This window comes from Budorcas taxicolor, chromosome X, assembly GCF_023091745.1.
Source record: "Budorcas taxicolor isolate Tak-1 chromosome X, Takin1.1, whole genome shotgun sequence".
Taxonomy (NCBI): Eukaryota; Metazoa; Chordata; class Mammalia; order Artiodactyla; family Bovidae; genus Budorcas; species Budorcas taxicolor.
The window spans coordinates 53,045,754-53,189,932 of NC_068935.1; the positions used below are offsets into that span (position 1 = coordinate 53,045,754).

General features: G+C 39.2%; 1 pseudogene; it reads right to left on the reverse strand.

Annotated features, from left to right (window-relative positions):
* Positions 1–25,488: 25,488 nt before the first annotated feature.
* On the reverse strand, positions 25,489–26,107 carry LOC128069424 (spermatid nuclear transition protein 3-like; annotated as a pseudogene).
* Between the last annotated feature and the right edge of the window lie 118,072 nt (positions 26,108–144,179).

The window sequence follows — 144,179 nt, forward strand, 5'->3', positions numbered from 1 at the left end:
TGTATTATGCTTCACTGATAGCTTAGGTGGTAAAGAATCCACATGCAATGCAGGAGACCCCAGTTCAATTACTGGGTTGGGAAAATCCACTCGAAAAGGGATAGGCTACCCACTCCAGTATTCTTTGGATTCCCTTGTGGCCCAGCTGGTAAAGAATCTGCCTGCAATGTGGGAAATCTGGTTTCGATCCCTGGGTTGGGAGGATCCCCGGGAGAAGGGAAAGGCTACCCACTTCAGTATTCTAGCCTGGAGAATTTCATGGACTGTACAGTCCATGGGGTCACAAAGAGTCAGACATGACTGAGCAACTTTCACTCAGTGTATTACAGATCCTAGTGGTCAAAGAATATTTTAGACTTTATTCTTTCCAGTAACCACAATTCTTCCACAACTCCCATATCCAAAAGGTAGAAGGTTATAGTTACGGAATAGGACTGTGAAATAGTTGTTGTTATTGTAAAGAATAAAGTCTTAGCATATGGCCATAGGAGTGACTGGGCTTCTCAGGTGGCACTGAGTGGAGAAGTTCCTGTAGAGTATGAAATGGCAACCCAATCCAGTATTATTTCCTGGAAAATTCCATGGACAGAGGAACCTGGATGGCTACAGTCCAGGGGGCCACAAAGAGTCTGGCACTACTGAGAAACTGAACACACACATATGGAAATGATTAAGTAAGGAGTGGAAAACAAGTTCACTGGAGTAGAGGAAAAGGAGGTGAGAGGACAAGGGACTGGTTGGACCATCTTTGCTTATGCTGAAATTGGCCATAATTAAGACAAGAGTTGTGTGTGAGAGATAGACAGCTAGCCAAGAGTCTGTAAATGCCTGCAACAGGAGGAGGGACAGTGGGGTCTGTGCAGTGAAAAGATGAGATATTTTGCAAATGGAAGCATTTGTGTTGATGGTGATAATTTCCAAGGTATCCAGAGAATGACTTTCAGGAGTTGAGGGCAGGTCGGGCAAATCATCAGAAAATAAGATGCAGAATGCCCTTCAGAGTCCAGGAAATTAAGAATGAGTGACTCAGGTCTTGTGGCTTTTTTTCATAACTGTCATTAACATATGTAGAAAGCAGGAGGAAATGTATTTTGTTTTCTTTTTCATTCTGGTAAAAACATATAACTTTTAAACTCAGATTTTTAAGTGTATAGTGCACTCTTGCTAAATAGATGTACACTTTTGTACAGCAGACCTCTAGAAATTGTTCATATTTGTGCAAAACTCAATATCCATTGCACAGCAACTCCCCCAGATCCTGGCAACCACCATTCTACCATCTGCTCCTCCTAGTCTTACTTCTTTGGATAACATATAGATGAAATCATCCAGTATTTCTCCTTCGGTGACTGGTTTATTTCACATATAATGGCCTCAAGTTTCAACCAGTGTAGCACATGACAGGATTTCCTTTCCTTTCAAAGACGAATAATATTCTTTGTATGCATACCTCATACTTTCTTTATCCATGCACCTGTCAGTGGGCATTTAGGTTATTTCCACTTAATGTCTGTTGTCAATAATGCTGCAATAAACATGAGATTGCTTGTATCCTTTCTAGGTCTTGATTTTACTTCCTTTAATAGATACCTAGAAGTGAGGTTGCTGGATAATATAGTTGTAGGTTTATTTAATTTTCTGAGGAAACTTCACACTGCTTTCTCTAATGGCCACACCAATTCACATTCCCACTGTCAAAGCAGGAGAGTTCACTTTCTCTGCACCCTCTTGGCAGAACTTACTATTGTTTGTCTTTTTGATGATAGCTGTTCTGATGTGTGTGAGCTTCCTGGTGACTCAGGTTGGATCCCTAGGTGGTGAAAATCCCCTGGGGAAGAGAATGGCTCCCCAACTCCAATATTCTTGACTGCAGAATTTCATGGACAGAGGGGCCTGGTGTGCTGTAGTCTATAGGATAGCAAAGAGTCAGACACAATCGAGAAACTGACACACATACTAACATTCTGATGAGTGTGAGGTAATACCTCATCATGGATTTGATTTGTATTTCCCTGATGATTTGTGATTTCAAGTGACTTCTCATGTGCCTTTTGGCCACTTGTATAACTTTGGAAAAAATTGTCTGTTTGGGCCCATATTTTAATCTGTTTGTTTTCTTGATGTTGAATTATATGAAGGTTTTTTTTTTTTTTTATGAATCCCCCATTGCAAAAAATAAAAATAAAAAATTCATGCTTTTGAACTGTGGTGTTGGAGAAGACCATTGAGAGTCACTTGGACTGCAAGATCAAACCAGTCAATCCTAAAATAAATCAACCTTGAATATTCATTGGAAGGACTGATACTGAAGCTGAAACTCCAATACTTTGGCCACCTGATGGGAAGAGACAACTCATTAGAAAAGACCCTGATGCTGAGAAGGATTGAAGACAAGAGGAGAAGGGGATGACAGAGGATGAGATGGTTGGGTGGCATCACCAACTCAATGGACATGAGTTCAAGCAAGCTCTGGGAGACGGTGATGGGCAGGAAATCCTGGCGTGCTGCAGTCTGTGGGTCACAAAGATTCGGATAGGACTGAGTGACTGAACAACAACAGCAACAACCCCTCATCATATGTAGGATTTGTAAATCCTTTCTCTATTTCTGTAGGTTGCTTTTTCATTTTGTTTTTTTTTTTTAATTGAAATATAGTCGACTTACAATACTATATTACAGTATATAGCATAGTGATTCAGTTTTTTGTAGATTATACTCCATTTAAATTTATTACAAAACAGTGGCTATATTTCCCTGTTCTGTGCAATATACCCTTGTTGAACTAGTTTACACATAGTAGCTTGTATGTGTTAATCCCATACTGCTATCCTGCCCTTCCCCCAAACCACTGATAAACACTAGTTTCTACTCTCTATTTGTGGGTCTGCTTCTTCTTTGTTTCATTCACTATTTTGTTGTATTTTTAGATTCCAAATATAAAATGATATTATACAGTATTTGTCTTTCTTTTTCTTAATTTGACTTATTTCTCTGAGGATAATTCCTCACAAGTCCATCCATGTTGCTGCACATAGCAGATTTTCATTCTTTTTGTGGCTGAGTAATATCCTATTATGTGTGTGTGTGTATGTCCGTGTGTGCTACTCTATATACAACACTGCTTCTTTATCCATTAATGAGCATTTGGTTTGCTTCCATATCTTGGCTACTATGTTTACTAGTGGGATTTCTCCTTTCTTACAAATTGGTACCTCTTTTCTGTTTAGAGAAGATCCTCTAACAATTATTTCAGGGTTGGTTTACTTTTAATTAACTCATAATTTTTGCTTGTCTGAGAAGTTATTTTATGTTTCTTTCAATTCTGAGTGATAATCTTATTGGTAGATATTCTAGGTTATAAGTATTTGTCTTTCAGCACTTTAAATATAAATATATCGTGCCACTCCCTTCAGGCCTGCAAAATTTCTATACAAAAACCAGCAGATAGCCTTAAGGAAGTTCCCTTTTATGGATTCTGTGGTTTTTCTTGCTGCCTTTAGAATCCTCTCTTGATTTCTTACTCCTGCCATTTTAATTATACTGCATCTTAGTGTGATTTTATTTTGGTTCATCTTGTTTAGTACCCTGTGTGGTTTCTGTACTTAGATGTATTTCCTTCTTCTGGTTTGGGAAGTTTTCATTCATGAATTTCATCAAATATATTTTGCCATCTTCTCTTTCTTTTGTCCTTCTGAGACGCCTATAACATGAATGCTAATATATTTAATGTTACCATAGGTCTCTTAAACCGTTCTCATTTCTGGTTTGTCTTTTAGTTATTCTAACTTGTGATTTCCATAATTATGCATTCTTGTGTATTATCCTGTCTGCTGTTTACTCTTGTGTGTTTTTCAATCAGTTATATACTCTTCAACTCTGTTTTTTTTTTTTAACTTTCTATATTCTTGTTAGAATTTTGAATGTGTTTCTTTATTTTTTTCTAGTTCATTTAGCATTATTATTACTAATTCTTTGGACTCTTTACCTGGCACATTATTTATCTCTGCTTTTTTTGTCAAAGTAGTTCTCTCAGTCTTTCAGTGATAGAAGGAGACCAGTCCTTCTATCTTCCCATTTGTCTCTGCCTGTCTAATTTTAAGTGAATCAGTTATATATTATGGTCTTGAAGGGGTGTCCTTGTGGGGGAGCATCCCTGTACACTCTGTGTGGTACCCAGTGGGAGGGGGTTGCTGGATTTGATGGACCATAAGACATGTCTTTCCTCAGGGTGTGCCAGCAGCTATCACCTTGGTAGCAGATTGGTGGTGCCAGGGCTGGAGCCAGATGTGAGGCAGAGACTTACTCTATTCTTAGTGGCCTTCTCAGCACTATCAGGGGCAGTGTGGGGTCTCAAATTTCTGGAGCAAAAGCCCTGATTGTCAGGCTAGAGCTGGCTGTGTTCCCTCTGTGTACGCTCACCTCTCCCAGCACTGCAACCCTTGCTGCAGAGGGACAAGAGTGGCCTGTGAACATTGGGAAAAAGGAGCCAGTCTATAGGCTGGCTGCTGACAGAGGTCCAGGCTACCTCCAATGCACCACCTGTGCCAGCATCAGCAGTAGCATCTCCCACCCATCTTAAGCATAGCTTCTGTTCTAAGACATCTTGGTCCCTCACAGCTTATCACTTCCCCCAGCCTCTGTTGTCCCTGCCTTGTTAAAGGGGGGTGATATTGAGCATGTGAGGCCCTCATGGACTCTAGGCACGTTCTGGGTCATCTGTTGTGGCAGTCTGGCTTCCATCAGTGATCAGGACTTCTCCCAATGGGCTGCCTGTGTAAGTGCCTTCCATGAGATGGCCCCGGCTGTCCCACCCAGATGCCTCCATGGGCCAGATGCACCTCTGCTTTCCACATCCCAGCTCTCTGCCTCGTCATGGCAGCCCCTGCTCCAGTGCAGAGCATCCACATGAAGTAAGCAGGGCATGTGTAGGGGTGGGTAGTTGTGGCGAAGACAGGAAGCCACAAGTGCGGTCTAAGGAGTAAGCCCCCGAGCACATGGTCCTCAAAGGGGGAGTCCAGGCTTCCCACAGCTTTCCTATTAGTCCACATTTCTCTCAAACCAGCTAAGGGTGCTTGTCTTCCCTGTATCAGACCCCAGGTCTGGCATGCCCAATATATAGCTCGAACCACTCACACCCAGGGTAGATCTCCACCTGTGTAATCTCCCTTATATTCTGAGTCCTCTCCCAAGGGCACAGGTCAGGACTTGAATGCTCCTTTTCCCTCCCTGCCCTATTTCCTGTGGTCTTTCTTAGAGCCTTAGTTCATGAAATTTTCTGCAATTTTCCAGTTAGTTTTTTGAGATAATTGTTCCACATGTTGATGTATTCTTTTTTAAAATTGATTTATTTTTCATTTGAAGTATAATTTCATTACAGAATTTTGTTGTTTTCTGTAAAACATCGACATGAATCAGCCATAGGTATACGTATGTCCCCTCCCACTTGTACATCCCTCCCATCTCCCTCCACATCCCACCCCTCTGTTTTGATACAGAGTCCTTTTATTGAGTTCACTAAAACATACAGCAAATTCCCATTTGCTATCTATTTTATACAAGGTAATGTAAAGCTGTATATTGTCACCCTGCTTATGTAACTTATATGCAGAGTACATCATGAGAAACGCTGGGCTGGAAGAAGCACAAGCTGGAATCAAGTTTGCCTGGAGAAATATCAATAACCTCAGATATGCAGATGACACCACCCTTATGGCAGAAAGTGAAGAGGAACTAAAAAGCCTCTTGATGAAAGTGAAAGAGAAGGGTGGAAAATTTGGCTTAAATCTCAACATTCAGAAAACTAAGATCATGGCATCTGGTCCCATCACTTCATGGGAAATAGATGGCAAACAGTGGAAACAGTGTTAGACTTAATTTTGGGGGGCTCCAAAATCACTGCAGACTGTGATTGCAGCCATGAAAGTAAAAGAAACTTACTCCTTGAAAGGAAAGTTACGACCAACCTAGATAGCATATTAAAAAGCAGTGAACCTCTACCCCATACCTGTCTCTGGGCGAACTATCAGTGTGGGTCTCAGTTTGTGAGAACTGGTCTCCCCATTTGGGCATCCTGAGGAGACTTAAGACCTTTTGAGTTGAGTTCCTGGCTCCATTAGGCCTGAGAGCTGGGCAGAATGTAGGAAAGTTGCCCTGATGGAGCTTCCAACTGAGATCTGCTTCCCTTTAACTAGGACTGGGACACTTAAGGGTGAAAGCTGTGCCTTGAGATTGCCCATTCTTTTCAGGACAGAAAATAACATTCATCTGATAGAGATTTACAGGAGTATCTTTACCTGACTATGACCTGACCTTAAATCAAAAGTATGAAACCAAGAAGTCTGCAACAACTAACCACACCCATCTCTCACAATTGCTTTTAAAGGAATTTGTTGAAAATTTTCAGTAACATTGGGTTCTTAGTGCATTAGCCACCCATCTCCTTGTATGAATTTGTAATAAACCTTTCCCTGTTTCAAAGTCTAAAGTTTAGTTTGAAGGGCCTCACTCTGAGTCAGGCACACAGACTTGTCATTTCAGCAACAACAGTACTGTCTAAGGACAGATGTTGCCTCTCTTAAACAACAGCAGAGACTGGCCAAGTGCTCACAGTTATCCATGAGATACCCACTGACTTGGCTTGGATAAACTTTAGCCAAACTTCTGTCCTTTGAGCTTCAGCCTTCGACCAAGCTTGAGCAACAGTAAAGAATAGCCGTGATAGGAACACGTGTAAATGTTTGTGTTTCCTGCGAGGCCTGATGCACTTGTGAAGATGGGCTCTGAAACAAGCCCCTTCTGGTAGATGAAGCTTTCCCATGGCTGGGCATAAGCACGAAGATTCAGACATTTCTGTCCCCCTTAACAGCTCATTCTGGGAATCACCTCTCTACAGAGGAAAACCTTTGGTGTTAAACTGCTCCATCATACTGTCTGCTCATCCATCCCTACCACTTGCCCCATGTCACACACAGACACGCACACACACAGTTCCTGTTCACCCTGCTTATCGTTTCATTTAAAACAAACATCTTTTTCTGTTAAATTTTGAGACATGTGAACAACTTGTAGTCCTAGGTATTCTCTGTATTGCCATCAGTTCAGTTCAGTTTTTCAGTCATGTCTGACTCACTGTGACCCCATGGGCTGCAGTATGCCAGGCTTCCCTGTCTATCACTTACTCTTGGAACTTGCTCAAACTCAAGTCTATTGAATCGGTGATGCCATCCAGCCATGTCATCCTCTGTTGTTCCCTTCTTCTCTAGCCTTCAATCTTTCCCAGAATCAGGATCTATTCCAGTGAGTCAGTTCTTTGAATCAGGTGACCAAATTACTGGAAGTTCATCTTCAGCATCAGTCCTTAAAATGAATATTCAGGACTGATTTTCTTTAGGATTGACAGGTTGGATCTCCTTTCAGTCCAAGGGATTCTCAAGAGTCTTCTCCAACACCACAATTCAGAAGCATCAGTTCTTTGTGTTTAGTTTTCTTTATGGTCCAACTCTCACAACCATACATGACTACTGGAAAAACCAAAGCTTTTACTAGACAGACCTTTGTTGGCAAAGTAATATCTTTGCTTTTTAATATGTTTTCTACATTTATCATAGCTTTTCTTTCAAGGAGCATAGATTTTTTTTAAATTCATGTCAACAGGGCGGTCCTAAGATAGTGGAGGAATAGGAAGGGGAGACAACTTTCTCCCCCACAAATTCATCAAAAGAATATTTAAATGCTCAGTAAATTCCACAAAACAACTTCTGAATGCTGGCAGAGGACATCAGGCACCCAGAAAAGCCGCCCAGTGTCTTTGAAAGGAGGTAGGAAAAATATAAAAGACAAAAAAAGAGACAAAAGAGGTAGGAATGGAGCTCCATCCCGGGAAGGGAGTGTTAAAAAGAGAGAAGTTTCCAAAAACCAGGAAACACTCTCATTGCCAAGTCTGTGGCTAGCCTTGGAACCAGAGAGGGCAACATAACTGGGAGGAAAAATAAATAAATAATTGAACCCCACAGATTACATGCCCAATGGTAACTCCCCCAGTGGAGAAGCAGCGCAGATGCCTTCACCAGCCACTAGCAAGCAGGGGCTGGGCAGGGAGGCACAGGCTGCATTGCTTAGTGTAAGGGCCAGGTCTGAATGCCCCGAGGGCAATCTGAGGGAACTAACTTGGGCTAGCAAACCAGACTGTGGGATAGCTATGACGTGAAAAGCCCTAACCTAAGACACTGCCAGGCCCGCTCACAGAACAAAGGACTGAACAGAGCTACCCCCTACAGACCATCCCCCTGCAGTGACAGGCAACCAGAGCTGGAAGGGAGCAATCATAGCCCCAGAGAGACATTATCTACCAAACTGCAAGCAGGTTTCTTTTCTAACTAAGACTTCTTGGGGTTCTGGATGGTCAACATCCACCTGAGAAGCTGCACCAGTTGCACACCCAGAAAACCGAGCTGCAGGGACGGGGGAGGCAATAAATCAGTGACAGCACTCGCCAAACACCTGACCACCTGAGCTGCTCTGACCTCTGAAGGGCACAAAACACAGGCCCAACCAAATCTGCACTTCTGAGGACTACCTGAGTGCCTGAGCCTGAGTGGCTTAGACCTGGGAGGTGCATGCAGCCCAGGGCCGGCCTCCAACAGTTCCCGGCGGAGCTATCTAGAGCCTGAGCAGTGTGGGCTGGGAGGGCACATGCACCATGAGCGGGGACAGGCCCAGTGTGGCTGAGACACTGCGAGCACATGCCAGTATTATTTGTTTACAGTGTCCCTCCATCCCCACAGCACAACTGAACAAGTGAACATAAAAAAGTGTCCACCACCGCCCCCTTGTGTCAGGGCGGAAATCAGACACTGAAGAGATCAGCAAACAGAAGACACTAAAACAGAGGGAACCGCCTTGGAAGTGACAGGTGCAATAGATTAAAACCGTGTAGTTAGTACCCACTACATAGGAAGGGGCCTATAGATCTTGAGAAATATAAGCCGGACCAAGGTACTATCTGAAAATGAACTGACCCCACACTGCCCACAACACCACCAGAGAAAGTCCTAGACTATCTTTACTATCATTCTTTTTTTAATTTTTTTTAAATTGTTAAGTCCTCTATTACTCCTTTAATTTTCATTTTTATGACCTACTTTACTTTGCCAAAAAAAGAGAGACCCCATTTTTAAAGCAAACTTCATATATATATATATATATATATATATATATATATTTAATAAATTTTATGACCTTTTTTTGCTTTTCTTTAATATTGTATTTTTGAAAATCCAACCTCTACTCTAGATTTTTAATTTTTGCTTTTTGGTATTTGTTATCAATTTTTTACCTTTAAGAACCCAATCTTCAGTACTCATTTTTACTTGGTAATGAGATTACTGGCTTCACTGCTCTCTCCCCCTTTGGACTCTTCATTTTCTCCACCAAGTCGCCTCTATCTCCTCCCTCCCCCTTCTCTTCTCTACCCAACTTTGTGAATCTCTTTGTTTGTTCCAGACAGTGGAGAACACTTAAGAAAGTGATTACTGGCTGGATCAGTCTCTCTCCTTTTGATACCCCCCCTTTATCATCCTGGCCACCTCTGTCTTCTTCCTCCCTCGTCTATTCTCTGTATAACTCTGTAAACATCTCTGAGTGATCCAGTCTGGGGAATACACATAAGGAAGTGATTACTGGCTAGCTTGCTCTCTCCTCTTTTGATTCCACCTCATCTCATTTGGGTCACCTCTAACTCCTTCCACCCTCTTCACTTCTCCATGTAACTCTGTGAAACTTTCTGGGTGTTCCTCATTGTGGAGAAACTTTTCATTTAACCTGGATGTTTTATCAATGGTGCTGTACAGATGGAGAAGTCTTGAGACCACTGTAAAAATAAGACTGAAAACCAGAAGCAGGAGGCATAAGTCCAAATCCTGAGAACACCAGAGAACTCCTGACTCCAGGGAACATTAATCCACGGGAGCTCATCAAATGCCTCCATACCTACACTGAAATCAAGCACCACCCAAGGGTCAACAAGTTCCAGAGCAAGACATACCACGCAAATCTCCAGCAACACAGGAACATAGCCCTGAGCTCCAATATACAGGCTGCCCAAAGTTACTCCAAACCCATTGATATCTCGTAACTCATTACTGGACACTTCATTGCACTCCAAAAAGAAGAAATCCAGATCCACCCACCAGAACACTGACACAAGCTTCCATAACCAGGAAACTTTGACAACTCACCTGTACAACCCCACCCACAGTGAGGAAACTCCACAATAAAGAGACCTCCACAAACTGCCAGAATACAGAAAGGCCACCCCAAACACAGCAATATAAACAAGATGAAGAGACAGAGGAATACCCAGTAGGTAAAGGAACAGGATAAATGCCCACCAAACCAAACCAAAGAGGAAGATATAGGGAATCTACCTGATAAAGAATTCTGAATAATGATAGTGAAAATGATCCAAAATCTTGAAATCTAAATGGAATCACAGATAAATAACCTGGAGACAAGGATTGAGAAGATGCAATAAAGGTTTAACAAGGACCTAGAAGAAATAAAGAAGAGTCAATATATAATGAATAATGTAATAAATGGAATCAAAAACACTCTGGAGGCAACAAATAGTAGAATAACAGAGGCAGCAAATAAGATTAGTAAAGTAGAAGATAGATTGGTAGAAATAAAGGAATCAGAGAGGAAAAAAGAAAAACGAATTAAAAGAAATGAGGACAATCTCAGAGACCTCCAGGGAAATGTTAAATGCCCAAACATTAGAATCATAGGAATCCCAGAAGAATACAAAAAGAAAGACCATGAGAAAATACTTGAGGAGATAATAGTTGAAAAATTCCCTAAAATGGGGAAGGAAATAATCACCCAAGTCCAGGAAACCCAGAGAGTCCCAAACAGGATAAATCCAAGGAGAAATACCCCAAGACACATATTAATCAAATTAACAAAGATCAAACACAAAGAACATATATTAAAAGCAGCAAGGGAAAACAACAAATAGCATACAAGGAGATTCCCATAAGGATAACAGCTGATCTTTCAATAGAAACTCTTCAGACCAGGAGGAAATGGCAGGGGCAGGACATACTTAAAGTAATGAAAGAAAATAACCTACAGCCCAGATTACTGTACCCAGCAAGGATCTCATTCAAATATGAAGGAGAAGTCAAAAGTTTTACAGACAAGCAAAAGCTGAGAGAATTCAGCAACACCAAACCAGCTCTCCAACAAATGCTAAAGGATCTTCTCTAGAAAGGAAACACAGAAAGGGTGTATAAACTCGAACCCAAAACAATAAAGTAAATGGAAATGGGATTATACTTATCAATAATTACCTTAAACATAAATGGGTTGAATGTCCCAACCAGAAGACAAAGACTGGCTGAATGGATATAAAAACGAGAGTCCTATATATGCTGTCTACAAGAGACCCACCTCAAATCAGAGGACACATACAGACTGAAAGTGAAGGGCCGGAAATAGATATTCCATGCAAATAGAGACCAAAAGAAAGCAGGAGTAGCAATACTCATATCAGATAAAATAGGCTTTAAAACAAAGGCTGTGAAAAGAGTCAAAGAAGAACACTATACAATGATCAGAGGATCAATCCAAGAAGAAGATATAACAATTATAAATATACACACACCCAACATAGAAGCACCAAAATGTGTAAGACAAATGCTAACAAATATGAAAGGGGAAATTAACAATAATAAAATAATAGTGGGAGACTTTAATACTTACTCACACCTATGGACAGATCAACTAAACAGAATTTTTTTTTTTTTAGTTTTTGTCTTTTATTTATTTTTTTAAATTTAAATTTATTTATTTTAATTGAAGGATAATTACTTTATAATATTGTATTGGTTTTGCCATACATCGACATGAATCTGCCACAGGTGTACAGCAGACCAGTTAGACCTAATTGATATCTATAGGACATTTCACCCCAAAACAATGAATTTCACCTTTATATAAAGCGCACACAGAACATTCTATGGGATAGATCACATCCTGGGCCATAAATCTAGCCTTGGTAAATTCAAAAAAATTGAAATCATAACAAGCATCTTCCACTATGCAGTAAGATTAGATCTCAATTGCAGGAGAAAAACTGTTAAAAATCCCAACATATAAAGGCTGAACAACACGCGGCTAAATAACCAACAAGTCACAGAAGAAATCAAAAAAGAAATCAAAATATGGATAGAAACGAATGAAAATGAAAGCACAACAACCCAAAACCTGTGGGATACTGTAAAATCAGTACTAAGGGCAAGTTCAGTTCAGTTCAGTCGCTCAGTCGTGTCCAACTCTTTGTGACCCCATGAATCGCAGCATGCCAGGCCTCCATGTCCATCACCAACTCCCGAGTTCACTCAGACTCACATCCATCGAGTGAGTGATGCCATCCAGCCATCTCATCCTCTGTCGTCCCCTTCTCCTCCTGCCCACAATCCCTCCCAGCATCAGAGTCTTTTCCAATGAGTCAACACTTCGCATGAGGTGGCCAGACTACTGGAGTTTCAGCTTTAGCATCAGTCCTTCCAAAGAAATCCCAGGGCTGATCTCCTTCAGAATGGACTGGTTGGATGTCCTTGCAGTCCAAGGGACTCTCAAGAGTCTTCTCCAACACCACAGTTCAAAAGCATCAATTCTTCAGCACTCAGCTTTCTTCAGAGTCCAACTCTCACATCCATACATGAACACTGGAAAAACCATAGCCTTGACTAGATGGACCTTAGTCGGCAAAGTAATGTCTCTGCTTTTCAATATGCTATTTAGGTTGGTCATAAATTTTCTTCCAAGGAGTAAGCGTCTTTTAATTTAATGGCTGCAATCACCATCTGCAGTGATTTTGGAGCCAAAAAAAAATTTTTTTTTGATACTGTTTTCACTATTTCCCCATCTATTGGCCATGAAGTGATGGGACCAGTTGCCATGATCTTCGTTTTCTGAATATTGAGCTTTAAGCCAACTTTTTCACTCTCCACTTTCACTTTCATCAAGAGGCTTTTTAGCTCTTCTTCACTTTCTACCATAAGGGTGGTGTCATCTGCGTATCTGAGATTATTGATATTTCTCCCGGCAATCTTGATTCCAGCTTGTGTTTCTTCCAGTCCAGCATTTCTCATGATGTACTCTGCATATAAGTTAAATAAACAGGGTGACAATATACAGCCTTGACGTACTCCTTTCCCTATTTGGAACCAGTCTGTTGTTCCCTGTCCAGTTCTAACTGTTGCTTCTTGACCTGCATACAGATTTCTCAAGAGGCAGGTCAGGTGGTCTGGTATTTCCATCTCTTTCAGAATTTTCACAGTTTATTGTGATCCACACAGTCAAAGGCTTTGGCATAGTCAGTAAAGCGGAAAGATGTTTTTCTGGAACTCTCTTGCTTTTTCCATGATCCAGTGGATGTTGGCAATTTGATCTCTGGTTCCTCTGCCTTTTCGAAAACCAGCTTGAATATCAGAAAGTTCATGGTTCATGTATTGCTGAAGCCTGGCTTGGAGAATTTTGGGCATTACTTTACTAGCATGTGAGATGAGTGCAATTGTGCAGTAGTTTGATCATTCTTTGGCATTACCTTTCTTTGGGATTGGAATGAAAACTGACCTTTTCCAATCCTGTGGCAACTGCTGAGTTTTCCAAATTTGCCGGCATATTGAGTGCAGCACTTTCACAGCACCATCTTTCAGGAGTTGAAACAGCTCAACTGGAATTCCATCACCTCCACTAGCTTTGTTCGTAGTGATGCTTTCTAAGGCCCATTTCACTTCACATTCCAGGATGTCTGGCTGTAGGTGAGTGATCACACCATCATGATTATCTGTGTTGTGAAAATATTTTCTGTACAGTTCTTCTGTGTATTCTTGCCACCTCTTCTTAATATCTTCTTCTTCTGTTAGGTCCAGACCATTTCTGTCCTTTGTCGAGCCCATCTTTGCATGAAATGTTCCCTTGGTATCTCTAATTTTCTTGAAGAGATCTCTAGTCTTTCCCATTGTGTTCTTTTCCTCTATTTCTTTGCATTGATGGCTGAGGAAAGCTTTCTTATCTCTCCTTGCTATTCTTTGGAACTCTGCATTCAAATGGGTATATCTTTCCTTTTCTCCTTTGCTTTATGCTTCTCTTCTTTTCACAGTTATTTGTAAGGCTTCCCTAGACAGCCATTTTGCTTTTTTGCATTTCTTTTCCTTGGGGATGGTCCATGATCCTGTCTCCTGTACAATGTCACGAACCTCCATCCATAGTTCATCAGGCATTCTATCTATCAAATCTTTGCCCTTAAATCTATTCCTCACTTCCACTGTATAATCATAAGGGATTTGATTTAGGTCATACCTGAATGGTCTAGTGATTTTCCCTACTTTCTTCAATTTGAGTCTGAATTGGTAATAAGGAGTTCATGATCTGAGCCACAGTCAGCTCCTTGGGAATGGCAAACCACTACAGTATTCTTGCCTTGAGAACCCCATGAACAGTTTGAAAAGGCTAAGGTCAAATTTCATAGAAATACAGACATACCTCAAGAAACAAGAAAAAAGTCAAATAAATAACCTAACTCTACACCTAGAGCACCCAGAAAAGGAAGAAATGAAGTGAAGAACACCAGGTTTAGTAGATGGAAAGAAATCTTAAAAATTAGGGCAGAAATAAATGCAAAAGAAAAAAAGAGAGAGAGACCATATCAAAAACTAACAAACCCAAAAGCTAGTTCTTTGAAAGGATAAATAAAATTGATAAACCATTAGCCAAACTCATCAAGAAACAAAAGCAAATATATCAAATCAAAATTAGAAATGAAAATGGAAAGATCACAACAGACAACACAGAAATACAAAATGAGTATACTACCCAAAGCAATCTATAGATTCAGTGCAATCCCTATCAAGCTACCAACGGCATTTTTCACAGAGCTAGAACAAATACTTTCACAATTTGTGTGGAAATACAAAAAAACCTCAAATAGCCAAAGCATTCTTGAGAAAGAAGAATGGAATTGGTGGAATCAACCTGCCTGACTTCAGGCTCTACTACAAAGCCACAGTCATCAATACAGTATGGTACTGGCACAAAGACAGAAATATAGATTAAGGGAACAAAATAGAAAGCCCAGAGATAAACCCACGCACCTATGGACACCTTATCTTTGACAAAGGAGGCAAGAATATACAGTGGAGAAAAGACAGCCTCTTTAACAAGTGGTGCTGGGAAAACTGGTCAATCACTTATAAAAAATGAAACTAGAACACTTTCTAACACCATACACAAAAGTAAACTTAAAATTGATTAAAGATCTAAATGTAAGACCAGACACTATAAAACTCCTAGAGGAGAACATAGGCAAAACACTCTCTGACACAAATCACAGCTGGGTCCTCTATGAGCCACCTCCCAGAATGCTGGAAATAAAAGCAAAAATAAACAAATGGGACCTAATTAAAAATAAAGCTTCTGCACAACAAAGGAAACTATAAGCAGGGTGAAAAGACAACCTTCAGAATGGGAGAAAATAATAGCAAATGAAGCAATGGACAAAGAACTAATATAAAAAATATACAAGCTACTTCTGCAGCTCAATTCCAGAAAAATAAACAACCCAATCAAAAAATGGGCCAAAGCACTAAACAGACATTTCTACGAAGAAGTCATGAAGATGGCTAACAAACACATGAAAAGATGCTCAGCATCACTCATTATCAGAGAAATGCAAATCAAAACCACAATGAGGTACCATTTCACGCCATTCAGAATGGCTGCTATCCAAAAGTCTATAAGCAATAAATGCTGGAGAGGGTGTGGAGAAAAGGGAACCCTCTTACACTGTTGGTTGGAATGCAAACTAGTACAGCCACTATGGAGAAAAATGTGGAGATTCCTTAAAAACCTGGAGATAGAACTGCCTTTTCCAGTGGTGATGTATGGATGTGAGAGTTGGACTGTGAAAAAAGCTGAGTGCTGAAGAATTGATGCTTTTGAACTGTGGTGTTGGAGCAGACTCCTGAGAGTCCCTTGGACTGCAAGGAAATCCAACCTGTCCATTCTGAAGAGCAGCCCTGGGATTTCTTTGGAAGGAATGATGCTAAAGCTGAAACTCCAGTACCTTGGCCACCTCATGTGACGAGTTGACACATTGGAAAAGACTCTGATGCTGTAAGGCAAGAGGAGAAGGGGACGACAGAGGATGAGATGGCTGGATGGCATCACTCACTCGATGGATGTGAGTCTGAGTGAACTCGGGGAGTTGGTGATGGACAGGGAGGCCTGGTGTGCTGCGATTCATGGGGTTGCAACGATTCGGACACGAATGAGTGACTGAACTGAACTATGACCCAGCAATTCTACTGCTGGGCATACACACCAAGGAATCCAGAATTGAAAGAGACACGTGTACCCCAATGTTCATTGCAGCACGGTTTATAATAGCTACGACATGGAAGCAACCTAGATTTTCACCAGCAGATGAATGGATAAGAAAGCTGTGGTACATATACACAATGGAGTATTCAGCTCAGTTCAGTTCAGTTCATTTCAGTAGCTCAGTCGTGTCCGACTCTCTGCGACCCCGTGAATTGCAGCACGCCAGGCCTCCCTGTCCATCACCAACTCCTGGAGTTCACTCAGACTCACATCCATCGAGTCAGTGATGCTATCCAGCCATCTCATCCTCTGTCGTCCCCTTCTCCTCCTGCCCGCAATCCCTCCCAGCATCAGAGTCTTTTCCAATGAGTCAACGCTTCGCATGAGGTGGCCAAAGTACTGGAGTTCCAGCTTTAGCATCATTCCTTCCAAAGAAATCCCAGGGTTGATCTCCTTCAGAATGGACTGGTTGGATCTCCTTGCAATGGAGTATTACTCAGATATTAAAAAGAATACATTTGAATCAGTTCTAATGAGGTGGATGAAACTGGAGCCTATTATACAGAGTGAAGTAAGCCAGAAAGAAAAACACCAATACAATATACTAACGCATATATAGGGAATTTAGAAAGATGGTAACAATAACCCTGTATGTGAGACAGCAAAAGAGACACAGATGTATAGAACAGTCTTTTGGACTCTGTGGGAGAGAGAGAGGGTGGCATGATTTGGGAGAATGACATGGAAACATGTATAATACCATATAAGAAATGAATTGCCAGTCCAGGTTCGATACAGGATGCTCGGGGCCGGTGCACTGGAATGACTCTGAGGGATGGTACAAGGATGGAGGTAGGAGGGTGGTTCAGGATGGGGAACACATGTACGCCTGTGGCAGATTCATGTTGATGTGTGACAGAACCAATACAATATTGTAATTAGCTTCCAATTAAAATAAATAAATTTAAATTAAAAATAAATAGGTAAATAAATTCATGGCAGCAGACACCATCTGCAGTGATTTAAGTCCAAGAAAATAATGTCTGTCACTGTTTCTGTTGTTTCCTCCTCTATTTGCTATGAAGTGGTGGGACCAGATTCCTATATATTCGTTTTTTAAATGTTGCATTTTAAGCCAACTTCTTCTTTGTTACATTCACTAGTTTGGTGTATTTTTGGATTCCACATGTAAATGATATTACACAGTATTTGTCTTTTTCTTTCTCTAATTTGACTTATTTTAATAAGGAAAATTCCTCTCAAGTCCATCCCTGTTGTTGAAAATAGCACATTTTCATTCTTTTTTTGTGTCTGAATAATATTCCATTGTATGTGTGTGCACATGTCTGTTTGTACAACACTGGTTCTGTATCCATTTTTCTGTTGATAAGCAATTGGTTTGCTTCCATATTTTGGCTAGTATCTTTACTAGTAGAATTTTTCCTTTCCTACAAATTCTTACTTCTTTTCTCTTTAGAGAAGATCCTTTAACATTTCTTTCAGGGTTGGTTTCTTATTGATGAACTCTTATGGTCTTTTCTTGTCTGAGAATTTCTTTATCTCCCTTTCAATTCTGAATGATAATCTTACTAGATAGATATTCCAATTTGTAAGTAATTCTCTTTCAACACTTTAAATATCAATATATCATGCCCTTCATTCCGGCCTGCAAAGTTTCTATACAAAAATCAGCAGATAGCCTTAAGGGAGTTCCCTTTTATGTAATTCTGTGTTGTCTCTTACTGCCTTTAGAATCCTTTCTTTATTTCTAACCTTTGCCATTTTAATTACACTGCATCTTAGTATGGGTTTGTTTTGGTTCATCTTGTTTGGTGCTTTGTGTTCATGGATGTGTTTCCTTCTTCTGGTTTGGGGAGTTTTCAGCCATAATTTCATCAAACACATTTTACCCTCTTTTCCCTCTTTTGTCCTTCTAGATGCCGATAATATGAATGCTGATATGCTGAATGTTATCCATAGGTCTCTTAAACTGTTCTCTCTCTCTCTCTCTTTTTTTTTTTTTTTTTACTTTTGGTTTTTCTTTTAGCTGTTCTGATTGACTGGTTTCCATTATTATGCATTCTTGTGTATTATCCTGTCTGCTGTTTATTCTTGAGTGTTTCTCATATCAGTTACTGTATTCTTCAGCTCTGTCTGGTTGTTTTTTATATATTCTAGTTCCTTATTAGAATTGTCCCTGTGTTTATTTTTTTCTAGTTCAGTTAGCATTATTATAACTAATTCTTCAGACTCTTTATCCAGTACATTATCTATCTCTGCTTTTGGGTTGTTGTGTCAGAGGTTTTCTCTCAGTCTTTCAATGGAGACCAGTCCTCCTGTCTTCCCATTTGTCTCTGTCTTTTTTATTTTAAGTGAATCAATTATATATTACGGTCTTGAAGGTGTGTTCTTGTGAGGGAGCATCCCTGTACACCCTTTGTAGTACCCAGATGGGGGTCTGGATTCGATAGACCACACGTCACATCTTTCCTCAGGGTGTGCCAGCAGCTATCGCCTTGGTAGCAGTTTGGTGGTGCCAGGGCTGGAGCTAGATGTGAGGCAGAGACTAACTCTATTCTCAGTGGCCTTTTCAGGCCCTACTGGGGACAGGGTGGGGTCCCAAGTTTCTGGAGCAGAGCCCCTGATTGTCAGGCCAGAGCTGGCTGTATTCCCTCTAAGCCTGTGCCCTCCTTTCTCACAGCACTGCAACTCTTGCTGTAGAAGGACAAGAGGGGCCTGTGCACATTGGAAAAAAGGAGCCAGTCTACAGGCTGACTGCTGACAGAGGTCCAGGCTAGCTCCAATGTGCCACCTGTGCTAGCACTAGCAGAAGTTTCTCCCTCCTTGCTTAAACATAGCTTCTGATCTGAGACCCGTTGATCCCTCCAAGCTGATCACTTCCCCCAGGCTCTGTTGTCCCTGCCCTGTTAAAGAGGGGTGCTATTGGGTAGGTGAAGCCTGCATGGTCTCTGGGCATGTACTGGGTCATTTGCTGTGGCAGTCTGGCCTCCATCAGAGATCAGGACTTCTCCCAGTGGGCTGGTGTATAAGTGCCCTCCATGAGCATGGCCCCAGCTGTCCCATCCAGATGCCGTCCTGGGCCAGATGCACCTCTGCTTTCCACTTCCCAGCTCTCTGCCTCATTATGGCAGCTCCTGCCCCAGTGCAGAGCATCCACATGCAGTAAGCAGGGCATAGTGTAGGGGTGGGTAGTTGTGGCGAAGACAGAAAGCCACAAGTGCGGGCTAAATCTTTCCTCTCCACCGTGCCTTGGGAGTAAGCCCCTGAGCACGTGGTCCTCAAGGGGGGAGTTCAGGCTTCCCACAGCCCTCCTGTTAGTCCACGTGGCCCTGCAGCCAGCTAAGGGTGCTTGTCTTCCTTGTGTCAGACCCAAGGCCTGGCATGCCCAATATATAGCTCGAACCATTCATGCCCAGGGTAGATCTCCACCTGTGTAATCCCCCTTATATTCTGAGTCCTCTCCCAGGGGCACAGGTCAGGACTTGAATGTTCCTTTTCCCTTCCTACACTATTATTTGTGGATTTTTCTTAGAGTCTTGATTCAGGACTCTTTCTGCAATTTTCCAGTTAATTTTTGAGATAATTGTTCCACGTATTGACATATTATTTTCTCATTGGAGTATATTTGATTTACCATGCTGTGTTAGTTTCAGGTGTACAACAAAGCATTCATCTTTACATATACATGTATATTGGCTTCTCATGTGGCTCAGTTGGTAAAGAATCTGCCTGCAATACAGGAGATGCCAGTGCCATCCCTGAGTCAGGAAGATCCCCTTAGGAGGCCATGAAAACCCACTCCAGTATTCTTGCCTAGTGAATCCCATGGACAGAGGAGCCTAGTGGGCTACAGTCCATAGGGTAGCAAAGAATCAGACGTGACTGAAAGGACTGAGCTTGCACATGCACGCATACATATACCTGCTGCCGCTAAGTCACTTCAGTCGTGTTCAACTTTGTGCGACCCCATAGACGACAGCCCACCAGGCGCCCCCGTCCCTGGGATTCTCCAGGCAAGAACACTGGAGTGGGTTGCCATTTCCTTCTCCAATGCATGAAAGTGAAACGTGAAAGTGAAGTCTCTCAGTCTTGTCCGACTCTTAGCGACCCCATGGACTGCAGCCTACCAGGCTCCTCCATCCATGGGATTTTCCAGGCAAGAGTAGTGGAGTGGGGTGACACTGCCTTCTCCATACATATACCTATTCCTTTACAAATTATTTTCCCATATATGTTGTTACAGAATATTGAACAGAGTTCCCTGTGGTTTTGTAGTAGGTCCTAGTTGGTTATCTATTTTAAATATAGCAGTGTGTATATGTTAATCCCCAACTCCTAATTTATCTCTCCCCTACAACTTCCCGTTTGGTAGCTGTCAGTTTGGCTTTTATATAGATGTATTTTTGATGTGTTCTTTGGGGGAGGCAGCTTTTTAGTGTGATGCAATCCTAGTTTTCTGTTTTTCCTTTTGTTGCCTATGCTTTTGGTGTCTCATACAATAAATCATTTCTTAGACCAATGTTATAAATCTTCTCCAGTATGTTTCCTTCTAGTAGTTGTATAGTTTCAGATCTTACATTTAAATCTTTAATCAGCTCTGAGTTTAGTTTTGTATGGTATAAGTTAAGAGTCCACTAGGAGCCTGGTGGGCTGTCGTCTATGGGGTCACACAGAGTCAGACACGACTGAAGTGACTTAGCAGCAGCAGGTATATGTATGTGTGCATGTACAAGTTCAGTCCTTTCAGTCACGTCTGATTCTTTGCAATTTCATTCTTTTCCATTGGGGTATCCAGTTTGCCCACTGCAATTAACTGAGGAGATGGCAAGGTGAAATTTAATAATGATCATCTCAAGACAGAAATAGGTGATAAGCCAGTAGGAAAGGCACTGGCGTGAGGGACCTGAAGAGGAGCATGTAAAGTTTGGGGACTCCCACTAGATTCCCGCTGATATGTGGATGTGATCCTGGGCAGATGGGTTCTGACTCTTGGCACATAGACTTGCTCTTGACCTCTGACATGCAAGAGAAGCTTCTGGGCCAACAGTATTGTGCTCTTATCATGAGTCCATGGGCACTGCTTTGGCTTTTGCATTTGATGTCATGCAAATGGGTGGTCTTAATACAAAGACATAGAGTTCCTCTCGACTAGTGATAAAAGAAGCTTCTCATTTAAGTTCCTTTGACTTCTGATCCACTCTCTACTTTATGGTTTTTACTATATTTTCAAACAGATTCTTAGACATACTTGGCAGAAGAGAGTGATGCTCTCCTTTACAGTCTTAGATAATTCAACTTCTGATAGTATTTTATATCACCACACTGTTGATTTCTAATCTGTTTACCTCTCTGGCATGCATTTCTGATAAGATACATACTCAGAAAACTATCATACAAGCTGCATGTAATGAATTGCAAGTGATTAGAGAACGTGAAAAAATTAATACTTAAGAGAATGATTAAGAAAATTTCCTTGGGAGGTGATCATTAGGCTGGCCTCAGATGGTTGCTAGTTTCTGAGTCACAGAAGATGGGATGGACACAGGCATAGAAGAAAGTAGAAGGTCTTAGGGAAATCATTGTATTAGTCAGTAGAGGTTGTTATGGACAAAGCTAGAGAAGTCAGTTGGGATCTATTCATAGGGAACCTGTATAAGTGGAAGTATAAAGAGTTTCTACTACTCTTTAAAAGTGCTAATGAGCAACACCGCCCCCCCCCCAATAAAGCACAGCTTTTGCAATAGGACTTGACATGTCTGAATCACAATATACCGTCCTTTTCCAGGAGAGCTGTAGGCATCTGATATTGATTTATTGTTGTTGATCTACTTGGATATACCCTTTCTCAACTCATGACTTATTATTTATGTTTTCTCCCTTAACCCTAAGTGTCTTTGGATCCTTTTTAAATTCTATGCATGCTCACTTCTCTCTGCAAGGTGGCAGTATATCCATGGATATTAAAATATATACCAGTGCCACTTTAGGGAAACAAGGGCTTCTAACATCCACTTTTGGTCCACCTCAGGACTTCTCTGATAGCTCAGTTGGGAAAGATTCTGCCTGCAATGCTGGAGACATCAGTTCAGTTCTTGGGTAGGGAAGATCTTCTGGAGAAGGGATAAGCTACCCACTCCAGTAGTCCTTGCCTTCCCTTGTGACTCAGCTGGTGAAAAATCCACCTGCAATGTGGGAGACCTGGGTTTAATCCCTGGGTTGGGAAGATCCTCCGGAGTAAAGAAAGGCTACCCACTCCAGTATTCTGGCCTGGAGAATTCCATGGACTGTATAGTCCATGGGGTCACCAACAGTCAGACACAACTGAGCAACTTACACTTTCAGCTCTTCAGGCCTAGCAATCTGTTACCTTCCCCTATCAGCAAGTTTCTGCTTTATTGAATATGCCAAAGCCTTTCACTGTGTGGATCACAATAAACTGTGGAAAATTCTGAAAGAGATGGGAATATAAGACCACCTGACCTGCCTCTTGAGAAATCTGTATGCAGGTCAGGAAGCAACAGTTAGAACAGGACATGGAATAGCAGACTTGTTCCAAATAGGAAAAGGAGTGCGTCAAGGCTGTGTATTGTCACCCTGCTTATTTAACTTCTATGCAGAGTACATTATGAGAAACGCTGGGCTGGAAGAAGCACAAGCTGGAATCAAGATTGCTGGGAGAAATATCAATAACCTCAGATATGCAGATGACACCACCCTTATGGCAGAAAGTGAAGAAAAGCTAAAAAGCCTCTTGATGAAAGTGAAAGAGGAGAGTGAAAAAGTTGGCTTAAAGCTCAACATTCAGAAAATGAAGATCATGGCAACCAGTCCCATCACTTCATGGGAAATAGATGGGGAAACAGTGTCAGACTTTATTTTTTGGGCCTCCAAAATCACTGCAGATGTTGACTGCAGCCATGAAATTAAAAGACACTTACTCCTTGGAAGAAAAGTTATGACCAACCTAGATAGCATATTGAAAAGCAGAGACATTATTTTGCCGACTAAGGTCCATCTAGTCAAGGCTATGGTTTTACCAGTGCTCATGTATGGATGTGAGAGTTGGGCTCTGAAGAAAGCTAAGTGCTGAAGAATTGATGCTTTTGAACTGTGGTGTTGGAGAAGACTCCTGAGAGTCCCTTGGACTGCAAGGAGATCCAACCAGTCCATTCTGAAGATCAGCCCTGGGATTTCTTTGGAGGGAATGATGCTGAACCTGAAACTCCAGTACTTTGGCCACCTCATGCGAAGAGTTGACTCATTGGAAAAGACTGATGCTGGGAGGGATTGGGGGCAGGAGGAGAAGGGGACAACCGAGGATGAGATGGCTGGATGGCATCACTGACTCGATGGACTTGAGTCTGAGTGAACTCTGGGAGTTGGTGATGGACAGGGCAGCCTGGTGTGCTGCGATTCATGGGGTCGCAAAGAGTCGAACATGACTGAGCGACTGAACTGAACTGAACTGAACAGCAAGTATTTCAGTAATTCCTACAACAGGGCATTAAAGTGTGATAGTGTTAAATGGTAATAATATATACAGATCTGGAATCACAGCACCTATCTATATGTAGGCATAAGGTCTCTGTGTCCATATCATCCTGGTAGCTGCTTTAACTGATTAATTTTCAGCAGGCAGGGATGATAGTTCTCCTACTTCCTTTGAAAGGACAACAAACCCAGGGTCTCCTTCACTCTTAATGATTTTAAATCACATTCAGTGACTGACTGAATCATCAACTGTGTCTCTCAGGAGTTAAAGTGCCAGAAAGATTTAACTAAGGAGCTGGAGTCCAGATAAAAGATATCATATCATTGACTTAAAATCTCAATTCAACTCTTTTGATGCTGATGGTGAAACTCTGTGTTTTAGTTTTTTCTAAAATGTGAAGACACACAGGATTCCTTTGCTCAGAGACCCTGCTTTATATGTCTCCATATTTGATTGACTACTCCTTGAACCTTTTTAAACATTTCAGAATGAAAGTTAACACCAAATTAAACATTCCATACTCTTACTTTTAAACCATGATAAACTTGTAGAACTTGGACTAACAAAAGACTTTATTGGGTAAGAATGTTTTATGACTGTAGTTATTTAGAAATGCTAGGGTATGGTGACAAATTAAAGACCAGCTTTTACTCAGTTGTATATTAATACTTGTATCAAATTCTGTGTATTCACTTCTCTGGCTGTCCAGTGGCTAAGACTCCACGCTTTCACTAAAAGGAGCATGGTTTCAATTACTTTTCAGAGGGCTAAGATCCCACAACCTGCATAGTGTCCCCCCCCCCCAAAAAAAAAAATCTGTGGGTAGTGATCCTGTTTGTCACCTGCACTGGGATTGGGCCACACCCACTGTCCTGCTTTGGGAACACAACTCTTCCACCAATTTTTTTGCAAAATAGTGGCCTAATCAGTATTTGGTTTCTTCCCTCCAAACATTATTTTAGTCCTTGGGAGTGCTAGTTGTGGATTTTAGTTGTATCAGCATTTTGTGGCTTCTGAGCACCTTTAACTGACAGCATAAGCGAGTGATGCAACAAACCCCACTATGAGGTAGGTGGCCAGGAAGTGATTTCTGTCTGTCTTTCTCAGGGGGAGTTTCACATTCACCATCCCCATGTGAAACCCTCTTTCCATCTGGGTTCTGGCAATCTAGACCCTAATGTCATTTCACACACCAAACAAAGGCAGTAACACCACACCTCTTCTCCTTGACCCTGATATCAAGTGTTCAGCAAGGATTTCGATCTTCAGTGCATACTCCTGACCCAGTCCAGACTTCAGATCTCTAAGTGTGGACCTGAGTGTCTGTTCCCCAACCTCTCGGGACCCAATATCCCTCCCTTCTCAGGTACTTGTCTTTTCTCTTCCTTCCCTCCCTTCCCATCAGAAAATTCACACACTCACATACACACAAATATCATCTTTTCACCATTTGATGTTTATTTTAATTGCAGCCATCAGTTTACTACGTTAGTATGAGATTCAGTCTTTTCCTGGTTGGCCGTTTCTAAGAAAGCAGACCTCTAGAGACACAATTCTAAACTGTCTGACCTTTTCTATTCAGTTACTGGCTACCCAGGTTGTACTTCTCCAGGGTCTCTTATTCTGGGGTGGCTGAGCTTATATTCTCTTTTGATTTTGCCTCCTTCTTTGACTCTGCCTTCTATTTTGGTACCTTTTTCTGCTTTGATTCAGTTTCTTACATTCACAGGAACAGAATAAACAGTTTGGCTTTCTTGTTTTCTTCACCTTCTTCGATTGAGTGGCATATGATAGTATTTTCTTTCTCATGGTTCCTTGTAAAGGTCTTCTGACCCTCATCGTCATATTTTGTTCCTGGAAAGACAAGAGAAGCATATTAGTTTTGAGGAAAGAGAATAAAAACTGAGTTGGAAGGGAGATTTCATGAAAAAGAGATGTGGACTCATGAGGGCTTTTGTGCCAGGCAAGGGCAGTGTAGAGGTCTTGAGCAGCAAAATCAATGGAGAACTGATTTCCATTTCCATTTCCTAAGTGATTTCCATTTCCATTTCCTAAGCTCCTCCATGGGGAGCTTAGTTGGAGTCATCTTACCTTCACACTGCCTCTGTATCTCCGTTGACAAAAGTTCTTCTTTCTTCCTTTCATCCTTGAAGCAAACCGCATTGCAACTCTTCTTGACTGCCGTGGCTTCTTAGTTACTTTAGTCATGATGATGACAAGAAGTGGCCTAACCCAGAATCTCTGCCTCTGTCCTCCCTATATATACCTTCTCAGGACAGTGAGGAGCCACATCCTTCAGTCTGATTGGTTAGCTAGGCACTACCCCAGCCAATGGTGGCTTGGGGGGCTTAGACATCACAATGTACCACTTTGCCCATCAACATGGGCTAGTGGATGCTGAGGGAGGCCATGATATAGCTTTCCCATCAAAGTACCACTCCTGATACCTCTGTCACTGATTCTCAGGAGGCAAAGTTCTCTGGCTGAAAAAAAAAGGGGCTTTTCTTTAGCACTCTCTAAAGAGCATTCCCAAACTGACTTGCTGAATGTTCTTCATCACTCCATGTTCAATTCTAAAGGTTCACATGACAAGGGGTGGATATTTTATCCATGTCATACTCCATGGCCTCTCCTATTCCATGTTTCATTCTCTCATCCTTCATCATTACCTAATATTTTATTTTTTAATATATGTCGTATCCTCTAAGATAATGTGGCCATATTCAGTCTTAGTTTAGATGTGGATCATCTTATTTCTCCTCTATTACAATGGATAAAATGAAAAAGACAGTTATAAATATTGACAAAGATAGAGGACAACTGGAAACTGTACATATAAAATAGTACAATCAATATCCTTCAGAATATAATCACTTTAGAAAATGATTTTTTTTTTAAATTTAAATGTTGAGTAAGCCTTCACAGGATCCAGGCATTGCACTCTTAGCTCTTTATTCAAAGTCAGTGAAAACATATCTATACAAACACTTGTAAGAGGATTCATAGCAGCTTTATTTGTAGTCACCAAAAAACTGAAAACAGTGCAAACATTCATAAATAAGCAGCAGTTGAACCAGGTCTATCTATATAATGGAATATGGTGGATATTGGTGGTTTAGTCTCTAAGTTGTGTCCAACTCTTGAGATCCCATGAACTGTAGGCCACCAGGTTCCTCTGTCTATGGGATTTCCCAGGCAAGAATACTGGAGTAGGTTGTCATTTCCTTCACCAGGGGAGCTTCCCAACCCAGGGATCAAACCTATGCCTCCTGCATTGCAGGCAGATTCTTAACCAACTGAGCCACCAGGGAAGCCCAAATAATGGAATGCTATTCAGTAATACAAAGTAATGAAATCTAGTACCTGCCACAACATTGATGAATCTCAAAAACATGGTGAGTGAAATAAGCCAGATATAAAAGAGTGCATATTGTAAAATTTCATTTATATAAGATGTAAAGATTTATATAAGATGTAAACTAATGTATAGTAACAAATAGCAGATCTTTAGCTTCCCTGGGTGTGGGGAGCAAAGAGGAGTGAGGAGGTTAATTATATCAATCATAGATCAATAGAATTGTTAAAACATCCACAAACAAGCACGGAAAAATAACAATACAGTACTGGAATGGAGAAAGAAGTGAAAGTCAGACTGAGTCCACTAGCTTGCATTTTCACATATGCAAAGACTTACAGGGATGTTGACACCCAGGGGCAGGGATGTGGAGGAAATCACTGCCCACTTTATTGATCTTCTTCAGCATCAAAGCAGATTAAGTGGCTGGGGAATGCAGAGGCTGCAATAACAACAGACAAACATGCACTGAGGGAACCTAAGAGTCTGCTTGCCACTTACAGAAGGAAAATGGATTGTGCTTCTCATCTGTTTCCAACCCTCACATTAATGCATCTTACCATGGAGTCTAAGACTTAATGGACCTCAGCTGGCAAGGCTGTCTGGTGCATGTAGCCCAAGTTTTCATCCTCTGCAACAGAGGAGAAGATTGGAGTGGGGGGGGATGTTAAAGGGTAATGCATCCCAGTGGAGAATAGCACAACCAGCAGAGATTGGGACATCTGATAAAATTCACGGGGGTTTATGTCAGAACCAACTTTTAAATAAGAGCTTCTTAGGTAAGGCAAAGGAATAAGCACAACATTTCTTTTGCATTTACTTGTTTAACTTTGGATAGCCAAAGCCATCTGCTTATAGATGACTGTATAATTTATCATACAAGCTGGGATATCTTTTAAAGTGAAATTGGGGCTATTAATAATCACACCTGGATAAACAAGAGTAAACTGGGATTGTGCTGGGCAAACAAGGACAGTCAAGCTATCTAAGTGAGACAAGCCCTCCGGATCCATTATTTTGTGTTGCAGATAGGAATCAGCATTCACCAAGCTACAGTTTGACAGATGGTCATAAAATGTCTGTTGGATTCTTCAGGAGTCCTCTAATAGCAGTCAGGCTTGGAAAAGATTGTTTTACTTAAATTATGGTGTTGGAAATATTCTACATGTCATTTGCACTGTTATTCACATGCCATTGTTTGGACTAAATATGGTCAGAGAGTGTAATGAGGATTTTGTGATGAGACCTCAGACGCTAATGCCTTGAGGAATGAAAGACTCTAGCTTATGGGAATTTGCATCATACCTTTGGTACAACAAGTTAGAGAGTTAACCATAGAAAAGAAATTGATACTGAGGTTCTGGGAAGAAATTTAGAGATGGTCCTCAGGTAACAGTTCAAACTTTCATTTATTTAAGCACTCTGCTTTCGTCACTCAGTCCATTCTCTTCACAGCACTATGATGCAGGTAGTATTTACCCAATTCCATTAAGTGAAAAAAAAGACAACTAGAGAGATAAAAGTAATTAGCCTCCAATTAAAATGAATAAATTTAAATTAAAAAAGAATTTCATTCAACTCACCTAGCTAGTAGTGAGTCAAGCATAATTCTTTTGACCTCAAGCTACATGTTTGTTCCACTATGGCCATGCTGTATAACCATTTACCAATAATTTATATCATTTTTTATAATATAGAGGCAAATCTGAATATGGAAATGTAGGGAGATTCATGAAACTGAATCTCTAGCAGTATCTGGAATGATTTAAATGTGCTCTTGCAAAGCCATAATAGAATTAGACACTGGAACCACATGCTCTGTTGAGTTTGGGGCAATATTTCTCAAGTTTTAATGTGGTTACAAATCACATGAGGATTGATAAGATGCAAATTCTGACTCTGTAGCTTACCAGAGGTAAGGGCCTTGGATTTTTTTCATTTCTAACAGACTCCTAAGAAATACTGATATTTCTGGTGCATGGACCACTCAGAATAACAAGATTATACAATATGAATTGATCTAGGTCATTCTTAAATCTCATTTCAAGAAAGTTTAATGATGCCAATGATAGAAAAACTCATTTGTGACCCTGTTTTGCTTTGTTTCTAAATGTGGACCCACTGATATTAGAGAAAACCTTCAAAATATCTGTTTTTTTTTTTTTTTTTTTTTTAATGTGACTGAAACCTGGCTGTTTATCATTCTTGGACTGTGTTGAGTTGGCCAGAAACTTTGTTTGAGTTTTTCCATAAGATGCAGAAAAGCATGAATGAACTTTTCGACCAATCTAATATTAGTTCTAGGTGGTTTAAGCAATGTAGGATGTTTAATATATTGCTCCTAAACAGATGCATCTTTTCATTTTTTTTGTATTAATTCTTATGTCAAAGTATATGTTCTAATTTCTCTCATACTGTTCAGTATTAGCACTTATGTGAAAGGCAGGGCTGACTACTATGTTCTCTGAATAGCCATGGTCAATATAAATACTAAAGAAGACTATCTATTGGCACTGTTAACACCGTATCTATTAACAGTGCTGCTAAAGTGCTGCACTCACTATGCTAGCCAATTTGGAAAACTCAGCAGTGGCTACAGGACTGGAAAAGGTCAGTTTCATTCCAATCCCAAAGAAAGGCAATGCCAAAAAATGCTCAAACTACCACATAGTTGCACTCATTTCACATGCGAGAAAAGTAATGCTCAAAATTCTTCAAGCTAGGTTATAATGTGAATCAAGAACTTCTAGATGTTCATGCTGGATTTAGAAAAAGCAGAGAAACCAGAAATCAAATTGCCAACATCCACTGGATCATAGAAAAAGCAACAGAATTCCAGAAAATCATCTATTTCTGCTTCATTGACTACACTAAAGCCTTTGACTGTGTATCCCAACAAACTGGAAAATTCTTAGAGATGGGAACACCAGACCACCTTACCTGCCTCCTGCGAAACCTGTATGCAGGTGAGGAAGCAATAGTTAGAACCAAACATGAAACAATTGACTGGTTCCAAACTGGGAAAAAAGTATGTGAACGCTGTATATTGTTACCTTGCTTATAACATATATGCAGAGTACATCAATGCAAAATGCTGGGCTGGATGACTCAAAAGCTGGAATCAAGATTGCTGGGAGAAATATCAACAACCTCAGATATGCAGATGACACCACCCATATAGCAGAAAGCAAAGAGGAACTAAAGAGCCTCTTGATGAGAGTGAAGGAAGAGAGTGAAAATGTTGGCTTAAAACTCAGCATTCAGAAAATGAAGGTCATGGCATCCAGTCCCATCACTTCATGTCAAATAGATGTGAAAACAATGGAAACAGTGACAGACTTTATTTTCTTGAGCTCCAAAATCACTGTAGATGGTGACTGCAGCCATGAAATTAAAAGACGCTTACTCCTTGGAAAGAAACTTATGAGCAATATAGACAGCATATTAAAAAGCAGAGACATCACTTTGCCAAAAAAGGTCCATCTAGTCAAAGCCAAGGTTTTTCCAGTAGTCATGTATAGATGTGAGAGTTGGACCATAAAGAAAGCTGAGCACCAATGAGTTGATGCTTTTGAACTGTGGTGTCAGAGAAGACTCTTGAGAGTCCCTTGGATTGCAAGGAGCTCAAACCAGTCCATCCTAAAGGAAATCAATCCTGAATATTCATTGGAAGGACTGATGCTGTGGCTAAGGCTCCAGCACTTTGGCTGCCTGGGGTGAAGAACTGATTCATTGCAAAAGACCCTGATTCTGGGAAAGATTGAAGGTGGGAAGAGAAAGGGAAAACAGAGGATGAGATGGTTGGATGGCATCACCAACTCAAGGGACATGAGTTTGAGCAAGACCTGGATGATGGTAAAGGACAGGGAAGCCTGGCATGCTGCAGTCCATGGGGTCACAACAAATTGGACATGACTGAGCAACTGAACAACAACAACAGCAATCCATTGACACATTTGGATCACTGAAGTTATCTGAGAGAAATTGACATTGGTCTATTCGATTGAGAGGATGGCTGACTTATTTTCTGAGTAACTCTCAACTATAATACACACTCAGAGGGGCGTTCTTTCTTTTTGAGAAGACATTATTTACAACTGAATAGTGAAAGAATTAGAAAAATAAACTAGAGAGTATTCTGTCCTTTGATATATTGAAGGTTCTTAGTGGCCTCGATAAGAGTGAATGAAGTCTCTTTTAAATGATTAAGCATGCTTACAGCTGAAGAAGGAACTGACAAGCTACGGCAATATTCTTGCTTAGAAAATTCCATGGACAGAGGAGCCTGGTGGGCTGCAGTCCATGGGGTCACAGAGTCAGACACAACTGAGTCTAAGTGCATACTTAACACCATTCTTTAAGGACAAGCTCTGAGGAAGATCACCAAGAAAAGGACAGAAATTTTAAATCAGGAGTAAAACAAATGGCATTTTGGAGAGTATAGAAAACAACGGAAAAATTTGGAGAAATGAATTTTGTTTAGAGAGAGAAAAGAGATGAATTGAATATATAATTACTAGAAAGCCTCTTTCTTCTTTTCTTCTAATGATAATAAGAGCAATGTCACAAAAACTCAGTCTCAGGGCAAGCAGTAAGGACATGATCTGATGATCTGACCTCCCACTTTCCCATGAATTCCTTCATCACTTTGAAAGGATCTTGAAAATGTCTTTAGTCATTCTGAAAGTCTTTCCAATTGTGGTCTGAACGACCAATATTAGGAACTACTTTTTTAAAACTTTAACCTCTTAATGGAAACAAAGAATATTCTAATAAATTGACATTGCTTGTATCATTTATTGAATACCTCTTCTTTTGTAAGCATCATACTACTCAAAAGGCAACATTCAGAAACATAGCCGCCCTTGTCTGCAATGACTTTCCTATGATTCCAATAAATTCCATTTATGCTTTCTTTAAAATATTCCCCCTGCTCCCCAGATCTTGAAATATTTGCTCACTGATAACATATATGTTTCACTTGAATGAGATGTGCTGGTTCCTCAAAGCCTTTTCAAAAATCAATAGTGTGCAAATTGATCCATGAAATCACGGGGAAATTCTGTTACTTTGAAATTTCAAAGTGTTTTCATCTATATTTTTGATGGATCTTCAATTGTCAGAAGGCTCTTCAATGGCTCCCTGTTAGTCATGTGTGGTAAAGGACATGTAAATAGCCACAAGGGCAAGTATAATAGAGAATCTAAACGAGGTCTTTTATTAAGTCAATCTTGGAGGTTTGTTCAAATTTTACTACATTATTTTGGGTTTGGGTAACACTCTCCTTTATTTCAACTGAAAAAAAAAAACAAAATCAATAATGTCAGCCCACTAAATCTTGAAAAATCCTTAAGGAAACAGTCTCAATAGAAAAAGGCTTTCTGAGTTCTTCCTCCCCCCTCCTACTATTCACTTTTCAGCTACTTTTCTAAAAGTGTCTTTGAAATCACATATCCTTTTGGTTAGTGCTAGAAGAAGAGGGCTTTCTGACTGTGAAGCCAGCTCCTCTTACCAACAGATGACACATACACACCCGGAATAGCTACAAGCTCTGTGTTCTCTGTGCTCTCTGTGTGTCTCTTGTGTGATCCATGACAATTTGCTTAGTTTTCCCTCACCTGCTTCCTAGCTACTAATTACCCAGAGACAGAATCTTTGTGTAACCCTGACTTACAGCTATGAGAATAGGTCATAATTGTACCCAGTGTAATTGGCTTCAGTGGCAGAGCCCCATTAACCTGGCACAGCAGTTCTTAAAGCAGCCTGTGATCTAGCTCATTAAATTTTATCTTCAGTAATAAGGGAAGTTATGACCTTTGTCATTTCTGTCTTAATGTATTTATGCAGACATGTCACCTAGGATATCAAAACATACAGTGTCGTTGAAATGCAGAGGCGGACCAACCTTGTATACTCAGAGTCGCTAAAATTGAGTTCCAAATGGGATGCAGATGAAGGACATGACCTACACTTAAAGGGGGCCTGAGAGGTCTGGTGCCAGAAAAATTTTCTGCTGGGAGAATTACTCTCATGGCCAGGCACCTTCCTTTCCAATCACACAGACTCTTCCTGGCTTTGAAGATTCCTCAGTGCACATGTGTTCCCCCAGTGTAATGATAGGAAGAGCCTGGCCAGTGAATTTATCTGTTTTCTCAACAGAGCCTAGTATGGCCCTTTGACAGTTGCCTGAGAAGTACTGTGGATTGAAAACTGGACTGGGTTCTCATCTCACGTTGGGTCTGAATCTGCCAGGTAAATCTGAGCAAGGTGTTTATATAGTCTGGACCCCGTTTACCCACTGATATAATCAGATTATTAGCTTCGTTGCTATCTAAAATCTTTTTGGGCTTCCCTGGTGGCTCATATGGCAAAGAATCTGCCTTCAATGCAGGAAATTCAGGAGTGATTCCTAGAATGGGAAGATCCCCTGGAGGAGGGAATGGCTACCCACCCCAGTATTTTGATAGAGAAGCCTATGGACAGAGGAGTCCAGCGGGCTACCATCCATGGGATCCCAAAGAGTCAGACAGACTGTGTTACTAACAATTTCACTTTTTTTTTTCAAGATCTTTTTAAAGTTAAGATTTCAAAACATTCAAATAGGTGTCATGATTTATTTTTTTAAATATCTGAAGAAAAATTAAATTGCCTCTAATCAATTCTCCTTTTCATTCAGAGACAGGACTAATTAATAAATGGCTACCTTACCGGATCTATGTCCAATAAAGGCAACACAAGAAAATTTTAAGAAAAACAACAATAAGTTTTCTCTGTTGAGCACTTCATTATATATATATATATTTTTTTTAATTTTTTTGCTTTACAATATTGTATTGGTTCTGCCACACATCAACATGAATCCGCCACAAGTGTATGCATGTTCCCCATCCTGAACCCCCCTCCCACCTCCCTCCTCGTACCATCCCTCCAAGTCATCCCAATGCACCAGCCCCAAGCATACTGTATCAAACCTGGACTGACGATTCGTTTCTTATATGATAATATACATGTTTCAGTGTTGAGCACTTTAGAATATGCTAGAACATCAGAAAATTCTTCACTAGACAACTTAATTTCATGTGTGTGATGGTTAGCTTTCTGTGTCAACTTGGCTAGCCAAAATACCCAGTTATTCAAACACTAATCTAGATGTTACTGTGAAGGCATTTTATAGACGTACTTAACATCTACAATCAATTTCAAATAAAGGAGATTACCCTTGATTGTGTGGGCCTCATCCAGTCAATTTAAAAGCCTTAAGAGCAAAACAGAGGTTCCCTGAGGAAGAAGAAACTCTGTTTGTGAACAATGTCTCAGCTCCAATCCAAGAGTTTTGAGCCCATTTGCCTGTCCTATACATTTCTGACTTGCATAACCAGATGCCACAGATGCACAAAAGCCAATTACTTGAGATGTCTGTGTGTATGTGTCAGTTCAGTTCAGTTTGGTCGCTCAGTCATGTCTGACTCTTTGCGACCCCATGGATTGCAGCATGCCAGGCCTCCCTGTCCATCACCAACTCCCGGAACTTAACCAAACTCATATCCATTGAGTTGGTGATGCCATCCAACCATCTCATCCTCTGTCATCCCCTTCTCCTCTCACATTCAATCTTTCCCCGCATCAGCATCTTTTCAAATGAGAAGTGTGTATGTGTACACACACTGTTGTGGCTTGAATTGTGTCCCCCCAAGATATATTGTGCGCTTAGTTGCTCAGTGGTGTCTGACTTTGTGACCTTATGGACCATAGCCCACCAGGCTCCTCTGTCCCTGGAATTTTCCAGCAAGAATGTTGTAGTGGGTTGCCATTTCCTCCTCCAGGGGATCTCCACAACTCAGGGAACAAACTACATCTCTTGCATCTCCTGACTGGCAGGTGGATTCTTGACCATGAGAACCACCTGGGAAACCAAAATCTATGCTGAGGTAGGTCGTAACCTCCAATCCTAGAATCTGTGAATGTGCAATTATTTGAAAATGGAATCTATTCTGATGTAAACAAATTAAGATGAGGTAATACTGGATTCATCAGTTCAGTTCAGTTCAGTTCATTACAGTCACTCAGTCATGTCCAACTCTTTGTGACTCCATGAAGCACAGCACGCCAGGCTGCCCTGTCCATCACCAACTCTCGGAGTTCACTCAGACTCATGTCCATCGAGTCAGTGATGCCATCCAGCCATTTCATCCTTTGTCGTCCCTTTCTCCTTCTACCCCCAATCCTTCCCAGCATCAGATTCTTTTCCAATGAGTCAACTTTCTGCATGACATGGCCAAAGTACTGGAGTTTCAGTTCAGCATCATTCCCTCCAAAGAAATCCCAGGGCTAATCTCTTTCAGAATGGACTGGTTGGATCTCCTTGCAGTCCAAGGGACTCTCAAGAGTCTTCTCCAACACCACAGTTCAAACCCATCAATTCTTCAGTGCTCAGCCTTCTTCACAGTCCAACTCTAACATCCATATGTGACTACTGGAAAAAGCATAGCCTTGACTAGACGGACCTTAGTCGGCAAAGTAATGCCTCTGCTTTTGAATATGCTATCTAGGTTGGTCATAACTTTTCTTCCAAGGAGTAAGCATCTTTTAAGTTCATGGCTGCAGTCACCATCTGCACTGATTTTGGAGCCCAAAAAAATAAAGCCTGACACTGTTTCCAAGGTTTCCCCATCTATTTCCCATGAAATGATGGACCGGATGCCATGATCTTCATTTTCTGAATGTTGAGCTTTAAGCCAACTTTTTCACTTTCTTCTTTCACTTTCATCAACAGGCCTTTTAGTTCCTCTTCACTTTCTGCCATAAGGGTGGTGTCATCTGCATATCTTCTGTTATTGATACTTCTCCTGGCAATCTTGGTTCCAGCTTGTGCTTCTTCCAGTCCAGCATTTCTCATGTACTCTGCATAGAAGTTAAATAAGCAGGGTGATAATGTACACCCTCGACATACTCCTTTTCCTATTTGGAACAAGTCTGTTATTCCATGTCCAGTTCTAACTGTTGCTTCCTGACCTGCATACAGATTTCTCAAGAGGCAGGTCAGGTGCTCTGGTATTCACATCTCTCTCAGAATTTTCCACACTTTATTGTGATCCACATAGTCAAAGGCTTTGGCATACTCAATGAAACAGAAATAGATGTTTTTCTGGAACTCTCTTGCTTTTTCCATGATCCAGTGGATGTTGGCAATTTGATCTCTGGTTCCTCTGCCATTTCTAAAACCAGCTTGAACATCAGGAAGTTCATGGTTCACGTATTGCTGAAGCCTGGCTTGGAGAATTTAGAGCATTACTTTACTAGCATGTGAGATGAGTGCAATTGTGCGGTAGTTTGAGCATTCTTTGGCATTGCCTTTTTTGGGATTGGAATGAAAACTGACGTTTGCTAGTCCTGTGGCCACTGCTGAGTTTTCCAAATTTGCTGGCATATTGATTGCATAGAAGAAGTCAAAAGATACCCAGAGTAACATTGGATTCATAGAGGAAGTCAGAAGGTACCCGACGTAACAGGAAATTTTAGCCTTGGAGTACAAAATAAAGCAGGGCAAAGGCTAACAGAGTTTTGCCAAGAGAATGCTCTGGTCATAGCATACAAACTCTTCCAACAACACATGAGACAACTCTACACATGGACATCACCAGATAGTCAATATTGGAATCAGATTGATTATATTCTTTGCAGCTGAAGATGGGAAAGTGCTATACAGTCAGCAAAAAATAAGACCAGGAGCTGACTGTGGCTCAGATCATGAACTTCTTATTGCAAAATTCAGACTTAAATTGAAGAAAGTAGGGGAAAATATTCAGCCATTTAGATATAACTTAAATCATATTCCTTAGTGGCAAATAGATTCAAGGGATTAGATCTGATAGACAGAGTGCCTGAAGACTTATGGAAAGAGGTTCATGACATTGTATAGGAAGCAGTAATCAAAACCATCTCCAAGAAAAAGAAATGCAAAAAGGCAAACGGTTGTCTGAGGAATCCTTACAAACAGCTGAGCAAAGAAGAAGAGTGAAAAGTCAGGGAGAAAAGGAAAGATATACTCATCTGAATGCAGAGTTCCAAAGAATAACAAGGAGAGAAAAGTAAGCCTTTCTCAGTGATCAATGCAAAGAAATAGGGGGAAACAATAGAATGGGAAAGACTAGAGATCTCTTCAAGAAAATTAGAGCTACAAAGGGAACATTTCATGCAGAGATGGGCATAATAAAAGACAGAAATTGTATGAACCTAACAGAAGCAGAAGATACTAAGAGGTGGCAAGAATACATGAAACAACTATACAAAAAAGATCTTAATGATACAGATAACTATCATGGTGTAGCCATTCACCTAGAGCCAGACATCATGAAGTCTCAAGTCAAATGGGCCTTAGGAAGCACCATTACGAACAAAACTAGTGGAGGTGATGGAATTCCAGCTGAGCTATTTAAAATCCTAGAAGATGATGTCATTAAGGTGTTGTACTCAATATGCCAAATTTGGAAAACTCAGCCATGGCCACAGGACTGGAAAAGGTCAATTTTCATCTCAATCCCAAAGAAGGGCAGTGCTAAAGAATGTTCAAACTACCACACAATTGCACTCATTTCACATGCTAGCAAGGAAATGCTAAATCCTTCAAGCTAGGCTTCAACAGTATGTGAACCGAGAACTTTCAGATGTACAAACTGTATTTAGAAAAGGGAGAGGAACCAGAGATCAAATCACCGACATCCATTGGATCATAGAAAAAGCAAGAGAATTTCAGAAAAACATCTACTTCTTCTTCATTGCCTAGGCTAAAGCCTTTGGCTCTGCGGATCACAACAAACTGTGGAAAATTCTTAAAGAGATGGGAATAGCAGACCAAAGGCAATGGCACCCCACTCCAATACTCTTGCCTGGAAATTCCCATGGACAGAGGAGCCTGGTGCACCGCAGTCCATGGGGTCGCTAAGAGTTGGGCACGACTGAGCAACTTCACTTTACCTGCCTCCTGCAAAAACTGTATACAGATCAAAAAACAACAGTTAGAACCAGACATGGAACAATGGACTGGTGCCAAATTGGGAAAAGAGTATGTCAAGGCTGTATATTTTTACCCTGCTTATTTAACTTATATGCAGGGTACATCAATCTGAAATGCTGGGCTGGATGAAGCACAAGCTGGAATCAAGTTTGCCAGGACAAATATCAATAACCTCAGATATGCAGATGACACCACCCTTATGGCAGAAAGTGAAGAGGAACTAAAGAGCCTCTTGATAAAAGTGAATGAGGACAGTGAAAAAGTTGGCTTAAAGCTCAACATTCAGAAAACAAAGATCATGGCATCTGGTCCCATTACTTTATGGCAAATAGACGTGGAAATAATGGAAACAGTGACAGACTTTATTTTCTTGAGCTCCAAAATCACTACAGATGGTGACTGCAGCCATTAAATTAAAAGACGCTTAGTCTTTGGAAGAAAAGCTATGGCCAACCTAGACAGCATATTAAAAAGCAGAAACATTACTTTGCCAACAAATGTCCATCTAGTCAAAGCTATTATTTTTCCACTAGTCATGTATGGGTGTGAGAACTGGACTATAAAGAAGGCTGAAAACCAAAGAATGGATGCTTTTGAATTGTGCTGGAGAGGACTCTTGAGAGTCCCTTGGACTGAAAGGAGATCAAACCAGTCCATCTTAAAGGAAATCAATCCTAAATCTTCATTGGAAGGACTGATTCTGAGGCTGAAACTCCAATACTTTGGCCACCTGATGCAAAAAGCTGACCCACTGGAAAAGATCCTGAGGCTGGGAAAGACTGAAGGCAGGAGAAGGGGACAACAGAAGACTAGATGGCTAGTTGGCATTACAGATTCAGCAGATATGAGGTTGAGCAAGCTCCAGAAGATGGTAAAGGACAGGAAAGCCCAGTGTGCAGCAACCCATGGGGTTGCAAAGAGTTGGACAGGACTGAGACTGAACAACAGCAATACTGGGTTTGGATTGGTCCTAAATCTTGATGTCCAGTGTTCCTAGGAGGAGAGGAAGATTTGAAGACACAGAAGAGACACAGGACAGAAAGCCAGGGAAAACTACGAATGGTCAGCAACCACTAAAAGCTAGAAGAAGCATGGAAGGATTCTTTTCTAAAGCCTTCAGAGAGAACATGACCCTGTTGACACCTTGATTTTGAACTTCTATCATCCAGAAGTGAGAGAAAATAAAATTTTGCTTTATTAAGCATACCACCATCCATTTATTGGTAATTTTTTTTATAACAGTCCTCTGAAATGAATACACTTACTTAACTATTAGTTCTGTTACTTTGATAGAACAATGACTCATTCAACATTCTTCTGGAGAAAATGCATTTTTTGTAAATGTAATTGCAGGATTTTTTTTTCTCAGGCTAACCCCATAACTTGGAGAAAGAAATGGCAACCCACTCCAGTACTCTTGTCTGGAAAATCCCATGGATGGAGGAGCCTGGTAGGCTACAGTCCACAGGGTCTCAAAGAGTCAGACACGACTGGGCGACTTCACTTTGACTTTTCACTCTCATGCATTGGAGAAGGGAATGGCAACCCACTCCAGTATTCTTGCCTGGAGAATCCCAGGGACAGAAGAGCCTGGTGGGCTGCTGCCTATGGGGTCGCACAGGGTCAAACATGACTGAGCAACTTCACTCACTCACACTCCTTATCCTGATATGAAACATCCTTCACAATCCCACCATTAGGTCCCATATATCTCCTAAAAATAAACTATAGATCTACTCAAACTGTGACACTTCCTATTTTCCTGGTATATTTATTTCCATATATTTCCATACTTGAATATTCTTTCTTATCCTCTCCTCTAGCTACACAGTTATTTTAAGACCCAACACCAGTTTTCCCTTTGTGCTGGAAATATGTATCTGATTTTTGACACTGTAACTTTAGTATTTATTACTTAAGTTTCTATAAATCCTTGTATCTCTCTCCAACCAGATCATTAGCTTCCTAAGGGTTGCCTTATACATCTGTGCCTTCTCAACAGCACCTAGTATGGTAGACAATGTGTATTTGTTGATTTGATTCAGAAATCAACCCTGAATATTCACTGGAAGAACCGATGCTGAAGCTGAAACTCCAAAACTTGGACTCATTGGAAAAGACCCTGATGCTGGGAAAGATTTAAGGCACAAGAGACGGGAAAGACAGAGGAGGAGATGTTTGGATGGCATCACTGACTCAATGGACATGAGTTTGAGCAAGCTCCAGGAGATGATGAAAGACAGGGAAGCCTGGTGTGCTGCTGTCCATGGGGTCCCAAAGAGTCGGGCATGACTGAGTGACACAACAACACAATTACTTCCCTACTCCATTATATCTATGTGGAACTGCTCACACATTAAGAAACAAAACAAGTGAAAAAAGTTATATTGCTCAAAAAAAAGTTGTTTTTTCCCTAATGTTCGTATCAAAATTGATCTTATTGGCTTACTCTTTTAACATCCACAGCAGCATATGCTCAAACCAGCAGTTGGAATCTATCAGGAGGACAGGAAATGCCACAAATTGCTATTCCATAAGTATAAAATGCTATCACCGCCATTGTACTAACACCAGGGAAGTTTAAATTGCAGAGTTAAAATGGGCCTCCTATTCCAAGTTGTGCCTCTATGTGAACAATAATGGGCCAGCAAAACTCATATAATCTGAGTAATTATTTGTTTCTGCTGAGGTGTCTCTTGGAGAGAATAAAAATAGTAGTGACCACCATTTACTGCACTCATCCTTTATGCCAGGCATTGTACTAAATGATTGACATGAATTATTTAATTTAATCCTCACTACCATCTTATAAGATATAGACCATTATCTTCTTGTTTTACAAATGATGAAATTTAGACTTAAAGTAAATTGCACAAAGTCACACAACTAAGAAATTACTAAGCTGAGGCTTAAATGGAAGCAGAATGGTATCCAAGTTAACTCTATTTACTAATCTGAGCTAGTTCATCTCTTGTTTTCTTGCTTCATATAGAACATGACTCAATAATCTAGAGTAGAGATTTATTTTAATTACATACACTACTGCTTCAGAAAAGAGGATAGGATAAGTATTTTATTTCAAGTTACTGGCATTTCTAAAGGTCTGGGAGAATTTTGATAAACTCAATTTTATCTCAAGTTATCAAAAAAGGCTTATCTGAGTCAGATGCAACCTAAAAATTCCATTAGTTATAACAACCCTCTAATGGAGTTAGGAAATCTCAGGAACATGAACTGAAACCATTTTGCACACCTTGGCATGGATGGCCAATGTTGTCTGTGCTCTTCCAGTATCTTTTCAATGTGTGCTTCTATTTGTTTACCTGATTACCACATCAGTATATTTTCTCATGCTAGAGACCATTCTTGTGTCAATCATGAAACAGTTGATCCCATCCCTCAGAAAACTAATGGAGACTTTTTAAACACTTACAAACTAGCAATTCTATCTCACAGATAATGTTAGGTCTATACCTAGTCAGCATGTTTAAAAGCAGAGACATTACTTTGCCAACAAAGGTCCATATGGTCAAAGCTAAAGTTTTTCCAGTAATCATATACAGATGTGAGAGTTGGACCATAAAGAAGGCTGAGCATCAAAGAATTGATGCTTTTGAACTGTGGTGTTGGAGAAGACTCTTGAGAGTCCCTTGGACTGCAAGGAGATCAAACCAGTCAATACTAAAGGAAATTAGTCCTGAATATTCATTGGAAGGACTAATGCTGAAGCTGAAACTCCAATACTTTGGCCACCTGATGCAAAAAGCCAAATCATTAGAAAAGACCCTGATGGTGGGAAGGATTGAAGACAGGAGGAGACAGGGATGACAGAGGACAAGATGGTTGGGTGGCATCATCAGCTCAATGGACATGAGTTTGAGCAAACTCTGGGAGATGGTGAGGGACAGAAAAGCCTGGTGTGCTGCAGTCCATGGAGTTGCAAATAGTTGGACACAACTGAGCAACTGAAAAACAACAGCAAGTGTCTGCAGCACTAAGCTCTCATGTCCTTTGGATTTAAACAGAGCATTTTGGAATGCATGTCATGTCAGAAAATGATATCATACACTGAAATAAATGTGGACATAGATTCCATGATATGGAAATTGGGTAAGATATAATTAATAGAATAAATGCATGGTATAAAAATATGGATATTGATATCAGATAATAAATGTCATAAGCTAAACATGATTCATAAGCTCTGTGAGTATTGGGGCCATGTCTAATTCATCTTTATATTCTATACAGGACTTGATATTAAATGATTATTTGTTGAGTTAATGTGCTTGCCCCTAGGAATTGTTCTACATCCGTTAAGTGGATGTATAGTTTATAATAAGGCAATAGGCACATCTTCAATGAATGTGGACAGAATTGGGTTCTCTGAATACTTATCTTCTACAAGCTCCATATGAGATATACATAAAGGACTCTTTGAATAAATGTGCTTATTTGCAATGTAAAACCCATTCCATTTTGCTTTCAGTGTTTAACTGAAGTGTACATAATGCAAAGAATCATCATTCACTATCTCAAGACCAATCTTGCACAACCAGGGAAAATGTTCTAATGTAGTCTGTGTTGAAAGTACCACATGCTTTTACAGAATACACTTTGACATGAGTTCAGTCACTTTAACTGAGTTCAGTCACTCAGTCATGTCCATCTCTTTGCGACCCCATGGATTGCCGCATGCCAGGCTTCCCTGTCCATTACCAACTTCCAGAGCTTGCTCAAACTCATGTCTATCAAGTGGGTGATGCCATCCAACCATCTCATCCTCTGTCAAACCCTTTGCCTCCTGCCTTAAATCTTTCCCAGTATCAATGTCTTTTCCAATGAGTCCATTCTTTGCATCAGGTGGCCAAAGTATTGGAGTTTCAGCTTCAGCATTAGTCCTTCCAATGAATATTCAGGACGAATTTCCTTTAGGATTGACTGGTTTGATCTCCTTGCAGTCCAAGGGACTCTCAAGAGTCTTCTCCAACACCACAGTTCAAAAGCATCAATTCTTCAGCACCCAAAAATTAACTCAAAATGGATTAAATATTCAAATTAAGACCTACAACTGTAAAACTCCTAGAAGAAAACATAGAGGAGAAAGCTCATTGATATTGATCTTCGTAAGGTTTTCTGACGAAGCACAAGCAACAAAAGCAAAAATCAATAAGTGGGACTTCATCAAACTAAAAGGAAATTATCAACAAAATGAGAAGGCAATTACAGAATGGGAGAAAATATTTGCAAATTATATGATAAGGGTTTAGTATCCACAATAAAGGAAGATTCATTTGGTACAATAAAAAATCACAATTTGATTTTTAAAAATCAGCAGAGGAACTGAATAGACATTTCTCCAAAGAAGACATACAAATGAAAAATAGGTACATGAAAATATGTTCAACATTTTTAATCATAAAGGAAATGCAAGTTGAATCTATGCTTTATACCTGTCATAAGGGCTATCATCAAGAAAACAAGAGGTAAGTGTCAGCAAGGATGTAAAGAAAAAGAACACTTATGTACTGTTAGTGGGAATATTAATTGGTATAGGCACTATGGAAAATTTGTACTTTTTTTCATCTCTGATGAAGTTTTTCTTCATATTTCATGTATATACTTAACTTTTAGAACATATGGAACACAGTCGCAACTGTTTTAATGTCCTTGTCTGCTATTTCTAATCTGGGTGTCAGTTATGTGTTGGTTTTGAATGACTGATTATTCTTAATATAAGCCATGTTTCCCTGCCTGGTAATCTGTGATTGGACACCAGACATGGTGGATTTTACTTTCTTGCATGAATATTTTTGTATTCTGAAATATTTGTTTCTGGGAAATGGTTTGATCCATCAACTTTTCTAACTTTCTAGGCAGGACTGGAGCAGGATTTTGTCTAGGGCTCATTTTTTCCTCACTACCTAGGGCAAGTCTTTGAGTACTTAGTGCCTTGTGAATCATGACTGTTTCCCAGGCTGATTGCTGGGTACTGAGCTATTCCTGATACTGAGCACTGAAAAGAGTGAAAATGAGCATTAGCACCATTAATCCCTTCAATATATGGGTATTTCCCTGCCCTTGGGGAATTCCTTCACATGTACATGTGATGATTATTCTGTGGTGTACTCTGCAAATATTACCTTTCTCTTTCTATGCAGCTCTCTCCTCTCCAGGACTCCGTCTGCTGAACTGTATTGGTCTTGGTCTAATAAAATGAAAGTGAAAGTCGCTTAGTCCTGTCTGACTCTTTGCAACCCCATTCACTATACAGTCCATGGAATTCTCCAGGCCAGAATACTGGAGTGGGTAGCCTTTCCCTTCTCCAAGGGATCTTCCCAACCCAGGGATCAAACCCAAGTCTCCCTCATTGCAGGCAGATTCTTTACCAAATGAGCTATCAGGGAAGCCCTTGTCTTGGTCTACTTGCACTCAGAGGTTTCTCTAGGTTCTGCCTCTATTTCCTCTCCCTACACTGTGGCCTGAAAGTTTTCTTAAGGTATTAAGCTGGAGCAATCATACTATTCACCCCAATTGTTTCCTGTATCTCAGGGATCATTGTCTTTCATTGGTTATAGTCATCGATTTGAAAACCATCATTTTGTATAATTTTGAGGTTTTTCATTTGCTGTTTCAAGTGGCAAGGTAAATCCAGCCTCTGTTACTCTATCTTGGCCAGAAGTACTGTCATGTATTTTTAAAATTTTATTTATTTACTTTAAGCTGAATTGTGGTGCTGGAGAAGACTCTTGAGAGTTCCTTGGACAGCAAGGAGATCCAACCAGTCCATCCTAAGGGAAATCAGTACTGAATATTCATTGGAAGGATTGATGCTGAAACTGAAATTCCAATACTTTGGCCACCTGATGCAAAAAACGGACTCATTGGAAAAGACCCTGTTGCTGGTAAAGATTGAAAGTGGGAGGAGAAGGGGATGACAGAGGATGAGATGGTTGGATGGCATCACTGACTCAATGGACATGGGTTTGTGTAAACTCTGGGAGTTGATGATGGACAGGAAGGTCTGGTGTGCTGCAGTCCATGGGGTCACAAAGAGTCAGACATGACTGAGCGACTGAACTGAACTGAACTGAACTGGGTCTTCATTGCTGTGTGGGGTTTTCTGTAGCTGCTGGGAACAGGGGCTACTCTCTAGTTATGGTGGGTGTGTGGGCTTAACATTGCAGTGGCTTCTATTGTTGTGGAACACAGGCTTTAGGGCATGTGAGCTTCAGTATTTGCAATGCTTGGGCTCAGTAGCTACAGTTCCTAGGGTCTAGAGCACAGTCTCAATAGCTCTGGTCCACAGGCTTAGTTGCTCTGTAGTATGTGGGATCCTCCTGGAGCAGGGATTGAACCCATGTCTACTACATTGGCAGGTGGACTCTTCACCACTGAGCCACCAGGGAAGCCCATTTTTTAAAACAGATATACTGCTATGTAGATTTTTATTTCTACTTTATTAGTTTTGGCAAGTGGTATTCTGAAAGGAATATTGTCCATTTAAGTTACTGAATTTAGTGGCATGAAGTTGTATATGTTTCCTTATTTTCATTTTAACATATTTGTGACCTAAAATAATTTCCCCTCTTTCATTCTTAATATTGGTTTTTGTTTTCCCCCTTTTATTCTGGATTAATATTGCTAGGTGTTTATCAATTTTTAATCAACTTTTTCAAAATCAATTTTTTTTTATTTCTTGACTCCCTCTATTTTTGTCTAGCATTGATTTTTCACTCTTAATTTTGCATTTCTTCCCTTCTACTAACTTTAGGATCAATTTTCTCTTTTTCTAGCTCTTCATGGTGAAAACTCAGATCACTAAAATGGGAATATTTCTTCCTTTTTATAGTATATTAATTTAAAGATATGTTTTCCTCTAATTATTGCTTTAGCTATATCCTACAAATTCTGATGTGTAGGGATTTTATTATTGCTCAGTTCCAAATATATAATTTTTCTTGTGATTTCTTCCTTGATGTTTGGGTTATTCAGAAAAATATTGCTGAATTTCCAAATGTTTAGGCACTAAAAATACCTAAATGATTTCTAATTTAATTCCATTTTGGTCAGAGAACAAATTTTGGATGATCTCAATTCTTTTAAATATATTGGAACTGATTTTATGGTACATAATGTATGTTGCAGTTTTGGATATATACTTTTCAATGCATATCAAATATGTCATATTGGCTGCTCAAATCTTTGATTAAAAAACTAAATATTTTTTTTGCTGTATATATTTAATCAGTTATTAACAAAGGAGTTTAAATATCCAATGTGATTATGGATTTGTTTAGTTCTCCCTTCATCATCTCTTTTTCACAAACTGTATAACAAACTGTATATTACTCTCCCAGGTATGCTAATCTCCAACTCACTCCTTCTGAGCCTTGTCCCACAGCATTGTGTTTCTCAACATTAATGAGTTTAAGTTTCCTTCTTTCCCTTATTGACATAGTGTTCCATACTTTATTCCACTTGAGATACAACATAAAGAATTCACTAGACTTCCTAGCAATCCCACTGTTGGGCATACATACCTAGGAAACGAGAATTGAATGAGACACATGTACCCTAATGTTCATTGCAGCACTGTTTACAATTGCTAGGACATGGAAGCAACCCAGATGTCCATCAGCAGATGAATGGATAAGGAAGTTGTGGTACATATACACAATGGAATATTATTCAGCTATGAAAAAGAACACATTTGAGTCAGTTCTAATGAGGTGGATGAAACTGGGGCCTGTTATACAGAGTGAAGTAAGCCAGAAAGAGAAACACCAATACAGTATATTAACGCATATATGTGGAATTTAGAAAGATGGTAACAATGACCCTATATGCAAGACAGCAAAAGAGACAGAGATGTAAAGTATAGACTTTTGGACTATGTGGGAGAAGGCAAGGGTGGGATGATGTGAGAGAATAGCATTGAAACATGTATATTACCATATGTAAAATAGATGACCAGTGCAAGTTCAAAGCATGAAGCAGGCACTCAAAGCTGGTCCTCTGGGACAACCCAGAGGGATGGGGTGGTGAGGGTGGTGGGAGGAGGGTTCAGGATGGTGGAACACATGTACACCTGTGGCTGATTCATGTGAATGTATGGCAAAAACTGCCACAATATTGTAAAGTAATTAAATTCCAATTAAATAATTTTTTAAAGACTTCAGTAAACTTCAAAACTGAAAATTTCCTCCTTTGGATAAAGTAGTTTCTTATTGCTTTAAACCTGACACAGCTTATAGCCTCTTACTGAGTATGTGCAGCAGGTGAAGATATGTTTAACCCACTTGGTTCCTGTTCAACTGCTTGGCTGGGCCAGTGGTTTCAGGTTGTGGCCAAAGAACTGAATGGACTAAATGGACCCTCTGTATTATGCTCATATGCCTCAACTCACAGACCCAGAGTATACCCAGAGTATATTAGAATTCTGTTTTAAATTGTATGTAAATCTTCCTTTGGGATAACAGATATTTCTAGGGACTTCTGCTCTTGGAAGATGAATTTGTATGTGGAGATAAATGACTAGCACTGTGACTGTAAACAGATAAAAACAAAGCACAGCCTCTGTTTAGCATATCCAAGCTTCCACAGTGCAAGTTCAAATGAACAAATCTCCTAAAGAGGTAACTTTTCTCTAAATTGAAAGTGCATGAGTAGGGAGAGGCCTTAGCAAGTGTCCATGTATATTCGATGGTATTTATATAGATCACATTAGAAGGTTCATCTTAATAGTTGCCTTTTCATTTTCTTCCATAAAATTGAAGGGTAAGTAAGCATATTTTTGTCACAAGGAAGAATAATGGCCTTTAACAATAGCTTTTTGATTTGTACTAAGGCTAATCTTTTTTCTGAGGTGCACAATTGTCAAGGACATTGTTACTATTGTATTGTCCCGAAGTACTCAGTAGGGAATTTGGGACCCTAGAAAGCTTTCTTTGCATGAAATCAAGTCTCCTGGAAAGATATAGTCAACTGGTAGTGAAATGGAGACTGAGGTCTTCTGCCAATGTTGTATTCTTCCTTCATTACCACTTTATAATGGAATGCAAGAACAGTGCTTTACAGTCTATGCTGAGAACAGCATGTATTGACCTTTTGTCAGTACTTCAGTCTCATGTTCTGTTTACTGTTGAGGTATAGTATAGCTATTGACAAGCAAAAGGAACTGCCAAAGATAGAGCATATATTATTAAAGCAGTTCATTTTCTCATCAACAGTTTATGTCTTGCTTTGGATAATTAGTGAGGTCTTGGAAGGAATTAGTATAGTATCTGGGAATGTGTGTGCCAAGAGAATATCCATACATTGAATTAGAAAAGAAATGTACTCATTTATGAGGGGACTGAGCAATGTGAATGGCATGCACATAGAAACTGAACTCTGAGATCATTCACATACAATTGGCCCATTTATTGCTCTTTGTCTATAAGGCTGACCTAGGGTCATTATGTTTCTAATGTTAAACCACTGCCTATAGCAGAGGCTACTCTTTTATTACCTATCATTGTCCTGCATAAACTGAAAAAAAAAAAAAAAAGATTCTATTTCTATTCAGCAGCTTTGGGATGTGTCAATCAGAGGAAATAATTGATTAAATGGATATTTTATTTACATGGCCAAAATCTGTACAGGAGGAGGTGGGACTCAGGGACTAAGCCAGATATGCTGTTTCTAGATGGTCCCAAGCACCTAGATATTCCTATGGGATTTAAGCAGCCCCGTGTTCTATCCCTGGTATGTGCTGCATAAAATTATGTTTCTACTTAATTATATCTTCACTGTGTATGGATTCACTTCCAGGTGGTTTAGGAGAACACATTCACATTTTATAGAGACATGTAGCATTCTGTGGTTATGGTCTATTCCAATGTTCAGGGATTTCTTTCTAAAATGATTATTTTGATTTCATTTTATATAATCATGACTCCAGCAGAGAATAATCTTTCCCCTGTGGTGGTTCAAATGAATCCACTTTAATGGAGAGATTTCTTAGAGGTGAAAAGCAAGGTTATGAGAACCAACGATGGAGATTGAGACACCCAGAGACTAGCAATAGCAAGAAGCCATTACCATCTTTAAAGTTGAAAGGTCAAACGGAGGGGAGCTCCTAGAGCTCCCCCGGTAGCTGTCATTGTGAAGGAAGGCGACTGCTGACAGCGAAGCAGTGCAGAAGCCAAGAGGAGGTTGTGAAGAAACATGACCCTTACCTTTCTCACCTTCCATCCCCCAGTGTCCTATTGGTGCCTCCAATGGACTAAAACCCATCCCAAAGAGGCAACAAGGGAGCAAGTTTCCATGCCCAATACACAGCACAGGCAGAAAAAGTGTAAAGTGGATTGGGGGACTAATTAGCATCCAATGAGAGGTCACTGTTTTTACGTAGAAGCATGAGGCAGGAATCAAAGCACTTGAAACTATCCCACGCTGCCATCACGTTATGGCCAGACAACTCCAACTCTATCCTAACCAGGCTCCTACATGCACACTTGCCTCCATCAAATCAGAAGATGGCTGATACCTGAAAAGTCAGTTCAAAACAAATCTGCCGTACCCTGTCCTCTGCTGCCCACTCACCTCTCAGATTTCAACCCTTCAATGGATTCCACTTCTTTTAGGACAGAACCTGAAATTCTCCCAGGGCCGCTGTATCTGGGAGTTATGCAAAGGTTTCCATGAAGAAGTGACTTTTGAGATGAGATCAAAGAAATACAGAAACATTAACTAAAACAGTGAGGAAAGCAGAAAAACATTCCTGGAAGATAAAACAATGTTTCAAAGGTTCTCACTTAGGCAGAAAGCAAAGAATGTGAGTAACCCTGGAATGAGCTGAACAAGGGAGAGAATGGAGCAAGATGTGATTAAAGTATGAGATTGGGACCAGATTATATGGAGCACTGTAGGTCCTAACTCAGCACCTGCAGAGTAAGTTTTCAACAAATAGTCATAAACAATGCTAAAAGACATATTATGTCCCTCCAGTGTAGTTTAGGATGTTAATATGATATCAGACACGTGCATCAATATGTCTGGGTACTTGATCACTTATGAATTTATATTCAGGTCCCCATGCAGAAAAACATACAACAACCAACTCTTAGTTTATATTGGCTTTTCATGAATTTTACAGGTAAAGCAATTTTTGTAGAATTGTATTTTTAGGTTATGCCCTTGAAATGCCTGAGCTAAAAAATCATTGGTAGTATTATTCATGTATCACAGAAATTGTGTTTCTGTCTAAGAAATGAAAAATATGGTTCTCTGAAAACTATGTTTAAAAAACAACTTTTTTACTAGCTTGCATTTTTCTTCCTGTAAAACTCACTTTTTCCTGGTCATGAAAAAGAAAGCAGTTGTCAGGAAAAAAGGTGTGAGCATGAATGCATAGTATTTAAAATTATTCCAAGTAAATGATCTGAATTACACAGAGGAAAATTGTCATATCAGGAGCAATGCTGTGTGCTTCCTAAGAGACCATTCTAAACACATAATAACCACATGTTTGATGTGGTCTGTGAAGTTCTGGATGGCAGAATTTTTTTTGTAATTGGCTTAGCTATGTTCAGGGAGACATGAGTTCAGCCCCATTTCTGCATCCTTTATTAAGGCTGTTTCCACACAGGTGACAGTGAATATATATGTGAGGGAAATATCTTAGAATTTTGCTGAGTTAATTTAGTCAGTGACACAGTTATTTTCAACATTCCAAGAAGCAAAGAAAAAGGCAGAATTCTTTAGTCCACCTATTGGAGTGGAGAGAAAGGTAGTACATGGAAATCAGGGAACTTATAAGAAGTGCCTAGCATGATGAGAGTAAATACCACACAAATTCCTACAGGAGACACTTTGTCAAAATTAGTTCCTTTTTTATCCGTTTATTGAGGTGCTCAAGTTGTCAGGGAAACGCTGATTACAAAAGGAGAGCCACACATTTGGAGGGACTTCTCATGGGGAAATGGAGTCTGTTCCCTTTATTTGTATTTCTTCTCAACTGGGCTTGGAGGAGACAGGACAGAAGGATTAAAGGTTCAAAATTAGAAGATTCAGTGGGTTACAAGAGAAGCTGTGGGAAAGAAAGAAAGAGAAAGGTGAGTGCTGAAAAGTGTGGCACCTCCTTCAAAGGTATCAGTAGGTAGTGAAAAGACAGAAGGGAGCAGCTGTAAACTTGTTGAAGTAGTAGTACCTTATTTTTCATTGGAGTCTTACCCAGGATCCTAATGTATTAAAAAGATAAAGGTAAAATTTTTATGATTCTATAAAACTCAGTTCTGTAACTTATGCAAACAATTCTGTAGTGACACAGCCCAGTGTATTAAGCATAGCACAATGGCCAGAGGAAATTTCTAGCCAAGTCTCTAAGTAAAAATGAGTTGTTAGAGAAACAGTTTCCAATTGAAGTTTACTAAGAGACTTTCCAATTGAAATTTACTTAATTTGGACCTAGGAATGCCTTGCTTTAAACTTGTACCTTTCATCATTTGCTAATTCCTTGATCACATTTCTAAATTACTTGGAAGTAATTGTTGCTTAAGCAATTTCAGTGCATTTTGTTAAATATTTTATTTTATAGTAAAAAGGCTGGATATTTTGTTAAATTATTTATTTTATTGAAAAGGAAAGATAGATCCTGATACTGATTACTTAATATAACTATTGAAACTGAGTTTTCTAATAGAAAAGGAATGGTAAATAAGTCTAAATCTTGCCTTTGAGATAGATGTTTTTATATTATTTTTGCTAAAGAGAAAAGTTGCTAACAATATGAGAACAATTAAGGAAATAGTGTGTTGCTGCTACTGCCGCTAAGTCGCTTCAGTTGTGTCCGACTCTGTGCGACCCCATAGACGGCAGCCCACCAGGCTCTCCCATCCCTGGGATTCTCCAGGCAAGAACACTAGAGTGGGTTGTCATTTCCTTCTCCAATGCATGAAAGTGAAATGTGAAGGTGAAGTTGCTCAGTCGTGTCCAACTCTTAGTGACCCCATGGACTGCAGCCCACCAGGCTTCCCCATCCCGGGGATTCTCCAGGCAAGAACACTAGAGTGGGTTGCCATTTCCTTCTCCAATGCATGAAAGTGAAATGTGAGGGTGAAGTTGCTCAGTCGTGTCCAACTCTTAGCGACCCCATGGACTGCAGCCCACCACGCTCCTCCGTCCATGGGATTTTCCAGGCAAGAGTACTGGAGAGGGGTGCCATCGCCTTCTCCAAGGAAATAGTGTACTTTGCTATTTATTTAACTTCTATTCAGATTGACAACACTGGTTTTGAATAATTTCAATTGTCAGCTAATACTATCAAATGGAATCCCCAAAATACAGTATTGTGAACAAAACCTGTCCTTTCCAGCCCCATGTGAATGAGTGTTGCACTGATGCCAGGCTATGTTGGAAAGCTGAAGTAAATATAAGCCTATTAGTCAAAAAGCACAGTGGGTCCATTCACATCTCTACAAATGACCCAATTCCATTGCTTTTTATGGCTAAGTAATATTCCACTGTATATGCATATCATATCTTCTTTATCCATTCATCTGTTGGTGGACATTTAGTTTGTTTCCATATCCTTGCTATTGTAAATAGTACTGCAATAAACAGAGGGTATATGTATCCTTTTGAATTATGGTTTTATCAGGGTATATTCACAGTAGTGGAATTGCTGGATCATATGGTAGTTCTATTTTTAGATTTTTAGGGAACCTTCAGGGTAGAAACAGACACACATGTAGAGAACAGACCTGTGGACATGGGATGGGGGGAAAGTGGAGGGTGGGATGATTTGGGAGAGTAGCATTGACATATATACACTACTCTATGTAAAATAGCTAGTGGGAACCTGCTGTATAGCACAGAGAGCTCATCTCAGTGCTCTGTGATGACCTAGAGGGGGTGGGATGGGTGGTGGAAGGGAGGCTCAAGAGGGACGGGATATGTGTATATATGGCTGATTTGTGCTGTACAGCAGAAACCAACACAACATTGTAAAGTAATTATACTCAAATTAAAAAAAAAAAAGTGGGAATAAAAGCAGTCAGACAAGAAATATTTTGTTTTCCCACCACCAATTCTACCACCTCTTTTTATATGTACCTGTATAGTTTGCTTCCTACTTCCCAAAGAAGTAGAAATGGCTCTGCAATGAACTAGGACTGTAAGTTGAGTTCTGACCATCAGAACGTGGCCAGTCAGATATATGCCAAGGCAGCTAAGAGTCTGTGTACATGTCTCACACTCCTCTCTCCAACCTCTATGGCTGGCAGTCATGGACTTATTGGCATCAGGGCCTTTTCCAGTGAGTCAGTTCTTTGCATCAGATGGCCAAAGTATTGGAGATACAGCTTCAGCATCAGTCCTTCCAATGAATTTTCAGGACTGATTTCCTTCAGGATTGACTGGTTTGATCTCCTTACAGTCCAAGGGACACTTAAGTATCTTCTCCAACACCACAATTCAAAAGCATCAGTTCCTCGGTGCTCAGCTTTCTTAATAGTCCAACTCCCACGTCCATACAGGACTACTGGAAAAACAGCCTTGACTACACGGACCTTATTTGGTAAAGTAATGTCTCTGCTTTTTAATATGCTGTCTAGGTTGGTCATAGCTTTTCTTCCAAGGAGCAAGCATCTTCTAATTTCATGGCTGCAGTCACCATCTTCAGTGATTTTGGAGCCCCCCAAAATAAAGTCTGTCACTGTTTCCATTGTTTCCTCATCTATTTGCCATAAAGTGATGGGACCAGATGCCATGATCTTAGCTCTCTGAATGTTGAGTTTCAAGCCAACTTTTTCACTCTCCTCTTTCACTTTCATCAAGAGGCTCTTTAGTTCTTCCTCGCTTTCTGCCATAAGTAGGGGAGGGGATGTCATCTGCATATACACAGTTATTAATATTTTTCACTGTAATCTTGATTCCAGCTTTTGCTTTATCCAGCCTGGCATTTTGCATGATGTACTCTGCATATAAGTGAAATATCCAGGGTGACAATATACAGCCTTCATGTACTCTTTTCCAGGTTTGGAACCAGTCTGTTGTTCCATGTCAAGTTCTAACTCTTGCCTCTTGACCTGCATACAGATTTCTCAGGTCAGGTGGTCTGTTATTCCCATTTCTTTAAGAATTTTCCACAGTTATTTTGTGATCTACACAGTCAAAGGCTTTGGCACAGTCAATAAAGCAAAAGCAGATGTTTTTATTTGGAACTCTCTTGCTTTTTCAATGATCCAATGGATGTTGGCAATTTGATCTCTGTTTCCTTTTCTAAGTCCAACTTGAACATCTGGAAGTTCATAGTTCATGTACTGTTGAAGTCTGGCTTGGAGAATTTTGAGCATTACTTTGCTAGGGTGTGAGATGAGTTCAATTGTGCAGTAGTTTGGACATTCTTTGGTATTGCCATTCTTTGGGATTGAAATTAAAACTGACCTTTTTCAGTCCTACGGCCACTGCTGAGATTTCCATATTTACTGGCGTATTTAGTGCAGCACTTTCACAGCATCATCTTTCAGGATTTGAAATAGCTCAACTGGAATTCTATCACCTCCACTAACTTTGTTTTTAGTGATGCTTCCTACGACCCACTTGATTTTTCATTCCAGGATATCTGGCTCTAAGTGAGTAATCTCACCATCGTGGTTATCTGGGTCATGAAGATCTTTTTCGTATAGTTTTTTTTTTTTTTTTTTTTTCTGTTTTTTCTTGATACCTCTTCTTAATTTCTTCTGCTTCTGTTAGGGCCATACTATTTCTGTCCTTTATTGTGCCCATCATTGCATGAAATGTTTCCTTGGTATCTCTAATTTTCTTGAAGAGATCTCTAGTCTTTCCCATTCTATTGTTTTTCCCTATTTCTTTGCTTTGATCACTGAGGAAGGCTTTCTTGTCTCTCCTTTCTATTCTTTGGAACTCTGCATTCAAATGGGTATATCTTTCCTTTTCTATTTTTCCTTTCACTTCTCTTATTTTCTCAGCTATTTGTAAGGCCTTCTCAGACAATCATTTTGCCTTTTTGCATTTCTTTTCTTAGGGATGGTTTTGATCACTACCTCGTGTACAATGTCACAAAACTCCATCCATAGTTCTTCAGGCACTATCTATCAGATCTAATCACTTGAATCTATTTGTCACTTCCACTGTAAAATCATGAGGGGTTTTGATTTAGGTCATACCTGAATGGTCTAGTGGTGTTCCCTACTTTCTTCAATTTAAGTCTAAATTTGGCAATATAGAATTCATGATTTGAGCCACAGTCAGCTCCCAGTCTTGTTTTTGCTGACTGTATAGAGCTTCTGCATATTTGGTTGCAAAGAAAAAAATCAATCTGATTTCAGTATTGACCATCTGGTGATGCTGTAAAGAGCAATACTGCAAAGGAACCTGGAATGTTAAGTCCATTAATCAAGGCAAATTGCCAATGGTCAAAGAGGGGATGGCAAGAGTGAACATAGGCATTTTAGGAATCAGTGAACTAAAATGAACTGGAGTGTGTGAAATTAACTCAGATGGCCATTATATCTACTACTGTGGGTAAGAATCCCTTAGAAGAAATGGAGTAACACTCATAGTCAACAAAGGAGTCCAAATGCAGTACTTGTGGAAAATGTGGGGATATTTCAAATAACTGTGGGAGTTAGCAAGTTTATTTTAGAAGATCGAAAGTTGAGTTGCAGTCTTATTAGTGTTATGCAGTATTGGAAATAGATTTAATTCATGAGACAGTAGGAGCTGACCTTGAGTTTGAAAACTTACCCTTAATGGTGGCATTTGGAAGCTTGAGATTGATGGAATGAAGCATAGGAAGAGAAGTGTCTATGGATGCAGACCTAAGCTTGGACATTAGCCAGAATTTAGAGGAACTGTCAGAGATGAAAGCCACTATCACTTATTGTGGGTTACAGATATTCTCAACAAGTTTACCTTTTCTGCTTGATTACCAAGAAATCCAAAATTAATGTGGTACCAAAATAAAATATTTGCCTTATCCCATGTAGCTGATAGCATCCCTCTCTTTCCTAATGATTTCTGATTTTGTTTAGCTTTATTTTATTTCTCTTTTTTTTTTTACCTGAAACACTATATTTCAGGTTGACAAAAGCCTTTTCTGATAATAGATAGTATATAAATGACAGATGAAGAAAAGTAAGTAACATAAAACCATGTGAAGAAACAGTTCAATGAAAGTGAAATACCTAATAGCTTCAGATACCATAGGGATACAGGATATTGCATTGCATTTTGTCTATTGAGAAGCTATGTGACTTGAGAAGTAAATAAAATGTTGGAGAAGTTTGGAGTTTGGGGTGAGACCACCAAGAGAAGGGTAAAATGTGTAACAGGGAATCAAACATATATGAATAAAACATCACATATAAAAATATCTTGGAGTTCTACCTTAAGAACCTTGTTTTCATAATATTGAATAACATTCCATACGTATGAAACAGGTGTCTGGCCCCCTAACTACATTTGTGATAATTCCTTTTATGAGAAGAGACTTAGAACTAGAGATATAGGAGAACAAACTTTCCATGTGCTTCTTATGTTCTCAAGATCAGTCAAATAGAAAAGTTGGCAGGCCCACATCTGCAGGACCCAAACACACAGATAGAAGCCTGTTCTAGAGGGAATTTGCATGCTTCTTCCAGACACTACTACATGAAGTTTCACTGGTAACAAAGAGAATGGTATTACAGAGACATATGATTATACAAAACAAAATCAGAAAAAAAAATCCATTTTGCATGCCCTCATTAACAATAAACAGAGTGAATGGCTTAAAAATACACATAAACCAATAGAACAGAATAAAGACCACAGAAATAAACTCCCACATATATGGCCAACTAATATTTGACAAGAAAGTCAAAGATACTCAGTGGTGAAAAAGATAGTCTTATCAATTATCCTTTTATGATAATAACTCAACAGTTGTTTTGGATATGACACAAAAAGCACATGTAACAAAAGCTAAAATAAATTAGTAGGACTATATCAAACTAAACATCTTCTGCATAGCAAAAGAAATGATCAGCAAAATGAAAAGGAAACCAATAGAATGAGAGAGAATATTTGCAAATCTGATATCTAGTAACAGTGTAATATCCCAAATATATAAAGAACTCATGTAACTCAATAGCAAAACATACAAATAATCTGACTTTTATAATGATAAGAGATTGTCTTTAATCCATTGTATATTCTTGCCTCCTTCCTCATTGATAAAGTGTCCATAGGTGCGTGGATTTATTTCTGGGCTTTCTATTTTGTTCCATTGATCTATATTTCTGTCTTTGTGCCAATACCATAATGTCTTGATGACTGTGGCTTAGTAGAAGAGCCTGAAGTCAGGCAGGTTGATTCCTCCAGTTCTAGTCTTCTGTCTCAAGATTGCTTTGGCTATTCGAGGTGTATTGTATTTCCATACAAATTGTGAAAGTATTTGTTCTAGCTCTGTGAAAAATACCGTTGGTAGCTTGATAGAGATTGCATTGAATCTGTAGATTGCTTTGGGTAGTATACTCATTTTCACTATATTGATGCTTCCAATCCATGAACATGGTATATTGCTCCATCTATTAGTGTCCTCTTTGATTTCTTTCACCAGTGTTTTATAGTTTTCTATATATAGGTCTTTAGTTTCTTTAGGTAGATATATTCCTAAGTATTTTATTCTTTTCATTGCAATGTTGAATAGAATTGTTTCCTTAATTTCTCTTTCTATTTTCTCATTATTAGGATATAGGAATGCAAGGGGTTTCTGTGTGTTGATTTTATATCCTGCAACTTTTCTATATTCATTGATTATCTCTAGTAATTTTCTGGTGAAGTCTTTGGGATTTCTATGTAAAGGATCATGCCATCTGCAAACAGTGAGAGTTTTACTTCTTCTTTTCCAATTTGGATTCCTTTTCTTTTTCTGCTCTAAATGCTGTGGCCAAAACTTCCAAAACTATGTTGAATAGTAGTGGTGAAAGTGGGCACCCTTGTCTTGTTCCTGACTTTAGGGGAAATGCTTTCAATTTTTCACCTTTGAGGATAATATTTGTTGTGGGTTTGTCATATATAGCTTTTATTATGTTGAGGCATGTTCCTTCTATTCCTGCTTTCTGGAGAGTTTTTATCATAAATGGATGTTGAATTTGGTGAAAGGCCTTCTCTGCATCTATTGAGATAATCATATGGCTTTTATTTTTCAATTTGTTAATGTGGTGTATTATATTGATTCATTTGTGGATATTGAAGAATCCTTGCATCCATGGGATAAAGCCCACTTTGTCATGGTGTATAATCTTTTTAATGTGTTGTTGGGTTCTGATTGCTAGAATTTTGTTAAGGATTTTTGCATCTGTGTTCATCAGTGATATTGGCCTGTAGTTTTCTTTTTTTGTGGCATCTTTGTCAGGTTTTGGTATTAGGGTGATGGTGGCCTCGAAGAATGAGTTTGGAAGTTTATCTTCCTCTGCAATTTTCTGGAAGAGTTTGAGTAGGATAGGTGTTAGCTCTTCTCTAAATTTTTGGTAGAATTCAGCTGTGAAGCCGTCTGGACCTGGGCTTTTCTTTGCTGGAAGATTTCTGATTACAGTTTCCATTCCGTGCTTGTGATGGGTCTGGTAAGATTTTCTATTTCTTCCTGGTTCAGTTTTGTAAAGTTGTACTTTTCTAAGAATTTGTCCATTTCTCCCACGTTGTCCATTTTGTTGGCATATAATTGCTGATAGTAGTCTCTTATGATTCTTTGTATTTCTGTGTTGTCTGTTGTGCTCTCTCCATTTTAATTTCTAATTTTATTGATTTGATTTTTCTCCCTTTGTTTCTTGATGAGTTTGGATAATGGTATGTCAATTTTATTTATCCTTTCAAAGAACCAGCTTTTGGTTCTGTTGATTTTTGCTATGGTCTCTCTCTCTTTTTTTTTTTTTTTCTTTTGCATTTATTTCTGCCCTAATTTTTAAGATTTCTTTCCTTCTACTAACCCTGGGGTTTTTTATTTCTTCCTTTTCTAGTTGCTTTAGGTGTAGATTTAGGTTATTTATTTGAGTTTTTTCTTTTTTCTTGAGGTATGCCTGTATTGCTATGAACTTTCCCTTTAGCACTGCTTTTACAGTGCCTCAGAGGTTTTGGGTTGTTGTGTTTTCTTTTTCATTCATTTCTATGCATATTCTGATTTCTTTTTTGATTTATTCTGTGATTTATTGGTTATTCAGCAGCATGTTGTTCAGGCTCCATATGTTGGAATTTTTAAATAGTTTTTCTCCTGCAATTGAGATCTAATCTTACTGCTTTGTGGTCAGAAAAGATGCCTGGAATGATTTCAATTTTTTGAATTTATCATGGCTAGATTTATGGCCCAGGATGTGATCTATCCTGGAAAAGGTTCCGTGCGTGCTTGAGAAAGAGGTGAAATTCATTTGGGGTGAAATGCCCTATAGATATCAATTAGGTCTAACTTGTCTAGTGTATCATTTAAAGTTTGTGTGTCCTTGTTAATTTTCTATTTAGTTGATCTATGCATAGCTGTGAGTGAGGTATTAAAGTCTCCCACTATTATTGTGTTATTGTTAATTTACCCTTTCATACTTGTTAGCATTTGTTTTACATATTGTGGTGCTCCTATGTTGGGTGCATATATATTTATAATTATTATATCTTCTTCTTGGATTGATCCTTTGATCATTATGTAGTGTCTGTCTTTGTCTCTTTTTACAGCCTTCGTTTTAAAGTCTATTTTATCTGGTATGAGTATTGCTACTCCTGTTTTCTTTTCATCTCTATTTGCATGGAATATTTTTTTCCAGCCCTTAACTGTCAGTCTGTATGCGTCCTCTTTTTGAGGTGGGTCTCTTGTAAACAACATATATAGGGGTCTTGGTTTTGTATCCATTCAGCCAGCCTTTGTCTTTTGGTTGGGGCATTCAACCCATTTACATTTAAGATAATTATTGATAAGTATGATCCCGTTGCCATTTACTTTATTGTTTGGGTTCGAGCTTATACACCCTTTTTTGTGTTTCCTGTCTAGAGAATATGCTTACTAAACAGAGAGAGCTGGTTGGTGCTACTGTATTCTTTCAGCTGTTGCTTGTCTATAAAGCTTTTGATTTCTCCTTCATATTTGACTGAGATCCTTGCTGGGTACAGTAATCTGGGATGTAGGTTATTTTCTTTCATTACTTTAAGTATGTCTTGGCATTCCCTCCTGGCTTGAAGAGTTTCTATTGCAAGATCAGCTGTAATCTTTATGGGAATCCCCTTGTGTGCTATTTGTTGTTTTTCCCTTGCTGCTTTCAATAGTTGCTGTTTGTGTTTGAGCTTTGTTAATTTGATTAATATGTGTCTTGGGGTGTTTCTCCTTGGGTTTATCCTGTTTGGGACTCTCTGGGTTTCTTGGACTTGGGTGATTATTTCCTTCCTCATTTTAGAGAAGTTTTCGACTATTATCTCCTCAAGTATTTTCTCATGATCTTTGTTTTCTTCTTCTGGGACTCCTATGATTCGAATGTTGGAGCGTTTAATATTGTCCTGGAGGTCTCTGAGATTGTTCTCATTTCTTTTAATTCGTTTCTCTTTTTTCCTCTCTGATTCATTTATTTCTATCATTCTATCTTCTATTTCACTAATCCTATTTTCTGCCTCCATTATTCTACTATTTGTTGCCTCCAGAGTGTTTTTGATCTCATTTATTGCATTATTCATTATATATTGACTCTTTTTTATTTCTTCTAGGTCTTTTTTAAACTTTTCTTGCATCTTCTCAATCCTTATCTCCAGGTTATTTATCTGTGATTCCATTTTGATTTCAAGATTTTGGATCATTTTCACTATCATTATTCAGAATTCTTTATCAGGCAGATTCCTTATCTCTTCCACTTTTGTTTGGATTGGTGGGCATTTATCCTGTTCCTTTGCATGCTGGGTATTCCTCTGTCTCTTCATCTTGGTTATATTGCTGTGTTTGGGGTGGCCTTTCTGTATTCTGGCAGTTTGGGGAGTTCTCTTTATTGGGGAGTTTCCTCAATGTGGGTGGGGTTGTACAGGTGGCTTGTCAAAGTTTCCTGTTTATGGGAGCTTGTGTCGGTGTTCTGGTGGGTGGAGCTGGATTTCTTCTCTCTAGAGTGCAGTGAAGTTTCCAGTAATGAGTTATGAGATGTCAATGGTTTTGGAATAAACGTTGGACAGCCTGTATATAGAAGCTCAGGGCTGTGTTTCTGTGTTACTGGAGAATTTGCGTGGTATGTCTTGCTCTGGAACTTGTTGGCCCTTGGGTGGTGCTTGGATTCAGTGTAGGTATGGAGGTGTTTGATCAGCTCTTGTTGATTAATGTTCCCTGGAGTCAGGAGTTCTCTGGTATTATCAGGATTTGAACTTAAGCCTCCTGCTTCTGGTTTTCAGTCTTATTTTTGCAGTAATCTCAAGACTTCTCTTTCTATACAACACCATTGATAAAACATCTAGGCTGAAGATGAAAAGTTTCTCCACAATGAGGGACACCCACAGAAGTTCACAGCGTTACATGGAGAAGAGAAGAAGGAGGAGGGAGTTAGAGGTGACCTGAATGAGACAAGGTAGAATCAAAAGAGGAGAGAGCAAGCTAGCCAGTAATCACTTCCTTATGTGTACTCCCCAGTCTGGACCGCTCACAGATGTTCACGGAGTTACACAGAGAAGAGAAGAGGGAAGAAGGAGACAAAAGTGGCCAGGAGGATAAAAAGGGGGAATCAAAAAGAGCAAGATAGATCCAGCCAGTAATCAGTTCCCTAAATGTTCTTCACTGTCCAGAACACACTGGTGATTCACAGAGTTGGGTAGAGAAGAGAAGGGGGAGGGAGGCGATAGAGAAGACCTGGTGGAGAAAAAGGAGAGTCCAAAGGGGTAGAATGCAGTCAAGCCAGTAATCTCACTCCCAAGTAAAAATGGGTACTGAAGATTGGGTTTTTAAAGGTACAAAATTGATAACAAATACAAAAAACCGAAGATTAAAAATCTAGAGTAGAGGTTGGATTTTTAAAAATACAATATTAAAGAAAAGAAGAAGAAGAAAAAAGACGAAATCACAAAATTTATATATATAAAGTTTGCTTTAAAAAAAGTGGTTTTTTTTTTTTGGCAAAGTAATAGTAAGTTAAAAAATGAAAATTAAAGGAGTAATAGATGATTTTAAAATTTAAAAAAATTTAAAAAGAATGATCATACAAATAGTAAAAATATATCTATGACTTTCTCTGGTGTTCTTGTGGGCAGTGTGGGGTCAGTTCATTTTCAGATAGTTCCTTGGTCTGGCTTATATTTCTCAAGATCTAAAGGCTGCTTCCTATGTAGTGAGTACTAACTACCGGGTTTTAATCTTTTGCACCTGCCACTTCCAAGGAGGTTCCCTCTGTTTTAGCTTTTTCTGTTTGCTGCTCTCTTCAGTGTCTGATTTCTGCCCTAACTCAACGGGGGCAGTGGTGGACACTTTTTAGGCTCGTTTGTTCAGTCGTGGTGTGGGGAGGGAGAGATGCTGCAAACAAATAACACTGGCGTGTGCTCACATTGTCTCAGCCACACTGGGCCTGGCCCTTGCTCACGGTGTTTGTGTGCCCTCCCTGCCCACACTGCTCAGGCTGCATGTTGCTCACCGGAAACTGTCCAAGGCTGGCCCTGGGCTACATGCACCTCCCAGGTCTAAGCCGCTCAGGTTCAGGCACTCGGGTAGTCCTCAGAGGCGCAGACTCGGTTGGGCCTGTGTTTTGTGCCCTTCCCAGGTCCAAGCAGCTCAGGTGATGAAGTGTTTATGGACCACAATCACTGTGACTTATTGCCTTCCTTGTCCCTGCTGCTCGGATTTCTAGGTGTACAACTGGCTCACCTTCTCAGGTGAATGTTGACCGTCCAGAACCCCAAGAAGTCTTAGTTAGCAAAGAAGCCTGCCTACAGTTTTGTTGATAATGTCTTTCTGGTGCTGCGATGGCTCCCTTCTGGCTCTGGCTGCCTGTCACAGGAGGGGGATGGTCTGCAGCCGGCTGGCTCTGCTCAGTCCTTTGTTCTGTGAGTGGGCCTGGCAGTATCTTCAGTTAGGGCTTTTCACGTGGTAGTTATCCCACAGTCTGGTTCGCTATCCCAAGTTAGTTCCCTCAGATTGGCCTCGGGGCATTCAGGCCTGGTCCGTACTCTAAGCAATGCAGCCTGCACCTCCCTTCCCAGCCCCCGCTTGCTAGTGGCAGGTGCAGGCATCTATGCTGCTTCTCTGCTGGGGGAATTACCATTGGGCACATAATCTGTGGGATTTAATTATTTATTTATTTTTCCTCCCAGTATTGGCCACAGCCATCAGAGCAGAAAAAGAAAGAAAAGGAATCCAAATTGGAAAAGAAGTAAAACTCTCACTGTTTGCACATGACATGATCCTCTACATAGAAAACCCTAAAGATTCCATCAGAAAATTACTAGAGAAAATCAATGAATAAAATAAATTTGCAGGATATAAAATCAACACACAGAAATCCCTTGCATTCCTATACATTAAAAATGGGAAAATAGAAAGAGAAATTAAGGAAACAATTCCATCCACCATTGCAATGAAAAGAATAAAACACTTAGGAATATATCTACCTAAAGAAACTAAAGACCTATATATAGAAAACTATAAAACACTGGTGAAAGAAATCAAAAGGACACTAATAGATGGAAAAATATACCATGTTCATGGATTGGGAGAATCAATATAGTGAAAATGAGTACACTACCAAAAGCAATCTATAGATTCAATGCAATCCCTATCAAGCTACCAACGGTATTTTTCACAGAGCTAGAACAAATACTTTCACAATTTGTATGGAAATACAGTAAAACTCGAATAGCCAAAGCAATCTTGAGAAAGAAGAAAGGAACTGGAAGAATCAACCTGTCTGACTTCAGGCTCTACTACAAAGCCACAGTCATTAAGACAGTATGGTACTGGCACAAAGACAGAAATATAGATCAATGGAAAAAAATTAAAAACCCAGAGATAAACCCACACACCTATGGACACCTTATCTTTCACAAAGGAGGCAAGAATATACAATGGATTAAAGACAATATGTTTAACAAGTGGTGCTGAGAATATTGGTCAAACACTTGTAAAAGAATGAAACTAGAACACTTTCTAACAGCATACACAAAAATAAACTCAAAATGGATTAAAGATTTAAATGTAAGACCAGAAACTATAAAACTCCTAGAGGAGAACATAGGCAAAACACTCTCTGACATAAATCACAGCAGGATCTTCTATGATCCACCTCCCAGAATACTGGAAATAAAAGTAAAAATACACAAAAGGGACCCAATTAAACTTAAAAGCTTCTGCACAACAAAGGAAATTATAAGCAAGGTGAAAAGACAGCCTTCTGAATGGGAGAAAATAATAGCAAATGAAGCAACTGACAAACAACTAATCTCAAAAATATACAAGCAACTCCTGTAGCTCAATTCCAGAACGGGCCAAGGAACTAAATAGACATTTCTCCAAAAAGACATACAGATGGCTAACAAACACATGAAAAGATGCTCAACATCACTCATTATCAGAGAAATGCAAATCAAAACCACAATCAGGTACCATTTCACACCAGCCAGAATGGCTGCTATCCAAAAGTCTACAAGCAATAAATGCTGGAGAGGGTGTGGAGAAAAGGGAGCCCTCTTACACGGTTGGTGAGAATGCAAACTAGTACAGCCACTATTGAGAACAGTGTGGAGATTCCTCAAAAAAACTGGAAATAGGACTGCCTTATGACCCAGCAATCCCACTGCTGGGCATACACACCGAGGAAACCAAAATTGAAAAAGACACGTGCACCCGATGTTCATCGCAGCACTGTTTTTAATAGCCAGGACATGGAAGCAACCTAGATGCCCATGAGCAGACGAATGGATCAGAAAGCTGTGGTGCATATACACAATGAAAAATTGCTCAGCCATCAAACAGAATACATTTGAATCAGTTCCAATGAGGTGGATGAAACTGGAGCCTATTATACAGAGTGAAGTAAGCCAGAAAGAAAAACACCAATACAGTATACTAACACATATATATGGAATTTAGAAAGATGGTAACGATAACCCTGTATGCGAGACAGCAAAAGAGACACAGATGTATAGAACAGTCTTTTGGACTCTGTGGGAGAGGACGAGGGTAGAATGATTTGGGAGAATGACATTGAAACATGTATAATATCATATAAGAAACTAATCGCCAGTCCAGGTTTGATGCAGGATACAGGATGTTTGGGGCTGGTGCACTGGGATGACCCAGAGGGATGGTACAGGGAGGGAGGTGGGAAGGGGGTTCAGAATGGGAAACACATGTACACCCATGGTGGATTCATGTTGATGTATGGCAAAACCAATAAACTAATTAGCCTCTAATTAAAATAAATAAATAATAAAATGAGAAGAGGACAGGAATAGACATTTTTTCAGAGCAGATGTACAAATGGCCAACAAATATATGAGAAGGTGTTCAATACCACTAATCATCAGGGAAATGTAAATCAAACCTACAATGAAATATCACCTTGCACCTGTTAGAATTATTATTCCATGTTGGTGGCAACATAAGTTGGTGTAGCTACTCTGGAACACTGTATGGAGAGTCCTCAGAAAATTAAAATATAAGTACCATGTGATCCAAAACTCCAACTTCTGAGTACATATCCAAAGGAAATGAAGTTGGGATCTTGAAGAGGTATCTGGACCCCCATGTTCATTGGAGTGTTACTCACAATAACCAAATTATGGAAATAACCTACATGTCTGTCTATGGATAAACTGATAGAGAAGATGTGACATTTCACCCCTTAATGCCTTATGTTTATGCTTTATTTTCTTTTTTTTTTATGCTTTATTTTCTATGTGAAATATCCTTTAGAGTAAAGGAAAACTAGGTTTTTTTTAATTTTATTCTATTCTCATAAATATGGAAATCTTGAAAGGAATTGGTTTAGAAGTGAATTTAGATGATATCTTCCATTTGGATTATATTGAATTTGATATCTGACTGAAATATCCTAAGAGATGGTGTCCCATTATTACTAATTAGCTTAATTTCTTTTAGGATACTTGAACTACATTTCTCTTTAGTCAGGATATTTCAGTCATCATATTAACTTAAATGAGATGAACATTGCATCACAAAATGGGACTTTACCTTCAGTGTTAGCCTTATTCTCTTGTTCACTTATTTCTGATCTTTAAAAGTACTTCCTAGTTTTGACAATCTATCTTCATAACTGTTATGTTATAAAGTGAAAGTGAAAGTGAAGTCATGTCCGACTCTTTGCAACCCGTGGACTGTAGCCCACCAAGCTCCTCCGTCCATTGGATTCTCCAGGCAAGAATACTGGAGTGGGTTGCCATTTCCTTCTACAGGGAATACGTTGTTATAAAAATATCATCAAATGATTTACGTGCCAGCATAGAATAGAAAAAGTAAAAATAAAATCAGTCTCTTACCATATGGAATTCATATCTGAAATTTAAAAGTGTGTAGGGAAATCTTTATTAGGTCACCAACTCCTTAGAGAATTTCATAAAACTTATGGATTCTCTTCTTTTAAATGCACACTTATAGGCAGACACAACTGTTCAGTTCAGTCGCTCAGTCGTGTCCGACTCTTTGCAACCCCATGAATTGCAGCACGCTGGGCCTCCCTGTCCATCACCATCTCCCGGAGTTCACTCAGGTTCACATCCATCGAGTCCATGATGCCATCCAACCATCTCATCCTCCGCCGTCCCCTTCTTCTCCTGCTCCCAATCCCTCCCAACATCAGAGTCTTTTCCAATGAGTCAGCTCTTCTCATGAGGTGGCCAAAGTACTGGAGCTTCAGCTTCAGCATCATTCTTTCCAAAGAAATCCCAGGGTTGATCTCCTTCAGAATAGACTGGTTGGATATCCTTGCAGGCCAAGGGACTCACAAGAGTCTTTTCCAACGCCACAGTTCAAAAGCATCAATTCTTTGGCACTCAGCCTTCTTCACAGTTCAACTCTCACATCCATACATGACCACAGGAAAAACCATAGCCTTGACTAGACGGGCCTTAGTCGGCAAAGTAATGTCTCTGCTTTTGAATACACTGTCTAGGTTGGTCATAACTTTTCTTCCAAGGAGTAAGCGTCTTTTAGTTTCATGGCTGCAGTCACCATCTGCAGTGATTTTGGAGTCCAAAAAAATAAAGTCTAACACTGTTTCTACTGTTTCGCCATCTATTTCGCATGAAGTGATGGGACTGGAAACCATGATCATTGTTTTCTGAATGTTGAGCTTTAAGCCAACTTTTTCGCTCTCCTCTTTTGCTTTCATCAAGAGGCTTTTTAGCTCCTCTTCACTTTCTGCCATAAGGGTAGTGTCATCTGCATATCTGAAGTTATTGATATGTCTCCCGGCAAACTTGATTCCAGCTCGTGTTTCTCCCAGTTCAGCATTTCTCATGATGTACTCTGCATAGAAGTTAAATAAGCAGGGTGACAATATACAGCCTTGAAGTACTCCTTTTCCTATTTGGAACCAGTCTGTTGTTCCATGTCCAGTTCCAACTGTTGCTTCCTTACCTGCATACAGATTTCTCAAGTGGCAGGTTAGGTGGTCTGGTATCCCCATCTCTTTCAGAATTTTCCAGTTTATTGTGATCCACATAGTCAAAGGTTTGGCATAGTCAATAAAGCAGAAATAGATGTTTTCATGGAACTCTCTTGCTTTTTCAATGATCCAGCAGATGTTGGCAATTTGATCTCAGGTTCCTCTGCCTTTTCTAAAACCAGCTGGAACATCAGGGAGTTCATGGTTCACATATTGCTGAAGCCTGGCTTAGAGAATTTTGGGCATTACTTTACTAACATGTAAGATGAGTGCAATTATGCGGTAGTTTGAGCATTTTTTGGCATTGCCTTTCTTTGGGATTGGAATGAAAACTGACCTTTTCCAGTCCTGTAGCCACTGCTGAGTTTTCCAAACTTGCTGGCATATTGAGTGCAGCACTTTCACAGCATCATCTTTCAGGATTTGAAACAGCTCAACTGAAATTTCCATCACCTCCACTAGCTTTTTTCGTAGTGATGCTTTCTAAGGCCCACTTGACTTCACATTCCAGGATGTCTGGCTATAGATTAGTGATCACATCCTCATGGTTATCTGGGTCGTGAAGATCTTTTTTGTACAGTTTTTCTTGCCACCTCTTCTTAATATCTTCTGCTTCTGTTAGGCCCATACCATTTCTGTCCTTTATCGAGCCCATCTTTGCATGAAATGTTCCCTTGGTATCTCTAATTTTCTTGAAGAGATCTCTAGCCTTTCCCATTCTGTTGTTTTCCTCTATTTCTTTGCATTGATCATTTAGGAAGGCTTTCCTATCTCTTCTTGCTATTCTTTGGAATTCTGCATTCAGATGCTTATATCGTTCCTTTTCTCCTTTGCTTTTCGCCTCTCTTCTTTTCACAGCTATTTGTAAGGCCTCCCCGACAGCCATTTTGCTTTTTTGCATTTCTTTTCCATAGGGATGGTCTTGATCCCTGTCTCCTGTACAATGTCACGAACCTCATTCCATAGATCATCAGGCACTCTATCTATCAGATCTAGGCCCTTAAATCTATTTCTCACTTCCACTGTATAATCATAAGGGATTTGATTTAGGTCACATTGAATAGTCTAGTGGTTTTCCCTACTTTCTTTAATTTGAGTCTGAATTTGGTAATAAGGATTTCATGATCTGAGCCACAGTCAGCTCCTGGTCTTGTTTTTACTGACTGTATAGAGCTTCTCCATCTTTGGCTGCAAAAATAGATTCAACCTGATTTTGGTGTTGGCCATCTGGTGATGTCCATGTGTAGAGTCTTCTCTTGTGTTGTTGGAAGAGGGTGTTTGCTATGACCAGTGCATTTTCTTGGCAAAACTCTATTAGTCTTTGCCCTGCTTCATTCTGCATTCCAAGGCCAAATTTTCCTGTTACTCCAGGTGCTTCTTGTTTCCTACTTTTCCATTCCAGTCCTCTATAATGAAAAGGACATCTTTTTTGGGTGTAAGTTCTAAAAGGTCTCGTAGGTCTTCATAAAACCATACAACTTCAGTTTCTTCAGCGTTATTAGTTTTGGCATAGACTTGGGTACCTGTGATATTGAATGGTTTGCCTTGGAGATGAACAGAGATCATTCTGTCATTTTTAAGGTTGCATCCAAGTACTGCATTTAGGACTCTTTTGTTGACCATGATGGCTACTCCATTTCTTCTGAGGGATTCCTGCACGCAGTAGTAGATATAATGGTCATCTGAGTTAAATTCACCCATTCCAGTCCATTTTAGTTGGCTGATTTCTAGAATGTTGATGTTCACCCTTGCCGTCTCTTGTTTGACCACTTCCAATTTGCCTTGATTCATGGACCTTACATTCCAAGTTCCTATGCAATATTGCTCTTTACAGCATCGGATATTACTTCTATCACCAGTCACATCCACAACTGGGTAGTGTTTTTGCTTTGGCTCCATCCCTTCATTCTCTCTGGAGTTATTTCTGCACTGATCTCCAGTAGCATATTGGGCACCTAATGACCTGGGGAGTTCCTCTTTCAGTATCCTATCATTTTTCTTTTTCATACTGTTCATGGGGTTCTCAAGGCAAGAATACCGAAGTGGCTTTCCATTCCCTTCTACAGTGGACCACATTCTGTCAGACCTCTCCACCATGATGCAACTGTACACATAAATTTAGGGTATATTGTGAGAATCCTGATGTCTATATTTTGACTTTTTGAGAGTCCATGTGCTTGGATAATCCATATTCAGTGAAGGGAAGTTATATACTTCTCTGCTCTACTGAAAAGAGTTCTGTAAGTTTCGTTTTCCTCATAAATGGCCCACTTTGGAAGTTAATTATGATGATTTGAGTTAATGTGTGTAAAGAACTTATGTTGTTATCATTATGACAATTTACAAACCTCATACCCTTCCAACCTCTGTGATTCCATCAATAGCACTGTACCCTTGGATGTTCTTAACTCTAAGTAAAGGATGTCTGTAATTAGGCATTGTGTACATTTCATAAGATACAAGAATAATTGTAACTATTTGGGATATTTCATACTGACTTCTTAAAATAAGCCCCAAGTTCCTTTAGATACTGCAGACAAAATGACATGACAATACATGATGATTCTTTTTAATTTTGAAAATAATCCGGAAATATTACTCATATTCACTCAAAGAAACTCAGTCTTTGTTCCATTTTGATACTTATGAATATGTTTTTGTCTCACATTGTATATACTCTGCTCTGTAAACTTAGCAACAACTATTGGATGAAATAATTCAATAAGGACCTCACCTGCCAACAGAAATGTTGATTTCTTTTTTTTTCTTCCACTACAAGAGTCAAGAAAACTTATCAAATTATCTAAATAATGTAACATAGATAACACTAATAAATATCACAGTAATCATCGAAGAACTTCTGTGTTTCTCTGTAAAGATGTGTGTGTGTGTGTGTGTGCACATGTGTGCATGCATGCATGCATGCACTCAGTTGCTCAGTCATGTTGGACTGTTATGCTGCTCCTGCTGCTGCTGCTGCTGCTAAGTCACTTCAGTCCTGTCCGACTTTGTATGACCCCATAGACAGCAGCCCAGCAGGCTCCCCCATCCCTGGGATTCTCCAGGCAAGAACATTGGAGTGGGTTGCCATTTCCTTCTTCAGTGCATGAAAGTGAAAAGTGAAAGTGAAGTCGCTCAGTCATGTCCGACTCTTCATGACCCCTTGGACTGCAGCCTACCAGGCTCCTCCATCCTTGGGATTTTCCAGGCAAGAGTACTAACGTGGGTTTCCATTGCCTTCTCCAGGACTCTTATAGACAAAGCTAATATTTTCTTCAAGTCCTAGGAACATCATGAAACTGAATTATTCAGATAGAACATATGTCTTTTAATACTGAGGTAAGCAAAATATATTAATGACAGATTTTGACTTTGAATTTTCATGGATTTTTTTTTTCAGATTTTATTTTATTTATTTATTTATTTTACTTTACAATATTGTATTGGTTTTGCCATACATCAACATGAATCTTCCACGGGTGTACATGTGTTCCCAATCCTGAACCCCCCTCCTACCTCCCTCCCCATACCATCCCTCTGGGTCATCCCAGTCCGCCGGCATTGAAACATATATAATATCACATAAGAAACAAATCACCAGTCTAGTTTTGATGCAGGATACAGGATGAATTTTCATGGATTTTAAAGTCCTAGTGAGAATAATTTCTTGTATTTTTCCATTCTCAATCTATCAAACCATGTTGTAATAACAGTTTAGATATATAAGTGTTTAAAAACCATATATCTGATGCTCAGAAAAAAATTACATCTCTAACAGTCAAGTATTTATTAGTGATTCTTTTTGTATTTGTTTTAAAATTTAGCTTAACAACATATATGTGCATGTGTGTTTGTGTGTGTGTATGGAATGTGGATTTTGGTAGCAATACTGAATTTTACTAAATCTTCAGTACAAAAATATACTATCATCTCATACATTCTCTGTATGACTCAAATCATGGAGGCTCTTTAACATCAAATGTAGATTGTAAGAACCCAATAGTGGGATCTGAATTGTTTACTGGATAGCCAATAGCTCAAGACATCTAAATCAGTCATTTTAAAAGGCAAAATAGCTAACTCCACAAGACCTAGTAAACTTTGTATAAGGACAGGGAACTATTCAAATTTCTCTTCTTTCTCTCAGAATCAGATTCTGAAAATGATCTGCTTTAAAAAAAAAAAAGATTAAAGATTTACCTAAAGATTAAACAGAAATCTACCATGGTCAAACTTCATTTCACAGAGGTTTATAGACTTAGGACATGGAATACTGTTGAGAACAACATGCATAAAATAATGTTCTTAAAACTACCATCTGAGAATAGATATGTGAGATTACATATATTTTTATCTTGGGGAAACAAATAATGTTTAGTTTTTGAGATGAAAGAGTCCTTTTGGTGTTTTTAATACGATTTCGAGGTCTAAATGAGTTATCCTCAGCTTGAAAGTATGTTGTTTGACCTACAGAGTTTAAGTTTTAGGAAATGACATCTAAAAATACAGAAATTTCACATACAAATCCAGATTTCTAGCATTTCTTGAAAAATAAGAATATTTGGCAGTGCTGGAATAATATTCTCATGTAGCATTTATTAGGGGAAGCTGAGCTCCTGCTCTTGTGTTGTGTGTTAATTGCTCAATTGTGTCTGACTCTTTGAAATTCTATGGATTGTAGCGCACCAGGCTCCTCTGTTCAAGAAATTCTCCAGGCAAGAATACTGCAGGGTATTGTCATTCCCTTCTCCAGGAGATCTTCTCCACCCAGGGACTGAACCTGCGTCTGAGCCACCAAACGGTAAAGAGTCTGCCTGCACTAGTAACTCAGATGATAAAGAGTCTGCATGCAATGCAAGAGACCCAGGTTTGATACTTGGGCTGAGAAGATCCCCTGGAGAAGGAAATTGCAAACCACTCCAGTATTCTTGCCTGAAGAATCCCATGGACAGAGGAGCCTGGCAGGCTACAATCCTCGGGGTTGCAAAGAATCGGCCACGACTGAAGTGACTTCATTTTTTTGTTTTCCACCAGGAAAGCCCCAAGCTCTTGTGGGTTGCCCTTTAAATAGAGGCAGAGGTTATCTCTTTCCTGCTCCCTCTCTTGCCTGACCCATACATATAAATTATATGCCTGGTTTCTGGAAGCATTTAAGTTTGAGAGACCCTTGTCTAAATAGTCTGCTGCTGCTGCTGCTACGTCACTTCAGTCGTGTCCAACTCTTTTGCGACCCCATAGAAGGCAGCCCACCAGGCTCCACCGTCCCTGGGATTCTCCAGGCAAGAACACTGGAGAGGGTTGCCATTTCCTTCTCCAATGCAGGAAAGTGAAAAGAGAAAATGAAGTTGCTCAGTCGTGTACCACTTGTAGTGACCCCATGGACTGCAGCCCACCAGTCTCCTCCATCCATGGGATTTTCCTGGCAAGAGTACTGGAGTGGGGTGCCATTGCCTTCTCCCTAAATAGTCTACAGGTTCATAAAGTAGCATATGTATTTTAGTACTTCCTGGAAATAAATAATTAAAATATTAACTTTCAGGACCAAGACTATAAAAATCCACCTCTGTCACTTAAGAGAGGAGCAGGCCTCTTGATGGAGCAATGGTCTCTGCGAAATCAATCTCCCTGACCTTCCAGAATTTTTTTTTTTCAGATTGTTTCTGCCCAGCATTCTTAGCTTTTGGGCCAACAAGAATTAATACCAAGATTCAGTCCCATTGTCAAGGACAGCTTACAGAGAGTCTTCAACCATTCTGTAGGGGACTAAGCATTATTCCAGTGTATTTCATGGTTCTTACTAATATCTAAAATTAACATAGTAATTGTCACCATTGAAAATCAATGTGTTGATTTATATAAATATGTGTGTTTTCCTTAACTAAAACTCCATGCTAACAAGTATTGTTTTGCTCATCATTGTATCCCCAGCACCTAATATTAGCCTAAAGTTGCCCATAAAGGATGTTACCACATACAGTTTTCCTGATTGAACACTGTGAAACACCAGGGGTTACCATGGAACCCATGGAGCCATTCAGTGCACAAAAAACTATAGAACTGTTTGGAAGCTCTGCAGGTTGAAAACAATTTTATTCTTCCAGGCAGAAGACTAGTGGCAGATATTAGGGTATAACTGTGGAAATAGAAATAAGTCATCATATCCAATATATATGTTGGAGTTAGAGCTGACTTCACTTGTTGACAGATGGATAATGATGATGGCAAGGGTTAGAGGGATGATCTATTTCCATTCCCCATGCTTCCATTAGAGTGGCACTTTTAGCTTCTTTCCACCTGCTCACTCTTTCCTCTCCTTCACTAGCTGGTCCTTGGGTAAGGATAATAGAATTATGAAATTAATCTAAAAGAACAAACTAGGCATACAAGACTCATTCCCATATTCTTCCAGTCTCTTCCTTAGCATGTAGCTGTCTGCGGAGAGGGTGAATGGCGGTCTTCATCCTTGGCCATTGTGGAGCTCTACTGCACATCTATTAGCCTCCCCAGAAATCCTGTCATTTGAAAGGAACGTGTCCACTTCTGAAGGTGAGAGTAAGGCCAATTAGCTTCACACCTGTCACACCCTCTAATAGAGTTTTAATCAGTATTCAGGCTGTTTCTATCTCTGTTTCTATTCTCCCTCCCTCCCACCCTCCTTCTCAGTTCAGAAATAAGGAGCAGGATTGAAGAGAATTATTATTTACTGACCTTTTAAACTGTGAGAGCTGGAATGTTGGCCATGAGCTTCAGACTTGTAGAAGTAGCCTTATATAATTAATTTCCCTCTATTTTTTTTTCCTTTTCCTTATGAGACAATTTAGCATTAATTCAGTAAATATTTACAGAGGGTATACTATATGCTAGGCATTGTGATAGGTGTTGGGTGGGTGTTGAATGCTATAAAATGACTTCATCTATCTGTTAGTTTAATGGCATGCCCTTCCTTATTAGAAATAAGAAGACTAGAATCCTTAATGCATGGGTTGATCATCCTGAGACTAGCATCTGTGTACTGAAAGCTCCATCCCAAGACAGAGCAGAGGGGAGTCGAGGGGCAGAGATCTAAGAGTCCTGCTTGCTGAGAGGTCATCTGAACTGTAAATTCCCCCCAGTCTGACATTCCACTGCTCTCAACCAGTCACCAAGTCACCAGTCAGTCTCCTCCCCCATCCCCATTACTCCAAGAACCTACCTGGATTGCTGCCATAGTTACCCAAGGAGTCTGTAAGTCTCTGGTCTGCTCTCATCTAATCTCCACACTAAAATTACTGCCATTCAAGACCTTATTTAACCCAATCTACTTTTCTAGCCTCTTCTCCCTGTGTTTCCTAAGTTTACACACACACACTGGCAACTCTCTGATGTGCATGGTGGCTTTGACCCCCCTGGGCTTTTGCCCCTGCAATCACTGTGGTTCATAGAAGTGTTGCCAGATGCCTCTAATAGCAACTTCAAGTACTGCACAGTCCTTTCATTCATGGTGGCCTGAGGTAACCACAGATCCAAATTTTCCTTTCTGCTGGATGACCTACACTAATCCTTTAAGACAAACTCTGAGGTCTCCTCCATGCTCTCATCTTCCACAATGCACCCAAGCAAATTTAGTCTCTCCCACTTCCTACTAATGTTATGTAGTTCTTGTCTCATGATAGTATAGTTTAATTTTACATGAACACACCAGTTCAGTCATGTTCCAAATTTAGACAAAACTTGGATTCAAATCTCAGATCTGCTATTTACAAGCAGTATTTTTTTTAATTTGAAAAGTTTCTTAACTTCTGTAAGCCTCTTTTTTTTAATTTTCAAAAATACTGCCTGATTTCACTTAAATGTGGAATCTAAAAAATAAAACAAACAAACCAAAACCCAAACTCATAGATACAGAGAATAAATTTACAGTAACCAGCGAGAAGACAGGAGGAGGTTGGGTAAAATTGATGAAGGGGATTAAAGAGGTACACATTTCTAGTTATAAAATAAGTCATGAGGGTGTGATAAACAACATGGGGAATATTGTCAATAATGTTGTAATACTTTATACGGTGATAGTAGCTAGACTATCATGGTAACCATTTCACAATGTATACAAATGTCAAATCACAATGTTGTATATTTTAAGCTAATCTAATACTGTGTTGATTGTACCTGTATTTTCTTCTTTTCACAAACTTTTTATTTTAGAAAAATTTAATCTTAAATTTATAGACAAATTGCAAACTTGGTCGGGGGTAATCCCATAGACCCTGAATCCAGTTCCCCAATTCATTAACATTGTCACAACCAATGAGCTTAGAGTGACACATTATTCACTGAAGTCCATAATTTATCCAGGTTCCCTTAGTTTTTGCCTAATGCCAACCGATGGAGAATAGCCCACATCTCTTTGTGTGTGTGTGTGTGTGTGTAATTTTCTTAAATGACAAACATAATTTGTTTGAAAATAGGAAGTTTATTAAAAATAGCATATTAAAAAGAAAATACTAATAACCCCCAATTATATGCAGCCTCACAAGTAATGAAATAATAGCAAAGTTAAAAAAAATACAGTTAGCCCATAAAATCCAAAGAAAACAGACAAACAAAAAGAATGAAATGCATGTATAGCATTTAACACAATACTAGGTACATAGGTTGTAACCAGTAATTGGCATCTATTATTTTTTTTTTACCTATTTATTTTCTAGCATTTTTTTTTTTTTTTTGCATTCAAGGTACAAAAGATTTCCATCATTCTCTCTCCCACTAGATTCTAGTTTCTTGAAAGCATAGACTCTGATTCTCCTGAATATTTTGGAATAAAAAAAAAAAAAAAAACAGAGTGCATATGCAGATCAGGTACCAGAAACAGCCAAAATATCTCATAGTTCTCCAAAGTCTCCAAAGAAAATATACAAACTGAAATATTTTTAAAAAATCTGGTTTATTTACCCAGCTCCAGGGAGAAAGATAAATGTTTTACTTATTTTTTAAAAAATTTTGTTGAAGTTTAGTTTCTTTATAATATTGTGCTAGTTTCTGCTGTATAGCAAAGTGAATCAATTATACGTTTACATATATCCCCTCTTTTTTAGTTTTCTTTCCCATTTAGGTCACTATGGAACATTGACTAGAGATCCCTGTGCTATACAGTAGGTTCTCATTATTTATCTATTTTTTACATATGTGTTAGCTGCTCAGTTGTGTCTGACTCTTTGCGACCCCATGAACTGCAGCACGTCAGCCTTCCCTGTCCTTCACTACCTCCCAGAGTTTGCTCAAACTCATGTCCACTGAATTGATGATGCCATCCAACTATCTTGTCCTCTGTAATTCCCTTCTCTTCCTGCCTTCAATCCTTCCCAACATCAGGGTCTTTTCTAATGAGTCGGCTCTCGCATCAGGTGGCCCAAGTATTGGAGTTTCAGCATCAGCATTGGTCCTTCCAATGAATATTCAGGACTTATTTCCTTTAGGATTAACTAGTTTGATCTCCTTGCAGTCGAAGGTATGCTCAAGAGTCTTTTGCAGCACCACAGTTCGAGAACAACAATTATTTGGCACACGGCCTTCTTTATGCTTCAACTCTTATATCCATACATGATTACTGGAAAAGCCATAGCTTTGACTATGTGGACCTTTTTAGGAAAAATAATGTTTCTACTTTTTAACTTGCTCTCCAGGTTTGTCATAGCTTTTCTTCCAAGGAGCAAGTATCTTTTAATTTCATGGCTGCAGTTACTGTCCACAGTGATTTTGGAGCCCCCAAAAATAAAGTCTGTCACTGTTTCCATTGTTTCCCCATATATTTGCCATAAAGTGATGGGACTGGATGCCATGAGCTCAGTTTTTTGAATGTTAAGTTTTAAGCCAGCTTTTTCACTCTCTTCTTTCATCTTCATCAAGAGGCTCTTTAGTTTTTCTTCTCTTTCTGCCATTAGAGTGGTATCATCTGATATATGAAGTTATTGATATTTCTCCTGGCAATCTTGATTCAAGCTTGAGCTTCATCCAGCTGGCATTTTACATGATGTATTATGCATATAAGTTAAATAAGCAAGTTGACAATATACAGCCTTGATATAGTCCTTTCCCAATTCTGAACCAGTCTTTCGTTCCCTGTCCAGTTCTAACTGTTACTTCTTGACCTGCAGACAGGTTTCTCAAGAGACAGGTAAGGCGGTCTGTTATTCCCATCTGTTTAAGAATTTTCCACAGTTTGTTGTGATCTACACAGTCAAAAGCTTTACCATAGTCAATAAAGCAGAAGTAGATGTTTTCCTGGAATCCACTTGCTTTTTCTATGATTCAGTGGATGTTGGCAATTTGATCACTGGTTCCTCTGCCTTTTTTAAATCAAGCTTGTACATCTGGGACCTTCTTGGTTCACATACTGTTGAGGCCTAGCTTGAAGAATTTTGAGCATTTCCTTGCTAGCATGTGAAATTAGTTCAATTGTGTGGTATTTTTAACATTCTTTGGCATTGCCATTCTTTGAGATTGGAATGAAAATTGACCTTTTCTAGGCCTGTGTCAAAATGTGCTGGTATATTGAGTGCAGCACTTTAACAGCATCATCTTTTAGGATTTGAAATAGCTCAGCTGGAATTCCATCATCTCCACTAATTTTGTTTGTAGTAATGCTTCCTAAGACCCACTTGACTTCACAGTTCAGGATGTCTGGCTCTAGATGAGTTACCACACCACCATGGTTATCTGGGTCATCAAGATCTCTTTTGTATAGTTATTTTGTGTATTCTTGCCACCTCTTCTTAATATCTTCTGCTTCTGTTAGGTTCATATCGTTTCTGTCCTTTATCGTGCCCATATTTCCATGAAATGTTCCCTTGGTATCTCTAATTTTCTTTAAGTGATTTTTCAAAAGGTCTTTCCCATTCTATTGTTTTCCTCTATTTCTTTGCATGGTTCAGTTAAGAAAGTTTTCTTATCTCTCCTTGCTATTCTTTGAAATTCTGCATTCAGATGGATTTATCTTTCCTTTTCTTCTTTGCCTTTCACGTCTCTTCTTTTCTCAGCTATTTGTAAGGCCTTCTCAGACAACCATTTTGCCTTTTTGCATTTCTTTTTCTTGGGGATGGTTTTGATCATTGCCACCTGTACAATGTATTGAGCCTCCATCCATAGTTCTTCAGGCACTCTGTCTATCAGATCTAATCCCTTGAATCTATTTGTTACTTGCACTGTATAACCATAAGGGATTTTACTTAGGTCTTACCTAAATGGCTTAATGGTTTTCCCTACTTTCTTCAATTTCAGTCTGAAATTTGCAATAAGGAGTTCATTATCTGAGCCACAGTCAGCTCCTGGTCTTGTTTTGGCTGACTGTATAGAGCTTCTCCATCTTTTGCTGCAGATATAATTAATCTGATTTTGATATTGACCATCTGGTGATGTCCATCTCTAGAGTTGTCTCTTGTGTTCTTGCATATACTCAGAACCATTAAATTATGCACTTTAAATTAATGAATTATAAGGTATACTAGTTGTTACTCTATAAAGTTGTTAGAAAAAAAGACATTCCATCCCTGGGAAACCTGAGGTCAGGAATTAGACTGGATTCTTTCATATCTTGAGGCTAATTTTTTCAATGTCTAACACCTTTTGGATTTAATGGCTACAGCTGGTTCTCTTAAACCCCATTTCTCTATGCAGCAATGAGGAGATTTTTGCCACAGAAATATCATGTTATAAAACCTGAATGCATGTATGAGGATATGAACTGATGAAAACTGATCATTTGTATTAACATGATCTCTTGCAAGACCTTTCTCTGCCTTTGGGGACCCTTCCCAGACAGAAGTGGTGGTGGTTTAGTCACTAAGTCCTGTCCAACTCTTGCAACCCCATGACTATAGCCGCCAGGCTCCTCTGTCCATAGGATTCTACAGGGAAGAATACTGGAGTAGGTTGCCATTTCTTTCTTCCAGACAGAGGTAAGAATCCCTTCTGTGACCACTTTGACCACATAGAGATAGGAGGGGGAGGGGCTGATTCAGAAGTACAAATGTGGATTTCACCCACAGCTTAGTCCCTCCAACAGCCACAGCTACCATTGCTGGCCACCCATCATACTGGAATGCAGCAAGCATTCTCTGCTAGTGTAATATGGTACAGAGCAGGCTCCTTCCCGCCTAGTGGGAGCACAAATGGGCATCAATTCTCTTTATACAGATATTTTTATTTAAGATGTTTTTTCCCCCTAAGATTCTAAAATCTTAAATGTATGACCAATTTCATATAATCTATGGTGTCTATAGTCCATGAATTAGAAAGTAACATTTTTATATGCATGGATTGAAAAATGAATGTAGGGAAAAATGATATAAATAATATCACAATCAATTTTCTCTGAGCACTGATATAAACTGCAGTTGGTTACGCTTTTCTAAAGTTCTGACTGCCTTGTCACACCAGAGATTTCTCAGCAGATATGCCTGCATTTCCAAATGAAAAGGCAAACACAATGGATAGTCTCACATATTTTACTATTTGATTCAATTGCTAATTAAAATAAGCAGGGCATAAGAATAGAATTGGAAAATAGAAATACCCATATGATATCCCTATGGCCATCATTTTTCTGAATTCCACTTACAATATTTTTAAGTATCTTTGAGTATTTACAATACTGGCAAAAACTTAACTTCTCTGATTCAGTGTATTCATGTATAAATTTTTGTTGATTTTTATTTTTAGCTATCAGGGAGAGCACAAGATAGTAATATAAACTGAGAAAAATAATTCAGTCTCTCATATAAAAATAGAGAACTTTTATATAAGTGAGTCCTTACATGTACATATTTTATTGCCTTTTTAGAGCAACCTCAGAGGGTACCCATTACTGCTCAGGAGCCAGTGTCATTTGATAGATACTCTGCTCTGTTTTTCTACCTGCAAACACTTCTGACAGCAAATGTGTGAGGTTTTCCCCCACACTAACCAATTCTCTGACTCTTCAGATACCACATGGGTATCCTACAATTCAACTCAACTCTGACAATAACTACTTTGAGTTAGCATCAGACTCCACAGGTGAAGGGTTCAGTCCCATGAGACTGCCTCTTACTTCAGACACTAGTTTGCAAGGCTCTCAGGCCTCCCATATGTCTGATGGACCAGCTACTACCATGACTTCTTAGGTTTGATGGCTTGCTAGAAGGTTCCACAGAACCCAGAAAAACAGCTTGTTTACTACTAGACAAAGGATGCAACTCAGAAACTGCCAAATGAAAGAGTTGTATGTGGCAAAGTGTGGGATGAAAGGGTACTGAACATCTGTGTCCTCCATGAGTACACCACCCTCCCAGCAACTCATTGTAACCATTGACCCAGAAGCTTTGTGCACCCTGTCATTTAGAATTTTTCACGGATGTTCTATTACGTGGATCTAATTGATCAAATCACTGGTCATTGTTGATTAACAAATATACAGCCCTTCTCCCCTCCCAACCTTCTAATCATATTTTGGTCTTTCTGGCAACCACATTTTGATGTTATCTAGGCATGTCTCACTGCTCTAGGGTCTTGACCAAAAGTTTGTTCCCACCCACAAGCATGCCAAAAACCCTCCGACAATTCTGGTTTCTGTTATGAAGATTGGGTTTTCCCTCCAGATAATTTGACCAATGCCAGGAATCACTTCCCCCTCCAGAGGAGACAGCCCTACATGTGTCTGTATTCTCGCCTCAACTTGGAACTAATTCATTTTCTATCCCTTCACCAGAGAGCAACTGTCACTCAACTGAAGTTATCCAAAAGTAATAAGGCTGTTATCTCACAGCAGGTTCTATTGAGGACTGAATCCCTCCCTTCGAGGGGAATTACACAGAACAGGAGGCTTTTGTCATTGCAGCCACACTGAGAAAAATGAGCTTAGGTGTCCAGTCAGAACCCAGTCATCTTGATATTTTGATTTCTTTCTCAAAATGCACACCTATTATCCTGCTATGATTGTTCCATCATCATGGCCTTGATTCTAGAACTTTCTCTGATTCTTTATCAGATTTTTCATAATATGGGGATTTCACACTAAGCCGATCTCCTGGATAATTGAAATTTTTCTACAACTTGTGAGGTTGCAGCTACTGAAATGAACTTCTTTCTAGCCTTTTGGTTTACAGTACTCACCAAATTCATAAGCGTGAATGATTCCAGTGTCACTTAGGGGAGAATATTTTCCTTCGTGTACAGAGAAGCTTCTTTAATGACTCATCTTTCTTGAGGTTTTTTCACCTCCTACATACCTGGGCTGCTCATTAAAAATGAACTGATCTGGACTGATTTCTTACACGCTTAGAGCCTCACTGAGTCACAGATTTGAATGCTTTAGTGCCATGGCTTTCACATTTTTTGAGCATAACTCTCCAGTGACCCAGTGTGTGTGCCTGCACACGATTGCACACACACACACAACAAAACGTCAGACTAATGCTTACCTTCGCTTCGTCTGACACACTCAAAACTATTATATTTATTTTATTTCATTAATTATTTTTAATTTTGTTTTATTTCATCACTAAAGAGTGGATTACAAATGCATGATATTGCTGAGTGTGGCCTGTTATCATTAGGCAAGAGAAATCTCATTTGACATAGCCTGGGTAAAGGGAGTATGTTTTAGAAGGCTGAAAAGTATTCATAAAAATGAATGATGAAGTGAACAACCAAGCTTTCAGAAGGCAATAACCAAAGCACTCTGGGACATCTGCCCTCTCCCCAAACTGACCACTGATCCTTGTGGCTGTCTTGGTAAGGTCCTGTAAGAATACAAAAGCATTTGTGCAAACCATGGACAGTACTCAGGGTGCAAGAAGTAGTTTCTGTGCCAAAGAGATATTAGCAGAGATGTCACAATGAAGAGCATCACTGGAAGCCAGATAAAAATGTCAACTTAGAAAAAAATGTATCACACCCCTCAATTGCCTAGCATAGATATACCTTCTTTCTATAACACTCTTTTAAAAGTATTCCTCTTCCCAGTATCATTAGCACCAAGAATAATGCAATTTTCCCGCATGCAACCATAATCTTGCCTCAGTCTCTGCAATGTGACACAATCCAGGTTAAACATGGTCACAGTATCATCTTCAAGTCTAGGATCCCAAAATGACATGTGTTCCTCTAGACCAGGTTCAAATGTGGTTCCTTACAGTCATATACAGTATGATTCAATGATGCACTTACTCATTCACAGGATAACATATATATATATATATATATATATATATATATAATATCATATATATATATATATAATATCATATATATATATAAATAGTGAAACAAAACTGGAATAAAATAGCAGTAAAAACTCCCATTTAATAATAAGAGAAGGAGAAATTACTACACAAAGGATGTACATAATTTACCTTGATGGACAGTGATAATAAATTGAGTCAGAAACATTCCTTTGCTGACTTTTTTTTTTCAGTTTTATTTATTTATTTATTTTACTTTACAGTATTGTATTGGTTTTGCCATACATTGACATGAATCCACCATTTTTGACTGGAGAAGAAATTATTTCATCAGGCAACCTCATGGTTCTTGGCTCTGCTCCCATTTTCCAAGTCTTCCAAGGCTGTTCCTGATAAATGAATTAGGGCTAATTGTGGTCACATGCCATTTTTAAGGTTTGGTCAATTTCTCCCTTCCTCCATCATAAACTGTGATTAGGAGGTGCATAATATAAGAAAATATAGTTGACCCTTGAACAACACAGATGTTAGGGGCACAGACTCTCCCTGCAGTCAAAAATCCACATGCCACTTAGAGTTGGACCTCCTTATCCATTCCTGAGGTTCTGTATCCGTGGATTCAACTAATGGTAGATTGTGTAGTACTGTAGTATTTACAGGGCTTCCCAGATGGCCCTAGTGGTAAAAAACCTGTTTGCTCATGCAGGAGACGTAAGAGACCCTGGTTCGATGATCCCTGGCTCAGGAAGATCCCCTGGGAGAGGGCATGGCAACCCACTCCAGCATTCTTGCCTGGAGAATTCCATGGACAGAGGAGCCTAGCGGGGTACAGTCCACGGGGTCACAAAGAGTCTGACTAACTGACTGAAGTGATTTAGCATGCACACACGTAGCATTTACTATTGACCAATAAAAATCTGTGTATTAGTGAGCTGGCACAGTTCAAAGTCATGCTGTTCAAGGGTCAACTGTAGTACATTCCATGTACACTATGTGTTTAGGGGCAAAAGATAATTCATCCAAAGGGAGGACAACACAGCCTGAGGATTGTTGTGAGCCAGGCTAAGACCCCATTTTATGTCCTCTACTATTATGAATGAACTGAAATGAACAAACATTTATTGAATGCTTTCTGTCTAGTCAAAGCTATGGCTTTGCCAGTAGTCATGTATGGATGTGAGAATTGGACTATAAAGAAAGCTGAGTGCCAAAGAATTGATGCTTTTGAACTGTGGTGTTGGAGAAGACACTTGAGAGTCCCTTGGACTGCAAGGAGATCCAACCAGTCTATCCTAAAGGAAATCCGTTCTGAATATTTATTGGAAGGACTGATGATGAAGCTGAAACTCCAATACTTTGGCCACCTGATGCAAAGACCTGACTCATTTGAAAAGACTCTGATGCTGGGCATGATTGAAGGCAGGAGGAGAAGGAGACAACAGAGGATGAGATGGTGTGATGACATCACCAACTCAGTGGACATGATTTTGAGTAAACTCAGGAGTCGATGATGGACAGGGAGGCCTGGTGTACTGCAGTCCATGAGATTGTAAAGAGTTGGACATGACGGAGGAACTGAGCTGAACTGAACTGAACTGTCTGATTCCTCCTCTTGGAGGAATTGGATTCAGCCAGTATGAGTGGATGCCAGCCATGGGAGCCAACTCCGAAGAGGATTATGGCATTTGGTAGCCTTATCAAGAAACATAGTTACTAAGGGCAGCCAGAAAAGATTGGGCAGGCCACAGGCAATTTCAGCACTGCCATACGAGTTTCAAAGGTAGAACAGCAATTGCAGATCCAAGAGGGTGAATGCAGTGTCCAAAATGAGAACTCATGTAAGAAATAAGAAACTGCAGGAAAGGAGAGACAAGTCAGGAGACAGGGTGACATCAGGAGAAAGGGTCAAGGATGTTAACCATGAATAGGGCTCAGGGGTTTGCAACTCCCTCTTGCTGAGTGTTGACTGTACAGGGATGAATCAGAGTCAGAGCCCTGAGCAGACAATGGGCCACCATCAAATCCGGTTTTACAAACCACGCTGGTGCCAAGGCTCTGGCAGGGGAAGCAGCAATATCCTCCCTTTTTGAAATTTTGCCTCGAGATGCTGCTGCTGCTAAGTCGCTTCAGTCGTGTCCGACTCTGTGTGACCCCATAGACGGCAGCCCACCAGGCTCCCCCGTCCCTGGATTCTCCAGGCAAGAATACCGGAGTAGATCGCCATTTCCTTCTCCAATGCATGAAAGTGAAAAGTGAAAGTAAAGTCGCTCAGTCGTGTCCGACTCTTCGCGACCCCATGGACTGCAGCCTACCAAGCTCCTCCGTCCATGGGATTTTCCAGGCAAGAGTACTGGAGTGTGGTGCCATTGCCTCTCTGCCTCGGGATGCTACTCAAGTTTAATATTCTGGGAGGTTATTTTGTTATTAGTAAGATTTTCTGGCCTTTGACTCCTGAAAGGAAGACTGCTTATTCCACCAGTGGAGGGAGCTCTCTTGCTTCTTCCCCTGGGTCTGCCTCCATTCTGTTCATGTGACCAGTATTGAGTCATGGTTTATAACAACTTCTTTTTAGGAACCATATCTGACTTGGTCACCATATCATCATCTTTTTCTTTCAAGTGATATTAGGTAAATACTGCTGTTTCTATTATCACCATTTTGTAAATAAGGAAAATGAAAGTCCAACACACAAAAAATATATGATGTAATAATACATAATAAGTTGATGATATAGTGGGACTCTCTTCTATGTTTCTTCCTTTAACTCCATTGTATCAGATACTGATGTTTTATTTAGAATATCCATAAAAGTCAAATGTGTATCAAGTTTTTAAAACACTTTAATGATATAACATGGATTTATACCATTAGGTAAATTTTATGAATACAGCATTATATTTCTACTTTTGTGTACACTACAGAGTTCTCATGTGGATGAACTCAGGCTATTATGCTAAGTGAAATAGGTCATATGGAGACTGACAAATACCATATAATTTCATTCATTTTTGTGGAATGTATTAAGCTTATTTTGACTTTAAAGACCACAGGAAAAATAACTTTATTTATTTTAAAAATATGCTAATTTGTTTAATTTAAATTTATTTATTTTAATTGGAGGCTAATTACAATATTGTATTGGTTTTGCCATACATCAACATGAATCCACCATGTGTTCTCCATTCTGAACCCCCCTCCCACCTCCCTCCCCTCTGGGTCATCCCAGTGCACCAGCCCCAAGTATCCTGTATCCTGCATCAAACCTGGACTGGTGATTAGTTTCTTATATGATATTATACATGTTTCAATGCCATTCTCCCAAGCCATCCCACCCTCTCCCTCTCCCACAGAGTCCAAAAGACTGTTCTATACATCTGTGTCTCTTCTGCTGTCTTGCATACAGGGTTATCATCACCATCTTTCTAAATTCCATATGTATGCGTTAGTATACTGTATTGGTGTTTCTAAGCAAATGTTTATTTAAAATATATTTCTGGGACTTCCCTGGTGGTCCAGTGGTTAAGACTCTGTGCTTTCAATGTAAGGAGCATGGGTTCAAACCGTAGTCAGAGAACTAAGATGCCACATGCTATGTGGTGCAGTGCGGCCAAAATATTTTTTAAATAATAAAATAAAATGTATTCCCAATTACGTAATATGATGTCTAAGTTACTACTGTTTCCAAGGGTTTTTTTCCTACCTGTGTAGGAAAGCTAGAGCTTTAAGTAAACTCTGTTGCCTGTCTGTTCCATCTCATGAAACGAGTGAGAGAAAGCTCTAGTATAGAAGATAACTGAATGGAAATTTCTAAAACGAGGAGAGATAGCAGAATCAGAATAGGAATGTGATGCTTCTCACTTTTTGCTGGGCAAGATAGAATCCTAATAATGAAATTAGATTTCTGCAGTACATAGACTTTATGAATTTGTTATAAAACAGAGTTCTTAACTTCCAGGAAAGTAACTGGAGTAGAAAAGTAATACATTCAGAAAATTCAGTATTCATTGTTTCTACAACCATTGTTTGAGCACTTTCTATATGGCAGGCATTATTCTAGATGGAGTAGGGGGACAGGGATACAGCAGTGAAGAAAACAGACAAAAACTCTACTTTCGTGGAAGTATTATTAAGGAAAGGAAGGAAGAGGAATATATAAGGACATGAAGGTAAGATATTTTATTTAGGGCACTCAGAGAAGATATCAATGATTAGGTGAAATTCGATGAAGAAATTGCATGAAACGAGGAAATAACACATGAAGATTTGGGAGGCATAGTTTGCAGAATAATGATCCTCAAAGGTGTCAATGTCCCACTCTCTGGAAGGTGTGAACATGGCATCTTGCTTGGCAAAAGGAATTCTGTAGCTATGATGAAGAATCTTGAGATAAGATTTTTCTGGGTTATACAGGTGAGCCCAATGTTATCAAAAGTGTCCTTGTTAAGTGAAAGAGGGAGACAGAACCATAGGTCAGAGAGAGCTTTGAAGACATGAGGCTCCTGACTTTAAAGATTGAGGAAGAGGCCATTGTGACAGGGAAATCATCATAAGAGATAAGGTCAGAGACAGAACACTGGCCAGATCAGGTAGCATCTCTTAGGTGATGGAAAGTCTCCTGCACTTTATTCTGGATGACAAGGGGGATGCTTGGAATATTTGAGCTGGAATGAGCAGGGTTGGTTGATTGAAGTTAGCATTCTTGCTGACTAGGAAAAAACAGGGTTTCCCTGATAGTTCAGTTGGTAAAGAATCTGCCTACAATGCAGGAGACCTGGGTTCAATCCCTGGGTTGGGAAGATACCCTGGAGAAGGGAAAGGCTACCCACTCCAGTATTCTGGCCTGGAGAATTCCATGGTCTATACAATCTATGGGCTCGCAAAGAGTCGGACATGACTGAGCCACTTGCACTTTCACTTTCAGGAAAAACAAGAGGGTACTCAGCAGATAGAATGTCAGATATAATAAGATAACATGAATAAAAACGTGGTTGCAGACAGTTCATGAAAGGTTCAAAGAGAATTAGACTAGTTTACATGATGATGTACTGTGGAGGCCAGAGTGGGAGAGCCTGCGATACAAAGGTAAGAAATCCGGGCTATTTATGAGTAAATGAGGGGATGCTGACTGTGAGAATGGGGAGCAGAAAGAAATATGATCAAATAAGTTTTAAAGAAGATTTTGCTGGTGTATTATGAGCTCAATTTATATGAAACTGTACTCAGGGACCGAGTTTAGAAACCTGTGACCATAGTGCATATGAAATTGAATGCAAGGTTAAGGTTATTTTCCAGATTATTTGAGGGAAAAACAGAATACTGTTAATTTTAAAAAGTAGATTGAACCCCTGTACTGATAGCATTCTTTCATTTTAGCTTTGCAGTTCAAAGCAACCAAAAGAACAAGTTGTTGTTTTGTTTTTTTTTTCCCTCTTAAAATGAAATTTAGAAACTCTAGTTTCTAATGTGAAACCCCAAATGATCACTGGTCATACATTTAAGTTAAAATTACCTTCACTGTTGCTTAATATAGCCCCATTTTGGAAATAACAATTGTTAATGTTGCTCATGAAAACATTTGCTTTATACTGCTATGTCAAATGGATTTTCTAGGAGTATCTCCCATTTATAATAGCAAATATCAAAATTGATGGAGGAAGTGAAATGTATCAATACTTATTCCACTTGCAATATAAAGTAAATATTTTAATTAGGATACAGTTGACCCTTGAACAACATAGGCTGGAACCAAGAAGGTCCACTTATACTCGAATTTGTTTTTGATAGTAAGTAAGTACTATATGACCCACAGTTGGTTGAATCTGAGGATATGGAAGAACCAGACACAAAGGGCCAACCTAAGTTATACATTGATTTCCAACGGTGCAGAGGGTCTGAGGCCGTAAACCCCATGTTGTTCAAGGATTAACTGAATATCATGTATTGTGCATCTATGGGAAAAAAAGAATGTTTTCTAAATCTAAACCTCACACCTTATAGAAAAATTAACTCATAATGGATCATAGTCTTAAATGTAAAATATAAAACTATAAAACTTTTAGATAACAACATAGGAGATCTAGGGCTTCAGGGCCTAGGGCTATGAAAAAAGTAGACTTGAAGCCAGGGATATGATCCAGAAAAAGAAAGATTGATAAATTGTACCTCATCAAAATTTAAAACATTTCCTTTGTGAAATACTGAAAAGACAAGCTAGCAAGTGGGAGAAAATATTTGAAACCCATATATCTGACAAGAGACTAGGATCTAGATTATATCACATTTCCCAAAACTCAACAGAAGAAGAGCAAGCAATCTAATTTTTAAATGAGCAAAAAACCATATTTCACCAAAGAGGATATATAGGTGGCATATAAACACATTAAAAAAAATACAACTTGCTTAGCCATTTAGGGAAATGCAAAGCTTCCCTGGTGGCTCAGATGGTAAAGAATCTGCCTGCAATGCAGGAGACCTGGGTTCAATTCCTGGGTTGGAAAGATCACCTGGAAGAAGGTATGGCAACTCACTCCAGTATTCTTGCAAGGAGAATTCCATGGACAGTGGAGCCTGGCAGGTTACAGTCTGTGGGGTTGCAAACACTGACCAACTAATACTTTCACACTTTCAGTTTTTCAAAGTAAAACCACAATGAAATATCATTGTACATTTGTCAGAATAACTGAAATAAAATGACCCCAAATGTTGGTGAGCATGTGGAGAAACTAGACCACTCATACAGTGCTGGTAGGAGTGTGAAGTAGTATTCTGGAAAATGGGTCACAGTTTTCTTTAAAAATTAAACATAAAACCACCATATAACCCAGCAACTTAAGTCCTGGGCATTTACCCATGAGAAATGAAAACTCATGTTCACACAAAAATGTTTCCAAATATGTTTGCAACAGCATTTTTTTTAACATCTAGGAACTGGAAACAACCCAAATATCCTTCAATGGGTTAATGGATGAAGTAACTGTGGTACATGCTTAAATAACTTGCATCTTGAAAAAATAATGAGCAAACCTCCCTTGACCTCATTTTGCCTGCTTTCCAGCTACTGTTCCATCTCTCTGATAGCATTCACAGAATAACTTGTCTAAAATGCTGTGTGTACTCTTTGCCACCAGTTCATCATCTGCTCTTCTTTTTTTCAACCCTTCCAATCCTGCCTTCAGCTCCTACCATTCCCCTAAAATTGCACTGATCATAGTCACCATGGCCTCCATTCTGCAATGGCAATGACCACTCTTCTGTCCTAATATTTCTGGACCCCTCAGCCTCATTTCATGTAGCCAATCCTTCCCCCAGCACCCCTTTAAAATATCTTGACTTCCATGAAACCACATGCTTTACCTCTTAATGCAGAGGTATCTTGTAGTTCAGTACTAGACCACCTTATTTTCCACCATTAATATTTTTATACTTTTTTAAAAAGATTTCCTCTTCATATTCATTTTACTCATTTATTTATTTGAATCTTTTGAACATGCTGAGTGGCATGTAGGATCTTAATTTCTCAACCAGGGATGGAACCCAAGCCCCCTTCATTGACAGCACAGTCTTAGCCACTGGACCACCAGGGAAGTCCCTCTTCCACCATTAACTTAATCAGTAAATACATTCCAGCCACACTGGATTCCTTTCTAATCCTTGAATGTGTCAAGTCCATTCTCTCCTTAGAGTTTTTGTTTTGTTCCCTAGAGCACCGTTCCACTGGACCTTCATAGTACTTGCTCCCTCACCATATCCAATGTCTCTTGACATGACTCACCATCCTTGAATCTTCTGTCATTATATTTTAGATCCATACCCTCCTTGAGGGTATTAACCCCTTAGTCTAAATTCTCTCCCTTTCTCTAGTTATCTTCTATCAGGCTTCTTCTAATTTATTTTCTTTATAGTATTTCTAACTAAACTCATCTCATTTATTCATTTGTTTCCTGTTATCTGCCCCAGTTTTTTTTTTTTTTTTCCCCAGTAGTAATGCATGGATGTGAGAGTTGGACTAAAAATAAAGCTGAGTACCACAGAATTGATGGTTTTGAACTGTGGTGTTGTAGAAGACTCTTGAGAGTCCCTTGGACAGCAAGGAGATCCAACCAGTCCATTCTAAAGGAAATCAGTCCTCAATATTCATTGGAAGGACTGATGCTGAAGCTGAAACTCCAATACTTTGGCCACCTGATGTGAAGAACTGACTCATTTGAAAAGACCCTGATGCTGGGCATGATTGAAGGAAGGAGGAAAAGGAGACAACAGAGGATGAGATGGTTGGATGGTATCACCAGCTCAATGGACATGAGTTTGAGTAAACTCAGGAATCGGTGATGGACAAGGAGGCTTGGTGTGCTGCAGTCCATGGGGTGGCAGAGTTGGACATGACTAAGCACACTGAACTGAACTGATCTGCCCCACACACCCCACTAGAATGTACACTTAATGGCAACAGAGTAACTCATATCAATATCCTAGAAGCTATAATAGTAACTGACACATAGAGGGACTCAGTAAATATTAATATTTAAGGAATAAATGAAAAATCATATTACAAACACAACTATTAAGTGGAAGTCACATAAAAAATAAGACATTAACTGGTCTTTAAACATGTGCTTCCTTTAGAGCAGTGAGTAGGTAATGAAAGTGGAATTATATTTGTATGGAGTTCTTAAGTATCATATGCGCTATCATATGTTTAATGAATTTAGTTAGTACTGCTACCGTATGTCAAATTAGAAGCTTGAAATAGCATTAGGGAATTGAATCCTCCCTTACAATTTTATTAGAAAGTCTGTGTTCAACCAAAGCCCTTGGACTTGAACTTTAATTGGATTTGAAGTGATCATTTAGGGGTTCATTTACGTGTTGGTCAAAAGAACAGATTTTATGGTTATTTTGTTTCCCGTTGCAACCAAAAATATCAATAATTGAACACAGTGACAAAAATAAAAGAACTAAAAATCTCATGATCATCGTTTTAAAAGTAAGAAAAGTATATATAACAAATGAATCAAAACATAGTAACATGAAAGCAGTACTAAATCCATCAGCAAGTAGCAAGAGGTCAAAGAGAGAGAGTAGTAGTATGTGTCATAAAATTAGAAAAGAGAAATGAATACTATATCTACTTATTTATTCACCATCATCTGAAAAATCATTTTTCAGGTAAATGAAACTTAACTCTTGATGCAGTGAAATTTATATTCACTGAATGAAATATTTTAAAAGGGCATTACATCCTTTTTTTTTTGGTCTGGCAATCTCTTTATTATCCACACTCAAAAACAGCATATTTTACTTTTTGAAGCCTTCTAAGCCTGTCTTTCCACTCATAAGTAGTAACTTCCTGACACCTGGTCAGGAATGCTGGAGAAGAAATTTCATAGCCCAGAGTTAGCTGGAAATTTTTAAGATTTAAAATATCATGTTGATCCATTTTGATGCTGATGAACTTTCAAACAAAAGCATTGATAATCCCAGATGGTTGACCAGCTGAATAGACAACACAGTGCAATAGCAAAGAGCTTCTCTTGTGGCTCAGCTGGCAAAGAATCTGCCTGCAATGTGGAAGATCTGGGTTCGATCCCTGGGTTGGAAAGATCCCCTGCAGAAGGGAAAGGCTACCTACCGTAGCATCTAGCCTGGAGAATTCCATGGACTTATAGTCCATGGGTTCAAAGAGTTGCCATTTCCTTCTCCCAACTGAGTGACTTTCACTTTCAGGTAAATTTAATCTGAGGTTCAGTTCAGTCACTCAGTCGTGTCCAACTCTTTGTGACCCCATGGACTGCAGCATACCAGACTGAGGTTAACCAGTCTGAAGTTAGACACATTCCTCTCCCCTTCAGCCTCAATTTTCAAATCTGAAAAGTGAGATGGTTGGCTTCTGTTATGTTTATAAAATAACTTCTGCCTCTAAGATTCAATGATGCAATGAAGTTTCTTTTCTTTCCATAATAAATTTGTACAGACACAGTGAAATGAAAGTCGCTCAGTTGTTTCTGACTCTGGGACCCCAAGGACTGTAGCCTACCAGAATCCTCTGTCCATGGAATTCTCCAGGCAAGAATACTGGAGTAGGTTGCCATTCCCTTCTCCAGGGGATCTTCCTGACTCAGGGATCAAATCTGGTTCTTCTGCATAGCAGGTGGATTCTTTACCATCTGAGCCACCAGGGAGACCCCAACAGTAGGCATAAAAATCTCTCCAGTGTAGAATTATCTGCTAAGGACAGCATTTGTAGCTTTGAAAACCAGGAACTCCCTGGAGATGAACATTTGGGTTCAGTAATCCTGAATTTACCATAGGAGGTTTGAAATTCTTTCCTGCTATATTATTATTTTAGTCTAAAATAATTGAAATCTAAAGTTTTAAACTTGGGAAAGAATAACTAAACTATCCAAGTGACATAGGGAGATGTAGTAATGAGCTGATGAAATATTCTTTATTTCATACCTTTCTTTGTTGTCATTATTTCTTGTTTTGTTACATGGTACAGACTAGCTATGAGCACTGAGTTTATTGCCAAGACACTCTTGATAATTTCAAAAAAGGGATGAATCCCCTTACTGTCCTCAGCTCCACTTTTCCTAAGAATGAATAAACTTGGCTATCGAATGTTGCAATGCTGACATTTTCTAATTCTTTATTATAATGGAATTTCAAGCCAGTCCTATACTTTGTCCTGCCATTTATTTTATCCCTTCTGTTTCTTTGTTTGTTAGACAAGGTTAAAATAAAATCCATCAAGTTGAGTCGTTCAAATTGAACTGCCAAAAGAGCTCAATGGAAAGCTAGATGAGAAAACCACCCCCCACCCATCCACCCATCCTCCTTTTCTTACCTTTTACTTGTCTAATTTCAGGTACTCCTGGAAGTGAACCCTGTGGTTTCAATAAGGAAAAATAAACTGACATTAAAAAATGATGGTTTTGATTTTTCTAATTGAAAAACAGAAGTTTTGATATGGATGATTTGGAAAATATATCAGCATAAGAAAAAGGGAGAAATATTCTAATCACAGAGAGATCCCATTATTTTACAGCTCTTTAAATGCTTTTCCCTCTTCATGGGATCATATTGTGAATAAAATTTTGCATATTTTTTGACATTTAAGATTATATCGTGAGACTGTCAGTTGTCATTAAGTATTCTTCAAAAATGTGATTATATTGGCACAGCATATCATTCCATTGTATAGATATACAAAAACTGACAGCCAAACCAATAAAGAGCTGATTGAAATGAATTCTTCAAGCTGTCTTTCTCTTCTTTCCACCACTCTTGCTGGTAATGAAGCAGTCAATGTAGTTTGAGTTGTGTCATTTCTCCTCTATGGGCCATAATGACAAGAATCCCATTATCATCTGTCTCTGGTAACAAAGGTGAAAATCACACTGTCCTCTTAACCCTTTCTCAAATATTTCTGTCACTTGTTATATCTTCAGGACCTCTCCTATGTGTAGTGTGGAATCATTTAGTAATCAGTGGAGAGGAAGTGACAGGGGCTTGGGCAGAAAGCCCTTCATGTTGACATCTCCACACCCACTCCCAGGCAAGACAGGCAATGCAAGGTCTTGCTAATAAAGTAACTGACCCACAGCCCCAGCACCATCATACTTGGAGCAGGTAGTACATCAGGAATGCTGTTTGCCTTTCTCTCTGGATTCCCCAGAGAATACACTTTGGCAAATGGGATGATTTCAAGGTCTACTCCCCAATTCATCAGTCCCCAGGATCTAGCATCACTAGCCATCAGAGAAAATATGTTGCAAGGAAAGCTGTGAAGGGTCTGAAGGAGTAATAATAGTTCATTTGATAGCACATTAAAATTAGTTCTACTTTTAACGGAATGTGGATTTCCTTCTTTTATTCCCAGAGGGAAGTAGTAACCCCTAAACTTTACCTTCACCATTTTATCACCTGCATAGAATCCATGAAAAATAGTCTCATTTAGATGTCTGGTTGGTATGGGTTCATCCTTCAGTGAATATAGTCTAGCCTATGTTCCATCAAAGACTCATAGCAGCTTCAAAATTGAATTGAATCCAACTTTAAGTCTCTCATGTGTCCTACTTTTCAAAATATCTAAGACTTACCAAGCTACTGGTCTAACACCTAAAGAACAGAAAAAAAGAAAAAAAAAAAAAACTTGAACCAAATTTTCAGTTGCTTCAAATTCTTATAATACTTTCTCCAGCTTTATTGAGCTAAGTTCACAAAATTATAATACATCTAAAGTTTACAGCATGATGATTGATATACATATCTGTCATGAAATGATTCTTGCAATAGGTTAATTAAAACAACCATCACCTCATGCAGTTACCATTTTGGGGGGGGGGGGCTGAGAATGCTTAAGATATACTCTCTTAGCAAATTTGAAATTTAGAATATAGTATTTTTAACTATAGTCACCATGCTGTACAGTAGGTCCTCAGAACTCATTCACCTTATACCATTTCCATAATGGCTATACCATTTACATTTTTACCAATGGTATACAAGTGTTTCCTTTTATTTGCATCCTCACAAACATTTCTTATCTCTTGTCTTTTTCACAGTAGTAGATAGCCTAACAGGTGTAAGATGAATCTTACTGTGCTTTTGATTTATATTTCTCTGATAATTAATGATGTTGAGTTCCTTTTCATATACCTATTATCCACTTATATATATATAGGGAAAATGTCTATTCAAGTCCTTTGACTATGTTTAATGGGATTATTTGGTTTTTTTGTTTGTTCATCTTCTTCTTGAGTTATAAGAGTTCCTTGTATATTTTTTTCTAATTTGTATTATTTTGTCTAAAAGTCAAATATTTCTATAATTATAAAATGCAATACATTTTATATTTAAAAAGAAATGATTTCCCAAAAATGAAATTTCCTCTTTCAAAATATATTAGTCTGGAAAGGAAGTATTAATCTGGAATACTCTGAACTACAGAACATATTGCCATGTATTGGTACAAAGAACCTAATGCAAATAGTAATTCCAAAAAGTCACTCTTTCCAGCTTGTTTTAAACTGTGAGATAGCAACCAGGCCTAAAATTTGAATTTATAAACTTTTAATCTCAAGACAAATTCCTTATGTTGATAATGTTAATTTAGTAAATGCAACTTGACGTTGATATATTACAAAACAGTAAATGCAAGTTGACATTTACTTATTACAAGACTTCCTCTTTAGGTATTATATTGAAAGAACTTCACGAAGGAGGGCAAGAATAAAGGGCACAAAGAGCTTCTCTGGCTACCCAATTTTAAGCTGCAACCTCTCCAAGAAACACACACATTTCCTGTTCCCCTTTCAACCTTATTTTCCCCCATAGCACTTACTACCATAGTATCTGTACCACTAGAATGTATGAAATCTGATATTCTTGGATATTTTGGATATTAACCTCTTATCAGATATTGGGTTTGCAAATATTTTCTCCCATTCTGTAGGTTGTCTTTTCATTTTGTTGATTCTTTCATTTGCTATGCAGTATGTTTCTTGTTTTATGTAGTCTTACTTGTTTATTGTTTTACTTTGTTGCTTGTGCTTTTGGTATCAAATTTAAAAAAAAATCATTATCAAGACCAAAATCAAGGAGCTTTTCCCCAATGCTTTCTTCTAGGAGTTTTATAATTTGAGGTATTATTCAAATTCTTTAATGAATTTTTTAATGAATTTTGAGTTGATATTTTTATGTGGTTTAAGATAAGGGTCCAGTTTCATTCTTTTGCATGTGAATATACACTTTCCCCAACACCATTTATAGAAAAGACTATCCTTTCCCCATTGTGTATTTTCGGCATTTTTGTCATAAAGTAGTTGATCTAATATGCCTGGATTTATTTAGTGAAAGTGAAGTTGCTCAATCATGTCCGATTCTTTGCGACCCCATAGACTGTAGCCTACCAGGCTCCTCTGTCCAAGGGGTTTTCCACGCAGTAGTACTGGAGTGGATTGCCATTCCCTTCTCCAGGGGATCTTCCCAACCCAGGGCTCGAACCTGGGTCTCCCACATTGTAGACAGACGCTTTACCGTCTGAGCCACCAGGGAAGTCCTGGGTTTATTTAGGGGCTCTCTACTGTGTTCAGTGGACCTATGTGTCTGTTTTTATGCCAATACCATTTACTGTTTTGACTACTATAGCTTTGTAATAGAGTTTGAAATTGAAATGTGATGCCTCAAACCTTGCTTTTTTTACTCAAAAGTGCATTAGCTATTTGGAATTTCTTATGGTTCCAAACAAATTTTAGGATTACTTTTTCTATTTCTGTGATAAGTGTCATTAAAATTTTGATAGGAGTTACATTGCACCTATAGATCACTTTGGGTGATATGAACATTTTAACAATAATAATTCTTCCAATCCAAATATTTTTCCATGTATTTGTGTCTTCTTCAACTAAGTTCATCAATGTTTTATAGTTTTCAGTGTGTATATCTTCCATGTCTTTGTTAAAATTTATTCTAAATATTTTTGATGTTATTTAAATATATTTTTGATGCTATTGTAAATAGGATTGTTTACATAATTTCTTTTCAGAAAGTTCATTACTATTGTATGGTCATGCCATTGGTTTTTGTATGTTGATGTTATATCCTACAACTCTGTTGAATTTGTTTGTCAGCTCTAACAGTTTTTTACTTTTTTAGTTAGAACTGATAAGATTTAACTAAAAGATTATTAATTAGCAAACAGAGGTTAATTCCCCCTTTTTGATTTGGATGTTTTAATTCTTTTTTTCTAATTTCTCTGGCTAGGACTTCCTTATGTTAAATAGAAGTGGTAAGAGAGGGCACTCTTATCTTATTCCTAATCATAGAGGAAAATTTTTCACTGTTTAGTATAATGGTAGCTGTGGGATTATCATGTATGGCCTTTATTATATTGAGGTGTTTTCCAGCTATGCCTAATTTGTTGAATTATTAGAACAAAAGGATATTGAATTTCATCAAATGCTTTTTCTGTGTCTATTGAGATTATCATGATTTTTATCCTTCAATTTTCTAATACAGTATATCATATTGATTTGTACATATCAAACAATCTTTGCATCCATGTGATAAACCCCACTTGATATGGTGTATTATTTTTTAGTGTTCTTGAATTGTGTTTGATATTTTGTTGAGAATTTTTGCATCTGTGTTCATCAGTGATATTGGCCTGTAATTTTCTTTTCTTATATAGTGCTTGTTGTTCTCTGGTATCAGAAAAATGCAGGCTTGCTTAGTCACTCAGTTGTGTCCAACCCTTTGCATTCCTATGGACTATATTCCCTCAGGCTTCTCTGTCCATGGGAATTTTTCAAGCAAGAATACTGGAGTGGGTTGCCATTTCCTTCTCCAGAGCATCTGCCCAACTGAGAGATGTAACCCGAGTCTCCTGAGTCTCCTACATTGGCAGGCAGATACTTTACCACTGAGCTACGTGGGAAGCCTCAAATGGTGACTTGTTAAATGAGATTGGGAGTGTTTTCTCTCTCTCCTATCCCTTCTTTCCATACTTCCTTCCTTCTTTAATTAACTTCTCCTTTTCCTTCTTCTTTCCTCCTCCTCTTCTTACTTTCTCCTTCTTACCTTGCTTTTTTTTCACCTTTTGCTACTACAGAAACATTGTGATAAGTATCCTTGTTTACATAGCATGTTCTGGTGATTTTATTTCTATGAAATAGATTCCTAGTGACCCATTTCACTTGCATAGGTAGCCTAATCAATGCCATGGAATAGCTCCAATCCTTAGAAATTGTTGATTGCTTGGGTAGGAATCAACATGGGCAGGTGGAAAGAAATTCTTTTTTCCATCTAAAGTCCTTCATGACCATATTGCAGATGGGAAAATGAAAACTCAGGGAAGTCAACTGACTAATCTAATGTTTTAACTGGAATAATGCTAATTGCTGTAATAAAGAAACCTCACAGTCATGTTGACTGAAACCAATAGAAACGTATCTCTCACTCACATATTAGTCCAATGTCACTGTCCTTGACAAACTGGTCTTCCACATGGTAACTTAACATAGATTGCTTCCATATTTTGATTTCACCTTCCCATAGAATGTCTATGCCATTTAGATTCAATTGTCAGATAGAAAAAGAGAGATTAGAGAAATCACATCTATATCAGTGCTTTGGACATCACTTCCACTCACACTCCACTGGCAAGAACCAGTCATAGGATTCCAGATAGATGCATAGGGAATTGCAAAATGTAGTACTCTGTTACCCAGTCTTATTATTCTTAGCACTTACCATCAAAGAAATTATTCACTTGTTTATGAATTCGTTTTCAGTCTTACAATGTAAGTTCTATGCATGCATTGCCTTTGCTGCTGTATCCTTAATACCTCATACAATGTTTGACACATAGTATGTGCATTGTGCTTAGTCACTCACATAGGAACCAGTCAATAAATATTTATTGAATGAATAAATTAATTTATTTCCTCACAATTATTTTATTTTTTGTTCTTTTTAGTTGAATTCTTATTTTTTATTTTGTGTTGAGTCATAAAACATATACAGCTGTAAATCTTCTAAATTCATCTTCAGTCACAAGCCATATATTTTGAGTTTTAGTGTTTTCACTGTCATCATATTCTAAATAGCCTATAATTGTGGTTTAGAGTTCCACTCTGACTTAAGCATATTTGGGAGAGGGAAAATTTCCAAAACGTTGGATTTTTCTATGAATTTCAGCAGTTTGTATTTAATTTCTTGCCTTATTTCATAATGGTCAAAGAAGCAATAGAGGAGAGTGCCAAAAAGCAGAATTTCTCCCACATACACACTCTCTCAAAAGTTAAAAATGTCCAATTATAGCAAATGAACATGAAGTACAGAATGAAATAACAGATCTTTTGGATTTCCATGCAATCTTACCGTGCTAAATATTTCATCTCCCCCATGTTTTTCAAGGTTTCAGCGTGCTGCCTCATGATATAAATGCCTTTGAATAGGGTTTTAAAGTCCTGGATTGTGGTCCCAGATAAGTATGTTAGCCTGGGCATGGGAGAAGAAAGCAGGTTGTTCCCACTTTGGTAATACATGATATTTAACAACTCTGCTCCTCTAAATTCTCCTCCAAGAAGTTCTGCTATGGGATTTCTTAGACGCATAGGCTTATTAGAGGTTTCTGGCTATTTGAGTTATCTGATTCTTATTAGCCCTTGGGATTCAAATTGCTGGTCACTTTTGTCAGATGCTGTAATAAAAACTGTGACCTTTCTCATAGTGATAGCTCCACAATTCCTGGCTTCTCTCTATTCCCAGTTGGTCCATTGTAGTGCTTGTTCTTCAGTTAGGATCTACCAAAATGTGATGCTTAGAAAATGCATGCTGCTGTGACCCACGACTCTGAAAACTTAGGTGCTCGACATTCATTCTTCAACAAGAAAGCCATCTTGGTGGCCAAGGGAGTTGGTGCTGCCCACGGTTACCACCTGTGTTTTAGCAGCACCTGTCAAGGGAGAATATCAACAGATAATTTCTTTCTTCAATTCAACTGTCTTGAAATTTAATCTACTTTTTGGCAATTTATAGTGATCAAAGTAAGGGTGAATGAAGAGATACAAAAATGAGAAAAACTGCATTGCATCAAAGCTGCTCCAGGTCATTTTAATAATAAGATTACATATACAAGTTGATCCTCAAATGGATTGCAATGAAACTTAATAATCAACCTTATGACGCTTTGGGCTGTAAGAAATATCTTAGTGGATAAAAAAGAAAGAAAATAACATTCGTTGAGTACCTATTATTTTTTCTAGGGATGTGTGTATGTATGTGTATTGTCTGAATTATTGTAAGTTTAATATTAGGTAGATAGTTCTAGATATTATAGTCTTCATTGTACATTTAAGGACACTGAAACTAAAAATTGCCTAAGGTAATATGGCAAGTCATTGGCAGTCCTGGTTTATACCTCTTTTCCATGTGTAAGCAGCTGAAAGATAATTTATAGTGATGTCAGTTTACCTTGAAAGCATACACTTCTCATCTATTCATTTGATGCTATGTGTTTGTGCTTGCCCACCTAGCGGCCTCAAGGAGGAAGCTAGATAGATATTTGGGTGTAAAATAGCTGTGAAAAGAAGAGAAGCGAAAAGCAAAGGAGAAAAGGAATGATATAAACATATGAATGCACAGTTTCAAAGAATAGCAAGAAGAGATAGAAAGTCTTCCTCAGCGATTAATGCAAGGAAATAGAGGAAAACAACATGGGAAAGACTAGAGATTTCGTCAAGAAAATTAGAGATACTAAGGAAACATATCATGGAAAGATGGGCTCGAGAAAGGACAGAAATGGTATGAACCTAACAGAAGGAAAAGATATTAAGAAGAAGTGGCAAGAATACACAGAAGAACTGTACAAAAAAGATCTTCACAACCCAGATAATCACAATGGAGCAATCGCTCACCTAGAGCCAGATATCCTGGAATGTGAAGTCAAGAAAAGCATCACTATGAACAAAGCTAGTGGAGGTGATGGAATTCCAGGTGAGCTATTTCAAATCCTGAAAGATGATGCTGTGAATGTGCTGCACTCAATATGCCAGCAAATTTGGAAAACTCAGCAGTTGCCATAGGACTAGAAAAGGTCAGTTTTCATTCCAATCCCAAAGAAAGGCAATGCCAAAGAATGCTCAAACTACCACACAATTGCACTCATCTCACATGCTAGTAAAGTAATGCTCAAAATTCTCCAAGGCAGGCTTCAGCAATACATGAACTGTGAACTTCCAGATGTTCCAGATGGTTGTAGAAAAGGCAGAAGAACCAGAGATCAAATTCCAAACATCCATTGGATCATCAAAAAAGCAAGAGAGTTCCAGAAAAACATCTATTTCTGCTTTATTGACTTTGCAATAGCGTTTGACTGTGTGGATCACAATAAACTGTGGGAATACCAGACCACCTGACCTGCCTCTTGAAAAATCTGTATGCAGGTCAGGAAGCAACAGTTAGAACTGGACATGGAACAGCAGACTGGTTCCAAATAGGAAAAGGAGTACATCAAGGCTGTATATTGTCACCCTGCTTATTTAACTTATATGCAGAGTACATCATGAGAAACGCTGGAATCAAGATTGCCGGGAGAAATATCAATAACCTCAGATATGCAGATGACACCACCCTTATGGCAGAAAGTGAAGAGGAACTAAAAAGCCTCTTGCTGAAAGTGAAAGAGGAGAGTGAAAAAGTTGGCTAAAAGCTCAACATTCAGAAAACGAAGATGATGGCATCTGGTCCCATCACTTCATGAGAACTAGATGGGAAAACAGTGCAAACAGTGTCAGACTTTATCTTTTTGGACTCCAAAATCACTGCAGATGGTGATTACAGCCATAAAATTACAAGATGTTTATTCCTTGGAAGGAAAGTTATGACCAACCTAGTCAGCATACTAAAAAGCAGAGACGTTACTTTGCCAACAAAGGTCTGTCTAGTCAAAGCTATGGTTTTTCCAGTGGTCATGTATGGATGTGAGAGTTGGACTGTGAAGGAAGCTGAGCACCGAAAAATTGATGCTTTTGAACTGTGGAGTTGGAGAAGACTCTTGAGAGTCTCTTGGACTGCAAGGAGATCCAACCAGTCCATCCTAAAGGAGATCAGTCCTGGGTGTTCATTGGAAGGACTGATGCTGAGGCTGAAATTCCAGTACTTTGGCCACCTCATGCGAAGAGTTGACTCATTGGAAAAGACCCTGATTCTGGGAAGGATTGGGGGCAGGAGTAGAAGGTGATGAAAGAGGATGACATGGCTGGATGGCAACACGGACTTGATGGACATGAGTTTGGGTAAACTCTGGGAGTTGGTGATGAACAGGGAGGCCTGGCATGTAGCGATTCATGGGGTCGCAAAGAGTCGGACTCGACTGAGTGACTGGATTGAATTGAACTGAACTCATGGGAGACCCAAACATCTTAAATTTCATCTTTTTTTTTTTTTATTTAATGGAAGTATGTCAATATCACCCTGGGTACAATTACTTCTCAGCTTCTAATTGGATAATCAGCACTCGCAATTCATTGTAACTTTCTTTTTGGTTGACATGGGTGAACCAGATCCCTGACCTCCTCTTCTCTCAATTCATTAGCATGTTCTTTTCAGTATTTATTACAAAATAATTCAGATAGGCACAAAGTTCAAAAATAATGTCACAAGTGGCTATGCATCCATTATCTAGCATAAGAGCTGGAACATTGTAAATAAAAGTGAAACTCCCTGTGTACCTCACCCTGATTACACTCCACTCAACTCCTCCCCATCCTATATACATGCCTCACCCAGAATTAGCCTCTATCCTGAATTTGATGATCATCCCTATTCATGTGTTCAGTTTTACCATATATGCATGCATGTTTTAAAACACCATCAAGTATTATTTTGTAAGTTTTCAGATTTCATATACATGATATCACACTGCAAATATTCTGCACATCTGATTTTTGTGTTTTTGAAAATAATCATGTTCACATGCAAGCTATATAGTTCATTCATTTGTTGCTGCTGTATATATGCTATTTATTGAATAAATTACATATTCACCCTTCAACTGATGGACTTTTAACTTGTTTCAAGTTTTTTCATTTTGTAAACAATTCTGCATTTACCATTTCTGTTCATAGCCCATTTTAGATGTGCTTAGCAATTTCTCTAGGGCATATATCTAGGAGAATCTTTGTTAGGTCAGAAACTTTATGAATTGTAAACTGTACCAAATAATGTCAAATCAATCTCCTTGCCTTTTTTATGCAATTCTAGGTGTGGACTTTCTACTACTATTTAATGGTCCTATAAGATCAGCCTGACCTCAGAATTTGTATTGCAAATCTTTCTTATTCCAGTTGTAATATTATATAGTCTCTCTCCTCCCTTTTCACTCTTTCCACCTTGCCTCTCTCTTGTTCTCTCTCACTCTCACAAAGTTTGAACTAATTTGTTGACCAATAGGAGTATGTTATCCATACAATTTATTCTTTATGTAAAATTAAAATAAGTACTAACTACCTTAATAATAGCTACTATCCAATGGTCAGCTCTTTACTTATTAACTGCCAATTATTTTCCTTATATTTCTTCATTAAGCACTCATAATAACCTTGAAAAATAGCTATTTTGATCCAACTTTATAGATAAGGAATTCAGAGATATTCATTTACTTGTTCAAAATCACAAAGCAAATAAAGTGCTGAGCCAGATTTCAAACCTAGTTACAAAGTATTTTCATATTTTAATCAAGGTGATTTATTGCTTCAATATTGCCCTCTGAAACTAGGTTAGTACCATTCTTATTTTACAAATGAGAAAAAGAAGGCTCAGAGTATTATATGCTTTGCCAAAAATTATCCATCTAATGGCACCACTATGACCCAAACCCTGGGGTTTAGACTCCTGGATCAGTTCTTTTCCTCTTACTTAACACTTCCTCTCAAGTCATGAGATTGTCAACATAGTATTGAGCCAGGACACATTGGGTAGAGAATGCCCAATTCAAGAATTTGCAACATATTCTGTAATTGATAGCCTTGAAAGCTTTTGAGTATTAGAAGGGCTTGCTTATAAGCATGCTTTGAAAAACGGCTTAAATGGTGGAGGACATAGAGATGGGAGAATAGGGACAGGCATTGGTGTCCAGAAAGTTCCAACAATTATTCCTTTGCATGAAGGCAGGGATTTTTAAATCTGTTTTACTCTTGGCATGTTATCAGTGCCAACTAGCACAGTGCCTTGTACACATTAGGCAATAAATATTTGTTAAACGAATTTAGAGTTTTGGCACTGGAAGAAAAGTTGGAATTTGCTTAGCACAATCGATTTGTTTTATCACTGAAGCAAATGAAACACAAATGAGCTGAAGTTTTACAGCCAGCTTCTCACAAACACAAGAACACTACCTTCAGATGAAAGGTCCTTTTCACTCAACAGTGTTATCTAGCACTAATATTTTTAAATGGAATTTTTAATTGTATGGCTTTCAAGCATTACAATAATCATAGTCACTTTATTATTGCAGTGTATATAATGTTATGTCATATCATTTCCCTTTCAATTTGTGCAAAGCTTCCCCAAATTAAAAAAAAAATCAACAGTTTCTGTATATATAGATACAAAACATTAAATAAGTCATTATTAATTGGAAGTGAAGTGAAGTGAGTAAAAATTATTCAGTCATGTCCAACTCTTTGCGACCCCATGGATTGTAGCCCACCAGGCTCTCCTCTGTCCGTGGGATTCTCTAGGCAAGAATACTGGAGTGGGATGCCATTCCCTTCTCCAGGGGATCTTCCTAAACCAAGGATTGAATCGAGCTCATTAATTGGAAAAACTGTCTATAAAACAACATATAGGAAGCAGCTTTGTATAGAAAATTATTTGAAATGCATATGAAGATGGGTTAGAGTTATAATATTATAATACTCAGGATTTAATGAAGGCATTTTTGGAATTGCAAGACAGCTATAATTATAACTCCTACTTTTTTTTTTTTTTCCTCTTCCAGGGCTGAAAACGTCTATGTTGCATTTTGTTCCAATTTTACTGCTCTAAAAGGAAGTGGACTTTTGCACACACAATCATGTAAAAACAAAACATTTAGTGAATGCATTTGATTTTCATGCAGTTGACATAGCATGTATGATCCACCCAATGAATTTTTGAGAATTATGAAGCAGTTTGTATCTAATCTGGAGATGTGAAGTGATAATCTTTCTTTTGAATAATACGAACACCACAGGTCTTAAGTTGACAAAAGCTGATCAAACTTTACATTTTTCCCTCTCAGAGCAGGACTGGCTTCAGATGACCATTTATCTTATATAATCCACAATTCAGCTCCTAACAAAGCCAGTCTCATGGAAGTGGTTGGCAGTACAGGAGTGGGGTGAAGGTAGGGGAGGTAGTTATTAGATGAGGCTCTGCATCCTCCATCTGATGCAGCTGTGTACATCTGTTGATGTCTGTGACTGTATCACTCAGTGTATCTTATTCAGTATGGAAAAAACAAAGGCTTGTCCAAGACTGTTCATTGTTTATCGAACAATGAATGGTTTACAGGCATCTGCTAGGCAGTCCTCAACAGCTCTCTGATACCAATGGTGCAACAGAGGCACAACTGCTACCCCAAGTTTGTCTTTTACCCCATGACTTCTAATTGAAATCATTTCATCCAAGTGTATGGCTTTTTAGAAGGATCTGGCAAGCTAGCTAGTGCTACTAGCTACTTCCAGCTACTTCCTGTAGCCCTCCCTGCCCACTGTTGTATGAATGGGAAAGATCTTTGCCCTTCCTTGATCTCTTGGGCTCCTCTGTCCTCTCTCTGCTGCCCTTCTCCTTTAGCTTGCAGTGCCAGATATACCTGTGACCTTGGATGTGATGTGAATTTCAAAGAGGTTGCAAGTCGAAGACCTCTATTTAGAAATAGCCCCAGGTTGTTAAGGGGATTATTTGGTATTGAGGAAAGGGGGTCACCCAGAGGGGAGGAAGAGGATAATGTTAATAATATATTTGCTGTTCTCTTTTTGGAAGTTGTTAAACTAACTTCCCTTCATTCCCATCTTGGTGATAATTAAAATAATCTGGCCTTCTAAATCAGAGTTTTTTGAATTTAGAAGTTAAAGGGTATAACTTCTTTGTTCACAGCTCTAAGCTTTTTTCCAAGACAACCCTATACTTCAAGTTTAACCACCAGACAGAGAAAAATCCAGCTCAGTGTTTTAGGGAGCACAAAGAGTATTTGTTTGTCTTCTCCAATGTATCTGGACAAAGCTGGAGAAAACACAGTCTCACTTTGAAATCATGGCCATAAACCTCAAGTGGGCCCTTAATACTGCTGAGCAATCATATCCTGCATCCCTAGTTCATTCGGTCTCCCATTCTCGTAAAAGAGCATTCAATAGTCACCTTTCTACCCACACCTCCAATATCACCTTTCCTTTTCTCATCCTTCATCCTCATGATCACCAACCTTCTCACTTATTCAAGGACTTTGCTTCTCTCTATCCCCTGCATCATCAATAGCCCATCTCCTGCATTGGATCCTTCCAATGAGTATACAACCATGCTTTGATTTATCTTATATTAGAAAATATATAGAATAACTACCTCTCATTTGCCTCCACTATTTACTCCAATTCCTGGCATTCCCTTAAACAAGTGAAACAAAACCTCAGATTTGTTAATACTATCTCCAACTTCTCTGTTCTGATTCTCTCTTCAATCATTCCAAACAGGCTTCTGCTCTTACTACTCCACCTAGACTTGCCTTGTCAGGGTCACCAATGACATTGCTAAATCTGATGATCATTTCTTGGTCCATGTATTATTGCAGCAGGATTTGACATAGCTGATTACTTATCCTGAGACAATTCCTTTACATAGCTTCGAGGAACCCACACACACTTAAATTTCCTTTCTACTTCACTGGCTAGCCATTCATTCTTTGTCTCTTTTCTTGGTCCCTTAAACTTTTTCCAACCTCCAAATGTTGAGATTCTATGAGGAGAAGTTCTTGGGCATTGTCTGTCTTTTGAATACACTAACGCTCTAGGCAATATCATCCAGTTTTGTGAATTTGACTGCATCTATTTGTAACCTATCAAAAAATATTTCCAATCTGTATCATCTCTCCTGAACTCCAGATTAATACATCTCAATGCCCAATCATCATTTCCAAATATGTGTCTTATAGAAATCCCAAACTAAACATATCCTAAATTAAACTTATTCCCATTCAAACATTCACTCCTTCCAATTCCATTTCTCTTACAATCTTCCCCATCTCAATGTTGATTCCATCTTTCCACTAAGAGGTGGAGCTAAACTGTCAGAAGACACATCTGAACCTCACGTATCACCAGAACTTTAAGGCCTTTGGGAGTCCATTGTTGCTAGGTTCTTATCCCCGCCCTATTTACCACCCTACTTACTGTGTTTGTGCTTAGCCACTCAGTTATGTCCGACTATTTGGAACCCCACAGAAAATAGCTTGCCAGGCTCCTCCATCCATGGGAATTCTCCTGGCAAGAATACTGGAGTGGGTTGCCATGCCCTCCTCCAGGGGATCTTCCCAAACCAGAGATTGAACCTGGGTCTCCTGCATTGCAGGAGGATTCTTTACCATCTGAGCCACCAGGGAAAGCTACTTACTACATTGTCTTATATGACCCAACCCTGATCCTTGTTATATTTTCCTGGTGAATTAAACTTTTATCATTACATAATGTCCTTATTTCTCTCTCTCTCTCTCTTTTTTAAATAAGCATACAGTATTTTTATTTATTTATTTTTAGTTTCCCCATACTTTATTTTATTTTTTTACTTTACAATATTGTATTGGTTTTTCCATACATCAACATGGATCCACCATGGGTGTACATGAGTTCCCTATCCTGAACCTCCCTACCACCTCCCTCACCATACCATCCCTCTGGGTCATCCCAGTGCACCAGCCCCGAGCATTCTGTATCATGCATTGAACCTAGACTGGCGATTCATTTCACATATGTTATTATATATGTTTCAATGCCATTCTCCCATATCATCCCACCCTCGCCCTCTCCCACAAAGTCCATAAGACTGTTCTACACATATGGGTCTCTTTTGCTTTCTCGCATACAGGGTTATCATCACCATCTTTCTAAATTCCATATGTATGTATTAGTATACTGTATTGGTGTTTTTCTTTCTGGCTTACTTCACTCTGTATAATAGGCTCCAGTTTCATCTAACTCATTAGAACTGATTCAAATGTATTCTTTTTAATGGCTGAGTAATACTCCATTGTGTATATGTATCACAGCTTTCTTATCCATTTGTTGCTTCCATGTCCTAGCTATTATAAACAGTGCTGCAATGAACATTGGGGTACACGTGTCTCTTTCAATTCTGGTTTCCTCGGTGTGTATGCCCAGCAGTGGGATTGCTGGGTCATATGGCAGTTCTATTTCCAGGTTTTTAATGAATCTCCACACTGTTCTCCATAGTGGCTGTTCTAGTTTGCATTCCCATCAACAGTGTAAGAGAGTTCCATTTTCTCCACACCCTCTCCAGCATTTATTGCTTGTAGACTTTTGGATGGCAGCCATTCTGAATGGCGTGTAATGGTACCTGATTGTGGTTTTGATTTGCATTTCTCTGATAATGAGTGATATTGAGCATCTTTTCATGTGTTTGTTAGCCATCTGTATGTCTTCTTTGGAGAAATGTCTGTTAGGTTTTAGGCCCATTTTTTGACTGGGTCATTTATTTTTCTGGAATTGAGCTGCAGGTGTTGCTTGTATATTTTTGGGAGTAATTCTTTGTCAGTTGCTTCATTTGCTATCTTTTTCTCCCATTCTGAAGGCTATCTTTTAACCTTGCTTATAGTTTCTTTCGTTGTGCAGAAGCTTTTAATTTTAATTAGGTCCCATTTGTTTATTTTTACTTTTATTTCCAATATTCTGGGATATGGGCCAAAGAGGATCCTGCTGTAATTTATGTCAGAGAGTAATAGGTTATTTATTTGACTTTTTTCTTGTTTCTTGAGGTATATCTGTATTGCAATGAACCTTCACCTTAGCACTGCTTTTACAGTGTCCCACAGGTTTTGGGTTGTTGTGTTTTCATTTTCATTCATTTCTATGCCTATTTTGATTTCTTTTTTGATTTCTTCTGTGATGTGTTGGTTATTCAGCAGTGCGTTGTTCAGCCTCCATATGCTGGAATTTTTAAATAGTTTTTCTCCTGTAACTGAGATCTAATCTTACTGCATTATGGTCAGAAAAGATGCTTGGAATGATTTCAATTATTTTGAATTTACCAAGGCTAGATTTATGGCCCAGGATGTGATCTATCCTGGAGAAGGTTCTGTGTGCACTTGAGAAAAAGGTGAAATTCATTGTTTGGGAGTAAATTGTCCTATAGACATCAATCAGGTCTAACTGGTCTAGTGTATCATTTAAAGTTTGTGTTTCCTTGTTAATTTTCTGTTTAGTTGATCTATGCATAGCTGTGAGTAGGGTATTAAAGTCTCCCACTATTATTGTGTTATTGTTGATTTCCCCTTTCATACTTGTTATCATTTGTCTTACATATTGTGGTACTCCTATGTTGAGTGCATATATATTTATAATTATTATATCTTCTTCTTGGATTGATCCTTTGATCATTATGTAGAGTCCTTCTTCGTTGGAGAGCTGGTTTGGTGGTGCTGAATTCTCTCAGCTTTTGCTTGTCTGTAAAACTTTTGACTTCTCCTTCATATTTGAATAGGATCCTTGTTGGGTACAGTAATCTGGACTGTAGGTTATTTTCTTTCATCAGTTTAAGTATGTCCTGCCATTCCTTTCTGGCCTGAAGAGTTTCTATTGAAAGATCAGCTGTTATCCTTATGGGAATCCCCTTGTGTGCTATTTGTTGTTTTTCCCTTGCTGCTTTTAATATTTGTTCTTTGTGTTTGATCTTTGTTAATTTGATTAATATGTTTCTTGGGGTGTTTTGCCTTGGGTTTATCCTGTTTGGGACTCTCTGGCTTTCTTGGACTTTGGTGTTTATTTCCTTCCCCATTTTAGGGAAGTTTTCAACTATTATCTCCTCAAGTATTTTCTCAAGGTCTTTCTTTTTGTTTTCTTCTTCTGGGACTCCTATGATTCGAATGTTGGGGCATCTAACATTCTCCCAGAGGCCTCTGAGATTGGAGTCATTTCTTTTAATTCATTTTCTTTTTCCTCTCTGTTTCATTTATTTCTACCATTCTATCTTGTACCTCACTAATCCTATTTTCTGCCTCCATTAATCTACTATTTGTTCCCTCCAGAGTGTTTTTAATCTCATTTATTGCATTTTTCTTCTAGGTCTTTGTTAAACCTTTCTTGCATCTTCTCAATCCTTGTTTCCAGGCTATTTATCTGTGATTCCATTTTGTTTTCAAGATTTTGGATCATTTTCACTATCATTACTTGGAATTCTTTATCAGGTAGATTCCCTATCTCTTCCTCTTTTGTTTGGTTTGGTGGGCATTTATCCTGTTCCTTTACCTGCTGGGTATTCCTCTGTCTCTTCATCTTGTTTATATTGCTGTGTCTGGGGCGACCTTTATGTATTCTGGCAGTTTGTGGAGATCTCCTTATTGTGGAGTTTCCTCACTGTGGGTGGGGGTTGTACAGGTGGCTTGTCTAAGTTTCCTGGTTAGGGAAGTTAGTGTCTGTGTTCTGGTGGGTGGATCTGGATTTCTTCTCTCTGGAGTGCAATGAAGTGTCCAGTAATGAGTTTTGAGATGTCAATGGGTTTGGAGTGACTTTGGGCAGCCTGTATAGTGAAGCCCGGGGCTGTGTTCCTGTGTTGCTGGAGAATTTGCATGGTATGTCTTGCTCTGGAACTTGTTGGCTCTTGGGTTGGCCCTTGATTTCAATGTAGATATGGAGGCATTTGATGAGTTCCTGTCAATTAATGTTCCCTGGAGTCAAGAGTTGTCTGCTGTTCTCAGTATCTGGACTTGAGCCTCCTGCTTCTGGTTTTCAGTCTTATTTTTTACAGTAGCCTCAAGACTTATCCATCTATACAGCACCATTGATAAAACATCTAGGTTAAAGATGAAAAGTTTCTCCATGGTGAGGGACATCCAGAGAGGTTCAGAGTTACATGGAAAAGAGAAGACGCAGGAGGGAGATAGAGGTGACCAGGACGAGATGAGGTGAACTCAAAAGGGGAGAGCAAGCTAGCCAGTGATCACTTCCATATGTGGGGTCCACAGTTTGGACCGCTCAGAGATGTTCACAGAGTTATACAGGAGAAGAGAAAAGAGAGGAAGGAGACAGAGGTGGCCAGGAGGAGAAAAGGGGGAATTAAAATGAGAGAGACAGAGTCAGACAGTGTTCAGTTCACTAAGTGTTCTCCACTGTCCAGAACACACAAAGAGGTTCACAGAGTTGGATAGAGAAGAGAAGGGGGAGGGAGGAGATAGAGGCGACCTGGTGGAGAAAAAGGAGAGTCCAAAGAGGGAGAGAGCAATCCAGCCAGTAATATCGCTACAAAGTAAAACTGGGTACTGAAGACTGGGTTCTTAATGGTACAAAATTGATAGCAAATACCAAAAAGGAAAGACTAAAAGACTAGAATAAAAGTTGTATTTTCAAAACTACAATATTAATGACAAAAAAGTCACTAAAATTATATATATATATATATATATATATATATATATATATATATATATATATAAAGTTTGCTTTAAAAAATAAGGTCTCTTTTTTTTTTGCAAAGTAAAATATCAATAACCTCAGACAAGCAGATGACACCACCCTTATGGCAGAAAGTGAAGAGGAACTAAAAAGCATCTTGATGAAAGTGAAAGAGGAGAGTGAAAAAGTTGGCTTAAAGCTCAACATTCAGAAAACGAAGATCATAGCATCTGGTCCCATCACTTCATGGGAAATAGATGGGGAAACAGTGGAAACAATGTCAGACTTTATTTTGGAGGCTTCAAAATCACTGCAGATGGTGACTGCAGCCGTGAAATTACAAGATGTTTATTCCTTGGAAGGAAAGTTATGACCAACCTAGACAGCATATTGAAAAGCAGAGACATTACTTTGCCAACAAAGGTCCATCTAGTCAAGGCTATGGTTTTTTCAGTGCTCATGTATGGATTTGAAAGTTGGACTGTGAAGAAAGTTGAGCGCCAAAGAATTGATGCTTTTGAACTGTGGTGTTGCAGAAGACTCTTGAGAGTCCCTTGGACTGCAAGGAGATCCAACCAGTCCATTCTGAAGGATATCAGCCCTGGGTGTTCCTTGGAAGGAATGATGCTAAAGCTGAAATTCCAGTACCTTGGCCACCTCATGAGAAGAGTTGACTCATTGGAAAAGACTCTGATGCTGGGAGAGATTGGGGGCAGGAGGAAAAGGGGACGACAGAGGATGAAATGGCTGGATGGCATCACTGACTCGATGGATGTGAGTTTGAGTGAACTCTGGGAGTTGGTGATGGGCGGGGAGGCCTCAGTTCAGATCATTTCAGTAGCTCAGTCGTGTCTGACTCTTTGCAACCCCATGAATCGCAGCACACCAGGCCTCCCTGTCCATCACCAACTCCCGGAGTTCACTCAGACTCACATCCATCGAGTCAGTGATGCCATCCAGCCATCTCATCCACGATCGTCCCCTTCTCCTCCTGCCCACAATCCCTCCCAGCATCAGAGTCTTTTCCAATGAGTCAACTCTTCACATGAGGTGGCCAAAGTACTGGAGTTTCAAGTTCAGCATCATTCCTTCCAAAGAAATCCCAGGGCTGATCTCCTTCAGAATGGACTGGTTGGATCTCCTTGCAGTCCAAGGGACTCTCAAGAGTCTTCTTTAACACCACAATTTAAAAGCATCAATTCTTCAGCACTTCGCTTTCTTCACAGTCCAACTCTCACATCCATACTTGACCACAGGAAAAACCATAGCCTTGACTAGATGGACCGTAGTTGGCAAAGTAATGTCCCTGCTTTTCAATATGCTATCTAGGTTGGTCATAACTTTTCTTCCAAGGAGTAAGTGTCTTTTGATTTCATGGCTGCAGTCACCATCTGCAGTGATTTTGGAGTCAAATTAAATAAATAAATAAAGTCTGACACTGTTTCCACTGTTTCCCCATCTATTTCCCATGAAGTGATGGGACCAGATGCCATCATCTTCGTTTTCTGAATGTTGAGCTGTAAACCAACTTTTTCACTCTCCTCTTTCACTTTCAGCAAGAGGCTTTTTAGTTCCTCTTCACTTTCTGCCATAAGGGGTGGTGTCATCTGCATATCTGAGGTTATTGATATTTCTCCCGGCAATCTTGATTCCAGCTTGTGCTTCTTCCAGCCCAGCATTTCTCATGATGTACTCTGCATATAAGTTAAATAAGCAAGGTGACAATATTCAGCCTTGACATACCCTTGTCCTATTTGGAACCAGTCTGTTTTTCCATGTCCGGTTCTAACTGTTGCTTCCTGACCTGCATACAGATTTCTCAAGAGGCAGGTTAGGTGGTCTGGTATTCCCATCTCTTTCAGAATTTTCCACAGTTTATTGTGATCCACACAGTCAAAGGCTTTGGCATAGTCAATAAAGCAGAAATAGATGTTTTTCTGGAACTCTCTTGCTTTTTCCATGATCCAGCGGATGTTGGCAATTTGATCTCTGGTTCCTCTGCCTTTTCAAAAACCAGCTTGAACATCAGGAAGTTCATGGTTCACGTATTGCTGAAGCCTGGCTTGGAGAATTTTGAGCATTTCTTTACTAGCATGTGAGATGAGTGCAATTGTGTGGTAGTTTGAGCATGCTTTGGCATTGCCTTTCTTTGGGATTGGGAATGAAAACTGACCTTTTCCAGTCCTGTGGCCACTGCTGAGTTTTCCAAATTTTCTGTCATATTGAGTGCAGCTCTTTCACAGCATCATGTTTCAGGATTTGGAATAGCTCAACTGGAATTCCATCACCTCCACTAGCTGTGCTGCAATTCTTGGTGTCTCAAAGAATCAGACACGACTGAGTGACCAAACTGAACTGAACTGAATAGTAGGTTTTAAAAATGAAAATTAAAGGAGTAATAGAGAACTTGAAAATTAAAAAAATAAAAAAAATAAAGAATGATATTAAAAATATATCTAGGACTTTCTCTGGTGTTGTTGTGCGCAATGTGGGGTCAGTTCATTTTTGGATAGTTCCTTGAACTCGCTTATTTTTCTCAAGATCTCTAGACCCCTTCCTATGTAGTCAGTACTAACTACAGGGTTTTAATCTATTGCACCTGTCACTTCCAAGGAGGTTCCCTCTGTTTTAGCTTCTTTTGTTTGCTGGTCTTCTCAGTGTCTAATTTCAGCCCTGACACACGAGGGCGGTGGTGGACACTTTTTAAGTTCACTTGTTCAGTTGTGCTGTGGGGAGGGAAGAACGATCCAAACAAATAACACTGTCATGTGCTCACAGTGTCTTGGCCACACTGGTTTTGCCCCTGGTCACTGTGTGTGTGCTTTCCCTGTCTACACTGCTTAGGCTCTACGTTGCTCTGCCGGGAACTGTTTGAGACTGGCCCTGTGTTGTATGCACTTCCCAGCTCTAAGCTCCTCAGGTTCAGGTACTCAGGTAGTCCTCAGAGGCAGAGACTCGGTTGGACCTCCGTTTTATGACCTTCCCAGATCCAAGCAGCTCAGGTGACCAGGTGTTTGGCGAGCACGGTCGCTGAGATTTATTGCCTTCCCCATCCCAGCCGCTTGGTTTTCTGCATGTATAACTGGCACACCTTCTCAGGCCAATGCTGACCATCCAGAATCCCAAGAAGTCTTGGTTAGCAATGAAGCCTGCTTGCAGTTTGGTAGTTAATGCCTCTCTGGGGCTGTGATTGCCCCCTTCTGGCTCCGGCTTCCCTCCCCTGACTGTCACTGGAATGGGATATGTCGGTCTGCAGCCGGCTAGCTCTGTCCTGTCCTTTGTTCTGTGAGTGGGCCTGACTGTGTCTTAGGTTAGGGCTTTTCATGTAGCTCTAGTCAGTCCTTTATTCTGTGCATGGGCCTGGCGATGTCTTAGGTTAGGGCTTTTCGCGTGGTAGCTATCCCACAGTCTGGTTTGCTAGCCCGAGTTAGTTCCCTCAGATTGCCTCAGGGCATTCAGGCCCAGTCTTTACTTTAAGCAATGGAGCCCCTGCCTCCCTGCCCATCCCCCGCATGCTACTGGTGGACACAGGCAGGCATCTGCATTGCTTCTCTGCTGGGGGGGTTACCATTGGGCACTTTATCTGTGGGTTTTAACTATTTATTTATTTTTCCTCCTGATTATGTTGCCCTCTGTGGTTCCAAGGCTCACCACAGACTCCACAGTGAGAGTGTTTCCTGGTATTTGGAAACTTCTTTCTTTTTTAAGACTCCCTTCTTGGGACGGAGCTCCATCCCTACCTCTTTTGTCTCTCTTTTTGTCTTTTATATTTTTCCCTACCTCCTTTGTAAGACAATGGGCTGCTTTTCTTGGTGCCCTATGTCCTCTGCTGAAATTCAGAAGTTGTTTTGTGGAATTTACTCAGCGTTCAAATGTTCTTTTGATGAGTATGTGGGGGAGAAAGTGGTCTCCCCCTCCTAAACCTCTGCCATCTTAGGATCGCCTCCCTATTTGTCTCTTAAGATAGCTTTTTACTTAGGTTATACTTTGTGTCTTATAAGTACACCCACCCCTTCTCTCTTTTGGTTAACCATTTGCATAAAATAGAATATCTTCTCCCACATTTTGCTTCCAGCCTTGTCTTGACTATTTTTTAAAAAGATGCTTTTGATGTAGACCATTTTAAAAGTCTTATTGAATTTGTTAGAGTTTTGCTTCTGTTTCCTGTTTTGTTTTTTGGCCCTGAGACCTGCAGGATCTTAGCTTCCTGACCAGGGATTGAATCCACACTCCTTGCATTTGAAGGTGAAGTCTTAACCACTGGACCACCAGGAAAGTCCCCAGCCTTGTCTTACCTAAATCTATAACTTTCCTTTTAGCCCTGTCAAGCATATACTGTTTTTGATTTGTCTTTGTCTTTTTTGTTATGGTGGCTGATTTTCTCATATTGGGAATCTCAAGAACAAGAGACAGGTAAGCCAGCTTTTCATTGTCCTTTGCTCTTCATTGCCAATTCCTGGTGATTTGTTCTTCTACTTTTGCTGCATGAGACTCCCTGCTGCTGCTAAGTCACTTCAGTCATGTCCGACTCTGTGTGAACCCATAGACGGCAGCCACCAGGCTCCCCCATCCCTGGGATTCTCCAGGCAAGAACACTAGAGTGTGTTGTCATTTCTTTCTCCAATGCATGAAAGTGAAAAGTGAAAGTGATATCCCTTAGTCGTGTCCAACTCTTAGTGACACCATAGACTGCAGCCTAGCAAGCTCCTCCATCCATGGGATTTTCCAGGCAAAGTACTGGAGTAGAGTGCCATTCCATTCTTTGATGAGACTCCTTAGTATTCCAATAATCTCTCCCTTTTTGCTTAAGCTGAGTACAAACAAAAGGATTGTATGCAATGCAGTTTCTGCAGCATTATTGTTACTAATACCATAGAATGTAGGTAGCACTTCCCAAGTGGCTCAGTGGTTAAAAAAATCTGTCTGCCAATGCAGGAGCCACAGGGAACATGGGTTCGATCCCTAGGTCAGGAAGATCCCTTGGAGGAGTGTATTGCAACCCACTCCAGTATTCTCACCAGGATAATCCCATGGACAGAGAAGCCTGGTGGGTTACAATCTATGGGGTTGCAGACAATCGGAGATGACTGAGTGACTGAGCACACACATAGTGTAGGTACTGGATGGATAGATGAAAAAACATATAACTAATTTGCCTGATATCATATATTGCTTCATGGCATTGCTGGAACAAGAAGTTAGTTGTCTTGCCTGTCTGTGCAGTGTTTTCTCCTCTTCATTGTAAAATAACTCAGTAAAAATAAACATCAGCATGAAAGCAATTTTATGTTTTGAATAAAATCCACGCATGTTTCCTTAAACCAGCAAAAAATCACTAAACTATTCGGAAGCAAGTTTACATTATAATTTAAATTTGGCATTTTATTTCAGCTAAAGAATTTATTTATTGTGTCCATTTGCATGAAATGGTGCCTTCACTTCAGTTCAGTTGCTCAGTCGTGTCCAGCTCCTTGCGACCCCATGGAATGCAACACACCAAGCCTCCCAGTCCATCACCAATTCCCAGAGTTCACTCAAACTCGTATCTATTGAGTCCAGAGAAGGCAATGGCAACCCACTACAGTACTCTTGCCTGGAAATGCCCATGGACAGAGGAGCCTGGTAGGCTACAGTCCATGGGGTTGCTAGGAGCTGGACATGACTAAGCAACTTCACTTTCACTTTTCACTTTTCACTTTCATGCATTGGAGAAGAAAATGGAAACCCACTACAGTGTTCTTGCTTGAAGAATCCCAGGGATGGGGAAGCCTGGTGGGCTGCCTTCTGTGGGGTCACACAGAGTTGGACACGACTGAAGCAACTTTATAAGTCAGAGTGGGCATCCTTCATTGTTCCTGATTTTAGAGGAAATGCTTTCAATTTTTCATCATTGAAGATAATGTTTGCTGTGGGTTTGTCATATATGGCTTTTATTATGTTGAAGTATGTTCCTTCTATTCCCGCTTTCTGGAGGGTTTTTATCATAAATGGATACTGAATTTTGTCAAAGGCTTTCTCTGCATCTATTGAGATAATCATATGGTTTTTATCTTTTAATTTATTAATGTGGTGTATTACATTGATTGATTTGCAAATATTGAAGAATCCTTGCATCCCTTGCCCACTTGGTCATGATATATGATCTTTTTGAATATGTTGTTGGATTCTGTTTGCTAGAATTTTGTTAAGGATTTTTGCATCTATGTTCATCAGTGATATTGGCCTGTAGATTTCTTTCCTTGTGGCATCTTTGTCAGGTTTTGTTATTAGGGTAATGGTGGCCTCATAAAATGAGTTTGAAAGTTTACCTTCCTCTGCAATGTTCTGGAAGAGTTTGAGTAGGATAGGTGTTAGCTCTTCTCTAAATTTTTGGTAGAATTCAGCTGTGAAGAGGTCTGGTCCTGGGCTTTTGTTTGCTGAAAGATTTCTGATTACAGTTTTGATTCCCATGCTTGTGATTTTCTATTTTTTTCCTGGTTTAGTTTTGGAAAGTTATAGTTTTGTAAGAATTTGTCCATTTCTTCCAAGTCGTCCATTTTATTGGCATATAGTTGCTGATAGTAGTCTCTTATGATCCTTTGTATTTCTACGTTGTCTGTTGTGATTTCTCCATTTTTTCATTTCTAATTTTGTTAATTTGATTCTTCCTTTTTTCATGACAAGTCTGGCTAATGGTTTATCTATTTTATTTATCCTCTCGAAGAACCAACATTTAGCTTTGTTGACTTTTGCTATGGTCTCTTTCATTTCTTTTGCATTTATTTCGGCCCTAATTTTTGTGATTTCTTTCCTTCTACTTACCCTGGGGTTCTTCATTTCTTCCTTTTCTAGTTACTTTAGGTGTAGAGTTAGGTTATTTATTTGATTTATCTTCTGTTTCTTGAGGTAGGCTTGTATTCCTATGAAACTTCCCCTTAGCACTGCTTTTACTGAATCCCATAGGATTTGAGTTGTTGTGTTTTCATTTTTATTCGTTTCTATGCATATTTTGATTTTTTTTTAAATTTCTTCTGTGAAATGTTGGTTACTTATAAGTGTGTTGTTTAGCCTCCATATGTTTGTATTTTTCATACTTTTTTTTTCTGTAGTTGACATCTATGAATGTTGATTTTTAAGTAAACGTTTTCACTCTCTTCTTTCACTTGCATCAATCAGCTCTTTAGTTCTTCTTCATTTTCTGCCATAAGGGTGTTGTCATCTGCATATCTGAGGCTACTGATATTTCTCCTGGCATTCTTGATTCCAGCTTGTGCTTCATCCAGCCCAGGATTTCTTATGAGGTACTCTGCATGTAAGTTAAATAAGCAGGGTGACAATATACAGCCTTGACGTGCTCCTTTCCCTATTTGGAAATGGTCTGTTGGTCCATGTCCAGTTCTAACTCTTGCTTCTTGACCTGCATACAGATTTCTCAAGAGGCAGGTCAGGCGGTCTGGTATTCCTGTCTCTTTAAAAGTTGTCCAGTTTGTGGTGATCCACACAGTCAAAGGCTTTGGCATAGTCAGTAAAGCAGAAATAGATGTTTTTCTGGAACTCTCTTGCTTTTTCAATAATCCAAAGGATGTTGGCAATTTGATCTCTGGTTCCTCTGCCTTTTCTAAAACCAGCTTGAACATATGGAAGTTCATGGTTCATGTACTGTTGAAGCCTGGCTTGGGAATTTGGAGCATTACTTTACTAGCATATGAGGTGAGTGCAATTGTGCGGCAGTTTGAGCATTCTTTCGCATTGCCTTTCTTTGGGATTGGAATGAAAACTGACCTTTTCCAGTCTTGTGGCCACTGCCACTTTCAAATTAGCTTTCATATTGAATGCAGCACTTTCATAGCATAATCTTTTAGGATTTGAAATAGCTCAACTGGAATTCCATCACCTCCACTAGCTTTCTTTGTAGTGATGCTTCTGAAGGCCAACTTGACTTCACTTTCCAGAATGTCTTGCTCTAGATGAGAGACCATACCATTGTGATTATCTGGGTCATGAAGATCATTTCTATATAGTTCTTCTGTGTATTCTTGCCACCTCTTATTAATATTTTCTGCTTCTGTTTGGTCCATATCATTTCTGTCCTTTATTGAACCCATGTTTGCATGAAATGTTCCCTTAGTATCTCTAATTTTCTTGAAGAGATTTCTAGTCTTTCCCATTCTATTGTTTTCCTCTATTTCTTTGCATTGATCACTGAAGAAGGCTTTTTTATCCCTCCTTGCTAATCTTTGGAACTCTGCATTCAAATGGGTATAGCTTTCCTTTTCTCCTTTGCTTTTCACTTCTATTATTTTCACAACTATTTGTAAGACCTCCTCAGACAGCAATTTTGCCTTTTTGTCTTTCTTTTTCTTGGGAATAGTCTTGATCTCAGCCTCCTGTACAATGTCATGAACCTCCCTTCATAGTTCTTCATAGTTCTTCAGGCACTCTGTCTATAAGATCTAATCCCTTGAATCTGTCACTTCCACTTTATAATCACAAGAGATTTGATTTTGGTCATACCTAAATGGTTTAGTGGTTTTCCCTACTTTCTTCTATTTAAGTCTGAATTTGGCAATAAGGAGTTCATGATCTGAGCCACAGTCAGCTCCCAATCCGCTTTTTGCTGACTGTATAGATCTTCTCCATTTTGGCTGCAAAGAATATAATCAATCCGAATTCAGTGTTGACCATCTGGTGATGTCCATGTGTAGAGTCTTCTCTTGTGTTGTTGGAAGAAGGTGTTTGCTATGACCAGTGCATTCTCTTGGAAAAACTTTGTTAGCCTTTGGCCTGCTTCATTTTGTAATCCAAGGCCAAATTTGCCTGTTACTCCAGGTATCTCTTGAATTCCTACATTTGCATTCCAGTCCCCTATAATGAAAAGGACATCTTTGGGGGTGTTAGTTCTAGATGGTCTTGTAGGTCTTTGTAGAACCGTTCAACTCCCATCACTTCATGGCAAATAGATGGGGAAACAGTGGAAACAGTGAGAGACTTTATTTTTTGGACTCCAAAATCACTGCAGATGGTGACTGCATCCATGAGATTAAAAGCCACTTGCTCCCTGGAAGGAAAGCTATTACCAACCTAGACAGCATGTTGAAAAGCAGAGACATTACTTTGCCAGCAAAGGTCCATCTATCTAGTCAAAGCCATGGTTTTTCCAGTAGTCATGTATGGATGTGAGAGTTGGACTATAAAAAAAACCTGAGAGCTGAGAAAATGATACTTTTGAGCTGTGGTATTGGAGAAGAGTCTTAAAAGTCCCTTGGACTATAGGGAGATCCGATCAGTCAGTCCTAAATTAAATCAGTCCTAAATATTCATTGGAAGGATTGATGCTGATGCTGAAATTCCAATACTTTGGCCACCTGATGGGAAGAACTGACTCATTGGAAAGACATTGATGCTGGAAAAGTTTGAAGGCGGGGGAGAAGGGGATAACAGAGGATGATATGGTTGGATGGCATCATGGACTCTATGGACATGAGTTTGAGTAAGCTCTGGGAGTTGATGATGGACAGGGAAGCTTGGTGTGCTGCAGTCCATGGGGTCACAAATATTTAGTAATGACTGAGTGACTTCACTGGACTGAAGAAAAATTCCACTTGTCTTGAAATGTCTTTTAAAATATATCTTTCACAAGTTTTTATTGTCAAGCAATTGTTCCCTTCTTTGAAGTGGCCTTCTAACCTATGTTCTTCTTTTACTGCTAAACTGGAGCAAATGGCTTAACACCCCCTTCCCCAAAGAGAATGCAATTCCTAGCATGAGGCCCCAGCAGTTTGCTTTCCAAGTTACTAGCTGCTCACTGAGACACTAATTTGATTCAGATAAATGGTAGATAATTTACAATTTTCAGTGTTTCAATAGTATTCTTAAAAATCTCAGTGTAACATTACACAGTTTAAATATCTTTCAATTGTACTTGCCAACTATACTTCAATAAAACTGAAAAAAACATGTCAGTGAAGTATTCTATATTCCATGCCATGCAACCTGAATGCTGACTATGTAGGAAAATATAAATATGTAAGAGAATGGGAAGAAGAAAAATTATTGTTTGTGTCATCTAATTTAGAAATGGGTAGAGGATCTTTATAAGTATTTTTCCAAAGGAGACATAGAAATGGCCAGAAGGCACTTGAAAAGATGCTCAACATCACTCATCATAGGGAAATGCAAATCAAAACCGCAATGAGATGTCACTTCACACCTGTCAGAATGACTATTATCAAAATGACAACAAAAGGCAAATATTGGCAAGGATGTGGAGGGAAGGGAACCTTTGTTCACTACTGGTGGAAATGTAAATTGATGTAGTCACTATGGAAAACAGTATGGAGGCTTCTCAAAAAATTAAAGTAGAGCTACGTGAACCGTGAACTTCCTGATGTTCAAGCCAGTTTTAGAAAAGGCAGAGGAACCAGAGATCAAATTGCCAACATCTGCTGGATCATGGAAAAAGCAAGAGAGTTCTAGTAAAACATCTATTTCTGCTTTATTGACTATGCAAAAGCCTTTGACTGTGTGGATCACAATAAACTGTGGAAAATTCTGAGAGAGATTGGAATCCCAGACCACCTGACCTGCCTCTTGAGAAATCTGTATGCAGGTCAGGAAGCAGCAGTTAGAACTGGACATGGAACAACAAACTGGTTCCAAATAAGAAAAGAGTACATCAAGGCTGTATATTGTCACCCTGCTTATTTAACTTATATGCAGAGTACATCATGAGAAACGCTGGACTGGAAGAAATACAAGCTGGAATCACGATTGTCGGGAGAAATATGAATAAACTCAGATATGCAGATGACACCACCCTTATGGCAGAAAGTGAAGAGGAACTAAAAAGCCTCTTGCTGAAAGTGAAAGAGGAGAGTGAAAAAGTTGGCTTAAAGCTCAATATTCAGAAAACAAAGATCATGGCATCCGGTCCCATCACTTCATGGGAAATAGATGGGGAATCAGTGGAAACAGTGTCAGACTTTATTTTCGGGGGCTCCAAAATCACTGCAGATGGTGGCTGCAGCCATGAAATTAAAAGACGCTTACTCCTTGGAAGAAAAGTTATGACCAACCTAGATAGCATATTGAAAAGCAGAGACATTACTTTGCCGACTAAGGTCCATCTAGTCAAGGCTATGGTTTTTCCAGCAGTTATGTACAGATGTGGGAGTTGGAGTGTGAAGAAGGCTGAGAGCCGAAGAATTGATGCTTTTGAACTGTGGTGTTGGAGAAGACTCTTGAGAGTCCCTTGGACTGCAAGGAGATCAAACCAGTCCATTCTGAAGGAGATCAGCCCTGGGATTTCTTTGGAAGGAATGATGCTAAAGCTGAAACTACAGTACTTTGGCCACCTCATGCGAAGAATTGACTCATTGGAAAATACTTTGATGCTAGGAGGGATTGGGGGCAGGAGGAGAAGGGGACGACAGAGGATGAGATGGCTGGATGGCATCACTGACTTGATGGACGTGAGTCTGAATGAACTCTGGGGTTTGGTGATGGACAGGAAGTCCTGGCGTGCTGTGATTCATGGGGTCGCAAAGAGTCAGACACGACTGAGTAACTGACCTGAACTGAACTGAACCATATGATCCAGCAATTACACTTCTGGGTATTTATTTGACAAGAAAGAAAATACCAATTTGAAAAGATAGCTGCCCCTCTACCTAGGTTAATTGCAGCATTATTTATAGTAGCCAAGATATGGAAACAACCTAGGTGTCCATTAATAGATGAATATATGAAGAATATATGGATAGATGAAGTTGTATACACATAAAGCAGAATATTATTCAGTCATAGAAAGAATGAAATCTTGCCATTTGTGACAACATAGGTGGACCCTGAGAGTATTATACTAAGTAAAATAATTCATAGAAAGACAAATACCTTGTGATTTCACTTAGATGTGAAATCTAAAAAACAAAGAACAAACAAAACAAAAGTCATAAATGCAGAGAACAGATTAATATAATAGCTGCCAGAGGGGAAGGAAGTTTGGAGATTGGCAAGATGGGTGAAGGGAGTCAGGAGGTACACATTTTCGGTTATAAAATAAGTAAATCTTGGAAATGTAAGGTACAGCATGGACACAATAGTCAATAATATTGGATTTAATATTTGAAAGTTGCTAAGAGAGTGAATTTTAAAGACTCTCATCCCAAGAAAGAGTGTGTAACTTTGGGGTGATGAATGGTGACTACACTAGTGGTGATCATTTCACAGTGAGTGCAAATGTCAAATCAATTGTTCAATCAAATATCAATTCTAGATATTGTTGAAATCTTCATGGAGAAAATGTATTATGAGTTCAGTTTTGCAAAAAGAGAATTTCAACTAGAAAAGATGAACAAAAGGACATTTCAAGTAAAATGAATAACATGAACAAACTTAAGGAGGTATGCAAATGCAGGCACATTTTGAGGCTGTGAAGAGAGTCCTTTTTCACATAAAGTATAAGGATCTGAGAGGCACATAGTAGGAGATGACACTGCAAACACCAGAAACAGACATATCTAGCCGTATCTGGGTCTGGAAGATTATTTGGGAATCACTTCATCCACACTCAGGGTTTTAGATTCCATCTAGATGGCTTAATGAAAACAATGCTAAATTTTGTGTGCTCCTGAGTTTTAGAATACTCTGTTTTTCAGTATTATTTTGTCTGTGGCTGATTGATAGGCAACCTTGAAAGTAAAAGTGAAAGTGAATTTGTGTCCTACTCTTTGACACCCCATGGACTGTAGCCTACCAGCCTTCTCTATCCATGGGTTTTTCCAGGCAAGAGTACTGGAGAGGGCTGCCATTTCCTTCTCCAGGGAATCTCCCCAACCCAGGGATGGAACTCAGGCCTTCTGCATTGCAGACAGACGCTTTACCTTCTGAGCCACCAATGAACACAGCCATCTTTGAATGCTTAGATCAAATCATAGCACTCTACTGCTCTTAATTTTATAATAACTAAAACCATAGAATAAAATTAGAATAAAATTCAATGCCTATACCACCATCTCCAAAGACTTACATCATTCTGATTCCTGACATCTTGCTCACTACATGTCAGGCACATGGCTTACATGAAGTAACCTCCCATGAAGGGCATTTAGAGCTGCAGTTCCCTCTGTGATTTATTTTTTCCAGAATTTTTCACATGATTTATTCTTTTATTGGGTTGGTCAAAAAGTTCATTTGAGCTTTTCTATAAGCTGTTGCGGAAAAAACCCAATTGAACCTTTTGATCAACCAAATATTTTATTCAAATGTTACCTCTTCAAACACACCTCACCTGGCTAACCAATATAAATATCTCCTAACTCAAACTTTAAGGGACATTTCTATCCACTTACCCCACTTTATTTTTTCTTCCTAGCACTTAACATTCTTAAAATATATCATATAGCACAAGCAACAAATGCAAAAATAAACTGGGATGTCATGAAACTGAAGGGCTCCTGCACACAAAAAGAAATGATCAACAAAATGAAAAGGCAACTATGGGAGAAAATATTTGCAAGTCATACACCTAATATGGGCTACCATCCAAAATCTTTAAGGAACTCATACAGCTCAGTGGCAAAAATTATCTTATTTAAAGAATGGTCAGAGAAACCAAATAGATATATATTTTTTTCCAATGAGGACATATAGGTGGCCAATAGATACATGAAAAGATGCTCTACATAGCTAAGTATTAGAGAAATGTAAATCAAAATCACAATGAGATCTCACCTCACATCTGTTAGAATGGCCATCATCAAAAAGACAAGAAACATTAACAACTGCTGGGGACTTCCCTGGTTGTCCAGTGGTCAACAATCTGCACTTCCATTGCAGGGAGCATGGGTTTGATCCCTGGTTGGGGAACTAAGATCCCACAATCCATGCAGCATGGCCAAAAGAAAGAAATAACAAATGTTAGAAAGGATGTGGAGAAAAGGAACTCTTGCACACTGTTGGTGAGATTGTAAATTGGTGCAGCCACTATGGAAATCAATATGGAGGTTCTTCTGAAAAAATGAATAACAGAACAATGACATGATCCAGCAGTCCCACTTCTGTGTAGCTATCTCAAGGAAATGAGACCACTATCTGGAAGTGATATCTGCACTCCCACCATGTTCATAGCAGTATTATACACTGTAGCAAGACTATGGAAACAACCTAAGTGCCAATCAATGGATGAATAGATTTTTAAAATAGTATGACATATACAATGGAATATTACTCAACCGTAACAGATATTATTCAGAAGATAATTCTGTCATTTGGAACAACATGGATGAAAATTGAGGATATTACACTAAGTGAAATAAATTAGAGGAAGATAAAATTTGTGTGATCTCACTTATATGTGAAGTCTTAAAACTAGACATAGAAACATAAAGTAGCCCGGTTGCCAGTGGTGGGCGAATGGGGGAAATTGGTGAAGATGGGCAAAGAGTACACACTTCCAGTCAAAAGATGTATAAATTCTGGAGATTTAATATGCAGCTTAGTAACTATAGTTAACCCTTCACTAAACTATGTATGGTGATGCATGTGTTAACTAACCTTATTGTGGTCATCATTTCAGAATATATAACAATATTAAATCATCATGTTGTATGCCTTCAACATGCATAAGTTTATATGTCGATTATATCTCAATAAGGAGATCCAACCAGCCCATCCTAAAGGAAATCAGTCCCGAATATTCATTGGAAAGACTGATGCTGAAGCTGAAACTCCAATACTTTGGCCACCTGATGCAAAGAACTGACTCATTTGAAAAGACCCTGATGCTGGGAAAGATTGAAGGTGGGAGGAGAAGGGGACAACAGAGGATGAGATGGTTGGATGGCATCATTGACTTGATGGACATGAGTTTGAGCAAGCTCCAGGAGTTGGTGATGGACAGGGAAGCCTGGCATGTTGCAGTCCATGGGGCTGCAAAGAGTCAGACACGACTGAGCGACTGAACTGAACTGAAGGCTGGAAATAAGGTGGACTTCTGGCCACCTGATGCAAAGAACTGACTCATTGGAAAATACCCTGATTCTGGGAAAGATTGAAGGCAGGAGGAGAAGGGGATGTCAGAGGATGAGATGGTTGGATGGCATCATTGACTTGATGGACTTGAGTTTGAGCAAGCTGTGGGAGTTGGTGATGGACAGGGAAGCCTGGCGTGCTGCAGTCCATGGGGTAGCAAAGAGTCAGACACAACTGAGTGACTGAACTGAACTGAAGGCTGGAAAAAAAAAAAAAAACTTTTAATGTATGATATATCTGGCTGTTGATTAATTTTAGGTGTCCCCCCATTCAAACAAAAAAACTCCCTGAGAAGGTATTCTGGTCTTGTTCACCATCATATCTTCAGTGTCTACAAAACTGCATGGTAAATAGTAGTCATTCAATAAACATCTGTTAAATAAGAGTGGAGAAAAGGAGGCTTTTGTAGGTTATATTACTGAGACAAAATCATATTTAATCATGTAATTAAGAGGTCATTACAATAGTTCAGGTGAAGAACTCTGGATAAGAGCAGAGTGATTGGAAAGTTGGGGCCTTTAAGATACTTTAGAGGTGGAATCAATGGCATTTTGTGGTTGATTGTCATAATCACAAAACAGAGAGAAATCAAACATAGCTTCAGGGGGTTAAGTTAAGGAATGTGGAAGGGTAACTATAATATACATACATGAACTTGCTTCAGCAAATACCAGCTCTATGTTATATACCATGCTTGATCTTGAGAGCACAAAGACTAATTAGAAACCAGTTCTTGTTCTAAAAGTTAACTGTTTATGCTGCTGCTGCTGCTAAGTCGCTTCAGTCATGTCCAACTCTGTGCGACCCCATAGACAGCAGCCCACCAGGCTCCACCATCCCTGGGATTTTCCAGGCAAGAGTACTGGAGTGGGTTGCCATTTCCAACAGTAAACATTAACTGTTTATAGGAGGAGGCAAATATTTGATAGAATGTGCTGAGTACTATGTAGCTATTTGGACAGGGGGGCAACATACTTCCACATATAAAAACACAGATTGAGAACACAAGAATAGAAGCAAATTTTCAAGAAAATATGATTAGTTTTTGTTGTTGTTGTTGTTGTTGTTGTTGTTGTTGCTCAGTCACTCAGTTGTGTCCGAATCCTTGAGAACCCATGGACTACAGCACACCAGGCTTCTCTGTCCTTCACTATCTCTAGGAGTCTGCTCAAACTCATGTCCATCGAGTGTATTATAGCATCCTACCATCTCATCCTCTGCCACTCTTTCTCCTCCTGCCCTCAGTATTTCCCAGCTTCAGGGTCTTTTCCAATGAGCCATGTCTTCTCACCAGGTGGCTAAAGTATTGGAGATTCAGCATCTTTCTTTTCAATGAATATTCAGGCTTGATCCTTTAGGGATGGACTGATCTGTTCTTGCTGTCCAAGGGACCCTCAAGAGTCTTCTCCAGCACCACAGTTTGAGAGCATCAATTCTTTGGTGCTCAGCTTTCTTTGTGATTCAACTCTCAGGTCCGTACATGACTACTGGAAAAACCACAGCTTTGACTAGACAGATCTTTGTTGACAAAGTAATGTCTCTGTTTTTTTAATACACTGTGTAGGTTTGTCATAGTTTTTCTTCCAAGGAGCAAGCATCTTTTAATTTCATGGCTGCAGTCACCATCTTCAGGGATTTTGGAGCCCATTAAAAGAAAGTCTGTCACTGTTTCCATTGTTTCCCCATCTATTTGTCATGAAGTGATGGGACAAGATGCCTTGATCTTTGTTTTTTGAATGTTGAGTTTTAAGCCAGCTTTTTCACTCTTCTCATTCATCTTCATCGAGAGGCTCTTTAGTTCTTCTTCACTTTCTTCCATAAGGGGTGGTGTCATCTGCATATCTGATGTTATTGATATTTCTCCCAGCAATCTTGATCCCAGCTTGAGCTCCATCCAGCCCAGCATTTTTCATGATGTACTCTGCATATAAGTTAAATAATCAGGGTGATAACATACAGCCTTGACATACTCCTTTCCCAATTTTGAACCAGTTTGTTGTTCCATGTCCAGTTCTAGCTGTTGCTTCTTGACCTGCATAGAGATTTCTCAGGAGAAAGGTAAGGTGGTCTGGGATTCCCATCTCTTTAAGTATTTTCCAGTTTTTTGTGATCCCCACAATCAAAGGCTTTAACATAGTCAATGAACCAAAAGTAGATGTTTTTCTGGAATCCTCTTACTTTTTCTATGATCCAGCGGAGGTTGGCAATTTGTTCTCTGGTTCCTCTGCCTTTTCTAAATCCAGCTTGTACATCTGGAAGTTCTCGGTTCCCATATCGCTGAAACCTAGCTTGAAGGATTTTGAGAATTACCTTACTAGTATGTGAAATGAGTGCAATTGTGCATTAGTTTAAACATTCTTTGTTATTGCCCTTCTTTGGGATTGGAACTGATGGCTACCAGTCTTGTGACCATTTCTGAGTTTCCAAATTTGGTGATATATTGACTGCGGCACTTTAACAGAATCATCTTTTAGGATTTTTATTTAGCTCAGCTGGAATTCCATCACCTCCACTAACTGTGTTCGTAGTAATGCTTCCTTAGGACCACTTGCGTTCACACTCCAGGATGTCTGGCTGTAGGTAAGTGATCACACCATCATGGTTTTATGGATCACTGAGACCATTTCTACATAGTTCTCCTGGGTATTCTTGCTACCTCTTCTTAATATCTTTTGTTTCTGTTAGGTCCATACTGTTTCTGTCCTTTATTGAGCCCATTTTTGCATGAAATGTTCCTTTGAGACTCAAAATGACTTTGCCCATCAGTTCACATCTGACATTTTAGGGCAAGGCTTTGGCTAAGTGTAAGGAGTCGTCAGAGTCATAAGCAGCTGATTGGGTTGGAGGAGACCATCTCAGGAAAGCATAGAGAACATGTAAATAGTGGCCTAAGATCAGAACCACTTATTGGAAATGTGCAGACAAAGAGAAGCCTATGAAGGGGAATAAACAAAGCTGTAAGTTATGGGAAATGAAATAGGAGAGGAAAGTGGAGACGAGAAAAAAATAAAAACATTTTTAAGTAGAAAGAAATTGTAAAGATTGAGAAACCTTCTAGGTCTCTCAATTTTTAGTTGAAGTAATGTAATATCTCACTTGTTAAAGAATCTGCCTGCAGTGCAGGAGACCTGGGTTCGATCCCTGGGTTGGGAATATCCCCTGGAGAAGGAAATGGCAACCCACTCCAGTATCATTGCCTGGAAAATCTCATGGACAGAGGAACTTGGTGAGCTGCAGTCCATGGGGTCACCAAGAGTTGGGCACAACCGAGCGACTAACACTTAAGGTAATAGCAGAGCTGTTTCCATCAATCCATCAATCCATCCAAGTATTTATTGAGCAGTTACTACTGTGTGTCAAGCACTATGCTCAGTACTAATGAATATAAAATTCTCTCCTTATGATCTTCAGGCTAATTGGAAAGATATCCATTAAACAAATAATCCAAAAATACACATAAAATACAAATTGCAATGATTCATATGAATAAAGTAGAAAGTGCTATGAGAATGAACCCCCAGGAAACCGTATACTAACAAATCTGCTAATCCTTCTGATTGTGTTTTGCTTTTGCTTTATGAAAATAATGCTTTGTTCTGGCTCTGCCTCTGAGACATTAGATAGTTCCTGCAACTACTCTGCTCTCTAATTATTGTCCTGAGATATGGTGCCTGGTTTTGTCCACTCTCCATACTTGCAATTTTTGTGTGTGTGTGTGGTCATATTCTTTTCTTTTTTAATTTTGTTTTTGTTTTTTTTTTTTTTTACTTTAAAATACTGTATTGGTTTTGCCATACAGCAAATTTTTAATTTTGTCTCTCTAAGCTTCTGACATTTGTCTTGCCGTCTGCATTTCAATGAAATCAGTACTGATTCATGATTTATCTCTAACTTTTGATGTCTAGCTTGTTTCTCAAGTTTTGTTTTATTGTTACCATTCCAGCTCCACACACACCATGCAAACTGGAGTACCATGCAATAGAACCTGATTAACAGCATATGAGGCAGAAACAAATGTTAGATAATCATCAAGGGCAAAGGTAGGAGAGAAAGATTGTTTCTAACCCTCTGTCTTGAAAACTCATATCCAAAAAAAGCTATGCCACCTAGAAAGTTTCTGGTACTGTTAATATTGATTGATGAGTAAGTGAACATATAGACTTGACACCACATGATGTTATGTTCAATGAGATCTTCAGAGTAGAAAAAAAGAAAAGAGTCACTTCATTTCTGTGGTAGAGACTGATTAGGTATTCACCAAAACATTTCTTCTTTTTTCCACATTTCCCAGACCTCCCCTCCGCCATGAAGTCAGTGTAGTTATATGACTGAGTTCCAGTCAATGGATTCTGACAGAAAGTCATATGTGCTCCTTCCAGGACTGGTTCCTAAAATCTTTCTCACTCGATTGTCTAAATTTTGTCTCTCCTGATTGAAGGAACAGAGGCTGATGACCTTGGAAGGCATTTACTAAGAATGGTAGATCCATTAGAATAAAAGATCCTAGGTCCCTGAATCACCATGTGAAAAAGAACCACTGATTAATCAGAAAGACCTGTTTTGGAATTTATGTGAGTAAGCTTCTATCAGGTTTAAGCCATCAGATGTATTAGGATTTGCTTATTACAGGAGCAGTGTCAACTTTGATTAATTTACCAAAACAATAGCTAATATCTATTGAGTCCTGCTGCTGCTGCTAAGTTGCTTCAGTCGTGTCTGACTCTGTGCAGCCCCATACACAGCAGCCCACCAGGCTCCGCCATCCCTGGGATTCTCCAGGCAAGAACACTGGAGTGGGTTACCATTTCCTTCTCTGATGCATGAAAGTGAAAAGTGAAGTCGCTCACTCGTGTCTGACTCTTAGCGACCCCATGGACTGCAGCCTACCAGGCACCTCCATCCATGGGATTTTCCAGGCAAGAGTACTGGAGTGGGTTGCCATTGCCTTCTCCAGTTGAACCCTGAGTATGAAACAAAGTCTGGAAATAAAAGTGATGGAATTTGCCCCAGCTGCAATAGCTGATAGAATAAGAATAAGGTTTTCGACCCTGATGTTTTTTCACTACACATCCATTGAAACATGCCTCATGTAGTTTCGAAAGAAAGCACACTGTGTTTAGAACAAAAGACTGGAATAAGAGGGCCAGGTGAATGGTTTCATAACCAGCCAATCTAAGGGACCATGAGAAGAGCTGGTTTGAGTCAGCCTTAAATCAATGTGATTTATGCCTGAGCTTGTCTTTCACTAATACAAAAGCCTTGTATTATTCAAATTTACATTCCTCTTCCCCTCCCCATTGCTTTGTTCAGTATCTTGCATATAGTGGATGTCCACTGAATTACTTTGCAAATGAATTGTTTTGAATACAAAGTATGAATCTCTGGACTACGGTTAAGTTGGTTTCATTTCCTTGTTCCTCTCTAGATTCGTCCTCCTGAAAATTGTCCTGTTTAGAAGTTCAAATCTGAAACTAACTTTTAAGACATTAAAATCATGTTTTTAAAGTGACAGTTCAATTTTTAACATTGGTAGCCTTCTATGCTTTTATTTTATTTTTTTTAAATTTTACTTTATTTTACTTTACAATACTGTATTGGTTTTGCCATACACTGACATGAATCCACCACGGGTGTACATGAGTTCCCAATCCTGACCCCCCCTCTCACCTCCCTCCCCATATCATCTCTCTGGGTCATCCCAGTGCACCAGCTGCAAGCATCCTGTATCCTGTATCGAAACTAGACTGGCAATTCATTTCTTACATGATACCTTCTATGCTTTTAAAATCAGATAATCCATGTAAAACTCTTAACACAACTCTAAGAACATGGCAGGCTCTAAATAAACCAGTAACTGTTAATATTAACCTCAGGTTTTATTGTGAGGCAGTTGTCTTTCATATCCTCCCTTTGACAGTTTTTCCTGTCGAGTCCTGGTGTTTTTTAAACTTTATTAAAGTATAGTTACTATACAAAAAGTTATCATATTTAATGTATACATTTTGGTGAGTTTGGACATGTGCATATATCTGTGATATCATCACCATAAACAAGGGAATAAACATACCTATCATTTTGAAAAGATTTCAAGATGCCTCTTAGCTCTTTTTTGTGGCATAAAAACACTTAGCATGAGATCTACCCTGTTAACAATATAGTATTGTACTCTTACAATTTGGTAGAATGTGGTACCAGAGATCTCTAGAAGCTATTCACCTTGTACAAATGTAACTTTCTACTTGTTGAGCAGCAACTCCCCACTTTCTCCTCCTCCAGGCTCTGGCAACCACCATTCTATTCTCTGCTTCTTTGTGTTTGACTATTTTGGAAATGCCATATAAGTGGAATCATGCAGAATTTGTCCTTCTGAGACTCACTTCACTTAACACAGTGTTTTCCAGATCCATCCATGGATAAAGAAAATGCAGTATATTCATACAATGGAATACTTTTCAGCCGGGTACTAGTGTTTCTAACGCTATGACTGCTTTTGCTTTGCTTTCTCTTCTCTGAGTTAACCTATTTGCATACTAGAGATACCAAACAGTGTGGTAGACATTCTACATACATTAACTCCTTACCCTTCACTAAAAAAAGGAGTGTTTTGTTAATTTGTTTTCCAAAGGAGGAAACCAGGGCCTATAAATTAATTATCTTGTTGAAAGTCACATAGCTCTAAATGATAGTGCTGTAGCTTAAATGTCTGTCTAACTACAAAGCTCAGGCTCTTTCCCACAGCACCAATGACTAACTTTCCTTTTCTTTAAAGAGAAGGTGCTAACATTAGTAATTCAAAAATTGCACAAAATGTAATATAAAAGTTTAAAACTAGAAAGGATCTAGTCAGTGGTGAGCTGGAGCCAGCTGGGAAGAGATGCACACAGTCTGCTCTCACAAATTGGTGCTGTGGGACATCACTTTGATAGCTTGACAGTGGCCATGGTGGCTGAAATTCTTTCTCCCATGGAAACTGGCAAATGCTACAAACACTACAAATCAAGCTTCTTTTTTTTTTTTTCCCCACCAGCACACAATTGAACTTAATAGTACAGACTGTTTTGTTTATGAGGGATCTGAAGGTAAGAGGCCACTAATGGCTTATCCAACATAACAGAGCTAGTATGTGGCAGAGATGGGACCATAATCCAGGTTTTCTGATGTTAAGCAAAATGTTAAGCTGCTATTACTTCCATTATTGGGATGAAAGTGTGTTCATGTATGTGTGCATGTGTATGAGAGAGAGAATATTAATGAATCATGAAGTGTGTGGTAACACAGGACATTATTGACTCTGATTCTGCATCAGAAGGAAAGAACATTACTAGATGATTATCATCTAATCCAGTAATACATTGCAATTATCTGGGGCGGTTATTATTTTTAACTGGACTGAATGAATCTCCAGGTATTGTGATGCAATGTAGACTGGCATTCAGAAACTGCTTTATATAGTTCAATCCTACATCACAGTTCATTCCCTTAAATAAATGTTATTTTTGTTTGAGGATGGCAAAATTTGGGGGCCTTATAATGCAAAATTAGTTTCCAGAAACCAATTATTTATAGTTTTAAAAAATCTTATTATAATTTTAAATACTCAGCATCTTTTTTGTTAACATCTAGTTGATTGGCAATATAATATTAGTCACAGGTATACACATAATGGTTCAATATTATTATAAACTGTACTTGATTTAAAGTTATAAAACAGTGGTTATTTTCCTTTACTGTACAACATATCCCTATAGGTTATTTTATACGTAGTAGTTTGTATCTCTTAACCCCCTACCCCACTTTTCCCTTCCCCCTTCCCGCTCCACATTGGTAACCACTAGGTTGTTCTCTATATCTGTGAGTCCGTTTTGTTTCTATTATATTCACTAATTTGTTTTATTTTTTTAGATTCCAAATATAAGTGGTATTATACAGTATTTGTGTTTCTCATTATGAGCTATTTCACTTAGTGTTATCCTCTAAGTCCATCCATGTTGTTGCAAATAGTATTATTTCATTCTTCTTTATGGCTGATTAGTTTTCCATTCATCTGTTAATGCGACATTTGGGTTATTTATTTATCCATTCATCTATTGATGGGACACTTGGGTTGCTTCCATATCTTGGCAATTGTCAATAATGCTGCTATTAACATTAGGATGCATAAATCCTTTTTAATTAGTAAAGTTTTCACGTTTTCCCAATATATACACGGTAGTGGGATTGCTGGAACATTTGGTAGTTCTATTTTTAGTTTCTGTAAAACCTCCATACTGTTCTCCATAGTGTCTGCACCAATTTATATTCCCACCAAGAGTGTAGGAACGTTCCCTTTTCTCCACATCACCATCAACATTTGTTACTTGAGGTTTCTTTTTTTTTATAATGATGGCCATTCTGACAGCTGTGAGATGAGATACCTCAATGAGATACTTCATTGTGGTTTTGATTTGCATTTCTCTGATGACTAGTAATTGTAAACATCTTTTCCGGTGCCTGTTAGCAATTTCTATGTCTTCTTTGGGAAAAAAAAGTCTATTCCGGCCTTCTGTCCCTTTCTTAACTGGGATGTTTGTTTGTTTGATGTTGAGTTCTATGAACTGTTTATGTATTTTGGATATTACCCCATTATCATTTGCAAATATTTTCTCCTACTCTAGCATTTAATGTAACAGCTTGTTAAATGTAAAATAAAGCACACATATTTGTGTTGGGGGGGGGGGCTTTATAGTCACTGCTTCCTTTGGAATGTAGGAAAGAATTATCAGCAAATGTGGGTGTGCAGAATGGCCTTAAGAATGGCCTCATTTTAGAGCTCTGTGAGGAGCTTGGAGTGCTCGGGGGATGGCCCACTTTGGCACTCAATACAAAGGTATGGAATGTCCCACTGAAAGAAGCCAGTCTTGATCACTGGCAGGGAGAGCAATAAAAACAGACTTTGTTCTCAAAAGCTTGCTGAAAGCATAACATTGGGCTATTGAGACAGCTCAGTCTCTCACACACTCCCACTAGACTTTGCCAAGGCACAGGACACCCCTGTTCAGCCCAGGGCACAGAGAATTGCTCCCCCTGAAAAGAATCATGTAGCTCACAGACAGCAATAAAATTCTTGAAAGAATGTGCCAAATAAAAATCTTTAGTCTTTAATTTGTTTATGACTTAAACCTGGGTTTTATCAGCAAAGATGACTTGGAGGCATTCAGAATTAAGTGAAGGTATTCTTTTTTAATAATGCAAAGTTCAAAGGCTATCAGCAGGTGCAAGAACATTGTCTTCTCTGAAATTCTTGTTTCTTGTGAGAAGGTAGCAATGGAAGATACCACGTTTATAAAATTGTGGCCTATAGCCATGGCAGAGGCTCCCAAAATACTCCTGGTAGTTGCAAGAGCTATGTTCCTCATGGTTGTGGCAAACAGTGTAAATTTAACTCTGTAATCTCAAGTTTTCTAATACCATGAATAGTTAGATGCAGGATACAGGATGCTTGGGGCTGGTGCAGTGGGATGACCCAGAGGGATGGTATGGGGAGGGAGATGGGAGGGGGGTTCAGGATGGGGAACACGTGTACACCCATGGCAGATTCATGTTGATGTATGGCAAAACCAACACAATATTGTAAAGTAATTAACCTCCAATTAAAATAAATAAATTTATATTAAAATAAATAAATAAAAATAAATAAAAGGAAAAAAAAATAAATCGAAGGTCTAATTAATGACTGGAAACCAGTCATCCCACTGTTGATAGTGTCTAAAAAGCAAGCAAGAAGAAACAACACATCCTAAAAGCTTCACATGGATGAGAAAATACTGATTCATTAATTCATTCATGAAAATTTTCCTGAGCATATACTATGAGCTAGAACATGTAAACTGTTAGGAGGGCCTGTCCAGTGGTTCTCAAACTTAAATGTGCGTCAGAATTGCTTGGATGGCTCATTAAAACACAGATTGCAACAGAAATAGACTCATAGACATAGAAAAAAAAAATTATGGTTACCAAAGGGGAAGGGAGGAGAGATAAATTAGGAGTTTGGGATTAACATACACATACTACTATATGTACAATAAAATAGTTAAGCAACGAAGTCTTACTATACAGAACAGGGAACTATACTCAATATCTTGTAATAACTTATAATGGAAAAGAGTCTGAAGAAGAATACAGGTATGTATATGTGTAATTTAATCACTTTGATGTACACCTGAAACTAATACAACATTATAAATCAACTATATTTCAATAAAAATTTCTGAAAACAGTTTACTGGCTGTACCCCCAGAGACTCAGATTCATTAGGTCTGGACTAAGGCCCAAGAATATGCATTTCTAACAAGATATCACTTTACCAACAAAGGTTCATGTAGTCAAAGCTACGGTTTTTCCAGTAATCATGTATGAATGTGAGAGGTGGACCATAAAGAAGGCTGAGAGTTGAAGAATTAATGCTTTCAAACTATGGTGCTGGAGAAGACTCTTGAGAGTCCCCTGGACAGCAATGAGATCAAACCAGTCAATCCTAAAAGAAATCAGCCCTACATATTCATTGGAAGGATTGATGCTGAAGCTGAAGCTCTAATCCTCTGGCCACCTGATACAAAAAGCCAACTTAATGGAAAAGCCCCTGATGCTGGGGAAGATTGAAGGCAGAAGAAGGGGACGGCACAGGACAAGATGGTTAGATGGCATCACTGCCTCTCAATGGACATGAGTTTGAGCAAAGTCCAAGAGATAGTGAAGGACAGGGAAGCCTGGTGTGCTGCAGTCCATGGGGTTGCAAAGAGTTGGACACAACTAAGCGACTGAACAACAAAAGCAATGAGGGAAGGGAGGCTTTATCAAGTGGAGGGACTAGCATGAGAGAAACAATGTGGTATTGAAAATAAACTTGGGTCCAAATGCTGAAGAAGAGGCCAACGTAGCTGGACAGAAGAGGCTCTTTGGGGTTAAGTGTGGTGACATTTCAAGTATGGAGGAGCCAGGTTCAGAGGATTGGACTTTCATCTGGAAGAAGACCACGGAGGAGACAACGGGAAGGATGTGGCATTTTTAAAGAGCATTAGTCTTGAGACAGGGCTTCCATGGTGGCTTAGAGGGTAAAGCGTCCACCTGCAATGCAGGACAGACGGGTTCAATCCCTGGGTTGGGAAGATCCCCTAGAGAAGAAAATGGCAACCCACTCCAGTATTTTTGCCTGGAAAATCCCATGGACAGAGGAGCCTGGGAGGCTGCAGTCCATGGGGTCACAAAAGTCTTGAGACAGATTTCCTTTTGCCTGCAACAGTTTTCTCTTTCTCTCTCTCTCTCTCTCTCTCTCTTTTTTTTTTTTTTTCCTGAAAACAAGTTTTCTTGCAGGGGATGCTTGTCACCAGTCTATAGAGAATCCAGGGTAGAGTCATTTCAGAGGATGGCTGGGCACAGGGGAAGGGACACAGCCTCCCCCCGCCCCGCCCCCGAGCACTGGGCTGCGAGACATCTTGCCTCATTGAAGTCTGCTCTCCTCATCTCTAAGATGGACACATTCATTCCCCACCTTTCTTTCTTCAGCAGATAGGTCTGCACAGACCTGAGAAGAAATGTGCGAAGACTACTGCATGCTTTAACCCTTCATTTCTGGAAATCTGGGGTGGAGCTTTCCTGAAAGTCATAAGTCTTTATTGCAAGTGTGTGATCTTTCCCAAGCAGCCAACTCACTTTGAAGATACTGGCTTCCCCTACATTTTCTAGGCCAGCCCATCTTTTGTAAGGCTCTTCTTCTTCTTCTTCTTCTTTTTTTCTTTTTTTTTCCCAGATCAGACAAGCTGCAATTACAAATTACTTTCAAGGCACTGAAAATGGACTGGGAAGGGAGGCACATGCCCTGCTCGGCAAAGACCACGTCTGCTTATTAGGTTGTCTGCTCCTTATTACTGTTGTCCCGGGATCCCTCTCTTTAAGCATCCCCTCTTCTTTTATGGGAGAGAGTCCTGTCTCACAGCTGATGATGTGCTTCCAGGAACCATTTGTCTTTTCTTTCACATGCCCTGCATTTAGGATTCTGTCGTGTAGCAGTTGAGAGAGTGCACTGACTGCAAATCAGCCGGCCCAGGCTGGAGGCAGGGAGAGGGGCACACCTGTCTGATGCTGCCATTTCCACCTTGATTTATTGAGAGATACAGCCAAGTGCTCTGAACATCTTCTGTCCTAGGAAGTCCTTGTCAAAGCTGTGATCTGTAGATGCCTACAGGGGAGCATCCAAGAGACCCATCCAAATCAGGGGGAGCCGGGTCTTCCTTTCTGTGGATGAAGCATGGGGGTGCTTGAGCTACAGAATGACGACAGTGTCTTTAACCCTAATAGGGATGTGGGGAATTCTGTCATTCCCACACTTGACTTCCTGTGCTCTTTTTTACACCTTGTCATTGGCAAGGTTTCCAAGTTCCTCGTCCTAGTAAAGCTTTACAGCATGTGATAGAAGAGAGATTTCAATTGTAAAGTAAAAAGGCACGTCACTTTTATCTTCACTGATTCAAGTCAGCACATGTCTAGAAACTTTTCTGTTATCAGACCTACATTTTAATAGGATGATTCTGAAAAGTGCCCATTTTCCTAATTATTTCAGAATTATGTGGACAGTAATTACCACCTTCCATTAGCAGCACTAGTAGTGGTTAGAACAAATTTCAAATGCATCCAGCAAGTGCTTTACACTAATGTTTGCTTCATTAACTTCAATTAAAAGACAACAGTGGCTCCTCATAGCATTACGTTTGTTTTGATACATTCTCATCAAATATTGATCTGAATAGTCTGTAGGAGTGCTTAGATAGGTCGTGTGAAATTTATTTACTGAATACGTTATTTCTATCCTCAAACTTCCAATTGCTATCTCAGGAAATCTGTTTTCTTCATGTTAAAACTTTATTAACATTTAGGAAATCACTAATATTTTGGCCATTAATACATGTCTGTTAAAATGTTTTCACTGCAAAATCTTCAACAGAAAAAAAGAGTGGGTCAAAAGTTATATCAGATGATATATTTTCTTTCCTACTTAGTCAGAAAAAAATTTTTTTCAGACAACAAAATTTATATGAGTGACTGTCAGTCAAGTACCCCTTCCCTCAAGCAGATTTACCCAAATGTGATTTGATGGCTTGAAGTTACACAGAGATTTTGTTTAAAAGAAATCCATTTAGAATTTGAGGAAAACTAATAGAGAAACAGACTTCTGATGTTTAAAACCTCACTGATTCAGGAAAGAGTGACAATTTCTCTCTGAAATATATGCATCATGGAGCTGAATTCCCTAGTTCACATGGACTCTTCAGTCGCAGCTGAGGCCTGTGAGAATGGCTGAGCAGTGAATGGAATACAGAGCAGGAGAAAGAGCAGGCCTGGAGAGTTCTGAAGGAGGAGATGTGTGAGGCTGGCAAATAGGTTCTGACAGTCTTCTAGAACCAACAAGAGACAAAGCACCGGGCATGAAATGGAAATTCAAAGATCAGTGAGTAATCCAAAATGGCAACCTGATTGGCAACTGTGAGTTGGCAGGGAAAGAAAAATCCAGAAGATGCTTCCTTCCTGTTTTCACTAGAGATTTGAAACTGAGGTCACAAGAGTGTGCATAGGAAGGCTGTCTTTGAGGGGGAAAGAACACAAGTGAGACAAATCATCTTCGCAGGACTGAGGCACCAAAACCTCCATTAAATGGTCTGTGTAGTGACTAAATGGAGACTCAGTTGACTTTCAGTTATTAAATGTATGGGGATCATGAACCTTGAAATTGCCTGAAATTCTTCAGCATATATTTATTGGTCACCTACAGTGGGCCTCCCTGGTGGCTCAGAGGTTAAAGTGTCTTCCTGCAATGCAGGAGACCTGGGTTTGATCCCTGGTTTGGGAAGATCCCCTGGAGAAGGAAATGGCAACCCACTCCAGTATTCTTGCCTGGGAAATCCCATGGACAGAGGAGCCTGCTGGGCTACAGTCCACGGGGTCGCAAACTGTCGCACACAACTGAGTGACTTCACTTTCACTTTCACTTTCACAGTGTGCTAGATAGCAGTGATTAGAACATGTTTTCGAGATTGTGGCTGCTATCCCTGAAAATGGGTGTGTTCAGCCCAGTTGCCTATGAGAATCATCAAGAAGTCTGTACCACTGCTTTCTCATCTCCATATCCAGTGCCCAGATGGGTCCTTTCCCTGACTCCTGGACATACCTGCAACTGTGGCAGTGCCCCTCAAGAAGCAGAATGAAGAAGTTTAATGCACATGGGGCCAGAGGCTGTTGTCAGATTCCAGGTCTAAGATATCCAGGTAGCAAATGCAATTCAAAAGGCCATGTGGGAGAAATGAGCCCTGCACATGTCTTCTCAGCTACACACAGAAGCTCAGATACCCAGTAACAGTGAGTCAAGACTCAGTCACTGATTTTCTGATTCCAAACTAGGCACTCTTTCTATTATTCCATAGTTTGCATTTCCCCAATATCCATGCTTTATAATTCAAATATGTATATGTGTGTGTGTGTGTGTGTATATATATATATATATATATACATGTTTGTTGTATGCCTATACTATTTACATATGTCAGTATGCCTAATAGATCTATTCAACTATCTGGTAATTAATAGAATGATTGCTATTATTTAGTTATTTTAGAGCTTTAGAGCTTTGTCTTATTTTATCCTCTACAGCCCTATGAGATATGTATCCTGATTCACATCTTACAGATGAGGAACATAGGCTCAGGAGATTAAATATTTGGCTCAGGGACACATAATGAATGCACAAATCTGTGTCCTTTCTATTACATAAGATTGCCTTTCTCTCTCTTCCTCCTTCACTCTCTTCCTCATAATTCCTCTGTCTTTCTATCTGCGTGAGTCTCTCTCACTCTCATTGCCATGTAGACTGTGTGCTATGAAATTTTGTTCTTGAATTCTATGAAACATCAGGTGTGAATGTAGCCTGATGTTATAGACAGGCAGACACAGGTCCTACATGGGTAACAGTGTCCTCTTTGGTCATTTTAGTTATTGAGCTGAAATCATCCTTCCTTGTTTCCTCTTGGCAGATCTGGAAATGATCTTGTTGAAGAAAGAATTGTGAAAAGAAAACTTTGGGAGCAGACAGACATGTTGCCTGCCTGATAAGGGGTAGTTGGCTTCAGAGCTGTGGAGAACAATGTATTCAAAGGTGGGAAGACAAGCTAAGACTGACAATGGGAGCCATATATTCATCTAGAGAGAGGAAGTATTTTTTAAAAAAGCATAAGAAATGACTATAATAAAACACTATTCATAATTCAGTATAGAATTGTGCTGTATATTGTGAAAAATTAAAAGGGAAGCATTGCCTGTTACCTTGGTGTTACTTTAGAATTACACTGAGACTCTCCTGAAAGTTTATAATTATAAATCCAAAAGGATCATTATACTACATTAGTGTGGATAATTACTGACCTGATTTGGATCAAGGTGAATTCAGCTTCTTTTCATCAAAGTTTAATTATTCTTTATCCAAGCCCTTTCCAGATCTAGTTTCCCTTTGAGAGAAGGGGAAAAAATACGTTCTTTCTAAAATAATAAGTATATTTATTGAATATCACAGATCCTTAATTGTAAACTGAATTTTTGATTTCCTGGGGTCACTGGAGGATTGCACTCTATAATTGAACAATGCCTTAATGAATGTAATTTAGTGGCTGCACTTGCTAATGTGACTAGTTCCTACTGTTTATTTCATTTCAGAATTGGACACAATCAGATATGGAAACATAATTACACTGTGTAGAAATAAGCCCCAAGATTTCCAGACCTGACAGAAGAAAGCTTGTGGGCATGTAATTAAGAGAGAGAAAAAGGTTGACCTACTTTTTCTGAGTTTCAGGGATCAACCTGTATATCTGACTGTGGATCAATTCATCTCCTTGTCTATTCTTCTCCTAATAATCCTGACCTCATTTTCTATTGTTTGCACTAATGAATTAATTTGTAGTCTAATTCTGTTGATTTAGAAATCCGAATAAATGAGAGATTTGGAAGTGTCAATTAAGCAATCTGTGGAATTCCTATCACAAAGATTGCTTTGTTAAACTCACTGTGAATTCAGAATGTGAAATTAATTGGGGGCCAGGGGTAATGGGAGGGAACAGGTGCCAATTACAGCATTATTGCAAGGGACAATTCAGCTTAGAAACTGTCAAATGCCACACATGAAAACTGGGAATCTTCTTTACCTTAAAGAACTGTCGTTATTGAGATTAATCATCTGGAAACAGTTAAAATTCTTGATGATTCTCCCCTTCATAAGTAATAAAGATGAGAGTGCTTATCTCTGCTTCCAAGGCCCCAATGTGGCTTCCAGGAAGAGAGCAGTTTGGTGGAAATAATTTGTGAGACCTACGGAATATCCAAATGAAGACATCCAGTAGGCTTTTTGAGTCTGAGGCCCAGTTTAGTTCAGTTCAGTCGCTCAGTCATGTCCGACTGTTTGCGACCCCATGAATTGCAGCATGCCAGACCTCCCTGTCCATCACCAACTCCCGGAGTTCACTCAAACTCACATCCATCAAGTCAGTGATGCCCTCCAGCCATCACATCCTCTGCCGTCCCCTTTTCCTCCTGCCCCCAATCCCTCCCAGCATCAGAGTCTTTTCCAATGAGTCAACTCTTCTCATGAGGTGGCCAAAGTACTGGAACTTCAGCTTTAGCATCATTCCTTACAAAGAACACCCAGGACTGATCTCCTTTAGAATGGACTGGTTGGATCTCCTTGCAGTCCAAGGGACTCACAAGAGTCTTCTCCAACACCACAGTTCAAAAGCATCAATTCTTTGGCTCTCAGCTTTCTTCACAATCCAACTCTCACATCCATACATGACCACAGGAAAAACCATAGCCTTGACTAGACAGACCTTGGTTGGCACAGTAGAGATGTCTAAACTATTGGAAAGTAGTTG